Source organism: Pituophis catenifer, unplaced genomic scaffold (assembly GCF_029215685.1).
Source record: "Pituophis catenifer annectens isolate HBS135680 unplaced genomic scaffold, rPitCat1.0.hap2 SCAF_6, whole genome shotgun sequence".
Taxonomy (NCBI): Eukaryota; Metazoa; Chordata; class Lepidosauria; order Squamata; family Colubridae; genus Pituophis; species Pituophis catenifer.
The window spans coordinates 26,744,101-26,862,175 of NW_027256886.1; the positions used below are offsets into that span (position 1 = coordinate 26,744,101).

Genomic DNA, 118,075 nt, shown 5'->3' on the forward strand with positions numbered 1-118,075 from the left:
ATAATTTGTTTTATTCTGATATTGTGTTGTGTTTCTATGCGTTTATAAAATTCTTTAAATTTTTGGAAGGTTTCGTCTTTGTGTTTTAATGTATAGACAAATCCATAACGGCTATAATCGTCTACTATGGTTAAGAAGTAACGTTTTCTATAAGTGATTGATGGAGTTAGTGGACCAACTAAGTCCATGTGTACTAAATCAAAAATTTGGTTGGTTGATCTGGTGGATTTTCTTGGTCTGGGGCTAGTCTTTAGTTTTGTAGATTTACATACTGAGCATTCCAAATAGTTTTCACAATTTTTTATTTTGACACCTTCTGCGTGTTCAGTCATTTTTTGTACTACAGGAAAACTGGCATGTCCTAACTTCCTATGTAAGATGTGAGCACACTCATCATGAATTGGCTTACCTATTTTTGGTTTTTTTTCATTGTGTACATCTTTGTGATCATGAGATATTTTACATTCATCATTGTCACTGTTGCTAATGTTTCCATCATCTACTTCAATACAATCTTCCATATTTGAATCAATGTTGTGTAACCATTTTTCCTTTGTTATCAGATAAGGTAGGCCTCCTTTAATTATTACAGTGCCTATATCTATTTTATTTTTCTCTAAAGTCGCCTTTCCTTTAGAAAAAACTATGTTAATATCAGAATCTCTACTTAGTTTTATGGCACTTAGTATGTTATGAGGTATTTCAGGTATTAGCAATACCCCCTCTATTTTTCCTAGACCTGGCAGTATTACATTCCCTCTGCCTAATACTTGAACCTTTTCTTGGTTAGCTACCTTTATTACAAATTTATCTTCTATAAATGAAGACAATATATCTTTGTTATTAGTGGTGTGATTAGTTGCTCCAGAATCAATAAGCCAATTACTATTTTCATTCTGCTGTGTGTTAGTGTTGTCTTGTTTATTTAATCCATTCAATGAACCAGATTTTCTATCCTTTGAATTATCTCTGCCCCCTCTATTGTCTTTGTAATTTGGTGGGCTTCTGTATCTTTGTCTATCCATGGAAGACTGTCTATAATTGTATTTGTTTCTATATTCTGACCTATGTCTTTCTTTTGAAATTTTGGGGCAATCCCTTCTATTGTGTTCCCTGGATCCACAGTTATGACATTTAAATGTTTCATTATATTTTTCTTGGAAAGCTACTTTCCTATATGTTTTGTGTTCTATGTGATTGTTAGAACGATTCCTTCTTGAATTGTCTTCTGCTATTAATTTATTGGATAGACTTTCTATGGATAAGTATCCTAGATTGATTGTGTCTAAATGTGACATATAATTATCCCATGATGGATCAAGTGAGTTGATAATAACACTTTTCATTGTTTGATCTGAAATCACCTCCCCCCTTAAATGCAGCTCAGCTCTTATTTTGTTTAAAGATATTAAATGCTCACTTATGGAAACCCCTGGTTTTATCCTAGATGAAAAGAAATCTTTAGACATCCTTGTGGTGGTAGCTACACTGTCACTGTAAAACAAATTGAACATGCATTGAATAATTTCTGACACAGTCATATTTTGCTTAATGCTATGATACATTGCAGGAGACACGCTAGATATTAATAAGAAAAATGCTCTATGGTGTAAGCAGTCTATTTTTAGAGTCCAAGGTCTTTTTGGGGGACTAGTGATAAAAAACAGTAAGTTTTCCTTCATAAAGACAACCTGGAACTGCTGATACCATTCTTGCAAATTAATGCCATCTACCCTTAGCTTTGGGAAGTCACTGGGTAAATTTCCGACATTATTAGGTCCATTACTTACAACCTGAGGTAGTCCGTGGTCTCGCAAATGCAGAAAGTTACAAAACGGCATGGGGATGCTCGCAACAAGCCTGCACGGTCTCCTCGCCAGTTCATGTCTTCCCGGACCGTCTGCATAGTCTTGCGCATGCGCGTTGTTCATTTCTTCCACGGAGTCGTCGTGAGAGGTTCTCCTCGTTGCGGCTCACTCGTTCTGCTCCTCCTCAGACGAACTGGTCTCTGGCTCGATTTTGGGAGTCCTGACGATGGCGGCTGCTCTTCTTCTTCCTTTGACGGCGTTGGTGCTTGCTTCGGTCTGTGGCGTGGGGCGGTATCGGCAGGGCTCTCTGGGTTCGGGCGTCGTCGCTCTCGTAGTCAGAATGGGAGCGGGCAGGTCTTGAGGCATTGGCTTGCCCGCTCGCTTCTTCGTTAGTTTTTTTGTTATTTTTAGTTTTGGTCCAAAGGCAGCAAAAAGCGTTTTCATTGCTGATTTTATTTGATTGTTTGTTGAATCCTCTTCACTTTCCGATTCTGATTCTTCAGAGGTGTTAGAGTCTTCTTTTTCATTTTCGTTGTCTGATGTTTTTCGCGCCAGAAATTTTGAATTGAGCTTTCTGATTGGCTCTGCTTCGCTCACCCTGGAGGTCTGTTGAAACCAAGATGGCTGCCATTCAAAATTTCGCGCGGGATCACCGGTTTTCTTCTTCACAACAATATTTTCTGTAGTCATATCACTCACTATTTTGGTGTCTTTTGATTTTTCATTAGTGATGTGCTTCTCTCTCGCTGCTCCGCTGTTCTTCAGCATATCTTGGAGGTTCGCGATGAGGCTTTCATCATTCTTCTGGTTTTTCAATAGTTTTAATATTTCTGACCTGAGTTCGTTATTCTCTATTTCGATTTCCTCCTCATCATCATTTTCATCTATTATTTCTTCGTCTTCAGTGGTGTATTCTTCAGATTCTCTTGAAATCGCATTTGTGGATTCGTTGATTATTTCTTGTTCTGTTTCTATTTCTTTGCTGTATGCCCTGGTGTTGGGCCTATCTTTCTTAGACATTTTTAATTTTCATTGAGTCAATTAACCATCCTCTGCTACCAGCTTGTTGCAATATTTTTCAGGATCAGACTCAATAAATTTAGTAAGAGTTAAAGGTTTAAATATATCTCCTTTTATTTACAATAGGCATTCTATATTCACTGAATATTCATAGGTAGAAGCAAGTAAATGGGGGCAAACAGCTCCTTATATATACAATGGGTGGAGCTAGATGTGGGAGTGGTGAATCATGAATACATTAAGAAGTGAAGAATAAGTTAACCCCTGATACCCCGTTCATATATTATTTACACATTATAGAATAAGGCATTTACATCTGACATGGGTATGTCTAGTTTAATGAAAAGAAGAATTAGGGGAGACATGATAGCAGTGTTCAATATCTCAGGGGCTGCCACAAAGAAGAGGGAGTCAAGCTATTCTCCAAAGCATCTGAGGGTAGGACAAGAAGCAATGGGTGGAAACTAATCAAGGAGAGAAGCAACTTAGAACTAAGGAGAAATTTCCTGACAGTTAGAACAATTAATCAGTGGAACAACTTGCCTCCAGAAGTTGTGAATGCTCCAACACTGGAAGTTTATAAGATGTTGGATAACCACTTGTCTGAAGGGTTTCCTGCCTAAGCAGGGGGTTGGACTAGAAGACCTCGAAGGTCCCTTCCAACTCTGTTATTCTATTCTATTCTAACCTTTCCCTTTCCCTGTGGGTATCTGCCCATCCCATAAAATTAGATACAACAGGCATGTTCCAGATCCCTTACCTTAAATGTTACCTTAAATGTTGTCATCTCTTGCTATCTAGGAGGTATGCCTTTTCCATAACATCCCCTGCACTGTGGAATACCATCCCTCTTGAGATCCAGTAGATCCCTACCATCTAAATCTTTCAGAAGGCCTAAAGAGCTGGTTCTTCCCTTTAAGTACTTTGACAGAGTTAGCACAGAGTCTCGGAGTGGTGGTTTTGGCTGCATTGAAGGAGATTAGTTGTGGTGCCTGTTATTTTTAATTGCTTTTATGGAGTTTGGGTTTTGCACCCCTGCTGTGAGCTACTCAGAGTTGTTTCTCTTAAGTTGTGTGTTCTTATAAGCCTTATAAATGAATTAACTAATATCTTGGAAAACAATATCTTTCCTAGTTTGTTTCTTCTAGCTCACAGCTTCTTTGAACAACTTTGTTTTTCATCCAAAGTATTTACAAATCTTGTGATGACATTTCTTGGCTTTTATATTCAGATGAGCCTAGAATTCTACATCTTTGTCTGAAAGCTCAACATCTAGCAAGAAGTTATTAATCTTGGAGATAAGATATCCAATTAAATCAGTCTTTTCTACATTCTCTCTGATGCCTTTAACTCTCATCTCTTCTCTTCTGGTCCTAGACATCTGCTAAATCTAGTTTAATGTCTGTAATATCTTTTTGAACTTTTGCAATATCAAGCTCATTTTTTTATAGCATCGGCATATGTTTTGCTAGAAGTCTGTGCAATCTCTGGTATTTGATAAAACACTTTTGTAAGTTGTTTATTAATGTTTCCAAGCTCTTTCATACCTTGTCCTCATTATCCCTTCCGCTCTTGTTTAAATTGCTTAATCTTTTATGCCACTGAGCTAAAATCCAAATCTCATAATTTTCTAGCTTTCAAAAAGTTTTCTCCTTTTCCATTTCTTCTTCCTTATTACTAAAGGGTGATTCACTCGGTTCCTCCATTTAATTCCTCTGCCTTTTTGTGGAGTTCCCTTTTGGACATTTTTCTTATTTAATCTTATCCCTTAAAAGGACTCTGAATAGATTTGAATGGTTAAACATCTCAAAAGGGCTGGTTCATCAACAGCTCAGCACAACCTCTTCACCGGTGGTTAGTTCTTCCCCGCAAAAACTCTAAATAGTTCTGTCTTTAGAATCTTTTAAATACAATCAGAAAGGCGGGGGGGGGGCTGTCAGCTTGATCTTCATAAAGAGATTTACAGAGAACCAAGCAGTTACCAAGAAGTAGCTCTTTTTGACTTCAGCTTCCTGAAAATAAAGCACTAGGAATGATTTGTCCAGAATATGACTTAATAGGTAAAGGTAAAGGTTCCCCTTGCACATGTGTGCCAGTTGTTCCCGACTCTAGGGTGCTCATCTCTGTTTCAAAACCGAAGGGCCAGCACTGTCCAAAGATGTCTCTGTGGTCATATGGCCGGCATGACTAAATGTCAAAGGCGCACAGAACGTTGTTACCTTCCCGCCAAAGGTGGTCCCTATTTTTCTACTTGCATTTTTTATGTGCTTTTGAACTGGTAGGTTGGCAGAAGCTGGGACAAGTAATGGGAGCTTACCCTGTTACGCAGCACTAGGGATTTGAACTGCTGAACTACTGACCTTTTGATCAACAAGCTCAGCGTCTTAGCCACTGGACCACCGTGTCCCTTATATGATTTAATAGATCAGGCTTATTCTAGTTGGACCAAGCAGACCTATAGATATCCAGATGGCATGACAGAAACAGGTTTATAAAACAAAAACAACACTTTGAAATGTATCTGGAAACAAATGTATAATTGTATACATGTATAATTCCAAATGTATAATTTTTGGAGAAAAAAACTACAATGAGCCGATCCAAAAAGTGTTAGTCTTATAAGTCTCTCTCTTCATAAGAAAAAATCTAGTAATTATTATTTGTAGATTTAAAAAATGGGCATTTCTGGGGCAGAGATTAGTATTGTAGTAATTTCACATAGTAAATCCCTATCTGTGCCTTACAGACAAGAAGGAAAAAAACAGCCTAAAGGCTCAAAGCATTATACTATAACAATGGCTTGCAAAGTTAAACCTGAACAGCAGGGGACAGTATTGCTTCATTTTAACACACTTCTCTCTAAGTTTAAGTTCCTATTAGTAGCATTTGAAAGAAAAGTGGAAGAGAAGGAGAAAGAGTTTGAAAAAATTAAAATATGGATTCCGGGAAAATTATAGTGTGCAGCCCAGTAATAAAAAAAAGAGGGGTGTAATCAATTTGGTTCAGTTAATAGAAAGGTACACAACAAAAATAGTTGTTGAAAAGAATACACTCAAACCGATCTTGCTCTGAAATGGCCTTATATTTGCTGCCTAAAGGGGGCAGAGCATTCTTCTGAAATTGCTTCTCCTTTCTACAGCCACCAAATTACCTGTGATTTGAGGGAAGATAGCGAGACAGAGAGATGTTACAATAATGCATAGATATATGAAGGGCCACTAGGTGGAGGCACTTAGTCAATTTTGAATACATTTAACAAGGTTGCTGGTTTAATACTTGGATAGGAGATAAATGTACTTGAAGAAGTTCAATTCTGAAGGCTAGTTTATTTATTTACTTTTTTTAAAAAAAAGCTTGGAAAATGACCGCGGCAGTGTACTTTTGTGTTGTTGGCAAGAAAATTGCATGAATATATAACCATATAAGTCCCAAACATTGGACTTTATGTGGAAGCAAAGTTTCTTTCTTAATAATTTTTATTGAAGAATTTTACACAATACAGGTAGTCCTCCACTTATGACCACAATTGAGCCCACAATTTCTGTGAGAATTTGTTAAGTGGGTTTTGGCCCATTTTACAATCTTTCATGCCACCGTGGTTAAATGAATCGCTGCAGCTGGTAAGTTAGTAATTTAGTTGTTGAGTGAATCTGGCTTCCCCAATGACCTTGCTTGTCAGAAGGTCGCAAAAGGTGATCACGTGATCCCAGGACACAGCAATGGTCATAAATATGAACCAGCCACCAGGCATCTGGACTTTGATCACATGATCATGGGGATGCTGCAAAGGTTGTAACTTGTTTAAAACGGTCCTAAGCAGGGGTGAAATCCAGCAGGTTCTGACAGGTTCTGGAGAACCAGTAGTGGAAATTTTGAGTAGTTCAGAGAACTTGCAAATACCACCTCTGGCTAGCCTCAGAGTGGGGTGGGAATGGAGATTTTGCAATATCCTTCTCCCAAGAGTGGGGTGGAAATCAGAGGTGGGTTTCAACAGTTTCTGACCAGGTCTGGAGAATCGGTAATGGAAATTTTGAGTAGTTCAGAGAACCAGTAGTAAAAATTCTGACTGGCCCCTCGCCCATCTATTCTCTGTCTCCCAAGTCCCAGCTGATCAAGAAGAAATGGGGTTTTGCAGTAACCTTCCCCTGGATTGGGGAGGGAATGGGGATTTTACAGTATCCTTCCATTGACACACCCACCAAGCCACGCCCACCAAGCCATCCCATGCCCACCAAGCCACACCCGGTAGTAAAAATTTTTAAAACCCACCACTGGTGGAAATGGAGATTTTGCAGTATCCTTCCCCCAAGGAGTGAGGTGGAAATGGAGATCTTGCAGTATCCTTCCCCTGCCACTCCCACCAAGCCACACCACACCCACCGAGCCATGTCCACAGAACTGGTAGTAAAAAAATGTGGATTTCACCACTGCTCCTAAGCCACATTTTTCAGTGCCATTGTAACTTTAAACGGTCACTAAATGAACTGCTGTAAGTTGAGGACTACCTGTATGTGAAAGCAAGTTGTTTGTTTTGTTTTGTTCTCATATATGAACAAATACTGCAACTCTTATCCAAATAACATATATATATATTGCTTTGCACTAATTTTCATGATTGAATTACTGTCTATTATAAGAAAGCTTGACAATTAACCAAATTACCAATGTTATGATGATACGATAGTGATTATATAATAATATATTTACAAAGCTGGGCCCTCTATTCTGAGCAGGCAATTGGTCCATCTTGTTCGGGGTTCATTTTGGCTAAATCCTTTTTTATGTCTTAATCCTGCCCAAAGAAGCCAAGAAGAACATCAATTCAGTTTATACTCTAGATTCAAATTACAGAAAGAATCCTATCCAGTACATTGGGCAATACAAGCTCAAAAGAATCCCAGATGGTGCTACAAGGTCTCAACTTACCCATTTCACTGGGTTCTGCCAAACTGGTATCTAATCAGACTGCATTTTTAAGGCTTTAGCTGTCTAAAAAAACTGCACATTTACCCAGTATGTTTCCATGGACTTTGTACTTCCTGCTCTTTTCCTAGAAGGATCGTCATAATTCTGAATAGGGCAGATGCAATAAGTGCACAGAACTATTGTTGCTTAGAGCCAATGGTGAAATCCGAACCGGTTTGCTACCGGTTTGCTGGCCGCGTATGCACACTGCACGCCAAACACATGCTGCGTGAACATGCATAGTGTGCACCAAATGCGCACTCTACACCCGCGTACATGAGTAGTACATGCCAAAAGGAGGCTTGGGAAGATAAGTAGAAGCGAGGGGTGGATCAACTGTGGCACGGGATTTAGCTTCGCTAGAAAGCAGGATTTCCTGCTTTCTAGCAAAGCTAAACTGTGCTGCACAGCTGATCCCCACCCCTGCTGTTCTATTTACCTTCCCAAGCCTCCTTTTGGTGTGTGCTGTGCATGCACCAAAAGGAGGCTTTGGAAGGTAAGTAGAACAGCGAGGGATCAGCTGTGGCACGGGATTTAGCTTCGCTAGAAAGCAGGATTTCCTGCTTTCTAGCAAAGCTAAACCCCACTACACAGCTGATCGTTGGAAATACCAGTTCGGAAGAACTGGTAGCTAACTACTGGTTTGCCCGAACCAGTAGCTTTTTTTTACTACCGGTTTGCCCGAACCGGTAGTTTTTATCACTACTGGTTCGCCCGAACTGCAGCAAACTGGTAGCATTTCACCCCGGCTTTAAACTCTTATTACCTTTCTGTAGACTTAAATGTGAACTCCTACAGTGCTTGGTCACTAGTAATTTACAGATCTTATCATTCTAAGTGTCTTTTTATTTGCTTCATTTTCTCTCAACTACTCAATAAATCAAGGAGCAACTTGGAATTGGTAGTTGGGGAAAGACCTTGCAGAAGAAGTCTTATCCATTACTTTCCATTTCAGAGATCATCTGGCGTAAGTGGTGGGTTGCCCCCGGTTTGCACTGATTGTATAGAACCGGTAGTAAAGCTGGTGGGAGGCTCCGCCCACCAACCCTGATATTATCAAAATGCTTCTGCGCCTGCACAGAAGAGCGTGCATGGTCCCGTTGCAAACCGGTAATAAAGGTAAGTAGAACCCACCCCTGCTGGTGTGAGATGAAACTGCCCACTCTCAGGATGCCCTCCAATGCCTCCATCCTAGAGGCTATCTGGAATCCCTGTATATCTACTAAAGGCCTATGAAGACCATTCTAAACATCGCCTTTCACTTGAAGGCCAAAGACACTATGATGTATCATCTGACAAGGAAGTGATCTGACCACAGATGTCAGTGTTCTCCATTCTTATGACTCATAAGCTATGAATTAAGGCTTATGACTGCCTATCTAAGTTATGGCTGCAATCAGGGCCGGATTTTCCTATAGGCTAACTAAGCTTCAGCCTAGGGCCTCAAGATCAAGAGGGGCCTACATTCAAATTGTTAGCAAAATTAAAATTACACTTTCACTATAGGTGAAAGGGCCTCATAAGTGGAATAGCCTAGGGCCTCTTTTCATCTAAATCCAGCCCTGGCTGCAATTACCTGTGTCAAGAACATGAATCTATAAGATTACATCCCCAAGGTATGGAGGTTGAAGTAATTCAATAAAAGAAGCTCAGGGAACTCCAATGCCAGCACTAAGCTAACATGCAGTTGCTTATCAAGGACGTGATTTGGGCAGAAGGGTGGTTGGCAGTTGACATCCAATTCCACTCAAAGGTGCTCACACCCAGCCAACTTCAGGGCAGTATTACTTGCCACTGTGAGCATTTTATACAACACCGACAGACACTCTCTTCCCTGGCTTTGCTGTTGTAGCTGCTGCAAGACCTGAAACTTAGGTGACAGGGTTATATTTCTGACAGGGCTAAATCTTGGCTGATGCACAGATAAGTCTGAGTAATACATGCTTAGTCTTCATTAATCACAACTTCTTAGATGAATGCAGTCTTGGTGGACCAATATTGTACATGTATTTATCAGCAGTAGCTGGAAACCAAGGCACCCAACAATTTGAACACCTAGGTCCAGATAGGGGCAACTGACTTAATGCAAGTCGTTTTCCTGCAGTGGCTTATATAATGTTTATGCGCCATTCCTGATCCTGATCCTGGCCCCCATTGCATAATCCCAAACAATAGGTCCTTCTCATGTAATCAGTTCCATCAGTTCTACACCCCACAACTGTCTGGCCAAGGCACCCAGCAATATATTCATAGGACTTAAAACTACAGTCATTACCCAACTTATGCTCCAAACCATCCACCTGCTTCATGAGCCTTCCAACCTCAGTGCTGTCACATCTTTCAGAGCAGTGGAGAAGCTCTTCCAGCATTTCTCAGATTTCACACAATTTATTAATACATTATCTGGATTGGAGTTCCCAAGCCCACTAGATCTTTCCAATTGAGCCCTAAATCAACTCTACTAATAGTAGAAGCAATTAATAGAACATGTATGTACTTTTTCCTGTATGTGCCTGGAGTTGAACAAAAGCCAAAGAATATGGAAACATACTGTAACTTCGCAGCATCACCAAATGGCAGCCTGAGATTATAGCACAGCTCCCAGAAAGACTAAATTAACTGAAAAGTGGATAGTACATGATGTAATTCAGCCACAAATTGTAAGCATGCTTGTCTTTTCTTCTGTTAGTCCATAATATTAATATAACACATTCTATTTTTTTTTACAAAGATGAAACCAAATTTGTAAAACATAGTTGAACATTAACAAGAATCTGTGCCATCCAAGATATGCTAAACAACCTGTTGCCAAAATCTTCACAACAACTATACAAAATTGGCTATCCTGAGAATTACACGGTACTTCACATCCAAAGTATGTGCAATCTAACTGTACAGGCCTAATGTATCTTAAGTACAAATTATTATAGAAAGGTCAGTAGAGTAAAATGCAACTTACTGTTCCATTTTCCCACATTCACAGTGGCAGGTTCTTTTGTCTATTAAAAAGACAACCAATTTGGTGTAATGGTTAGGTGTTTACAAGAAACCAGGAGACTGATTTCTAGTCCCACCTTAGGTATGAAAATTGCCTGGGCCAGGTGCACCCAGCTCACCTGACAGGATTATTGCTGTGGGGACAATAGGATCAGGATTAAGGTATTAGGTATGTTTTCTGCCTTGAGTTGCATAGTTTTAAAAAGGCATAATAAAAAATCCAGATGGAATCTACAAACATTGTTTGTAGAATTTTCTTCACACCTTTGGAAAGGTAAGTTTCCGAAACATAGGTAGTCCCTGACTTACAATCAGTCACTTGGCTACCAAGTTACAAAGGACCTCTCCAAAGAAAGAAAACACCTGGTTTTCTGACAGCTGCTCTACTCCAGGAGTCATATGATCTCGTTTTGAGTGTTTGGCAACCAGTCTACATTTATGGTCATTTGCAGTGTCTCACAGTTTCTGCCAAAAAGCATCCATTGGCCAAAATGAGCTATTTAATAACTGCCACCTTTGCTTAAAAGCCATAGCATTTGCTTAACGACTTCCTCAAAAAAAGGGGTGCAGTCACATGGGGGCTCGCTTTAACAACTTCCACAACTTGCAAGCATAATTCTAGGCTCAATTACAATTGTAAATAGAAGACGATCTATAATTTGCTGGTTCTCAAGTTGAATTTTTAACCCAAATTTTGTTGTTGAGTTCCCTTTGTTTTGGTGTTCTACACCTTTGACTCCTTGAAAAAAAATTCTGATTAGCCTGATTATGTCTTAGAGACATAAGGAACTCTACCCAAAGCCTTATGTCAGGAGTTTCTTAACAATTTTGATTTTCTGTTTTGATAAATGTTTATCTGCCAAAGCTACTGAGACTGCATCTGAAGAGGTGGAAAGCCAGTAACTAATTATCTCAAACTCTCCTTTCTATTTTAAGTATCTCAGTCTCTAGTCTTAAGTACTGTGTCAACTAGTCTGCCCATTAAAAGAACAAAACTTAGCCTGCACAGTCTTGAATTCATTATGTGGAAGTCCACTTGTACCCCATAAAAGTTAGGCTAGGGATTTCACCTCTAAAGTTTTAAAACTGCTGGGATCAGTTCTTCTCCTTTAGATAATTAAAACCTTTAAACAGCCCTTGAGGATCTTACTGGTTTTTTTTTACCCCTGAACTACTCAGTGTGGTCCTTCCAGATCTCCAGATGATTAAAAAAAAAAACTAGATGAAGTTATGGATCTGTTTGATTTTATTTCCCTTGATTATCCATCTCTGGGTTTCATCTTTTTGGCAAATACTATAATTTTGTGAAAGTTAATGGCCAGTATGTTGTCCCTGCAGGATGGATTATAAATTTTATGGCTCTCTAAAGGCCAATTGGAATAGTGAAATCATTGCTGCATCATCAGCATATGGCAAGATGGGAGTTTCGTTACTTGCCAGTTGGAGAAGGTGGAAATCTGGCTTGTTTAAGGGTTTGGGCTACAAAGTTAATGTAGATTTGAATAAGGCATTAACATTGAACCTTAACTTTTTACTTTTCCATAACAGTATAAACTAGCCATTTCTATAATGACATATCAATTTAATCAGTAAAACCCAAAATCAAAGTTTCATTTTTTTCCACCTCAAGTACAAAGTCCAGAAGCAGTTTCCAAGTAGAAACAAAAGTACTTATATTATTTTCTTTGATCAAAATGGCCAATTTAGCCATTGCTAAATTGACCGTTTTCTACCATTATTCTACTGCAACAGAGGGAGTAGGGAATAATTTTTTTTCTTTTCTTTCTCTCTTCCTCTTCCCCTCCCCTCTGTGTTATACTATTTGCTTTTGTATTTTTGTATTTTATTCTATAAACTAATAAAAATGTTGATCCTAAACAAAGTGAATGTAGATTGGGTACCAATATATATATCTGCTGAATTCCTTTCTGCATAATAACCACTTTTAAAAACATTCCTTTGTGGTTTACCTCTCACTATTAGAAAAGTCAAGGCTATGGTTTTCCCAGTTGCAATGTCTGGCTGTGAAAGTTGGACCATAAGAAAGGCTGAACGCCAAAGAATTGAGGCCTTAGAACTATGGTGCTGAAGAAGATTCCTGTGCTGTCTAGTATTGTGAGAGGTGGAAGTATGAAAGAGTTTCTCCTAAAGTCTACCACCATTTCTACGGTTTTGAGTGTGTTCAGTTCCAGATTGTTCCAGTTGCAACATGAGGCTAGTTTTTCAACCTCCCATCTGTATGTGGATTTATCATTGTCTCGAATGAGATTGATCACTGTTGTGTCATCTGCCAACTTCAGTAGTTTAATGGATCAATAGAGATGCAGTCATTGGTATACAGAGAGAAGAGAAGTGGAAAAGCACACAGCCTTGGGGGGGCCCTGTGCAAATTGTACAGGTATCTGATGTGATTCTGTTTAGCTTAACCTGCTACTTCCTGTTTGTTAGGAAGCTTATGATCCACTTACAAGTGTGTTCAGGTACCTGTAGCTGGCTTAGCTTAGTTAGAAGAGTGTCTGGAATGATGGTATTGAATGCTGAACTAAAGTCTACAAAGAGGACCCTTGCATAGGTCTTTGGAGATTCAAGATGTTGTAGGATGTAGTGCAGAGCCATATTAACAGCATCATCTGTTGATCTATTAGAAAAGTATTATTAGCACAGTGTTTCTGGATGAGAAAAAGACAGCCAAATTGACAGAAAAAATTATGTTATTTTACGTTGTTATTTATGTAAGACTTATATGACCACCTATCATATGTGCCACAACCATAGGTAGCTCACAAAACAGCACCAAAAACATTTAAAAAAAACCTAGAAAAATATAACTAAGAATCCCAGCATCCTAAAGGCAAACACTCCTCCCCACATCAGCATTCAACTATACTAAATGATTCCACCCTCATTCTACTCCAGTGGCTTGGTGAAAAGCTAGCAATTCAAAGTCATCCAGAAGATTAGGAGGGTAGGATTTTAGGTGAAGGGCCTCTACATAAGATGTTCTTAAGTTCCTAGGTTCCTAAGTTTGTCCCATAAAATTTATTTATTTATTTATTTATTTATTACTTTGATTTATATGCCGCCCTTCTCCAGAGACTCAGGGCGGCTAACAATGCTTTTAAGCAATAGCCTTCATACTTTTGTATATACCTGCTTAGTAGGGCTTTTGGCCCCCCCTAAGCGGTGTTCTATTTTATACAAAGTCAGCTTATTGCCCCCACAAACCGGGTCCTCATTTTACCTACCTCGGAAGGATGGAAGGCTGAATCAATCTTGAGCCTGGTGAGAATTGAACTCGCAGTAATTGCAGGCAGCTGGCAGCTAAATACTACTTTAACAGTAGTTTAGTCCACTGCACCACCAGGCTCCTTTGAATGGTTTTAAAAGCAAACTTAAAGTTCAAGAAGGAGCAAGAGATCATTTAAATTAAAGAATATATTTTTCAATAAAATGGTATACAACTAAATTGTGCTGAATATACCCAGATTTAAAGTTTTTTGTTCATACCCAAACAATAAGCTTTGCCCATCAATCTAGACTGATTCCTCAGCAGGCCTGGGGGCTCGGTGGTTAGAGTGCAATATTGAAGACAAACTCTGCAAACTGTATAGTCTGGAGTTCGATTGTGAGGGTGCTCAGGATTGATTCAGCCTTCGATTCTTCTGAGGTTGGTAAAAGTAGAATATTCAGAATATATTATTTTATTCAGAATAAAATGAGGACCCAGACTGTTGACGGCAATATGTTGACTTTGTAAGCACCCTGAGAGTGCTGTAAAGCAACATGGGCTTTATATAAGACTAAGTGCTATTGCTATTTTAATTTAGTGTAGGGAGAATTAGTTGAGACTCAATCAGTTTGGTATTAGCAGTATTAGCCTTGCAAGGTAGACTAGACAGAAACAGTGGTGGGATTCAAAATCTTTTACTACCGGTTCTGTGGGCATGGCTTGGTGGGCATGGCTTGGTGGACATGGCATGGAAAGGATACTGTAAAATCTCCATTCTCTCCCCACTCCAGGGGAAGGTTACTGCAAAATCCCCATTTCCTCCCAATCAGCTGGGACTCAGGAGGCAGAGAATAGATGGGGGCGGGGCCAGTCAGTGATGGTATTTACCGGTTCTCCGAACTACTCAAAATTTCCGCTACCAGTTCTCCAGAACTGGTCAGAACCTGCTGAATACCACCTCTGGACAGGAAATATGGCTGATGAGCTAAGTCCACTTTATTGTAAGGTTATACTAAAAGAATCTTGCAAGCCTGAAAGTACATTTATCTACACATACTTTTACAACTCAAGAAACTAGGGAGAGTCCCTTGCTCTACCCATATTCCTGCTGTGGCCAAAGTTGCCTTTTAGCTGACCATTGCCTTTTAGCTGACCATTCCCTGGACTGCACCTGTCTCTCTCTCTCCCCCCAGGTCATTCTCACATACCATTACAGAGAGCTGCTGGTATGGTTACTGTAGGACAAAGTTCATTACCCAACTCCACAGCAGATGGCTTGGGTTAGAGAATGTATTCAAGGCTGTGAAGTGTTTCTCCTGCCTGTGCACTAGAACATGATTACTTGGGCTGGTTGGCAGTTTACCAAATTGATATTAATTTGGCAAAAGAAAAGAAAGAAAGAAAGAAAGAAAGAAAGAAAGAAAGAAAGAAAGAAAGAAAGAAAGAAAGAAGAATACATCTTCATAATTGCTCAGGAGATAGATAGATATAATGGCCACCTGTTTTTACTCACTAAGAAGATTCTTCTAATGTTTTTTGATAATTCCTGCACACAAATCAAGTTATGGTGGTTATAAATTTCTTTCTATACTCCACACAGTCTTTGTCAAGACATGTCTGGCCTTCATTTCTCTGCTAGTGTATCTGCTTATTTATTCAATAACACAAAACTTTTGTAAATAATCAAGACAACAGTGATTGATATGGTCCAATAAATCCAAGTGATGTCATCTCATTTGTGAAGCATGAACAGATTTCTCCTATGAATGACAAATTTAGCCATGATGTAGTGTCTTTAGTACATCTTTTGTTCCATTTGACCCAGAAAACAATGCCCTTAAAAATGGACAATATCCTTAACAATTTATTTATTTATTTATTTATTTTATGCAATTTATATGCCGCCCTATCTCCAAGGACTCAGGGTGTCTCACAACGGTAAAATGCATAGTTCCTTATTAAAATGATATAAAATTAAAATCCAATTCAAAACAGTTTAAAATTCATTAAAAAACCCCCATCAGTCCAGGCTACGGAACAACCAGGTCTTCAACTCGTGGCAGAACGAGCGAAGATCAGGGGCCATCCGGAACTCCAAAGGAAGTTGGTTCCAGAGGGTGGGTGCGCCCAAAGAGAAAGCTCTCCCTCTGGGGGTTGCCAGCCAACACTGTCTGGCGACGGCACCCTAAGGAGGCCCTGTCTGTGGGAACGCACCAGGCGATTGAGGATTGTCGCTGGCTGCAGGGGTCTGACAGATATCCCGGGCCTAGGCCATGAAGGGCTTTATAGGTGATAACCAGCATCTTGAACCTCACCCAAAGGGCAACCGGTAACCAATGCAAGCCGTACAGGAAGGGTGTAACATGGGAGTGTCGGGACACTCCCATCACAACCCGTGCGGCCGCATTCTGCACCAGTTGAAGCCTTCGAGTGGTTTTCAAGAGCAGCCCTAGGTAGAGAGCATTGCAGTAGTCAAGAAGGGAGGTGACCAGCGCATGAGTAACGGTACGTAAGGCATCTTGGTCCAAGTAAGGGCGCAACTGTCGCACATTTGATGCAGATAACAGTGTCCTCTTTAGCAGCATTGTGGCCTAGGCATGAAAATGCTCACCTCTCTCTCGGAAGGTTGAGAGTTCAATCCTAGGAGCAGCAGATGTTTCTTTATCAAGGCATAAAGAGAAAATATCTGCTGCAAACTCTGCATAGGCATCAGGAAAGGCATCTGGCCAGTAAAAAGCTCAGCACCATTCAGTCAATCTGACTCCAAATAAGGAATTAAAAGAGTCATAAAAAGAAAAAAATGTCCTCTTTAATATTGGTTTCTATCATTATCATCTGGGGATACATTCATGGAACCAGGGAAATATGGTCACTATCTAAGCATGACTCAACTATCATATTCATAAAGTTGAGAGCAAATTGTAAGACACCAATTAACAACACATAACATCCCCTATTGAAAGTAGAATTCTACTTGTTTATTTCACTTCAATGAACCATTACATGCATACAGAGGAAAGCAAATAACCAGCTATTTCAAGTAAAATCCTGCTAGATTACAATTATTATCTTTTTAGTTCTGGGATTGAAAAGTTCTTCCTTCACTGAGAAGTTCTTCCTTCATAGAAGGACACATGGTCAGGTCATTTGCAGGACTATCTCTGATTATTTTCCCCTGTACACAAGATCTGACCAAATGGAGATGTTCTTGATAGCTTCTATTAAACAATGCCATCTAATGTGCCCAGGAAACATGCCTTTTCTACTGTAATGCCTACCCTAATAAAAGAGACTATTTCCATCCCCTAGCCTCTGGGATGAGGATGGTTCTGCCCTTGATGGCTTTTTGTAAGATATAGAAATAGATAGTAAGATATAGAAATAGAAATGCTATATATAGTATTTGCCCTCATGATGGGCTATGACACCTGTTGATCCTTCTTTAGGGGCTATTGAATTGACTGAGATTTGTCTAAGATGTGTTATAGTTTTTAATTCTTATTGATTTGAAGGTATTTATTCACAATATTATTCTCGGCTTGTCGTTCGTTCAGAACTGCGATAGGAAATAATCACCAGTAACGCACAGAGAATCAGGGTTTACTTTGGCAATGATAAGCTTGCAGTCAAAAGTAAAGTACAAGTCGGTGTTTTGGTTCAAAGTCAGCGCTGGGTGTAATCACACCACAGCGCTATTTAACAAAAACTCAGCCCCTTAAACATACATCCAGTGATTATCAATCAAGCACCCCCCACTCCCTTAACAGTAACAGCTGCGAGCACCAGAGCAGCGAGGACAGCAGAATCGGAGAGGCCCGGCAACGTCATCAATCATCGCCCTGAATGCTGCTATCCAGGAACTGTTTGTGTGTTCGCTGCGGCTGCTTATCTCCACTCCTTCGTCTCCCACACCCCCCATCGATGGCGAGCTCCGGTAGGACTCGACAATTATTTATTTGTTTGTTTCTTTATCACATTTTGAAACTATACATCTCGCTTACAGAGGGACTCTGGGTGTTGCACAGATAAAACATGAAAATGTAAGAACAGTATGCAAAATAGATAGTTTATTACATAATATATAATATAAACAGTACATTAAACAGAGGCAAGGATGATTAAAATTCAATGTTAAACATTAATTAAAAGGCGAGGAAGGACTTTTAGGTCACTAACCAGGTCCACCCTGTGTCCTCTTCTGTGCACCCCAAACAAGGTTGCAGACCCATGTTTTCATAAACAATTACAACCCAATGAGACCTGCACAAAGTTGCATCTGTGTGAGTGGAACACTATATTAAACCAAACAAATACAGAATGCAACGTAATAAAGTTACAAAGGGACCTTGGAGGTCTTCTAGTCCAAACCCCTGCTCAAGCAAGGGGCCCTATACCATTCTGGACAAACAGCAGTCCAGTTTCTTCTTGAAAACCTCCAGTGATGAAGCACCACAACTTCCGGAGATAAACTGTTCTATTGATTAATTGTTCTCACTGACCAAAAAAAAAAAAAAATCTTAATTTTAGGTTGATTCTCTCTTTGATATGTTTCCATCTGTTATTTCCTGTCCTGCCCTCAGATGCTTTAGAGCGGGGTTCTCCAACCCTTGGGCCATGGCCCACTACCAGGCTGTGGCCTGTTCACAACCAGGACATGCATGCATGTGAGTGCATAGCTCGACTCAAGTGAGTGGCAGGCAGGTGCGCATACACATGTACACACAGCTCAACTTGCAGTCCAACTGCATGCACATGCACACTGGTCCACCACTCATGTGAGTTGAGCTATGCACCTACACTTGCGCACTGACCTACCACTCACATGGCCCAGTTCCTGTCTCCCCCTTCTAGCTGGGCTTCCAAAGCGCAAAGGTTGGGGACCACTGTTTTAGAGAATAAGTCAACCCTCTCTTCTCTCCCCTAAAATGCTATCCTGACATCCCTAATCCTTCTCTTTATCAGACAAGACTTACTTAATTCTTGCAACCATTCATTGTTTGCTTCAGTCTCCAGTTCCCTAATCACCTTTGATGCTCTTCTCTGCATTCTTTCTAGAGTCCCAACCACCATTTTTATATCCTGGTGACCAATATTCCAAGTGCATTCTTACCTGTAGAATATAAAGCAATACTAACACTGCACATTACCTCGATACTGTTCTTCTGTTAATGCAGCCTACGACTTCAGCGACAGTCCTATGAATGAATGGATGAATAAAAATATATGAATGAAATGTTGGAATGGAAAAAAAATGAATAAAAATGAACTGACTAAAATGCATGGAATCATGCCAATCTTCTCAAGCATTAAAATCCCTTCTGATTATTATCAAAGCTGTAGGCTTAATTCCAAAGGATTGTTCTACACTCTTCCAATAAGTATAATATGAAGGTCAATTCTGGAATGAATTCCTTTGCTGTTCTATAGTACTAAACCTGATTGTCTCCTTCCGTGGTTAATAAAAAATAAGAATTGCCTGTTTCTATACTGTCATGCCAAAGGAAGAAAGCAGCCCCTGTTTCGGACTAGTTCTATAGAAACGGTAGTAAAATCGGCGTGAGGCTCCACCTAACGACCCCAATGTCATCAGGAAGCTTCTGTGCGCAGCCCCGTTGTGAACCAGTAGTAAAAGTAAGTAGAACCCACCCCTGGAAGAAAGCATATTACTCCCTCTTCCTATTCTCTCCCCATACCACAATCCTGTGCGGATTGGGCTAAGTAATAGGGACTGGCCCAAAACTACCCTACTGATATCCTAAAACATCACCTTAAAATACCTGAAAATCTTGGAGCGTGTTGTGGCATTGCATTTCCTACTGGGACTCTCACCTCTAAAAAATGTATTAAGCTCCCACAATGGCAATCAAGTTTGCTTGGCTTGCGTATGGTAAGATGTGGTTTCTTTATGTATACTTGTTGAATAAACCACAGTGGGTAGATTTTATTTACAAGTTATATCAAAATAAAACAAATTACATTCTTTTAAACCCATTTAAATTGGCAGACAGTGCTGATGGTTCTTGATTTTGAGGTCAGCAAATTAAAGTGAGAAAAGAGGAAGTTCAGATAAGTAAACCCTCAAAACTCTTGGTTGAAAGAAAGAGGTCATATTGCAATTCTCTTGACTATAATTTGCAAACATCTGAGAACAAATCTGAGAGAACTGTTCCAGGAAGGACCTGTAAATATTTCGCAACAATTATGCAATACAAGAAAGAAAGAAAAATAATGTTCATTAGTATTCAGCCTTCCTAATACATTCTGTCCTGTTTCTTTTCATATACATTATTTTTCTCTCATGTCTTGATGTCTGGCAGTAATGTTTTAAGAGAATGAAATTCTCTCCACAGCATTTTCCATGTACAAGTAAAACTGCCGAGCTGCTACTTGTGTCATTTCACAAAACTGTGTTAAAAGTTTGTCTTCTGAGCTTGTGGGAAATAAATCTGAATTAGAATCATAGGGCTGGAAGGGACCTCAGAGGTCTTCTAGTCCAACCTTCTGCTCAAGGCAGGAGCCTTATGCCATCCTAGTCAAATGGTTGTCCAAACCAGCGGTCACCAACTGGTGGTTTGTGGACCACTGGTGGTCCGTGAGAAAATTTTGGTGGTCCTCAGAAAAATTATTTACATTTTTTATATTGCACTAAATCAGGGGTCCTCAAACTATGCCTCTGGGCCAGATGTGTGCAATGAACATTTGTGTTACTGCAGATAGTTTCCCCCTTCAGGGTCTTTTTGTGTGGGTTGGAGGGGGGCAGAAATTCTGACTTGGGGTCTGCTTCAGCCTCCTGGTGCAGGGCTTTGGGCGAAGGCTGGAGGGAAGTACCACTGGTGGTGAAGAGCCGGAGGATCTTGTTCCAGTGGGACTGCATCATGGTCTGGAACTGGCTGACCATCTCAGCCTGTTGAGCCTTCAGGTGCCGGTACTTGGCCTTGCACTCCTGCAGGTCTTCCCTCTGCTTGGAAAGCCTATGCTCCTAGTCCTCAGTGAGGTGCTTCTACTGAGCCTCTTTCTCGGCCAGATCCAATTTGAACTGAGCCAGCTGTTTTGCCGATTCTTTTTCATGGTGGCTGCTTAACTCTAACAACTGCTTCCTGTTGGGGCCCTAAGGAGCCCAGGTGGGCAGGTGATGAGTGGCTGGGAGGGGAGGGGAGAGTAGAGGCCGACAAGGCGCCCCTTGATTTGAGTGACATTGAGTTGGCCACGCCCATACAGTCACATGGCCACCTAGCCACACCCACCCAGCCAGTCATTAGGCAGATCATATTAGTGGTCCGCGGGATTTAAAATTATGAATTTAGTGATCCCTGAGGTCCGAAAGGTTGGTGATCCCTGGTCCAAACTATTCCATTGATTAACTTTCCCATACATGTCTTCTTGCCACTTTACATGGGTTGAGAATTTCTTGACTAGATGAAACTCAGGAAGCAGGTAGGTACACCTGGATATGTTGGGAGCATTCATGACAGACATCATTCTGTGGAGAAAAATTGTAAAGCAGAGGAGTTAGAAGTGAATGAACTCTTTGTCTCTCTCCATATTAACTCACAGAGACTGCATTCATTCAATGCAGATGTTGAACTTGGTTATTAAATTATTTTTTGATTTGCACAATACAGTGGAAAAAACAAACACAAAGAAATGTGAAGATACTAAAACATAACAAAATAATAGCGAAGTTTTACACTAACCAAGCTTAACAATTTGGAGAATGCAGCTACTAGCTCCTAATTGAACCGGTTACGTCTGTTGCATAAACAAAGCCTTGGTCATTCATTACCACTTTACTACTTTACTTGATCACAGGCTCTGTTTTATTATTGTTATAACATGGATTTGCACAATTTAGGAAAAGTGATTAATTGAAAAAGAGGAAGAAAGTGGTAGCTATGAACAGAATAAGAGCGAAGCAATTAAGTATGTCATTGTTTAAGATTAATTCTAACATAGGTTTTTATTATCGTATGCTTAGAATATTTAGTTGCTTTGAGGCAGCTTCAATCGGTGCTGTCTTTTTATCTGATCCAAGGAAGAGAGTAAAAATTATCATCCAGACAAAGCCATGTTCATTTCTCCTCTTTCCACATAGAAAGGGGAAGAAATACATTTGGGTAATCAACACTTCACCCAAATCCCATGTTTTCAGAACATGCTGTATGCATTTGACTGGTTTGTTTTAAAAAAAAAGTGGTTTGTGTGAAATGCTGTCAAGATGGCATTTTTCCTTTTATAAATTCCACTGAAAGCTGTAACTACAGTATAGCATCTATTTGCAATGCTGTTTCTCCCAATAATTGCAACTAGAGTTGTAGATTGCAGTGCAGAACAGTTGTACCTTTGAATGGCTAGAAAAGAACAGATCTCTTGACCTCAGAATCCCGAGAGAAAAGGTGAATCAGGAAGTTGGAACATTTACTGTATATAGTCACTTTGTTCATAGGTTTCCTGTAAAATTTACTATACGTCAACAGAAGCAGGATGAAACAAGAGATTATACCAGCTCAGGCCAAAGCTATACAGAGTCCCAGCATTACAAATTGCAAAATTTGCTATTTGAATTTTAATTGCAGCCAAGCCTTAAGGAAAGCAGCTTCACAGGAGGAAGATCATAACACAACAGGGTAACATTAATGCTGGGAATGTACATATGTCACATGTGCAAGCGGGCTTGATCTATTTTGAGATCTCTAGAAACTGTTCTGCTGCTTTGGATTCTTCCAGTCTCTGGTATATGTGAGCCAAATGAAATTTACCAAGTATATAACTTACTAGATTCTGCTTAGACAGAGATATATCATGATTGTGTGGCATGTCAGCTACGGTTTATAGCCTAGGATGAATGTGCAAGCTAATATTAATTGTTGGTTGTTTCAGTCTGATGAAACTTCTTTCTAGTAGCCACTGGTGGATTTTATGTCTCCAGCTTGTCTGTTCCAGTCTTAGAAAGAATTGTTCATAGGTGAAGGCTGACAGCAGCAGGCAGATAAAACACTGAGTGCAAAATGAGCCCACTGGCTGGCATTTGACATGAGGCTAACTAGGATGTAAACTTTAGTCATGAATGTAAGTTCATTTACTCTTAAAAATAAATCTTGGTTAGCATATTATACAGATGCTGTGACAAGTCTGCTAATATTAGTTATCATGAAAATTACTCAATTGGATAAGAAGGTATTAGGTATAAAAACTCAGTAAGAAGTACAGTCTGTATCAAAAGATTACTACAAGGACAATAGAAAAGAACAATTAATCAGTGGAACAACTTGCTTCCAGAAGTTGTCAAGCTGTAAATGCTCATGTGCTTGTTAAGCAGAAGGAAATTTTAGGTGTGGTTTTTGTTTTATTGTTTACTTGTAGCAATATCCTCTTCCCTTTCACATTCTTGACAGTCAGTCATGGTGATGCAAAATGGATTTTTCTTTATCCTCTTCCTTTTTCAGCTCAGATTATTCCACTTTGGACACATTGTGCAACAACATAGCTTCCTAGAGTGATCTATAATGTTGGAGAAAGGAGAAGGAAAGAGAAGAGGATGACCAGCATCAAGATGGATGGATTTAATTCAGTGATGATCAATACATCATTGGAAGACCTAAATGACCAGTAACATTTTATCCTTGAAAAAATTGTATCTATCTAGTCCCTAAGAATCGACTAGACGGCATTTAGTAAGCCTGTCAATATGGCTCTCCTTCTTCCCTTTAATTTAAAGAAAACTATATTCGTATATGTCTCTTGGTTCAACATTAACTGAACTGCAATAGCGCATTGTAGGAATAAACAGATTTCAATGAAAGAAATAGTTTGGTGTGTCCCATATTTTTCTTGTTGACAGATGTAAATAATTACTAAACCAAAGCACACACTATTTGCAGCTAGATAAGCTGACCAGAGGCCATGGCAGACTTTATCAGGAGATTTATATAACTTAAGAAGGCTGTAAAGCACTGTGAAGCGGTATCTAAGTGCTATTGCTATTACTATTAATTTATTCATCTTGCTATGTCAAATCCTGCATTCTACCTTCATTTTCTTTCCTTGAATATTGTTTATATTATCTGTGGGACATACACATAATAATGTAACATAACACAACATAACACAATAATATAATGAAATAATTTTTTAATTTTTTTAAAAAAATATTTTATTCTGAATGCTACACATATCCTAAAGAGAATTCCCACATTTCAGAGAAATGGTAATTTGGCATCACTTTCTCTCAGGTGTTACACTTACTGTAACTTTCTCCCTTTTCTAAGAAAGAGGTAGATAATACTATGTTCAACTTCAGACACTTTATTTAGTCTCAATTAGATCTATCCTATCTGATTTTTTAATTAATGCACTTGGTGTAGAAGCATAGGAAGTTGAAGACCCAAAGAAAACTAGCAGCAACTAGCATCGTATTTGTTTGCAGCAGTTCTCACTGGAATGGTTAAGGAAGATACCTTCTGGTAATGGATTTTATGGCTAATTATGCCCATTATGGTCCTAATTAGTACATAGGCAAATCCCTCATTTTATGAGTATGCCCTCCTTAGAGCACGGGTGTCAAACTCGTGGCGTCATGTTGCTGTTATGTGACGTATTGTGACATTTTTTCCCTTCATGGAGCTGGGATAGGCATGGCCTGCATGTGATGCATCCAGCCCAAGGGCTGCCAGTTTGACACCCTTGCCCTAGAGCAGCGGTCCCCCAACTTTTTGGGCACCAGGAACCACTTCCATGGAGAGAGGTTTTTTCACAGACAGGAGTGAGCGTGGTTTCATGTGCTGCCTGCATCCCACGGATGGGGCTTTCCTTGTTTGCATGGCCTGGTTGTTGACATGCCACGGCCCTGTGCCAGTCCTGGAAACAGCAAAGGATCAGCCCGCAGTGCGTCTGCCAGGGAAAATGGAGCTCAGGAACCCATTTTCGCTGGCAGAGCACTCGGGCCACCACAGGCACTGACACTAGTGACGTCAAGGTAGCCCCACTGGGGGTTGGGGATCCCTGTTCTGGAGACTCAACATTCAAAAACAGGATTTCCACCGAAAATGTTTTTTTCCCCTTTATTCTGCCAGTGGCTAACTGAGGGAAAGAAGGATTCCACCCTGTTTTTGTCTTTTCTTGGAAGAGAAGCTGGGGGAGGGGGGAAGGAGATGAATGATCAGGTGATTATTAAGATTCCTTCACGTCTTCAGTCTTTTAAGATCTTTCTTTGCTGCTGACAAATGAACAGAAACCCACCAAACAGGCAGACGTGATCACTACCTAGAGCAAGGGTATCAAACTCAATTTCATTGAGAGCCACATCAGGGTTGTGTTTGACCTTGGGGGGCCAGAGTGGGGGTGGCTAGCTTGACATCACTAGTGTCGACGCCTGTGGTGGCCCAAGTGCTCTGCCAGCAAAAATAGGCTCCTGAGCTCCGTTTTCCCTGGCAGAGGTACTGAGGGCCAGTCCTTTGCTGTTTTCAAGGTGGCCCTGTGGGCCAGATCTAAGCACCCCACAGGCCAGATCTGGCTCCTGGGCCTTGAGTTTGACACCTCTGACCTAAAGCATATAAAGTGGTATCTCCCAATTGTCTGTCCATCAATGCTTTAGCAATGCTAAAAGAGCCTTGGTAGTACAGTGGTTTAAAGCACCCTGTTATTAACACAGCTGCCTGCAATTACTGCAGGTTCGAATCTTACCAGGCTCAAGGTTGACTCAGCCTTCCATCCTTTCTAAGGTAGGTTAAATGAGGACCCAGTTTGTGGGGGCAATAAGCTGACTTTGTATAAATATACAAAAGTATGAAGGCTATTGCTTAATGCATTGTAAGCCGCCCTGAGTCTCCGGAGAAGGGCGGCATATAAATCAAATTAAAAAAAAAAAATGCAGCATGAAAAACTAAACTCTGTCCCATCATTTGGACAATACAAAATACAATTGTTATCTTGGCTTCAGTTTGGGTGTTTTGTAATTGCAGGCTCTGTAATTTAGAAATGAAAGCTTAACACATAGGATTAAACCGTATAAAACATGGATTCAAATCAACCTCAATTTAACAGTTGTCTGATGTGCTGGGATTTCATCTCTTAGAATACATATAAACAGATAACTTCGTACACAGAGCTCTTTCTTTATTGCCAGAGCAATACCTTACAAATTAGATTTTTGTAGTCCTTTTGCCCCATTCCTTTGTGAAAGCAAATGAACATTGTTTTACTTTCAAGAAAGCTAACATAACCAGATAGCAAATCCAGGTAATCCTCAAGTTACAATCACAACTGAGCCCAAAAATTCTGTTGCTAAGTGAAACATTTGTAAAGTGAATTTTGCCCCATTTTACAACCTTTCTTGCTATAAGAAAGTGAATCATTAAGTGAATCATTGCAGTTGTTAAGTTAATAACATGGTTGTTAAGTGAATCTGTCTTCCCCATTGACTTTGCTTGTCAGGTCGTAAAAGATGAACACATGATCTTGGTACACTGCAATTGTCATAAATAAGAATCAGCTGCCAAACATCTGAATTTTGATCACATGACCATGGGGATGCTTTCATGGTGTGAAAAACGGTCATAAATCGTCTTTTTCAGTGTCATTATTACTTTGAAGGGTTACTAAATGAACTTTTATAAGCCAAGAACTACCTGTAGATATTTCTGTATCTGTTTGGTGTCCTTTATTCTTGCAGTTCAGATTTAGAGTCCTATTGTCTCCATATATATTTGTTTCAAAATTAATATTGGTTTTATTATTTTAAAAGGCTCTTAAAACAATATATATATAAATAATATATAACAATATTAAAAATACAAATTTTAAAAGAAAAAGATAAAACAAGGAAAATAAAGAAAATAATTGAAAAAAGTTAAAAGAAAGAAATAGGGAAAGGAACGAAAAGTTATATAAAGGAGCATATATATCAAATATAATTATATATATAAATATAAAAATTATATTTTACCCCCTTCTCTCTAAGGTTATAGGCCATAATTTCCTTCTTTCCTTAGGTTCTCTTTTCGAACCATCTAAATCACAAGTTCATTTTTGTCTGGTTTCACCAAAAAAGTTCATAAAGTGCTTCTAGTAAGCTCTACTTTTTTTTTTCTTTTCTTTTCTTTTCTTTTTTTACTATAAACAGAAGGTCTCCCTTGGAAATTTCCACTCCCCAACAGGGAAGTTAAAAATATATTCCAAAAGAATTAGCAGTAGGCAAATTATTTCCCTACTTTCCCTGAGATGAGATAAGACTGGGGCAGAGTCTAGCTCGGCGCCGGAAATTCCCAACATTAGAAAGAAAGCTTGTCAACAACCGTCACACTTTCTTTCTCAATAAAGTTAGAAGGCAACCGCCCACAAAGTAGAAGAACCCTCGTTTTCCGGAGTTAAAATACTGCACAGCTCGTAGGGATTCCCTCGTCTCTTCTCCTCTCAGGATCGTCTTCAGTCTTCAAACCTGTTTCTAAAAGAAAGACTTCTCTGCTATACAACCTCAGATGGCTGTTTCTGCCTAAAGATGCAGGGCTAACACGTGATCCTACGTCGTGTATTTATTCCGAAGAAAGACATCCCCCTCCTGGTGCTCTACAGGGTGTTTGGTCTCCAAGGATTTGACCCAAGGAAATTCATCTAGGGCTCTCCTCTTCCCCCTGCTGCGCCTTTTCTAGTAAAGAAAGGATCTGAAAGACGTACAAGGATCGCGGATCGAGGTAAATAAATTGAACAGAAGTGGATGCTGGAGGGCGGCTGTCCAATGATGGGGAACAGAAAAAAGGCGAAAATGGGGAGTGGGGGGGTGGGAGCGCACAACTGATTAGGGGGAAAAAAAACGTTAACTTGGTCAGGTTAAGTATTCTCGTGGTAGAGTCGGGCATTTACTCGATGGATGTTCCCAACCTGGTTGTTTTCCAGCTAAGATAGTTGATTTTTTCTTCGCCTGGGAACTTAGAACGGAAAGATCCGAAGAAACGAAAGCTACTCTCAAAGTGGTTTCGGTTTCGTTGTTTTCGCGTTCCCTCTTTCTCCCGTTTTGTCAGTTCGATCTTGAAATAATAATGATAAAACTGATTCTTTGCGGTACTTTTCCTACGATTATTATTGTTATTATTTGCGTAGACCAAACGTCAAGCATACGATTGAGATGGAGGAGAGCTGTGTCTTGGGTTTGCCAGGGCAATATGGGATACTCAGCTGCGTGCCTCAACCTCATCCCCATCCTGCATTTAATCAAGGGTAGCCATAGCGTTTTGGCCAACAGCGCCCTCTGGAACTGCCTTGGGTCCACTCCCAAACAGCTAATGTAGGTTGCCTCACGCTGAAGGAAGTGAAGAAAGAGACACCATGGTCACCTAAAAGGGCTCACCACAGGTCCCTAAAGTTTTAGCTTCTATGCTTATCTATCTATCTATCTATAATTTGATTTATATGCCGCCCTTCTCCGGAGACTCAGGGCGGCTTACAATGCGTTAAGCAATAGCCTTCATCCTTTTGTATATTTTATACAAAGTCAGCTTATTGCCCCCACAAACTGGGTCCTCATTTCACCTACCTTAGAAAGGATGGAAGGCTGAGTCAACCTTGAGCCTTGGAGAGATTCGAACCAGCAGAAATTGCAGGCAGCTGTGTTAATGACAGGGTGCACTAAACCCCTGTACTATCAAGGCCCTATTTGGGGCCGGCACCTAAGTGCTGGAATAACTTGCCTCCAGAAGTTGTAAATGCTCCAACACTAGGAAGAAGAGATTGGATAAACATTTGTCTGAATTGGTATAGGGTTTCCTGTCTAAGGATAGGAGCCTGGATAGCTCAGCAGACAGAGCTCTGTAATTTAAGACCAGCTGCCTGCAATTAAAGTAAGATCGAATCCCGCCAAGCTCAAGGTTGACTCAGCCTTCCATCCTTTCTAAGGTAGGTAAATTGAGGACCCAGTTTGTGGGGGCAATAAACTGACTTTGTATAAATATACAAAAGTATGAAGGCTATTGCTTAACGCATTGTAAGCCGCCCTGAGTCTCCAGAGAAGGGCAACATATAAATCAATTTTTTTTAAAAAAAGCAGGGGGGGGTTGAACTAGAAGACTTCCAAGGTCCCTTCCAACTCTGTTATTCTAAGTTATAATGCTTCTACCTCCCCCCCCCAACCAAATAACAACTTGGAGTCTACCTGGAACTAGAATTTTCTCAGCCATGTTCCCATGGTATTGTCTTCATCTTGTTCCCCATCCAGGATGAAGTCTAGCTTTACTACAGTTAATGTAGTATTTTTCCACCTTAGTTCCCCAACTCCAGGGTCTCAAGTCACAGGGCATCTGTTATCTTTGACATCCTTGTATACTGAGTGGCATCTGCCATATTCTTTAAGATGTAGACAATTTCTAATGTAAAGTTCAGTGTTCATTCCAACTCTGAATGGTGCTGTCCTGATTATACAGATAAGCAGAGCTGTCCTTCTGACTCACTGTCCTCCTTTTCTTGTGCACCCCCAACTGGTGAGCAAGTTCTTTACAATTATGAGACTGCAGCAGGAAGGAAGTGGGTTTAGCCAAAGGGTTGACTTTTCTTTCAAGCTTCTTTCTTTGCAGTTCTTCCTGCACCCCATTCTCCTGTGAACCAAGTGGGATAACATTTTTAGGTTGTTTTAAAAAATACTAAAACAGATCAGAGTCATAAAAGGACTTCAGTAATAGGCAGCACTTTTTTCTTTAGTATTTCCCCCTTCCTTTTACTTCCATATATAGGCAATAAATGTTGACTTCCAAATTCTTTTGTGTTCCCCTTGGTACCATGTTGTCACTATTTTGCTGCTTCAGCACTATTGAAGCCTTTAATAGGACATCATTTCATTGCAATGTTTTTTTCACTGCCATTTTTCCTTTATCTCATTTCATGTTTTATTGTTTCCAATTTTCCATAACCAGTTTAAGAGTAAAGCTGCACAGTCGAGCACTACTGCAGTTTTGAAATGCCCCCAACATGGTGCTCCTATGTCTAACTTTTTAGGAAAATAATTATAGAATAGTGGTTGACCAGGAAACCAGATGGTATGAAGGGCTTCTTGAGATAAATATGAATACAATAGAATCATAAATTGCATGCTTGACTTCTTTTTTAAAACCATTATTTCACTACAATGTGATTTTCCTTCCTTGTTCATAATAGAATTCTGAACTGATTCTGGTTGCCAGTTCCTCATGTAACATTACTCATCGGTTGTGAATCCTGCAAAGCAAATTACTTTGCTACTTTATAAAGGGAAATTCCTCAATGAAGTAGGAGGCACTCCTGTTCCAGCTTTCACTTCCTTTCATTTCATGTAACCTTTCACCTGACAATTTCATGTTACGTTTATAAGTCAGAAATTAAATCACTCGTCATAAAATGGCCTTTAGCTTTAGTTTGGATTGAACAAACAGAACAATAGGGAAATAGATTTAAAATCTGTTTGGAATTAGTATATGCATTATTACGAAGTGCCCTCTGTCAACATATAAATACGTCTATGTACTAGTCATCAGTAAGATGCTGCAGCATTAGAAGAAGATGGTGAATTTTCTTTAGTAGAATATTGTTCATATTGCATAGTCTAAAGTGGGGCACAGATGACATTTCAGAAATTTCTTCGTAAATAAGTTGGAAGAGAAGTAAGGTCTTCTATGTTTTTTAGTTTCCTTTTTTTTTTAAAGGAAAAAAAAAGACTTCTGTGGTCAGGTTTACTCATTTTAATTATATGGACAATCTTGGAATTTTTGGTGGTTTCCAAAAACTAAGTCCAACCTGACTTGCTATCTACTATGTCCTGAAGGATGGAGGTAGTGATGATGACGATAATATTGTTTATTATTACTTCATGAGCCAGGTTTTGCCCCTATATATTAGCCTTTCCTACCTGGTCAGGCAGGGAAGATATGCTGCAAACCCATTAGTTAATGAATTCTGACTGGTGGGTTCCAGAAAGAAAGTCAACTTGTGGGTCCCGAAATAAAAATCTTTTCTGAAAGCCTTTTCAGATTCCAGAAGTGTAACCAAGCGTGGGCTTAAGAATAATTATACAGAATTTCTCACTCCATTATATTGACTTATCCCACCTATTCACTACTCAAGTAACAAAGAATCCATGCTAGCACATGACTTACTCTTTATCTTGGTTTTACCTATGTGTAAATATTTGCTCTCCTTTAGATTGACCCAGCTGTGCCATCAGTTGTTTTCTCTTACAAATTGAATTGCTGGAAAACATGATTAAAGGCAATTATCAATATAAATAAAAAGCTATCTCATTACCAAGAAATAACAGATATTCTAGAACAGCTTCTAGAAATGTAACCAAGCATGGGTATAAGAATGATTATACAGAACAGTTTTCACCACATTATGTCAGTCAATCCCACCCAGTCAGGCAGGGAAGGTTTGCAGGGTCCAATCTGAGTCAGTTACCAGAACCACAGGTTTGTCTTCTGAGCTTTCAGATTTGTGCTGGAGCCCATCTTCAGGGAAGAAGTTCAGAAGCTCAGAAGACAAACCTCTGGTTCTGATGACCGACCCCGATTGGACCCTGCAATATTATCCTGGGACACGTATATTTGCCTTCATTTGTGAGGGAACGTTTGCTGTGAATCAGCCAGTTAAAGAATTCTGACTGGCAGGGTCTATTAAGGAAGCCTTTTCTGCCATTGCTTACACCCTTTGGACCATTCTCTTCCCCACAAAGATGATCCAGATCCCCCACTCTCCTGGCCTTTCAGAAATGTCAAAAGAACTGGCTTTGTGTCTTGCTTGGGAGCTCATAGGGAAACTTGCTGTCATGGGCTGTTTAGTTCCTGAAGGCCATCCCCAATCTTTCATTAAACTTTAGTGTTGAATTGTAATCATATTCGCCTCTTTTACATTTTATATACACTTTTTATGATTTAATATTTTATTTGTAGCCCAGAGTGCCTCTGTGAAGGAGATGGTCGATTTCTAAATATGATAACTAAAAATAGACAAATAAAATCAGTAATTGTATACTCATGGGGATAAGGCAAACAACAATAATTTTAATTATATACATACATACGTACATACATACATACATACATACATACGTATATATATATATATATATATATATATATATATATATATATATATATATATATATATATATATATAAAATAAATAGCACTGAAATTACAGCTTCACTGTCCATCTAATAAAAGATCCATGCTAGCTTGTGACTTACACTTTATCTTGGTTTTCCTCATGTGTAAATATTTGGTCTCGTTTAGATTTACACAGCTGTGCCCTCAGTTGTTTTCTCTTGAAAATTGAATTGCAGGAAAACCTGATTAAATTAAAAAGCTATCTTGTTAAGCAGAAATAACAGAGATTCTGGAACAGCTTATAAAAGTGTAACCAAGAATGGGTGTAGGAATAATTTACTAAAAGTTCTACAGTTAAGCTTCTGTGGAAAATCATCTTCAAATGTAAATGATTGTGCAATTGAAAAGCATATAACTGCACTGATTGGATCTGGGCCAGATAGCTTTCCCTCTCAATTCCCAAGTTCCCTCCCACTTTCAGACTGCAACTCAGGGAAGACTCTGTTAGCTAATGTTGTTCTCAAGCAATCCTGCATTGGTTGGTAACCACAAAACTGAAAATGGAAACAGAGTGGTCCAGAATTTGCAACATAACCTTTTTGCTTTAATTGTGCTTTAAAGGTTACGCAGTCTGTAGAAAGAGTAGGCAAGAGACATTTTTCTCAAGCACAAACATGGAGATGTTAAGCTTGTGTAAACATTTCCCTTTTAGCAATTGATTCACAGGCATGCTATGAAAATATACTATAGCTTAGTTAAAAGGCTTTTCAATTTTATTTGTTTTTCAGAACCAAGTGTATATAACTATGGAAAATAAAGGTGAGTATTAATCTTTTTTTCTGTCAATTGATAATTTAGGGTCAGTCAGTGTAGAACAATTGGCACTGAAATGTGAAAAGTACATCATAGGCATTTTCATAAAAGAATTGGTAAGGGTTAGGATTAGATAGCTGAATATATAGCTAAGACTCAAGAGCTGAACTCTTTTGGCAGGCTGCAGGAAAAGTCTCAAGGAAGGTCCAGAGAATGTACCTAACTCTGTCGTTCAGCAACTGTGTATATAAGCATTCTTTTATTAATTTTGTGTGGGAAACATACTTCACTAAATGTTGAGGAACTAATATATTAGTATACAAATGATGCTTGGAGATTTAATTCAAAATGCTGTAGAGCAGGGGTGTCAAACTCACATTGTTACGGCGGTGTCACATGATGTATTGACACCTTTTCCCCTTTGCTAAAACAGGCATGGGCGTGGCCAGTGCATGATGCATCCGGCCCCATGGGCTGCGAGTTTGACAGCCCTCCTGTAGAGTTTTTCTACAGGAAATCTCTATATTTTACACTGGTAGTTTAATTGGAACTATGTGAGTAAGTTTTTTCCTGTTAGAGTTTCTGTATCTACAGTAGCTGCCAATGCTACTGTACATATTTAGTAAATAAAACATGTCCATTCCAGCATTAGAATGGCAAATTTCATCTCATAATTACATAATCATCCTTGGTAAAAGACAAGCAAAGATATCAATGCAACACATGGAAAATATATATAGCATGAACAAAGGAGTTCGGTTCATACAACATACTAAATTCATATCAGCAAAACACATATACTATGTTCAAATAAGATAATTCACCTAATGTAATACACTCTATAGCAAATTGACATGCTGGCTAAGTTCTTATAACACACTAAGGTAATTGCTGGAGTCCCACAACACACTGAAATAGCCAACTCCATTTCAGCCTAGATTAGTATGTTGTGAAAATTTATTATATCAGGTTAAATATATTGTCCTTCCCATTAAGCATTCTTTGTTAAACAGTGGCCCACTAAAATGTAGATTGGTATCTTTCTCAGTCCAATATTATTCATGTTTCAAAGTTGAAATTTTTTATTATTTCTGCAACTGCCCAAATAAGATACCATTTCTTAAAAGTTAAAAAAGCAGATATATTTATTTGATTTATATATGTCTAAGTACATATAAATGAAAGAAGGTTTCTAAATATTTGATCTGCCTTTCCTTTATTTTAGCAAATAATCCTGCACCCATAGCAGTAGCTGGATACCCTGGACCACAACCACAGTATGGATATCCTCAATACGCTCAATATCCTCCTGGAATGGCTCCATATCCTGCTCCACAAGCTTTCCCTGGTAAATATTTTGTAGGAATATTTCCAGTTAAACTTCGAGTCCGTCTATTATATGACTTCCACACCCTCAGGCACTTTGAAGCATCTCATTGGGATCATGTGCAAAGCATTGCACAGCCTTTTCCGTTTTGAACTTATAATATATTTTCACTTTTTAAGCATACATAATTAGTAGTTTTCCATTGGCAAAAATTAGCTCCTAGTGTTTTCAAAACTTTTCTCACACTGAAGGAAAATCTCCTGGGCTAGATATTCTTGGGGTTACAATTCCTAGAAGCTAAAGGTTGGACTAAACTACACTTTGATATTTTATCTGAATCTGATCACTTTATCTAATAGAATAACTAAATTGTACACTGTTAAAAGCCATCATTAGCATTACTTTTTACTTTTTTAAAAAGTCTATCATTGTGTTTAATAATATGAAAGGGGAAGTTCCATGATATCCATTCAAAAGGGCAAATGTATTTTTATACATTTATACAAATGTCACCAAGATGTAAAATTGTTGCAAAATAAGCGTAAGATTCCTGGTGAGGAAAAGGGAAACTGAAGTAACATTATATCAAAACAGTTAAAGAAAGTTCATTCAACTTACTTGTGGAGATTTCAGAAGTGATAATAAATACATTAACCAAGACAGGGAGGGGCGGAGAAAAATATATATATATATATTTTGCTTATTTAACTGTACTTATTACCTTATTATCAATCTTAAAGAGATCGTTGCTCTGGGCAGCAAATAATAATTAAAAGAAAAACAACAGTAATATCCTATTCCAAAGTTCAAGACAGGTGTGTTCCATCAATTACCTGGGGCTAAAGGCATGCAGAAATTTAAAAAATCAAGTTGAGGTGAAAGGGAACAATCAAGGTCCTGACCCATTTTTAGTGAATGGAGACCATGCTTTCTGCGTTGAGCTAAGTTTATTGTAACTGCACAGGGGGGAAAACAAGATTCTGCCCAAAATAATAATATATGAGTTAATGGAAAGTGATCAGTTTACCTTTGCTGAGAATGCTGTAGCACAATAAGATAAATAAGTGAGTAAAGGAATGAGTGGATGATGTAATTATGAAAGAAAATGGGAGAAGTTACTATCATTTCTGTTAAATAGATGTTAGTTCTATCTCCTTTTGGTCACATTCTGCAATTTTTGCAATAAAGAGCTTATGGTCCATCCATTGAGAATGCTGGTTTTCCAATGCAGGAGAATTTCTGAACATTTTTGTTCTTCGTGTGGAGGGAACTGTGGAACTTAGTTGAAATCCTTTGATGGGATGCAGGACCAAAACTGAAGTCTTCAGGACAACCTTCAACAATTCAGCTCTGTGCACAAAGGAGAGTTGAGCTTTTTTGGCAGGCTGCAGGAACAGACCTAAAATTCCACAGATTTCAAGCCTGTTCCTGTAGCTCACCAAAGGATTAGCCAAACTCCTTTGGCAAGCTTCAGCAATGGAACTGAAAAACGTCACCATTTGAGCTCTCTGCATGGAGGATATAAGAAATCTTTTGACAGGCAGTTCCTTCAATCAACCCCCCAGAAACAGGGAGCCAAAATCCAAGCAGGATGTTCAGTCCCAGACTGGAGAAGCAGTGGAACAAGGCAAGGAGTGTGGGATGCCATGGGCTGGTGGAGAAGGTCTGGCATAGGCACAGGTCTCAACTCAGCAGCTGTAACCCTGCCTAGATTTCAGCAGAGAGGAAGGGAAGCCCAGTAAAGGAACTGCCCAGGTAGGCCTGGTATAGACTGTGAGCGTTTTTTCACTTTGGCTCTAAAAATCCTGCTTGCAGGGAGGATTTCAGGGCCAGAGTGAAGAAGCAACAGTAAGATATGAAGTGTGGAGTGACTCAGAGGTGTGGGTGATGACTCTGTAGGCTTAGAATAGGCCGTGTATGATTGTCTCTCCATTCTGGTGCTGAAAATCTGCTTGGATTTTGGCAAAGATGATTTTCAGCTCTTGCATATAAATACAGTCATATAAGGCTGGCATCAGGAATCCCACGGTCTTCCCCACCTCGCCGAGGCACCCCACACTCCTTACTTGGTATTGCATTACTTAATTATCCATGAGAACACTCAACAGAGAACACTACCAAGAGCCTTGGTAGTACAGTGGTCTAAGGCACCCTGTTATTAAGCTGGTTATTAAGACCAGCTGCCTGCAATTACTGCAGGTTCGAATCTCGCCAAGGCTCAAGGTTGACTCAGCCTTCCATCCTTTCTAAGGTAGGTAAATTGAGGACCCAGTTGTGGGGGCAATAAGCTGACTTTGTATAAATATACAAAAGGATGAAGGCTATTGCTGAGCACATTGTAAGCCGCCCTGAGTCTCCGGAGAAGGGCGTAATATAAATTAAAAAAAAAACAGCAACAACCGGGAATTCTAGGATTGCATTCGTTGCATGAAGCAGTTGTGATGTTCTGCTTAATGACTGCTGTAGCAATAGCACTTAGACTTATATACTGCTCCACAATGCTTTACAGAACTCTCTGAGAGGTTTACAGTGCCAGTATATTGTCTTCAACAAATATGGGTCGTCATTTTACTGACCATGGAAGGATGGAAGGCTGAGTCAACCTTCTGCTTTGCTCATTGACCAAGATTCCAGTCCATTTATGGTCATAAATTGAGGTTTGGTATAGGGCTATAGAAAACAGAGTCATTTATGTAAAAGACTATGGTTTGTCTGTGTGTATACATGGAGGATCAATCAATTTCACAAACGGGTTTTTCTTATTTTACAGCCCATTAATTTTAATCCATGTCATTTGACCTACATGAAGAAAAATTGGAAAATAATTGTCAGAACAATTTTAGCAAATGATTGTAGCAAACTTTCACACTTCTGTAATTTGATCTGGTTGCTGATGGAAAAGGAGAAGACATGGATTTCCTTTTTCTGCTTTTGAGTGTGTTTGTTTTAAAGAATAGGAATTGAACTGGGGGGGGGAAGGGGGAAAAAATCTGTATTTGAAAAACTTTTTCAATATATAAAAAAAAGAATAGGAATTGAACTGACACGTCTCTGGAAGGCACTCTCCATTTCCATTCTGAATCTTTCTCCAATATGACCAAAAGCTATTTTGCATTTGGAAAGGGGAGGGGACTGAGAGGAGACTGAAAGCGTAGAAATCAAAGCTGTTTGTCTCCAAAGCCTTCATACCCACCATCATTTTTGTAAGAATGTACAGGTAGTCCTCAATGTATGACCACAATTGAGCCCAAAATTTTTGTTCCTAAAGTGAGACATCAGTTAAGTGATTTTTGCCCCATTTTTTGCCCATTCTTGCCACAGTTGTTAAGTGAACCACTGCAGTTGTTAACTTAGTAACATGGTTGTTAAGTGAAACTTGGTTCCTAATTAACTTTGCTTGTCAGAAAGTCGCAAAAGTTGATCACATGGCCCCGGGACACTGCAACCTTCATAAATCTGAATCAGTTGCCAAGCATCTGAATATCGATCACGTAATAATGGGGATGCTGCAAAGATCCTAAGTGTGATCCTAACAGTCACTTTTTTCAGTGCCGTTGTAACTTTGGATGGTCAGTGAATGAACTGTTTTAAGTTGAGGACTACCTGTAATATCAGAAGTGCAGTTTCTGGATGATGTATCACAGTTTTTGTTGGAACATAGTCCTGTTCCTTGTTGATTTTTTTTTCCCCTTGTGCCTTTGAGGAAGTGACTACCTGGGCAAGTCCCTGCAGATTTTTTGGCAAGATTTTAGAAGTGGTTTGCCATTGCCTTCTTCCTAGGGCTGAGAGAGAGAGAGAGTGAGAGATGGCCCAAAGTCACCATCTGTTTTTTGCCTAAGATGGGACTAGAACTCAGGGTCTCTCGGTGTCTATTCTGATGCCTTAACCAGTATTTAAAACTCACTCTTCCTGTTGATTAGCACAGGAAAAATCAGTCTCTGGATCTCAAATATTACTATTCGATGGACAATCCCTGGCTGGTCAAGTGACTGTCCTTCATGTGTTTGGCAAATGGAGCCATATTTATGGCTGTTTGCAGTGTCCTGTAGTTATGTGATCATGTTTTACAGTGGTTTTGCTAAAAATCAGCATTTACTTCCAGTTTTTGGCAAAACCATGCCCATAGTGAATAACTGATTTGCTTAACAACTAAGGGTTTGCTTAATGGCTGCCACCAATAAAGGTCATAAAATCAGACAGGCTATGTGACTAACCCACTTTTACAGCTGTCACAACTTATGACCATGATGGGCAGGTACCATTACAGTTGCAACTCAATGTGATGAAAAAAGTTTTTATTTAAAAATGATATAAGATAAAGGTAAAGGTTCCCATTGCACATATGTGCTAGTCATTTCCAACTCTAGGGGGTGGTGCTCATTTCTGTTTCAAAGCCGAAGAGCCAGCGCTGTCCAAAGACGTCTCCGTGGTCATGTGGCTGGCATATCTAAATGCCAAAGGCACATGGAACGCTGTTACCTTCCCACCAAAGGTGGTCCCTATTTTTCTACTTGCATTTTTTACATGCTTTCGAACTGCTAGGTTGGCAGAAGCTGGGACAGGTAACAGGAGCTCAACCCATTATGCAGCACTAAGAATTTGAACAGCTGAACTGCCGACCTTTCAATCAACAAGCTCAGCATCTTAGCCACTGAGCCACCATGTCCCTTCAAAACTGATATAGATAACATTTATTATATCCTGCCTTTATATAAGTAACTTAAGGCAGTGCCTAATATTCCTACCCCCTATTTTCCCCACCACCACAAACCTCTGACATGCTTTAGCTGAGAGAAAGTGATTGGCCCAAAGTTACTTTGCTGGCTTTCTTAGGCCTTTCGTGCCTAAGAATACAATCTCCTGGTTTGCAGGCCACCACTACTAGAAGAATAAATGAGAATAATAATAAAATACTGCGTGAACTTTCTTAGGAACAGAATTTCAGAATGAGGGTGCATGGCCACCACAGAAAAATTCTTCCTTTAACCTGCCGTCATGCTAATCTTTAAAAGCAGGAGCAATCAAAAGTCAAAACCCACACCTTGATTTATGCCGGAAAGAAATTAATAACCAGTGAAAGTCTTCCAAAATCTGTCCACATACAGTATGGACAGTGTAGTCTTCCTTTCTCTAGGTATCGCTACAAAGGAAATACATATATCATATGTGATACAGTGTTCATCCTCTTTGTTTTTTCCTCCCTTTTAATCTAGAAGAAGACACTGTGTTAGTGTAATTTATCATTGTAATGTATCATACAGATACCCATCATGTGTTTCATTATAGAGTGAGGGAGAAGGAGAACTACATTGCATTTCAAATGCTACACATGCATATACTGTATGCTTTTTTTATTCCTTTGTGGTGGAAGAGAAAATTATGTATAATACGTCCTGAACATTGATAAACCTAATTGCTTAAACATAAAACAAACAAACAAAAAATCTGCATGGACTGCTTATTTTTTTTAATTACTTTTGTTTGTTTCATCTTTTTCTAAAAGGTGCTCCAGGACAGCCCCCATATGCATTTCCTACAGCTTATGGAGCTCCAGCAACTTACGGCCAACCTGTCCCCCAAGCTGTTTGGATGCCCGAACCAGCTCCTCTTCCAAATTGCCCTCCTGGATTGGAATATTTAAGTCAGGTATCTTCTTCTCCTTCTATCTGATAAAGTATAATTTGAATTTCTTCAAAGTGTGTGAAAACAGTTATGCTGATCTTGGCACAGAGTTTTAAATATGGAAACCATAGGTCCTTTATTATAAAGGACAGTACTGTATTTTAGAAGGCTCTCGTTTATATTTATTTATTTTTCAAAACCTTTTATTTTGCCCTTTTTTTTTTTTTTGGTCATTTAACTTTTACTCTTCAAAATGTTCACCACTTAATTCATGATTTTTCACAGTCGTGAAAAATATGGAAACTGACCTGTATGTTTAAGATAAGTTTACATATACCTTTTGATTTTAGCTATTTTTATGAAGATATGAATTTTGGTTAAAAAAAAAATATTTCAAAGAAGTATGGTCACTGAAAGTATAAGCCATTCATTCATTTAGCATGATGATGATGATGATGATTTATTAAATTTATATGCTGTCCAATACCTAAAAACTCTGGCAAGTCCATAAATGGTTAAAGATTAAAGAAAACAATACAACCCACAAAAGAACAAAGATGGCAGAGATAACAAACCTGAATGGGAACAGAAAAAAGGAAGGACTTCAATCATGCTCACCAAAATTTTGGGCAAAGATCCAGGTCTTCAGAGCCTTTCAAAACATTAGCAGAGTAGGGACATGTTTGACTCTAATATCCTCTACAAAGAAGCAGAAATTCCTTCTAGGGGATATTAGAATAATGCAGCCCATATCCAAGTTTTTAGGTATGAGTTTTTCCAGCTGTGCATAAAGATGCTTAAATTTGAACCTGAATAGTCTTCAATGCAAGGCATGCACTTATTTACTAAATACTGGGCTAGCTATATTTATAAAAACATGTGCCGAAGCCTGAGGAGTCAAAGGTAGAGCAGGAGTGTTTCTGCAGTTCATGGGACTGCAGGTAAAACATGTCCCATTCATTTAGAAAGATGACAAACACTGGTGTATAAGGTTTAGAAGAATGGCCATGAGAAGACAATGTAAAGAAAGGAAACCTTTATTTGATGGTGTAGATGCTGCCAGAAGATTTGAATGGTATAGAGAACTTCTATATAAAGTTGTCCTGGTTGTCTTTTTGTAGTTTGATTGGTGAAAGTTATTGCTTCTACTACCATCAATAATTTGAAACCAGACAAAACTAGTGTGCTTTAGATGTGTTGGACCTGCAATCTCTTGGCTTCCCAGTTGACAAATTCTTGGTATTGGTTGGATATTTTAGAGTGATGGTCCAGCTATCTGGAGGGCATGAGGGCTGACACATGCTAAAATAAGATTCCTTTTTAATTCTGAAAATTTATCAAGAAGAAAATAACTTAGTTTTGTTTCCATTTAAGGCACTTCTCTTAAATGATGTGGTTGATAATTTACAGACAAGTTGCAGAATGAATTCATTGATTATAGCTCAGTTCTAATTTTTTTTTTAACTCTATAACAGATTGATCAGATATTAATCCATCAGCAAATTGAACTTCTGGAAAGTAGGTATTTTATGCTACTTGGTATTCTGAAAAAAATCAGATGAATGTACTATTTCTTTTACTAGCCTTTATATGTGAAAACAGAATTCTATCTATATATTTTTTCTACATATATTTTCTATTTAGTAATGTAATAAAAATAGATACTTAAGCACAATATAATACTTTGATTTGGATTATTCTATTTGTTATAAGAGTTGCATTGTTGTGTTAGTTATTTATTTTGAGTACTTAATGGCAAAAAGTGTCTGATGATGACAGAAATACAATTTCTTGTATTGCAATGTTTTTTCTGAAAGAGATATATCTCTTTAACTATAGTTAAACTGACCACTAGGAGATAGAGCATGATGGGTTCTACAAAAAGTCCTCAACTTACAACCACAATTGGGAACAGAATCTCCATTGCTAAGGAAAGCAGTAGTTAAATAAGTCATACCTGATTTTACAACTTTTTTGCCACAGTTGTTAAGCGATTCATGTAGTTTTTAAGTAAATCTGGTTTTTCCATTGACTTTGATTGTTTCAAGCCAGCTGGGAACGCTACAAATCATGATCACATGAACCATCATAATGCATGCTGGTTGCCAGTTGCCCAAATTTTGATCATATGACCATGGGGATGCTATAATGGTTGTAAATGTAAAGACCAGTTGTAACTTCAGGCAGTCGCTAAGCAGATGGTTGTAAGTTAAGAACTACCCATGTTTGGGTAGTTTTTCAAATGTATTTTAGTCAAATGGTATTCTGTGGGCTTTATACTCACTACCAGGAATTGAATTCATGGATATTTGCATTTTCAATGACTGCATATAGGGCAATAGCTTTAAAAGCTCTCCAAATTCTGATGCAAAAGATGTATTAGAATGCTATATACCAGGCGTGTCAAACTCAATTTCATTGAGAGCCACATCAGGGTTGTGTTTAACCTTGGGGAGCCGGGGTGACCATGGCTAGAGTGGGTGTGGCCAGCTCAAAGTTACTCGTGTCGGGGGCACCTGTGGTGGCTTGAGCACTCTGCCATTGAAAACTAGCTCCTGAGCTCAGTTTTTGGCTGCAACGGCTTCCTGCAACCCTCTGCCAGTGAAAATGGAGCTCGGGAGGTCCGCCCGCAGCCCTCACAAGTTTCATTTTTGCTGGCAGAGGCACCGCGAGCTAGTCCTTTGCTTTTTGTAGGGTGGCCCCACGAACCAGATGTAAGAAACCCCTGGGCTGGATCAGGCCCCTGGGCCTTGAGTTTGACATCCCTGCTATATATAATCACTGTCTTCTTAATTTCTCAGAAAAAATATATACACAGGTAGAACATTATGGCATGTCCCTATATATGGGATTATATATAATCAAAGAGTTTCAATCCAGTCAAATTGGTGTTCAGTGTAAATGAAAAAATCACCCACATCCATGGGAGAAAACCAAGAATTTCCCACCTCCAAAAGATAAACTGAAAAAGGAAAAATTTTCATATCATTCATATATTACATTCTGTTTTACTTTTTTGCTCCTGGAACATACTGTTGTAAACTAAAACAACCTTATTTCTATATTTCTGTCACTTGGGGCTTTAAAAAAAATGGGTGAAGTTCCCTTTGAAGAAAGAAAAAATTATTATTCCTCTATATTGCTGTAGATTGGAAATAGATTTTAGTTGCCTCAGCATTGACTTGGAGAAGGGAAGCTCTAATTGTGTTCTCTGACTCCAGGAAAAGCTGAGAATATTTGTTCCATTAGTTCCCTCTGGATCAAGCAACGGGAGTCAGAAATTGAGTTTCTAATTTGGCCTGCCAGACATACATGGCTGATGGACGTGTGTGTATTCTGCCCCAAACATCCTCTAGGAAGCTTCCTTGTTCTTTCCATGAGCTGCTCTCTCCTTGACCTGCTAGCTGTTTCTTGAATGCTGGTGGAAACCTTTGTGCACATGGGGATCCTGTTTTATCAGATCTTACAATTATGCAAATATTCCTAACCAACTTTTAGTGAATGGAAATAAGAATGTTCTTCAAACCTTCCTTTTGAACATAGGAAAGCTAATGCAAAATTTTTACCTGGCCCACAAAGCACTCCATGAACTAAATGTGATTTTTATTACAGGTAAATGGAATGAAATTATATATAGTCGATATTATTTCTTATGTATTTCATATATTTTATCACATCAAAAATTAGAAATTAAAAGTCCAATTATTTTTGGGAAATTGGAGAATGGAAGGTCCCCCAAGATTTTAGGAACACATGGAAATCTGTTACTTTAAATTGTGCATCTCTAGTGAAGGAATTGGAAAGTACTTGGGAACTTTGGATTAGGAGCTAAAACATCCTAGTATCATCCATCAAACCATATCAAATATGATTGCAGGGTATCTTTTTTTCTTCTTTTTGTTTGTCCTTCTCACTGCCCAATAGCCTTAAGTAGAACTTTGCAGATTATTTTCTTGATTTACGTTAGCATTCTTGGAAAGAGAAGTAGCTTAATAGTGAAATGTGTGAATTGACCAAACAGCTTTATGTACATATGTTTCTTTGTTTCAGTTATTACTGGCTTTGAGACTGCCAACAAATATGAAATTAAAAATGCTATGGGGCAAAGGGTGTATTTTGCCGCTGAGGAAAATGACTGTTGCACTTTGAACTGCTGTGGACCATCACGACCATTTACGATGAAAATCATGGACAATATGGGCCGGGAAGTCATAAACCTCATGCGACCTCTGCGATGCTCCAGTTGCTGCTTTCCTTGCTGTTTACAGGAGGTGAATCACTTGATGTTCTATGACTCTTTTGGCAAAGCCAATTTAAGATCCTCAAAATAAAGGATATTGATTTGGGAGACGGCCAATATATTCTTTCAGTTCTTACATTGGGTTTCTATTCACTTTTAAGCCACTTCCCTGTGTTTCTTAGCTTTACTTCAAAAGCCACCATTTCCTTCATGTTTCTTTATTCTTATTTATATTGTCTCATTGCCTTTGACTTTTCAATTGACAAATTCCAAATACCTTGCTCTACCTGCTGGGCCCTTTTTCTATCAAAGAACTTCTTTCCAGCACCTTTTGATGCTATATGAAAGTTGCCCTCCCCTCTTTAATGGAGCAATCTTGGACTTCCATATTCATCCACAGTGGTAATTTGGAGAAAGGAAAATTCAAGTGGAGGGACATCAGTTTTAAGGTAGAGTCTTGTGCTGTCTCTAATATTTAAGTTTTTACCTAAGCAACAATTACATATTTTTGTACATTTGAGTCCAGTTTCATTGTGTTACCTTTTCCTCTCCATTGTGTTGCCCTTCAAGGCAAAGATATTTCTTTTTGTAATGTTGTGATGTAATGTTGTGATGTAAATCAACGTGTGGGAAAAATACAACAAATACAAAATTCATATGTTTAATAAACAAATTTAATTATTTGTACGTAGCATGAAAAATAAGTCATTTAATTAGTAGTAGATTGGTTAACCAAGACTTTTACAATGTATATATGCTTTCTCCTCTTAAATCAAGTTTTGGGAAGAAAGATTGTTTATTTTCCCTTGTTTATTATTTATAAATAACTCAAGGCAATGAACATACCTAATGTTCCTTCTTCTTCCTATTTCCTCCACAATAACCTTTGGGAATTGGGCTGAGAAGGAGTGACTGGCCCAAAGTCATTCAGCCTCTTTCATGCCTAAGGCAGGACGATATGTCATGGTCTCCTAGTTCTAAGGTCAGCACCTTAACACTATACCAAACTGGTTCTACAAGCAATTGTAGCCAATACTACTTTGAGGTAGAAAAACTCAAAAGAAACCCAAGATTGGAAGGCACAATTTACACTGTCTTATCCAATCTGCATGGCTGCAGACTTCAGACATTCCATATAAGACCTTAGTCTAACAGGCATGCCTTAAATACCATTGATGATGAAACTTAAATTGGTAGTCTATTACTGGATACTCCCCTCAGTGCTGTCATTTCTGCTTCTTACTTGAATATCCTAGATTATTAAAAATTCCTTTTGATTTTCATAAATCAGGTTGCTGGATTGGGTTGAGACCAGTATATGACAAGAATTGATTGTCATTTGGTGTATTGAATTCAGGGTGAACAGAAAGAGAAATACAGAAGAATTTATGGCATGGTCAGTGGATGCAGCCCTATTTTTTATGCGTTTAAAAGTTTCATGCAGTCCAGCCTGTTCAGTGCTTCGAACTTGTCTGACTTCATGTGCCATGAAAAGCACATGAAGTCAGACTGTGTTAACGGTTGGTTGTTTTGTTTTCCAGGCTGAGAGACACACTTGGCCTTTGAATTAGATACTAGGTGTGTACTCTAAACCATAGGTAGATATAGGACAAAAACTAAATTTAAACATAGTATTAAATTGGATTCATTAAAAAGTAAGGTAGTCCTTACATATTTAATTATTTTTTTTGTATTGTCATATTTTAAAAACTTGGTAGCATCTTCTTTTTTATATATATAAAAGTTTTTTTAATTTTATATACAAACAATCATACAATACATACTCATTCAGTGTATCATCTGAGCACATCTTCTGTGTCTTCTTCCTACTCCTCCACTATTTATCACATCTTCATTTATTATAACATTTTCCCCACATTTCTTACTTTTATATTAATACTTTATCTATCTTCTTTCTCTTCTTTTTTCTCCATTTCATTACAACATTACCCTATATATATATCTTCTCTAACCAATGATAAAATTGTCCCCAGACCTTAAAATATTCCAATTCCTCTCTTTCTTTAATTATCAAAGTCAATCTATTCATTTCTGCACAATCCAATATTTTCTTAATTACTTCTCCCTCTGTAGGAATTTTCTCTGCTTTCCATCTTTGCGCAAATACTATCCTCGCTGCAGTTATAACATCTATAATCAAATATATATTTTCTTTACTAAGTTTTTCTGGTAAGATACCCAATAGGAACAGTTCAGGTTTTAAATCCATATGTTGTTGTTGGTAGTATCTTCTGAAGGAATCTGAAGATTCCTGAAGGAGTCTACCTTCAAAACCATATGTCACTCTAGGATTTCAGGCAAGAATTATGAGTGAATTGATGAGCGAGTTGATTGAACAAGAATAAACTTTTTGTTTGTCTTTTTAATGAATATGTGTAGATTTAACTCTTCATCTCTCTTTTCTATTTTTTAAAGATTGAAGTTTATGCTCAAGGCACACCAGTTGGATATGTTAAACAGACCTGGGATCCTTGTTTGCCAAAATTTGTAATCCAGAATGAAGCCCGGGAAGATGTACTCAAAATTGTTGGGCCCTGTGTAGTCTGCAGTTGTTGTTCAGATATTGATTTTGAGGTGAATTAACACTAGAAGTTCATATTCTACTTTTTAAGAGATTAATCATGTTGTGTCTGATATAGAAAACCAGCTTGCCCATTTTATTGCTTGGTACAATGGTTTAATGGCATAGGATAAATCTTATAGTTCTTCTATATAGAATTCTTATTAGTTTGAGGGAAATTTCCAGCCCCAGAAAAAAAAATCACATAAAGAATGAGTTATATTCAGAAAGTATATTCTTTTTGATTAAACGGAATGAGGAACAAGGAAAATTTTAAAGCTTCCTGAATGTTCGATTAATTTGTTTTAGATTATCTTATTATTATTGTTTTAATAATATTGTAAAGATTTCCTACGACTATTGAATATTGATTTGATTTCCGAAGATATTTTTATTTACATTTTTATTATTACACTATTTTTCTTACTGACATGAAATAGTGATATCTGCTTCAAGATGCTTGAATTTTCAACATTATAATTTTTTTTCTGTATTTTCTTCTGAACTAGGTATTATCTTTAGATGAGAACAATGTTGGAAAAATTTCCAAACAGTGGACTGGTTTCGTGAGGGAGGCTTTTACAGATGCTGACAATTTTGGAATCCAGTTTCCAATGGATCTTGATGTGAAAATGAAAGCTGTTATGCTTGGAGCTTGCTTCCTTATAGTAAGTATAATATTCTCAGATACTGTGTAATACAGGGGTGTCAAACTTGCGGCATCAGGTGATGTATCGGGACTTTTTTTCCTCTTCGCTATACCAGGCGTGGGCGTGGCCAGCATGTGACATATCTGGCCCTTGGGCTGGGAGTTTGACAGCCCTGGTGTAATACATCACTGGAGTTCCTAACAGAATTTACTATAGCAGCTTGAAAAGAGTTTCTTTTTTGAACCATCAGGAGCAGAGGTGGGTTCAGCAGGTTCTGACCAGTTCTGGAGAACCGGTAGCGGAAATTTTGAGTAGTTCAGAGAACCAGTAATAAAAATTCTGACTGGCACTGCCCCCATCTATTCTCTGCCTCCCAAGTCCCAGCTGATCAGGAGGAAATGGGGATTTTGCAGTAACCTTCCCCTGGATTGGAGAGGGAATGGAGATTTTATAGTATCCTTCCCCTGTCACGCCCACCAAGCCATGCCAGTAATAAAAAAATTTGAAATCCACCACTGATCAGGAGAATTGCTAAATTCTTTTGTCTTCCAGAGGAAGTTATCTAATTATCTCAAGTGTTAAGTTTGCTAGCCAGTTCTGGAAAGAAACTTCCAAATTTCCAAAGCATACTGGATTAGATAAAATTCTTAACGGTTTGGAATGGACTGCTGAAAGAGTTGCAATTTTAAGGATGGAAGCAGCACATGATGTAGTCTTCTCCACACTTTCCAAACTCAACATCCTTTAGATTAGAGATTTTGGAATCCGTAGCCCCAGTAATTCCTCAGAACATGAGGATGGGGAAGTTGTACTGAGGTATGTCAGTTTCAATGAATCCCACCATAAGGATTTTTTTAATTAAAAGAAAACTGTTGAGTAAAATAGAAGAATGTCTGAATTTTAGCTAACAATATATTTAATTATTCTCTGTTTGTTTTTCTTTTCAATAGGATTTCATGTTTTTTGAACATTCAGGACAAAATCGACAACAACGTGCTGGAGTCTGGTAACAGAGTACAATCTTCATTGTAAGAACTTCCAGCAAAGTAGTTTCATCATTTTTATTTTCAGTGGATGTCTCTTCTAAGAGATTTTCATTAAACACTCTTTTTCTTTTGGCATTATACCATAGCTTCTACATAAGTAGGATTTCAAATTACTTCTAAATTATGAAGGCTATTTTAGAATTAATAGTTATGTATAATGACACATTGAAGTAATTATACGTATTTATATTAAAAGTCGGGAACGACTAGCACATATGTGCGAGGGGAACCTTTACCTTTACTTTATATTAAAAGTGAGATCTTACCATGCAACCTCAATATTATTTCAAATAATGTTAATGTGAATGTTATACTTTGTACTATAACTTGAAGTGATAATCAGATTTATATTTTGTACATAGTGAATATATAAAGTGAATTTTTCAAATAAGGTTTTTGTATTTTGAATATTTCTTAAGGTAGATCACGTTTTCCATGACAATACACATTGAATCTGATAGTGTCTGTAAGACTGAACAGGTGTGTATGCGTTTTTATCCTATGTGTGCAGAAATAAAAATAGTGTACCAGGAAGAATATCATTTTTTTTTTACATTTTTACAACTATTTTGCAAACAGTTGAATGCCACAATGTTGGTGTCAGGTTTCGATGTCGTCTCAAATAAAATAAATTGCATTTCCAAACAAATAGTCTTTGAAGAAATCTTTCATTTTATTAAGCACGACAACCTATCCCCGATTGTGGCGTAGCCAACACTGACTTCCTGACCCCAAACCTTCCCTTTCTGTTCCCCAATTCTCTGCATCTCATTGGCCCTCTTTCAAATCACTCTCCCCATATCTAGTACTTCAGCTCCCAGGAATGTCCCCACTCCCATCTCATCTCCTAGGGGATATTATCTTCAGGGAAAATAAGTAGGTGAGAAGTCAAGCGTTCTCTTGCCAGCTGCCCCCTCTTCTCCTTCTTATGTCAGCACTAGAGTAAATGCAGGTTGAAGTGCTGACAGTTGGAGTATGACTGTTGTAATAATATGAATGTACTGTACTTTTTGAGTGCTCTCTTCCTAATTTTTTAAATGTTTCCTACCCTAATTCTTGTTGTAGGATTATGATACATTTGAACAAACTTTTTAGAAATTACACCAAAGATGTGCTTTCTTCATCTGATATCAGGAAAGGGTGAACAAGATCATACTTGAGTACTGGATACCATGTATGTAATTTTCAAATTCAGACTTCTTAGACCTAGATTACTCTAGTGTAGTTCAAGGAACCTTGGAAAATATTTTATTTTTGTTAGTATCTAATGGATTTAATATTGCTGTTTTTACACAACAATAAATATTTTATACTGTATTATGTACCATGTAATACATGGTACATGTATTATGTACCATGTTAATTTTAATATAGTAAATATTGATAAATTTAACCCATACTTACAGTAACAGTATAACAGAGTCAGAAGGGACCCTGGAGGTCCTTTAGTCCAACCGCCTGCTCAAGCAGGAGACCCAATACTATTCTGGAGAAATGGCTGTCCAATCTCTTCTTTAATACCTCTCGTGATGGAGCACCCACAACTTCCAGAGACAAGCTATTCCACTGGTAAGTGCCCAACTGTTACTTCTTGTCTGGCCCTCAGGTGCTTTGGAGAATAAATTAACCCTCTCCTTGCTGTAGTAGCCCCTTAAATATTAGAAGACTGCTATCAAGTAACTCCTAGTGCTTCTCTTTGTTAGACTAGACATACAGTACCCAGTTCCTGCAACAGTTCATTGTATGTTTTATCCTCCAGTCCCCTAATCTTGTCTACCCTCTTTCTAGAGTCTCAACATCTTTTTTTGTATCACGGTCATACAAAACTAGACACAGTGTCCCAACTGAGTCTTACCAGTGCAGTGAAAATCTCTTTTGTGGGTTCTCCATAATTTTCAAACAAGGGAAGGGGTCCTGAAAGCAAAAAGTTCATAAAACAGTGATCTAGATCAGATTCCTACATCAACCTCTCCCTCTCCACAATTCTCATCAGACACATCAACAACAGCTAAGCATCCTACAACCTACCCATTGGGCTCACCACCTCCGGGGATTACAGAGAATTATTTATTTATTTATTTATTTATTTATTTATTTATTTATTTATTTATTTATTTATTTATTTATTTATTTATTGTATTTCTATACCGCCCTTCTCCTGCGGGACTCAGGGCGGTGTACAGCCAAAATAAAACATAGCATATAAAATTTAAAAACATTTTAAAAAACAATTAAATAATTTTGGCCCGAATTTAAAAAACCCAATTAAAACCGAAATTCGATTAAAAAACTAAGAGGATGAGATCAAGATGGATTCCAGCTAGATGGAACAAGTGTGTCTTCAGGGCCCGACGAAAAGTCTGGAGGTCTGATATCGTGCGTATCTCAGGGGGCAGGTTATTCCAGAGGGCAGGCACTGCCACAGAGAAGGCTCTCCCCCTGGGGGTCGCCAGCCGGCACTGCCTGGCCGACGGCACCCTGAAAAGGCCCTCTCTGTGTGAGTGAACCGGTCAGTGGAAGGCTATCGGCGGCAGAAGGCGGTCTCGCAAATACCCCAGCCCTAAGCCATGGAGCGCTTTAAAGGTGGTCACCAACACCTTGAAGCGCACTCAGAAGACCACAGGAAGCCAGTGCAGCTCACGCAGGAGAGGTGTTATATGTGAGCGCCCCGTTGCTCCCATAATCCCCCGCGTGGCCGCGTTCTCGACCAACTGCAGCCTCCGGGTGCACCCCAAGGGGAGCCCCATGTAGAGAGCATTGCAGTAGTCCAGGCGGGAAGTGACGAGTGCTTGAGTGACCGTGCGTAGGGACTCCCGATCCAGAAAGGGACGCAACTGGCGTATCAGGCGAACCTGATAAAAAGCCCCCCTGGCCACGGCCGTCATATGCTCTTCTAAAGACAGCCGTGTGTCCAGGAGGACGCCTAAGTTGCGAGCCCTCTCCGTGGGGGCCAGTGATTCGCCCCCAATAGCCAGCGATGGCACCAGCTGGCTATATCAGGACACCAGAAGCCACAGCCACTCGGTCTTAGAAGGGTTGAGTCGGAATGAGGTGCAAGGTCTATTTCACAGACAAAAGTCAGGAAAAGCACAGGGCCAGACAAGATAACTCCTTGCTTAAAAACTTGTGCTGACCAACTGGCCCCCATCTTCACCCGCATCTTTAATAAATCACTAGAGATGTGCTATGTTCCTTCTTGCTTCAAACTATCATCCCAGTGCTGAAGAAATCCTCTATCAAGAAACTGAATGACTTCAGACCAGTTGATCTAACACCTGTAGTTATGAAGACCTTTGAAAGGCTAGTGTTGGCCCACCTGAAAACCATCACAGATCCGCTGTTAGACCCCTTGCAATTTGCCTACCGAGCAAATAGATCGACAGATGATGCTGTTAATATGACTCTACACTACATCCTACAACATCTTGAATCTCCAAAGATCTATGCAAGGGTCCTCTTTGTAGACTTCAGCTCAGCATTCAATACCATCATTCCAGATATTCTTCTAACTAAACTAAATCAGCTAGGTACCTGAACACACTTGTAAATTCAGGTGGGCCAGCACTAGCCTTTCAAAGGTCTTCATAACTATAGGTGTTAGATCAACTGGTCTGAAGTCATTCAGTTCCTTGATGGAGGGTTTCTTTGGCACTGGGATGATAGTGCCTAACAGACAGGAAGCAGCAGGTGAAGGTAAGCAAAATCACATCAGATACCTGTACAATTAGCCCTCCAGGACTGTGTGGTCTCTCCACTTCTCTTTTCTCTCTATGAATGCATCTCAAAAGATCCCTCTGTTAAAGTACTGAAGTTTGCAGATGATTGATCTCATTTGAGACAACAATGAATCTGCAAACAGACAGGAGGTTGAACAACTAGCCTTGTGTTGCAACCAGAACAATCTTGAACTAAATACACTCAAAAGCGTAGAAATGGTGGTAGATTTTAGGAGTAACCCTCCTTTACTACCATGTTTTACAATACTAGACAACACAGTATCAACAACAGAGACCTTCAAGTTTCTAGGTTCTATCATATCTCAAGACTGAAAATGGACACCTAACATCAAAAACATCATTAAAAAGCACAACAAAGAATGTTCTTTTTGCGCCAATTCAGAAAGCTCAAACTGACCATAGAGCTGCTAATTCAGTTCCACAGAGGAATTATTGAGTCTGTCATCTGCACATCTGCAACCAATCAAGACAGATACAGACTTAAACAGATAATTAGAACTGCAGAAAAAACAATTGCTACCAACCTGCCTTCCATTGAGGACCTGTATATGCACGAGTCAAAAAGAGGGCTGTGAAAATATCTACAGACCTCTCACATCCTGGAAATAAAGTTGTTTCAACTTCTACCCTCAAAATGATGCTATAGGGCACTGTACACCAGAACAACTAGACACAAGGACAGTTTTTTCCTGAATGCCATCACTCTGCTAAACAACTAATTCCCACAATACAGTCAAATTATTTACGAAGACTGTATTATTACTATTCTCATCCTTCCTAGAACCTATCTCTTCCCACTTATGAATATAACCATGTTACTTTTATCTTTTCAATTTATATTGTTTTATTTGTTTCCTAGTATGATTTGATTGCTTATTAGTAACGTATGACTATCACTAAGTGTTGTATCTTATGATTCTTGATGAATGTATTTTATTTTTCTTTATGTACACTGAGAGCATATGTACCAAAGACTTGTGTGTCCAATCACACTTGGCCAATAAAGAATTCTGTTCTGTTCTGTTCTGTTCTGTTCTGTTCTATTCTATTCTATTCTATTCTATTCTATTCTATTCTATTCTATTCTATTCTATTCTATTCTATTCTATTCTATTCTATTCTATTTATTCTGGAAAGGAGGGACTAATAAACAACAAAATATGAAGAAGACAGAAATATTCTGCCTTTTCCATAAAACCAGTATTTTTACTATAGGGAGTTCTCAATTTATAACCAGTCATATTAGGACTGTTGGGAGTTATGAGGGTCTCAAAATGAGTGCTCTATGGCCATAAATACTTCTGGCCATTGTAAAATGTTGCCTCCATGTAGTCACATGACCACACTTTGGGTGCTTGACAACCAGCTCATGCTTTTGACCACTTGCAGTGTCTCATGGTACCAAATGACTGATATTTTTGCCAGTTTCCAGCAAAAATACCCACTTGGAATAATGGGTTCACTTAACAACTGCATGATTAACTAACAACTGTAGTGACTTGCTTAACTGTCACAGAAAATATCAGAAAGTCAGGTCTAGTCACATTAGGTGCCCCAATTTACAGCCGCAATGCCTTACAAGCAGAATTTGAGTCCCAATTATATAAGACAGGAGGATAAAGAGCATCAGCTCCATGACACGACAACCTGTTTCCCAATTTTGAAATACTAGATACCTGGATTGCTAGTTTGGTTACCTGTATCTGCATTCATGCTATTGACATGAACATACTAGAACAGTGTTTCTCAACCTTGGTAGCCTGAAGATGGGTGGACTTCAACTCCCAGAATCCCCCAGCCAGCTGGCTGGGGGATTCTGGGAGTTGAAGTCCACCCATCTTCAAGCTTCCAAGGTTGAGAAACACTGTACTAGAAGGATTCACTTGATTAAATAACTGCATCATTGGTAAATTTCTGGTTTCAAGAACAATTTTAGCAAAAGATGAATTGCTCCTTAATAAGAACTGAAAGACCATCATTATAAATAGTGTCTACCATGTGAAATTATTAGTCTTACTAATTATTAATCATTCTAGTAAATGAAAGTAGAGTCTTTTTTTTAAATAAATAAGACCACATTTGGGGCAGGGGCAGGGCACATGCGCGGGGCCGCACTCGCATTGCATTTTGGGGGTTTGGGCATGTGCACATGCATTCACACCTGTGGGCTTTGGGCACTTGGCACCAAAAGATTAATCATCACTGCTCTAAATTGTATCTGCAATTTGACTTGATAAAACATTGTAAGGAAAAGGTAGCTACCTAACCTAATGTTATCAGAACTGTGACTATTTCCTGGAGCATTCCATTATTAAAGTAATGTGCATTATGCTTCTTAATAACTCATCTTCTAAATTACTCTCCTTGGTAATCAAAAGAAATCTGGAAAATAATTAACCCTTTGGCAACTCTTGTTCAAACTAGGACGAAAGTTCCAACTCAGTTGCTTAATCAAAATTTTTCTGCCTTTCATTGTCCCTTTCTTACTCTCTTTGTTACTCTTGATCACCTCGTTTGCTCCCACACATTTTATTTATTATTTATTTTATGGATATATGGGCTGTTCCAATTTTGAGTGAGTGAGTCAGTACATGTGCTGCCTGTACTAGCACAATTTTTGCTTCAGGACAGAAATGCCTGTAAAGGAGAAGGAAAGTTCCAAGTTTTCTCCGTCAATAGCTGAAATCACTCAGAAAAAATGCAGATAGGGACAGATAGGTCCCCATCTGCAGATACGTTTGTCTTATCACTTGGTACATTTTTTGCATACTCTAAGATCTTGGAGTTATATCATCTCCTATTGGAGTTGAAACAACCAGTATGACTTATCAAGTGTTCTTCAGGATTAAATATTGTTAATAAAAGCATTAAATATTATTTGTGGTACATATACCATATACCTTATCAGTTGTTTATTGTTAGATTATGCTTCTAGTTAATAAATTGAATATGAATAAATTTATTATTCATAATTTTACTTTTTGATGTTTAGAAAGCATAGGATGGTTTATTGTACAGGGCCAGTAGAATTAATGCTATAAAGGTCACAGTTTATAATAATCTATATAAAATGGATTTTTCAATAAAATTAGGAGATCTAATCACTTTTTGCACCAACTTAATAAGCAAAGCAAGGAAATTCTGATTACTGTGGCTTTTAATTGCATCTGAAAAGAAATTATATTTTATTTCCAAAGACTGGGTCTTTGTTGAAGCCGCAACTGCTAAAGAAATAGTTACATATTTGAAGATTATTCCATTCCTTTCTAAATAGCTTACTGTATATTGTTCTCATGAAATGCAACATGTTGTTATATTGCAGATATTACAGATACCGGTAAATTGTCACAAGGATTATTCTTTCCTGTCACATCATCATAATTATAAATAATTAAGACTTCCTTTGGAAGCTATCAAAAGTGTAATTACTTCAACCTGCAGAAGCCACTGATCTATCGCAAGGAATTCTTCTTTTAAGAATTGTTTCAATTCTTGTTTCCCACAAGATTTCCTGGTTTATATCTGTCAATCTACAGATCAACAATAAATGCTATTTTCTGTTGTGTTACCAGTCAGATTACACAGTCAGGATGATGTAGAGAAACTAGCAGCCTTTAGCAAGAAAAATATCATGAAAACCAGATTATTTGCGTATTTAATATACATATACATATACATATATACATATATATATATATATATATATATATATATATATATATATATATACTTTCCTTTTAAAAACCTCAGGCCAATTTTCAATAATTCTGCTAAAATTCAATTTCATAGAAGACGTGGGCTACAAATGAGCCTTCTCTGCCATTGCCCCTATCCTTTGGAACAGAGTACTTCCAAAGTAGTGGTGGGTTTCAGAAATTTTTACTACTGGTTCTATGGGCATGGCTTGCTGGGCATGGCATGGCTTGCTGGGCATGGCATGGCTTGGTGGGCGTGGCAGGGGAAGGATATGGCCCAACCCACTCCAGGGGAAGTTAATGCAAAATCCCCATTTCTTCCCAATCAGCTGGGACTTGGGAGGCAGAGACTAGATGGGGGTGGAGCCAGTCAGAATTTTTACTATTGGTTCTCCGAACTACTCAAAATTTCCGCTACCGGTTCTCCAGAACTGGTCAGAACCTGCTGAAACCCACCTCTGTTCCAAAGGTGAAGCTAGACCCCACTCTTCTGGTCTTCATAAAGAATATTAAGAACTGGCTCTGCCAATTAGCATGGGAATCAAAGGGTGTTAGGAACCCCTGGGGATGGTTAGTGTTGTGAGGGTGTTCTCTCCACCTTTTAAACTTTTAACACTGTAATCCTACATTTTATTTTATTTTTTTAACTTGGTTCTTATGTTTTTTTATGATGATGGCATGTTTTCATTGTAAGCCGTCCAGAGTCACTTAAGTGAGATGGGCAGTATAGAAATGTGACGGAGGAATGAATGAATGAATGAATACAATATTCAAATCTATATGGAAGGAATTAGATTTTTCTGATTATGCAATTGAAGTTCAATTCATTGCTTAGAGAAAATACAGGTAGTTCTTGACATATGACCATAACAGTTGTTAAGTTGTGATGGCCATAAGGCAGGTCACCACATTTTTACAACCAGACCCATTTTTACAACCATTAATGAATTAAATAAATAAATAATAAATAAAATAATTAAAGAATTTAAAAATATATATTTTTTCCTTTTTATAGCATCTGTGTTAGGTGCCATGGTTGCACGGTAAATGTCAGGTGTGAAAAATGTCAGGTCTGTTATTATGATGTGTCATGACATGTAAACAATGTATTTTGTGATTTGATGTTGACTGGATAATGGATGTCTGCAAAAATGAAGATATTTGTGTCTTAAATCCCCTTTTTGGCATTGTGGCAGAGTCAAAACTGTAAGATTTGAGATTGCTAGAGCATACTCAGCACTGACAGAAATGATCTGTTGTTTGATTATAATTTCATACGGATACCATGTAAAAATCACGAGAAGTTAGGATGGTACATATTTAATCTCAAGGATCTTTTCACTGAAAAATGAAATATTTTGGATTGAAAAGAGATGGTTGTTATGCACCTTAATGCAGCTGATTGTTATTTCTGTAATAGACTGCTTCTAAAGAAATTGGTTTGTATGGTTACCCATGTCTTAAGAGGTAACCCCAAGTTATGTAACAAAGTATGTGAAGATGACTAATGTTTCATTAAACAAAACTCAACCCTGGAAGCTACGTGCAATCATGTACTGTAATGAATAAAGAAATCACGGCATGACGGGAGCATTGTATAACTTTCCATAAATAACAGCTGCCTTGTCTTCGAAATGCCCTATGCCTAATTTGACAACCGAAGCATTTCGGTCCGTCCAAGAATACTGGAAGTGGAAGAAAAGGAGGATCTTTTGCAGGGCGCGAAGGTAACTAACTATCCACAGGTGGACAACATACCCAGAAGTCCTATTCTCGTCTCAGCCGGAGTACAGTGTTGTGTTCCCGTATCTTTCTGTCCCATTCAGACCTGGTTTCTTGGTCCCCACCCTTTCTCTGCCCCTCCTTGTTTTCCATCCGCGAAAAACAAAAGCGGTTGCAGTCTCTCATACAGTGTAGCATTTTAAACTGTAAAGAAACGAAGCCGAAGTCAAGCCGGAATCGCCAAGGTAAGAATCTCCTTCCCCTGAATACCTGTGGCTGAGGTATCTATCTCATCATGTAAACTGGATTTTCATTTGCTTTTGAAACATGATACGTTCCCTCTTCCTTTCTGACTTCTCAGGCGCACGTAGTCATTATATCGAAAAGGAAACTTGGAAAGTAGCTTAACTTAGCTGGCAGGACTAATTAAGCCGGTTCATTCCTTTAAAATGTGGGATTCCAGCGCTTCCTTTCTCGAACGAGAGGAAGAAGTAGTAGTAGTAGTACTGACGTTTATTAGTGTCCCGTTTACTATTTATAGTTCTGTGTAGTAAATCTCTATTTTCGCATCCAGAGGCGGGGCGCTTGAAATCAGTGCATTGAAGGGGCTCATCCTTTTTTGCAGGATCCAATCGGTCACCGGGGCCAGAGGTTTAATCTTCCGAGCTTTCGGATTCATGCTGAAGACCATCCTTAGGGAATTTGTCTCATTCTGCTAGAGAATTCTGCTTCCTTCAATTCCCGAGAATGGGCTCCATCAGGAGTCCGAAAGGTCGGAAGACTAAAGTTCCGATCCCGGTGACCGGCCCAGATTGGATCTTGCAACATTATCCTGAGACAAAGTATATTTGTCTTGCATTCATGAGTATCTTTTTTTCCTCCACCCCAGGCTACAAAAACGCTGTAGAATGCAGTACTTCAGGCTACTTCTGCCGCCTGTCGGTTGCCTGCAATTTGCCAGATCGAATCTCACCAGGCTCAAGATTGACTCAGCCTTCCATCCTTCTGGGTCCCCAATGAGGACCCAGATTGTTGGGGGCAATGTGCTGACTCTGTAAACCGCTTAGAGAGGGCTCTAAAAGCACTGTGAAGCGGTATATAAGTCTTAGTCCTAGTGTTAGTGTCTTAGTCCTAATATTTGCATTCAAATATTAACACTATATGAATGCAACAGCTTTGTTTGCTCTTTAACCCTAAGGCTCAGGATGAGTGCTGGGGTTTTATATGAAGCGTGCTGTTTTGAGAGGACAGAAAGTAAACGTTGCCTGGAGGGGAACTTCATGAAGGAAAAAAATAATAATTGATCTGTATTTGATCTGCTCAGCCTCAGTGCCACTTTTTATAATTATCGTGAATGGATTAGGGAAGGAGTTGCTGTTTTTTGGGAATAGGGTGGTGGTGTCCTTTTATGCATCTCAGGTTAGTGCAATACATGGAATGAATTAATCACATTTTTCCCTTGTATTTTTGCAATGGGATGTGCAGACTAATAAATTATAATGTCATGTTTTGCTTGCCTTGTAAATGGCACTACATTTTTAGCTTTTGTATTGATTTTCCTTAGGCCTAGAAGGATCCTCTTTAGGGTACTAAACTGGAAAAACTGAGTGAAGGAGAGGTAGCTAGTGCCTCTGGATGTCTTGGATTACAGTATTTAGAAAGCCAGTATCAAGTGGACAATACTCAACTTTCTGTAGTTGTGATGTAAAATATTGAGAAGGTCTTTCTTCCCCCACCCAAAAAAAAGTGCAATACATGATCACCAAAACTTTACTCATCCTTACTCTAATAGAGTAGCTGTTGCAGACTGAAAACCTTTTCACTGTTCTTTTGTTGACTCATAACTGAAATCTTTAAGAAATGATTCTTTCCTAGTGTTTTGAGTAGCATCTACCTGCCGGATAGCATTCTACTTTAATTTTTCAACATGCCTTTATATGGTTAGCCACAACTTGGTTTACTGAATTAACTCTATTGAACAATGCATTGAACTTGAAAGGGATTATATGAAACCTTAGCTACAAAACTAGCTAGCAACATTGAAGCCTTGCATGTTCTGCAAAATTGCTGTTATGAGTTCTTATGGACAGTCTGGTTCATTTCTAATTTGGCTGGGAGTTTTAGTTCTAATGCTTCCAGAAACCCCCGTCCTGGGAAAGGAATCATGGACAACATCTAATAGCAGATGCCTCCTACCTTTTGAAGAATTACTGTCTATCATTCTTGCCACATGACCTATTTGTGACCCACTGACAGCTTTGTGCCAGAAGTGTATCAGAATTGCCCTTTAATGCTAGATTTAACAGATTTTCATAACAGCCATGTTACTAACCTAACAACTACAGTGATTTACTTATGAGGCAATGGAGCAAAACTTAATAACTGCCTTGCTCGGCCACAGAAATTTTGGACTCAATTGTGATTGTACGTTGAGGTCTACCTGAACTTTCTTACTAAAATAAGGTGGGTATGATAGCATGAAGGCTGAGTAGGTCTCTTCCATTTTAATGGATGGGAGAATGCAGTGTAAAAGATATGTTATCTAGAAGGTTGTCCACTGGAAATATAGATTTTCCCACCCATTTTTTTTAGTATCAATACTTTTATTAGGACCAACTGCATTTTTTAATTTTAATTAAGAAACATAATAAAGGCCTTGTCTGGCCATCACATTTGGATTTACTTCTTAAGATCTACACTTTTTTGTTGCTGCTTTTTTAAATCTACAATATTACTTTAACTATGGTCATTGGGGATATGTAGAATTTGCATTTGGTCTATGGGGAAAAACTCAGGAAATTTTGGACTTGTTTACACTCCTGCTAGAGGCATAGGTGTGTCTTCCTTTCTATCAATTAAACTGTATTTGAAAATATAGTCAATTCCACCTTGTGTACAGTTCCCACAGACCATTCATGTTACCGTGTTTCCCCCAAAATAAGACCCTGTCTTATATTTTTGTGAACCCTGAAATAAGCACTTGGCCTTATTGCCATGCGCTCAAAAGCCCCATTGGGCTTATTATCAGGGGATGCCTTATTTTGGGGGAAAAAGGGTAGATAGTTTAAGATGAGTTCATCAAAACCTTTAACGAAGAATATAGAATTAATCAGCACTGAATCCTAGAATGCAATATTGCAGGCTAACACTGTCCATAGCCAGAAGTTTAATGTTGACCGGCTCAAGGTTGACTCAGCCTTCCATTCTTCTGAGGTCAGTAAAATAAAGATCCAATTTGTTGGGGACAAAACTGACTCTGTAAACTGCTTTAAAGATGGCTGAAAAACACTATGAAGCGATATATAAATCTAAGTGCTATTCTATTGCTAATTGTTATCTTATACCTTGTCCTTATCTCACAGCATTGGTCTTTTTCTTGCTGGTATTGCACTATGATACAGCCCCAGAGATTAAGTTTAGCTGAATGATGATTAAAATTCAATTTTAGTGACTATGAGAGCTGATGTCTAGAAATTTTAAATTCACAATAAAACCTTCATCTCCTCTCAAATTTATATAAAGAAATTAGGAATACAGTGCCTTCCACCTAGGGAAAAACATGCCAGGGAAAAATGATTATTTCCACTGATCCAAGAGTCCAGTGACACCTTCAGGTCAGATCCCTTGGTGAAAGTCCCATGCTTAAATCCCCTATTAATTTCACTTGGGAAATATTTGCAAAATACTAGGAAAAGTGCATGACACTTCTTCATACAAATGAATGCTGGATTATCAACTCCATCTTCTCTCACCAAAGAATGCTACTAAATATTTTTTTCAAAAATAAGCTTATGTGAGAAGTAAATGAATGAAAAAACAGCCACTTACAACCCTAATTAGATCTTTGGATTGGCTTCAGAAACTTTCCCATGGAGAGCAAGTTACAGTATGCCAATGAGTAATGATCCAAGCAGGAGTTACCATTGTCAAAGCATTCTATTAAGCTACGATTTTGACTTTTTCTTTGGCTGTTTTTTTGTCTGTAGTTGTAAGAATTCAGCCACTGGTGTTCAAAAATCAATATGCAAATCCAGAACAAGGTATGTGGATTTATAAAACTGGAAAATCATAGTACAGCATGATCTACTATTGTGGTGGTTAGAAATTAGTGGAGTATACAGTATGGGGAAAATGTAGTACTCTCTATAATGTAGAAAATTTACATGTTTATACTTCATGGTGTATGAACCAAAATTGAAGAATAGCTCTGTGCATTCCTGAAAATGACCTTGAGGAAGTGACTCGGAACTTACACAAACGAAGAATTAAAGCACCTGCATATTCTTTTCAGAAGATTTAAAAAGTGGCTGCTTTAAAGAATGGCAGTGCAATGTTGTATTTTTGCACGTTCAAAAGTACTTTGTCCCAATGTTTTTTTAAAAACAGCTCTGTCCGGCTAAATAAAGTAAAAAGCCATCTGGAATCAGCCTTCATTATAAAAAGTCTTGCCAAATATAACATTTGATTTTGCTACTGGTTCTTGGAAGCATCTTGTATCTTTTTTTTTTTTTTTTTCAGAATGACTTGAAGACATAATCAAGAAAAATGGAGTGTAAGTAAAATTTAACTACTTTTAAAATTAGAAATATTGTTTTTGTGAATCATCAATGTCTCTGCCCTCTACATTTTTCTGTCTTTTATGAGTAGTCCTCAACTTATGAGAACAATTGAACCCAAAATTTCTGTTGCTGTCTGCAATTAAAGTAAGTTCGAATCTTGCCAGGCTCAAGGTTGACTCAGCCTTCCATCCTTTTATTTACAGTTTTAAAATACAATATGATAATCTCTGAAATGGTAAGAAGATTGGAAAAATATAGCAGGACTGATCTATCTGTTATATTCTATTGAAATATCTTGCAGTACAGATTGATATGTACATAAAATAAATTCAAATATGTAGTAAAGAACATTTATATGTTAAGATAGTAATAACTTTTTATGTGGAGTATTTCATTTAATTCATTTCTGTATGATTCTTTTTTTTTTTTTGCTTTAATTTATATGCCGCCCTTCTCTGGAGACTCAGGGCAGCTTACAATGCATTAAGCAATAGCTCTTTCTCTATATGTAGGATGTTTCTAATACCAATATCTATATGTAAGAAGTATCTAATCCCAAGAATGTTGTATATAGAATTGGACTTTGACATCCATCAAGGAATTTTGATGTTATAACTGGAAATATCTTGAGGAAGGCAAATTGCTTTGCCCTAACACAGGGATGTCAAACTTGCATCCCATGGACTGGTTGCATCATGTGCAACCGGCCCCGCCCGGTTTAGCAAAGGGGAAAAAGTCCTGATATGTCATGTGATGCTGCCATGACGACATGAGTTTGACACCCCTGTCTAACACATTGTTAGTTACCATCAAAGTATCAATATACCTCTAGAGTGCTGCTATAAATTAAATAAAAAACAGGTGGGTGTGCAATTAATTCTGCAAACTTTACTAAAACTTAAAAAAAAAAAGAATTTTAGCCTTGTTATAGCATAACAAACTTCAGCAACAATAATAATGCATTGGGATTTAATTAGAGAGAGGATATTATTCATGCTACAGCTAAATGCAACCATAGCAGCTGACTGAATACCTCTGGGTAGTCCTTATGGAAAGTGAATTACTATTACAATTAAAAATGATAATCAAGCAAAAAATATCTAAATAAAATATAGGAAAAAAATCTTATTTATAATTTGTGAATTGTGGCACTAGAAATGGAAAAAAATGTAAATGTACATTTAAATTATCTTTGCCTAATGTGCCTAGAAAATGAAGAACTATATGTGATTTAAAGTGTGCTTGAAGATATTATATTATACTAGAGGGATCTATAAAGAAATTTTAGTTTGATATGATTTTATAGTGGTTTTGTTTTTCATTTTTATTATATGTAAGTTTTTTCTCCATATAAAAAATGGAAAATACATATCTCTGTTAAAAATAGCTTTGTTGCATTTAAACCCACTTGCTTTATCATGTGTAGGAAAAATAAAAAATAAGGTTGTGATCACTATGGCAGTTGATTGACTTTAAGCATTTCATCCATCCATCTATTAGCTTAAATGCTTTCTTGTTCTAGCTAAACAAACCCCACCTACAGAACCACCTCCAGAGCATCCAGGCCTAAGTTATCCAGACCCAAGGATATGCTGTCCCAGGTTATCCAGGAACCCAGGTCCAAGTTGGAATTCCTCAGCATGCATCTGGATTGCCTCAAAATACACCTCCATCCACTTTGCCAAGTAGGTTGTTGAGGCATCTGCAGCTTTCTTGGTTCAAAAAGCTTTTCCCTTAAGCTTTTGTTTCACTGAATGATTCACAAATTTGACAGGAGGATTGGGGATTATGTTGAAGGTTTTGAGAGTGGAAATGAAAATGGTATGCTAGTATGAAGCCGCCTGCTTTCATAGCTTTTTTTTGAAATTAAAAAAAACCTTCAAAATTGCATAGCTAAAAATTGGTCATACTGCTGCTGAATTTCAGAATTGGAGGACTATAAAATACCTTAATAATTAATAGTTCTTAATAGGGCACAAATGCTCAGCATTAAAGCCAAATCTAGACTTTTCTTCCAATAGTTTAAGTTTTTGGCATTTTAGGAAATAATAAAGCTGTAGGTTACATGAAGAAGTTGAAAACAGTTCCTGGAAGAAGGCAAAGGAAAACTGTTTACCATTATTATCAAGAAAACTAATATATCTGGATATCACCCAGAATCAAGATTTACTAGAAAGGAATTCTTTACCTCTGTCTTCCCCCACATCAATAACCCCAGATTAAAAGGCAGGATTTCTGCCTCTTTCTAACAATAAAACACACACAACCTCAAAGGCGTCCTGCCTTTTCTCATATTGTTGAAATTATATTTTGTGACATTTTAACTGGTTGTTCTTTTTTTTTTTTAATTTGATTTATATGCCGCCCTTCTGCAGAGACTCAGGGCGGCTTACAGTGCGTTAAGCAATAGCCTTCATACTTTTGTATATTTTATATAAAGTCAGCTTATTGCCCCCACAAACTGGATCTTCAATTTACCTACCTTAGAAAGGATGGAAGGCTGAGTCAACCTTGAGCCTGGCAAGATTCGAACTTACTTTAATTGCAGACAGCTGGTGTTAAATTACAGTGTCTTGTTCACAGAGCTATCCAGGCTCTTTTGATCATGTTAGAGTACTCTTAATGGCAGCACATCATCTGCAACATCAGATAGACTGAAAATTGATGGCTTATTAAAGTTTACCAAAGTCCATAGTATTTGGGTAGATGTAGCAAAGTTAAACTTAGACACCTCAGATTCATATTGGTGGAACGGGAGAATTGGTAATTTATTTGAAATTACCAATTCTCCCCTTCTACCAATATGAATAATGCATAAAACCACCGCTTTCCTAAAAAATTCCAGAAAGAATGCAGAGCACAGCAGATCAGGAGCAGGCAAAGTAATGTGACTAAAATCCAAAAATTTGTTTATATTTTAATTTTTTTATAACCTCCAACCACGTAGTTACATACCATACTGTATAAATAGAAGATTAACATAGACCGGTGCAGATATTTTAACTAAAGTTTTACCAGAAACTTTTGAAATCCTTGTTAAAGTTTGGTTATCCTTGGCATTTTAGAAAATAATTTGCTTACGATCTCATTTTGAAACTTTTGAAACAATGCATTGTCTTATGGAGCTCTCCAAACTGCCAGTGTGCCTCCTACAGCTAAACCTGTGGTTTGGATGCCAGCCCCATCAGTTCCTCCCAAATGCCCATTTGGATTAGAATATTTAAGCCAGGTATGTTTTTCCTATGCTCCTTTTACTTGATCAGTACAGATTACAAGATTCTAACTCTTTTCTCTATTTAATAGCCTCTAATTATATTGGGCTATACTTTCTCTAACACTGGCCAGCAAATTTGGAAATTTCCACCAAGCCCACATAATGAAGTATTTATTTCTCTTGCATCCTTATAGTCTTAGTGAATCAATGTGATTCTACTGAAGAATGATTACATAAATTCACTAGTGAATTAAACAGATGTATTAATAATTCTATTAATAATAAATTATAATTAATATTTGTTAATTATTATTGAATCTAAAAATTCAATGTTTTATATTTAATGAAAAACTATTCAATACAGAGAAAAAATAGAAAGGCATCTTTTCATATATGCTATGATAAAACTGTTGAATATGAAACAATTATAATCATTTCATTTTTAATATTGTATTTTTTTTTACCATTATAATAGATGGATCAGGTAATAGTTGACCAGCAGCTTGAGCTCATGGGAAGTACGTATTTTGTTATCTTTCAAGAAACATTATTAATTTGGCTCAATTATTCTAGAGTGACAACATTATCACCAAAAAGACGGGATTGTACTTCAACAATATCTGGAAATGCAGCTTCCCATTATAAAGGAACCAAGACTTCCAGATATTGTTAGACTAAAACCCCGCAACTTTGGTGTTGGCTTAAAACCAACTTCTGCTTTAGAGTGAAAATGACAGCTGGTCTCAAAACTTTCATTTACCAGAATATAAATTAAGAAAGTTTTGACCCATTAATCCTTTCAACTGTTCAAGATGCATTTATCACCCAATCTTACCTTTGCACAAGTGTGGACTGCTGTCACATAGCATTTTTATTTTCTAAGAATGTTTTCAGGCAATTGTGTTCCAAGAGTTCTTTTTGTAATGAAAGTTGATGCTAGGAGCTCAAGGATGTCAACTTCCTGTTTACTGGTTTTTAAATAAAATTACTGATTAAAAAAAAAAAGATTCAGTAGTGGATCTGATGAATATCAACGGAGTATTTGTAGATGTGCAGACACCCCCACATGAAGAATTCTTCATATTCTTTCACTTTCCCCCTGATTATGATGAACTTATTGTCATCTCATTGCAGTGATTAACCAGCATTTGGCACTTCTAATAGGAGAGAATATATGTAGACCAGACTTCAACATGGAGTCCTTGGTGGTCTCTGAGCTTGGTTGTTTTCTTGCAGAGTTTTTGTTAGCCAATTAGGTAACATTTTTAGTGCAAGAAGGGAATGGTGTTTTCTATCTGGTTATATACAATGGCTTGCCCTATCAGAATTGGTGGAAATATTGTTTGTTATTTCCTTGTTATTTCCTTGATAGGCTGTTGTCTAGTGTTTGATTATTTGTCTGGTCTTGATCTTGGTATAAAACTCTGCTTTTCAGGATATTGATTGCTGATGAAAAGAAAAAAAAACATTCTAGGTTTTTTGTATCTAGGGTTTTTAGGGTTTTTATTTCTCTTTTGAATGTGGTATAAATATTATTTATCTCTATGAGCCTGTCGCTAGCTGATTTGCTTGACTGGCAACCGTCCAGAAATTCCTCAGTATAATTTGGATTTAGGTTGGTCTAGGATGCCTACAGTTTCCCAACTGAAACTAGGTGAAGTCTGTCCATTTGTTATGAAATTAACAACAAGGATTTTTCGTTTTGTCTTCTGACTACTAGTGGTATTCATGGATGTTTTCTATCTGTTTTCATACATCATGGTTGTTACACTTTTTACATTGTATGTTATGGAAGATTTCTATTTTTTCTTCTTGGGCTACTGCATGCATCCATTAACATTTTGTCATTTTGGATACATTCCGTAAATTAGCGCATTTGAAGTACCTTGGTTCAAAACTATTGCCCAATGATGCATTGTCTTGTATGTTTAGTAATATATAATTATTTTGATACAGGTCTTTAACTTATCAATGTTTCTTTTTTTTCCAGTGATAAGTGGCTATGAGACTTGTAATAAATATGAAATAAAAAAATCCATGGGGCAATGGGTATACTTCGCTGCTGAAGAAAATGATGAATATAATATATACCGTTATGGGTCTTTCAGATCATTTACCATAAAACTCTTTGATAGTGCAACCAACCGGTCATACAATTGTCAAGAGAGTTCCACTGTATGTGTTGCTGTCCTTGTATTTGCTGCCTACAAAAGGTAAACTCAACCCCTCTGCCCATTTGGACTGTTTTGTTCACGAATTCTTTTCCTAGAGTATCAAGAAGTGATATACAACTTTACAGAAATAGAAATTAGCATTCTATTCCCTCCCATGGTTATTATTACAATAGTATTTAATTGTAAAGATTCTTGTTACATATACGTACGTACTATATATATGTATCTTGACTTTCCTTTAGATCTTCTCCATAACTATAGGGGTTTCAGAGTGGTAATAGAACCATAAACAGAGGATGTCACAGTAATAATTAATGACTTTACACAATAACTTTACACAAGTCATTGTATCCCTCTAAGACTCCTCTATAAGAACTACCATGGTATAGCTGTTAAATGCTGGAATAGATTAGGGAGACTCAAGTTCATATCTACTTTAGGGGTATCAAATATAAGCTACAAAAATCTTTATGACCATTAGGTGGAAGCAAAGAGGTTGAAGAAACACAAAGTCTTTGTTGTAATATAGTGGTTGTTCAGATTTTTGCAACCCAGATATGCTAGTGTCAGGGGTGGGTTCTAAATTTTTTTACTACCGGTTCTGTGGGTGTGGCTTATTTTGTGGGTGTGGCTTGATGGTCATGTGACAATTATTTAGGATTTAGCAGAGGTACTGGTCCACCAGTCTTTTAACTGCTTGCAGAGCTGTACTGATCTACCCATTTATTTTTTGCAGGCACTGGTCTACCCATTTACTTTTGCAGGCACTGATCTACTCATGTATTTTTGCAGGCACCGATCTACTCATTTGTTCTCTTTTAACACTGATCAGCTGTAGGGCGGCCCTTTGAAGCCCCGTGGCAAGAGTTTAAACAGTTTTTTTCCGTCTAGCCATCAGCTGGGACTCAGGAGGCAGCAATAGATTGGGGGTGGGGCCAAATAAAAGGTAGGAATAACACGGGGGTGGGGAGGACACGGGGGGTGGGGGCGCAGGGGGGTAGAGAGGCAGAACCGTTTCGGTGACATCATATTGTCACTGCTACCGGCTCGGGAGAACCGGGCTGAACCGGTTCAGCTGAACCCACCACTGTCTAGTGTACATATGGATATTCATTCAGTTATTTTGAGCAAGTCAACCTCTTTCTGCTCATGACTTCACACTAATACAAAAAGAAAACAAAAAGTAGGGGCATAAAATCCAAAAACAACATATTAAAAATGTTCTGTTCCCCATTAACAGTTAACTCCTTTTGATCATTTATTGCCTTGATTTTCCATGTGCTTTCAATCCTAACTATAATAAAAGTGCCTGTTAACATGTCTGAATGTGAGATAAAATGCTGCTCTTTATTCTAATTCTGCTGCATGTTATTTTTCCTTTAAAGCTTGAGGTTCAAGCACCACTAGGCACAGTCATTGGATAGGTTAAGCAGAAGTGTTACATCTGCCGACCCAAATTTGTTATCCAGAAGGAGGCCAGAGAAAACATTTTGAAATTGCATGGACCTGATTTATCACGCCATGGCTTTAGGGATTTTCATTTTGAGGTAAGGTGACACTCTAAACTCTGTCTTCATCTACTTTTCAGTGTTGAAATATATTAAGTATTGATAGACCTATGATTTTTCTAATTCATAAGAGCAGAAGTAAGATTGCTGCATACAGTTTTCTCTGTTGTTTCCTTTTTCTTCTTTGTAGCCAAGGAATTTTATATGCCCAATGTGAAGTCTATAAATTACGATAATTTAGAAGATATCCTGGGGGATGATAATGATGATGATGTTATTGTTTATTAAGCTGATATGTATTTTGCATTTCTGTCCTACCTCTTAAAAGTAATTATTTTAGATTATGTCATAACTATTACAAAAGCATGTCACATTCCAGTACTGATTCCGAAGGGGGAAAAAATTAATACATACTGTAAGTGGAAATAACATATTTAAGTCAGTGAGTGAGTTAAGTCAATGAGTGAAGCCACACACAAACTTTTCTGATAAGGAAAAATTTGTATAACATTGCATGTAAAATAATTGTATCAATTATCTAATAAAAATTCATACTACTTTTTATTGCATATTCATATTCTCCATAATATGATTTGCAAATCTCTGAGTGTGGTCGCTTACATATCTTAAGATCTTCATAACTTATGTTTTATGTATTAATAGAATTCAAATTCTAATTTCTTACTAAGGGTGATATATCACATTGCATTTAGGACTATGGTGCATTGATAATATTGTTATCCTCATATCGTACAAAATGATATATATATGTATATATCTATGTATGTATGTATATGAAATTATAAAACACACAGCTGCATATTTGGTCAGTCTTGAGACTAGGCCTTATGGTTTATGGTAACTTCCTTGCATAATTTTTTATTACTTGTTTAAAATTAGGTGAAATCTTTCAATCAAAACTCATCAATTGGAAAAATTTCCAGGAAATGGAAAGGATTAGCAACAGAAGCTTCAACAGATGCCAGCAATTTCTTAATCCAATTCCCAATGAATTTTGAGATTAAAATGAAAACCCTTTTGCTTGGAGCTTGCTTCCTACTGGTAAGTCTCTTGGTAATCTCATTATAAATTAAGATTGAAAAAGTCTTGCTTCCTAACAAGGAACAATCTGGACTAGAATTTATCTAAATCATGTTTGTTTTATTTTAATAGGATTTTTTGTTTTTTTGAATGAAGTGGAACAAGGCGCCGCAACCAGACATAATTAGATGTCTACCATTTTTCCTGACTTCAGAAAAAAAATTATACTGCTGGTTTTGTTTCTTACCTAGCAGTTAATCTATCACTTGCTTATATGAGCAATCTCTTTTTCATTTTCATGAAAAAGAGATTGCTGAAAAATCTGATTATGGGCACAGTACCCTCATATTATGCAAGCAACCAGATTGTGGATTCTTATGAGGCAAGAAGTGTTACTCTAGAATGGTGTTTCACATCCTTGGCAACTTTTAAGATATGTGCATTTCAATTCCCAAAATTCCCCAGCCAGCATACTATCTGAGGAATTCTGGGAGTTGAAGTCCATGCACCTTAAAGTTGCTAAGGCTGAGAAACACTGCTCTAGAATATATAATATATTAAAAAGACTCTTTTGTAACTGCTCAAGGTACTTCTAGAGGGACTCTAATGATATTCCCAGATGAAAGATCATACAGGTAACTATGGAACATACAGAAACTATGGAAAGAACAATTTCCTTTTCTTTGGTGTCTTGATGGATATCAACAATTGAAAGAGTGGGAGATAGAAAGGGGAAAAAGGAGAGAGAGAGACAGAAAGGATTGTATTTTATATCTGTCAAAAAATAATGTAAGTGTAAAAAAATTATTTTGGTTAACTATAGTTCAAGTAAAAACCTGATGTCAGCATTCCAACCTATGATTTCCCAAGCGCTAACATGAATGAGTAGGAAAGAGCCTGTCAGAAATAGTAGCTTGACTTTTCACCCAGTTCTCCCCCCCCACCCCCCACCCCGGCAGATAACGTCACCTAGGTGATGAGAGGAGGGAGGAATTCCTGTGACTTGTAGTAACTGAAAGATGGACTTGGAAGGTGGCCAAAGAGACACTGAGATTTGAGGAACGGAAAGGGAGGGGTTTGGGATCGGAGAATCAGTTTTGGCTGCAAATGAGTTCAGGACTGGATCATTATTCTTCAATAAATAAGAGAATTCATCAAAGACTTTGTGTTTGAGAATGAAATTTATTTGAGATAACATCAGAACCTGACACCTGAATAATAACAATTCCATTGTAATATATTGGCTTTAAAATATGCTTGTAAGATTCAATAAAATATTTCAGCACTTTTCTTTATTCACTGCATGAGTGAATACAAATGCTTCTGAAAGCAATGGGATCTTCAGAAGAGTCTCTCCCATGTTTCAATTCCAGATAGGTTATTTTTCTGAGGGGCTGTTATATAAGAAGCAGTCCTTGAGACAAGTCTTCCTATTTATGACAAAAGATGCTGATCTGCAGGCAAAAATAGGAAGGAACACCAAATTGGTTTCACCTAACATCTTTCATGTCTTTTGCACCAAAGTATATTGCCATGAAACCGGTTGCCAATTTTACTTGCATTCTTCTGGTAACCAATTTTACCACATTAATTTTGATTTATTTGGGATGTCTGTGGGAAAGATGAGTTTCTTTGTTAGAGGTTTATGATGTGAATTGAATTCTCCAGAATTGTCTTTTCCTCTACTCCTGTGTTTTTGGATTTTCAGAATGGTAATTATCTGAGTCAAAACAGAAAGGTATTCCTTTTGCTACATAGTAGGGACAAATTAATTTTGAAGAAGGAGTGTTAACAGATGTTTAGTGAACAGCTGTATCTTAAAATTCAAGGGGAGGTCAGGTTACCTTCATTTTATTCTGAGTTTTGAAAAGCTAATTGCTGCAATGCCAGATTTAGATTTGGTGAGGCCCTAAACTACAGAAGGTTTAGAGACCCCTGTTAAAAAGTTACATCAGAAAGCCTTAGAAAGATGTACACCAAAATAGGACCTTGGGTTGACACAAAAAAACTGAATACATATGTATGGCTTAATAGCAAATTATTTAAGGTGAAAAACACAAATTATTTTCAAATGAATGCTTTTACTGATTATATATTTATCATTTAGATAGGGGTGTCAAACTGGCAGACTGTGGGGCAGATTCATCATGCACAGGCCACACCCACCTGTTCTGCGAAGGAGGAAAATATCACGAAACGTCACATGATGGCAACGTGATGCTGCGAGTTTGACACCCGTGATTTAGATGGTTCTTTTTTCTCTCTCATAAATTATAATCTCATATAGGTAGTCCTTGACTTATGATCAAAACTGAGGCCCAAAGTTTCTGTTGCTATGTGAGCCATTTACTAAGTGAGTTTTGCCCCATTTTAGATCTTTCTTTCCACTGTTAAGTGAATAATTCCAGTTGTTAAATTAGTAACATGGTTGTTAAATAAATCTGGTTTCTCCATTAACATTGCTTGTAATAAGGTCACAGAAGGTGATCATATGACCCAGAGATGCTGCAACTGTCATAAATATGAGTCAGTAGCCAGGTGTCTGAATTTTGATCGTGAGGGTGTTGCAACAGTCATAAGTGTGAAAAACAGTCACAGGTCACTTTTTTCAATGTCATTGTAACAACCATCACTAAATGAACTGTGGTAAGTTGAGGACAACCTATACTTTGCAGCACACCTAAAAAGCCACATAAAATTGTAAAAGCAAGTAAACAAAGTAAAATTTTATGAATGTCTGTGGATTGTGAGGCCCTAAGCTTATGCTTATGCCTAAATCTGGCACTGTTGTTGGTATTCTTGAGTCTTTTTTTCCTCTGTGAATTTATTTCTAACCTCTGATTAGTCTGAAAGGAAAAATAAGTTTAAATAAATACAATTGTACTTTAACAATTCAGCAAACTAAAACTAAACACTTGGTTTTATGTGTTGTGGCCCGCCAGCGGCCAGCGGAGCTGGTGGCAGACTCGGACAGTGAGGAGATTGGAGAGAAACATAGGCCAATCCTGGAGTCTAGGGAAGGCTCTGATGAGTTCTCTGCATCAGAGGCAGAGACGGGGCCAGGGCCATCCGACAGTTATCAGCTACCTTCGGAGTCAGAGATAAGTGGGGCTAAAGAACAGCCGGAGCCTGTACCCATGCACAGAGCTGCCAGGAGAAGGGAAGAGTTAAGGAAGAAGGGCTGACTTTGGAGTAAAAGCACAGGTGGACATGAATAGCCCCCCCCATAGGGAATAAAGAGTGAAAGGGGAGTGGCGTTAGTTCATTTCATTAGTGTGAAGATCTGTTCGTGACTCTCAGAGATTCCTTGCCAAGTATTTTCTTGTACAGCATTGCATTTGGAAGATATTGGCCTGGCAGCTCTCTAAATCTGTGGTTTTAAATTCACTTTTGAAAGACTGTTTGCCAGGACTTTGCTGGATGTGAATGAGAGGAATTCACATTAGCTTAATAAAAAGGGGTTTTGTCAGGACAAGGTGTCTGCTTCATGATTTTGTGAAGCCTAGGTCAGAACATTATGTTCCTATAGAATAGGTGGTTATATTTCATTAGCATGCTTCTCTGTTTATAATCTTAAATTCATTTTAAAGATAGACAATTTATTTTGCATTCAGATTTAAATTTGGACTATTAATATTCAAGAATAAAATGATCTACCTTGGTCCGTGCAATTTGTATCATCCAGATGTGTCAGCAAAAGTGAAAGAGAAGACATCTCTATAAACGTCTGTTCTGACAGCTGAAAAAAAAGTTTTCATTATACAAAGCATTTGTATGCATAACCTTCCATCTACTTTTTTTTTTTTTTATTTGATTTATATGCCGCCCTTCTCCGAAGACTCAGGGCGGCTTGCAATGTGCTCAGCAATAGCCTTCATCCTTTTGTATATTTATACAAAGTCAGCTTATTGCCCCCACAACTGGGTCCTCAATTTACCTACCTTAGAAAGGATGGAAGGCTGAGTCAACCTTGAGCCTTGGCGAGATTCGAACCCTGCAGTAATTGCAGGCAGCTGGTCTTAATAACCAGCTTAATAACAGGGTGCCTTAAACCTCTGTACTACCAAGGCTCTTTAAATATTCTACCCTCTGTTATAATTCTCAGACACTGTTACAACTTCAGAAATGTTTCTATTTCATAGCTAATCAACATACCTAAAAATGAACAGCCCAACACTTTCAACAACCACTGATCATTTTGTTTCATTATATTACTTTGCTCTTTCTACATTAAACAATGTAGAAAGGGTCTTACTCCATTTTCCCATTTCCTGTCACAACCACCATGGCATGAATTAGACTGGGGCTCTGCCCATGCTTTATTTAGCCAACTAAATGAATGTTTGATTCTTCTAAGGCTGAGCTATCAGAGCAACAGTTAATACCTTTTTGAGTACCCCACCAAATTCCCCTGGCATACCTGATGCCTTAAGTTAAAATAAATTGAATAAACTAAACAAATAAATTTGTAATGAAAGGGAAAAAATGGGAAGAGACTGTGCTGCCAGAAAGCACCTGCCTCGGATTGAATTTCAGGCAATTCTTCCATTTCTTGTTCCAAGATTCACCATCGACCAACGGCCCCCCCCCCAAAAAAAAGACACTTGGGGTGGTAGACGGAACAGGATGGAGCAAAGGCATAATGGATGCTTTGTTATTATTTAATCCATGGCAAAGACCTATGGATTAAGCCTATGGATTTAGGTGCTTGATTTTACAGCGACGAGCACAATGGGCTTGGTCCCGTGACGTAGACAAGAGACCGCTCGTTTCTTTTCTAAAGAGCCGCAGCCCGCGCTTCTCTCTGCCTTATCTCTCCGTAATTTGAAACGCAGGCAATTAAGCAGCGAGCTCCTCCTTCGTGCGATTAACTAGAACAGTGTCTGGCGAATTCAACTTCCTCTGGCGGGGAATATTTTCCGTCGAATACTCTGAGCTGCACAGCCTCCTTCGGGCCTCTTGCTCCCCTCCCATACTAGCTCCATTTGCTCTTTGCCTCCTTCCCCTCCCTATCCTGTTCCCTTAGCAGGGCCCCCGGAGCTGGGCGGGAGGAGGCAGAAGAGCAGTCGCCCAAGTCTTGTTTTTCTCACGGGTGGGGAAAAGCAAGTAAGAGAACAAACGCACCGATCAGCAGTAACAGTCACTTGGGTGGAAGTACCTATTTTTTTTTTTTTTTGGCAAAGGCGATTCTGATGCGCTTACTCTAGAGTAACTCCGTCGCAAGGGCGTAAAATGTAAGTTTTCCCTTTCGTCTCGGAACTTCAGGGGTGAGGGATCGAAGGGTTTGCCAAGTGCTTGGCTCCACTATTTGCTTTGATTGAAAATGACAACCCTCTTACAAAGAAACGGAAGAATAGTAAACAGGAAACGCCCAGGGATTCTTTGCCGTTTTCCAAGGTATTGCTGAGTTCTTCAGGACTGTTAAGCGGGATCAGGGACAGTTTGACTCCACACACTCCACACACTCACAGACGGAGTTGTCTGATTATTCTTGAATTTACATCCCTGGAAAAATTGAACTTGTCACTTGCCGATTTCTTTTTCTTCCACCCAGTTTGCCCAGTACCACCCTGTTTCTTTATCAATAACTAGAGGGCAGCCCTGAAGTCAGAATTCTAATATCTCTTGTAGAATCAGAAATGATGAAGCATCTGGTTTGGGGAGGACATTATTAGATGTTTTGTTGTTATTGTCACCTTTATTATTTTATGATCCATTTCCTGTGAAAATGTGTTGAGCATTGAAGCTCCCTCTCTGCTGTTGAGAATAGAGGAAGTTTTCTGATTGAAAGGAATTACAATAAATAAACACTTGCTGAAAGCATTTGTTTACCAGAGCTAGGACACTGTGGTTGGTTTGTAGACTGCAACAGGCGAAGCATGGAGACACAATTTTAAAACAAAGAACAGTGTAGAAGATAAATGCTATACACTACAGCAATTTTTAACAGGGATCCAAATAAAACTATTTCTGTAAATGTAAAATCACCTAGCTACTCCACTGGCTTGCAAAAAGATAGCTTTTTCAGAGCTAAACAATTGGGGAACCTCTTCTATACAATCTGAATTCACACACCTGGAGAAAAAAATTGTAACTGTGGTGTGTCCTGCAGTCTCAGACCAGGAGGGAGAGCAGGAGGCGTTGAGCTAGCCAAGGTCTGAAGCAGGTAAACTGTTCAGTATATTGTCCACTTTATGAATTGTGACTCTGCTATTTATTATAATGTGTACTGTGTGCTCTAATTTTACTAAGTTTTTAATATATGTTGCTCTGAGTCCAATTAAGACATACGCCAAATAAGGCAATTCCACAAAAGTTCTCAGACAAAATAATATTTAATCAATAAAATAATCCTTAAATTTCTACCATTCGTTCAGTGATCATTTAAAATTACAATGGCGCTTACAAAGGGACTTATGACGTGTACTTGAAGTTATGGCTGATGCACACCCTGGGGTCACATGAATAAAATTTGGGCACTTGGCAATGTGCCTGCCCTTATGACAAACTGCAGGGGCATTGCAGCTGCTCCACCCTCCTTGTTATGTAAATAGGTTTTCTTGGCGGGAAGTTTAAACTAACTGACCATCACTGATTGGCTGACCACCACAGCTGTAAGGTATATAAAGGGAGCTGTTTCCCTAGGTCAGTTGCTGGGTTCTCACCCTACAATAAAGAGCTGTTGTCACTCACTGCCTGGCTTGCTGCATCCTCATTCACCCAACTTAACATTGGCGACGAAGATGGGATCTGAGGCCAGAAGCCAAGGAAAGAGCTGAAGCCACAGCTGAGAAAGAGCTGAGGCCACGGAAAGAGCTGAAGCCACGATCCGAGAGAGAAGCAGAACGCCAAAACCAGAATCCAGGCGAGCGAGCGGAGCACCGGAGAATCATGAAACAATGTCTGCTACACACCGCCAGCGCCTTTCAACGCCAAGGAAGAGAAGTGGGGATCCTACATGTCCCGGTTCGAGTGCTTCATGGTGGCCAACGACCTGCAAGGGCTACCGGACATTCGGAAGAAGGCCCTGTTCCTGAGCCACTGCGGACCACGGGTATTTGACACGGCCGAAGCCTTGTCGGAGCCGAATTCGGTCCACACCATATCATGGTCAACACTGCAGACCTTGCTGAAAAACCACTATGCCCCAACGCCTTCAAAGTACGTCCAGCGGTACAAGTTCCGGGAAAGTTTGGCGCAGGCACATAGACCAACTGAGGAGACGAATCGCCACAGACGCCGAGGAAAACTTCAACGAACCACTCCATGACTACCAACCAGAACCACAAACTACATCAAGCCCGAGTGCAACGGAGGACTTAGCTGACGATCCTGGAATCCAGCGCTGCCCCATCGAAGAGATTCGACCGACCGGAGAAGTCGCCGCCCACAAGGAGATCTCGGAGGTTCCATTGGCGGAACAAGGAGAGACAGGAAGTCCCTCCGACCTGCTCAACGCCTCTCCTCCAACTGAACTGCACAGGTTGGCCAGGATACGTACACACCTAGTCACCTGAGAGACTTTGCATGCAAATAGTACCCGAAGTGACTTCTGGGAGGAGAGGAGTGTTATGTAAATAGGTTTTCTTGGCAAGAGGTTTAAACTAACTGACCATCAGCTGATTGGCTGACCACCACAGCTGTAAGGTATATAAAGGGAGCTGTTTCCCTAGGTCAGTTGCTGGGTTCTAACCCTACAATAAAGAGCTGTTGTCACTCACTGCCTGGCTTGCTGCATCCTCATTCACCCAACTTAACACTCCTACTTCCTCTCCATCCTTGCCCACTCAGTTCCTTGGATGTACTTCCCATGCAGCTGGGTCCCCTCAGGTCTTGAACTTGCTTCCTGCCCCACTGGGACCCACATTTTTTGACCTCCAATGCCCCATTATGTCTCACTTCACTGATCTCTTCTGAAGTTTGCTTTTCCAAGGAGAAGCAGCTGATGCGCCATACAGCCTTCCTATACAGAAACTGGATGGTGTGATCCCAGAAGCAATCACAATTCTTGCAATTTAAGAATTGTAGCTGCCTCCAAAATGGCACCTGCTTCTGAGATGGCGTCTTTTGAAATGTGATACTTGGAAATCAACTTTGAGAAAGAAAAGCAGCCAAACTGCCAGGTGGCTTTCCTACACAGAGACCACTTTATGTGCCAGTTTGGCAGTGGCCACAATAGTCATGGTCTGAGAAGATTATGTAGGAGCTGTGGATGTGCTGCAGGGCAGCCTCCTGGGGCTTCCCCCACTGTCTGAGGCACCCTATTCCACTTGATGATCACAAAAAAGAGAGATGGGATTTGAGTTAAGTGGGTGCCTTGCTTAACAACCGCCACAATCTACAACCATAATTCTGGACAAACTCAATTGTGATCAAAAGTCAAGGACTACCGTAAATCAAATGTAAACAAACCACAGCAAAGTCAAATCATGAAAAATATGCTTGTAGTGTATCCCTATGCCTTGAAGAACTTTGAAGGTGATAACCATAGGCGAAAGTTTATGACAACTTCATTTGTTACATAGCTCCAGCTTTTGTTTTTTGTTTCTTTGGTCACTCATTCTTGTGTTCTATCCATTTCTATAATACTCATTCTAACTTTATTTTTTGCAACACAGATTTCTTATGTACTATCACTCCAATTGGTCAACTTAATATCATTTTTTTCCTGACATATCCATCTCTAATTTCCATGTAACAAAACGGTCAGATGCATGGCTTTTTTCAACAAATATTCATCTTCATGAATGACTTTACATTACCCATTACGTTTGTGCCAGCATTTTCATGCTTTAAAATTTCTTCATCTATTTTTCCCAACTTCAATAAATATTCTCCTAAAGGTAAAGGTTTCCCCTTCCCAGTCGTGTCTGATTCTAGGAGATGGTGCTCATTTCCATTTCCTAGACAAGGGAGCCAGTGTTGTCCAAAGGTGTTTCCATGGTCATGACTATGTTATGTTATCTTTCCACCAAAATGGTACCTATTCATCTATTTGCATTTGCATGCTTTCAAATTGTTAGATTGGCAGGAGCTAGGGCAAGAAATGGGAGGTCATGCAATACTTGGGTCTTGACCTGCCAACTTTCTGCTCAACAGCCCAGTGTCTTTTTTAAAAAAAAATTGATTTATATGCCACCCTTCTCCGGAGACTCAGGGGGGCTTACAGTGCGTTAAGCAATAGCCTTCATACTTTTGTATATTTACACAAAGTCAGCTTATTGCCCCCACAAACTGGGTCCTCAATTTACCTACCTTAGAAAGGATGGAAGGCTGAGTCAACCTTGAGCCTGGGGAGATTTGAACTAGCAGTAATTGCAAGCAGCTGGATGATAATAACAGGCTATTAGTCTGCTGCTCTTCACCGCTGAAGAGTGTCTTAACCGCTAGGATACCATGCCCACCCATAAATATTCTCCTAAAGCAAATAAATTAGTCACTTGTTTAAGTTTTTTTTATCATTTGTGTATAAGTTTCAGTTTGCACTCAATATCTCCTGTCAAACATAATTATATTGTTTTTGATATGTTAATTATTAGATTCATACTCCTTTAGGTATACAATCTAACACTGAAAAGTATTTGGATTTTGGCCAGCAATAAGCATTATCTTTGTATGAAAGTACATTTATCTTCACATAAATGCCACCACACCTTATGTCATTACAACCAGATAGGATATTCAGTTTTTGAGTTGAAACTGTGGTTGAGTCTATCCACGTGTCATGAAATTAAGGAGTTTTCATCATGGCCTCTGATTGCTAGGTGATGTTCATGGATGTTCTCTGATAGTTTTCTGCCAGTCTGTTCTACATAGTGTTTGTTACAGTGCTTACAGGTCCATGATTCTACTATTAATCTTCTCATCGTTTCTATCACCCATCTCCTCTCACTTATGACTGTATGACTGTAACTTTGTTGCTTGTATCCTTACAATTTATATTGATTGTTTCCTAATATGATTTGATTGCTTATTTGTATCCTATGACTATCATTAAGTGTTGTACCTTATGATTCTTGACAAATGTATCTTTTCTTTTATGTACACTGAGAGCATATGCACCAAGGCAAATTTCTTGTGTGTCCAATCACACTTGTCCAATAAATTATTCTATTCTATTCTATTCATGTACAAGCAAAGCTCAGTTTTACATCAAGCATATTAATTTTCTCTATGCAATCAATAAATTCTCATCTAGAGATATTTTATAAACCAGCATAGGGGACATGTATAGGGCATAGCTCTTTAGATTGGCCCCTATCCAGTTCAATAAATTCATGATTTTAAGTTCAATTAAAAAAAAAATATTCTCAATCCCAAGTAATTTCTGCAGTGTGTGAAATGCAGATTGCAAGTATTCAGAGATTTGGAATTGAAGGGTAAAATGCAGTGGTGAAATACAAATATTCTTACTACCGGTTCTGTGGGCGTGGCTTGGTGGGCATGGTGTGGCTTGGGTGTGACAGGGGAAGGATACTGCAAAATCTCCATTCCCACTCACTCCAGGGAAAGGATACTGCAAAATCCCCATTCCCACCCCACTCTGGGGCCAGCCAGATGTGGTATTTGCAGGTTCTCCAAACTACTCAAAATTTTCGCTACCGGTTCTCCAGAACCTGCTGGATTTCACCCCTGGTAAAATGTGACTTGAACCTTGTAGCATTGTTTGGAATGCAGCTGGTCCTTGACTTATCCTACAGTTGGAACCCGAATTTCCATTGCTAAACAAAGCAGTTGTTAAGCGAGCCACACCTGCTATTATGATTTTTTTTGTCCTGGTTTTTAAGTGAATTACTGCAGTTGTTAAGTAAATAATGCAGTCATTAAGTGAATCTGGCTTCCAATTGACTTTAGCCAGTCAAAATTATCCGCCAGTGTTCTATCAAAACAAAACATATGTTAACTGTTAACAAGCTCATGATCCCTATGTTGTAGCCTGGGACCATAAAGGGAAGTGGGCTATGTATTACTGTGGAACCAACTTACAGAAAGTTTTTACGTATTTACTTTTTTAAAAAAGTAAAAATTCTTATGAGAAAAAAATGTGACGCATATCTGTTCTACATTGTTACTAAATACTTAATCAGTTATTTAAAAAATGTTATCAGAAACATCCTCGTAAATTCTCAGTAGAGACAGCAGAAGGTTTTCCCCCTATTTTTACAAATGTTGGATATGTAGCTAACATCTTGAGTTACCTGATTGAGTTGGATGTCTATATAAATTACTAAATAAACAAATAAATAAATAAATAAATAAATAAATAAATAAATGGACATGCCAATATGGCAAGAAACTAAAAAAAAATATTATATGAAAATGCCTGGGTGGGTGTCGACAATGGAGGCAAACACTAGTGTTTGATACACCAAACACTATGGATATAAACAAAATGGTCAAATATGACATTTTAGATTCCCAAGGAAATTTAAAAAGTAGCCAAGATTTGGAAAAACAAGGAATTATTATTAATTGGTGGACTTACCTACAAATAAAATCACGGTATTCAAAGGACAAAGAGGTATTGAACTGGTTCCACAATATTTAGATAAAGTACTGATTGGCCCAGATGAAAAATTAATAACTAAATTGTATAAATATTTTTTGGAATTTGATAAAGCAGAGGAAATAGTGAAGGGAGCAATGATAGCATGGGCAAAAAATGTAGGGCACAATATTGAATGAGAGAAATGGAAAATAATTTGGAACAAAAATTATAAATTAACAAGATCAGTAAAATATAAGGAAAACCAATATAAAATGTTTTATCGCTGGCATTTGGTTCCCTCAAGATTGGCAAAAATATACCCAAATTTGGCCCCAAATTGTTGGAAATGTGGACAGAAACAAGGTACCTTCTACCACTCATGGTGGCTGTGCCCAGAATAAAAAAAAATACTGGAAAAAAAAAATAAAAGTTGGTTGCAAGAAATAACAGGTGCTCAACTGGAATTTGTATCAGAACTATATCTCCTGGGAATAATGGGAAAAACCTACTATAAGAAGACAAGACATATGATTCTACATATAACAACAACAGCAAGACTGGCTTTTGCGCAATGTTGGAAAAATGTAAAGATGCTCTCCGAGGATCGAAGAATTAAAAAAAATTATGATTGCACTGATATGGACAAACTAACATTGGAATTGAAAGAAATGACAGACTCGGAGTATTATGTATCATGGGAGAAATGGTACAAATAGATTAAAAAGAGAAAGATGAAACAGGCTCAGACATAACAAAATTTGATGAAGTAAAGTATATAGAGCATAAGTACTTTATAGTGATAATTTTTGTAAATGGACATAGTTCCGCATAAAAATGTTCTCTTTTTTTGCTTTCTTTTTTTTTGTATCTTTGATGTTGTTGTTGTTGTTGTTGTTGTTGTTTTTGTATTTTTGTATTTTTGTATGTATGTTTTTGGTTTTGTGTTTATAGAAAAATTAATAAAATATTTTTTAAAATAATAATAATAAATAAATGGACAAAGGGGGAAAGCTAATTTTTATAATCAATATGTTGAAACCCTTACACTGTGGTCTGCGAACCCCTGGATGGCCATGATGCAATCACAGGGGTCCATGAATGTTTAAAGAAATGTTATGATTTAAATCTTGAGTTAAATCGTCTTGGGTCCATGGCCATATTCCCTAACCACAAAAGTTATTTCAAAGGGATCCATGGTAAATAAAAGTTTGAGAACCATTGTGCTATATCAAGGTGAAACTACTTCTAGAATCTTCAAGAACAATCCTGATCCATTCTTTTCAATCAGCACTCTGAAACAGAGCATAAGCAAAGCATAAGAGCTGGTGCAGACACTCCCTTGCATTTATTTGTGTTCCATTTCTTTTGTAGGCCATGTGCATGCAGCTCACCCACATTAAATCTAGCTTCCTTGTGATACTCCATTTTTTTACTGCAGTAACTTAGCTACTAAGGCAAAACTCAAGGACATGAAACATGAATGGTCCAACTCTGTTTGGTTATAGTTTCTCTTCTTATCCAAAGAATTACATCCATGTGACTATATCTAAGCTCAGGAGCACTGCACATTGTCTCACTCAGTTCAAGAGGAGGCTGGCTTACTTGGGGCTTATGTAATGGGCAAAAGGAAATTTTTTTCAGAAAGAAAAAGAAAGAAAAGAAAGAATTACAACCAAGACAAGAGTCATATAAAAGAAATCTCAAATTGGAACTTCAACCCAAGTAAGGCGGGGGAGGGCCTTCTCTGTGGCTGCCCCGGCTCTCTGGAATCAACTACTTCCTGAGGCCTGGACCGCTCACACCCTACTGGCCTTCTGGAAAATGGTGAAAACCTGGCTTTTCCAGCAGGCTTGGGGGCGTTGATCTCGCCACTGCGATCTTGCGAGATCTGGGCATGAGCGGTATGTATGGGTTTTTTAACGTCTCTTATAGTATATTGTTTATACTGTCTTTGTTGTAAGCCGCCCAGAGTCCTCGGAGAGTTGGGCGGCATAGAAATACGAATAATAAATAAATAAATAAATAAATGAAGATAGTTCTAATGAAGATAAAGGAAAACGAGGGGAAGTACATTCAAACTTGCAAGATTCTATTACTGTGTTGTTATAATAAAAATACTGTTAGCATTCATGACTTTAGTTTCCTAGTCTGTTCTCTCTTGAAAAGCTGACACATATCAAAAAGAATCCACTATTGGGTGAAGGGCTCTGTTGATAGAGCTGTGGGTAAGTAGCCCAGCCTTCCAACTGCAGCCTCCCTGTTCTGCTTTTGTAATAAGGCCTCTTTCTACCTGACAGAATTCTCATGTGTAACAATGCTATCCTTCATTCTTAGGCCACACATATTGAAACTCATGAATGTTTGCTCATTTCCTAAGGGCTCCTGTTGGGACCTGATTCCAGTATGAAGCTTTGGCCTTCCCAGAACTTTAACCAATTAATAAAATATCTGTCCAACCATCCATCCATCTAGAAAGAAAGAGCATAGCAAGAAACATAGAATGAAAACAAATAAATATGGTCAGTCAGGCTAATCTTTTTTTTTTTTTTTAATTTGATTTATATGCCACCCTTCTCCGGAGACTCAGGGCAGCTTACAATGCGCTAAGCAATAGCCTTCATTCTTTTGTATATTTATACAAAGTCAGTTTATTGCCCCCACAACTGGGTCCTCAATTTACCTACCTTAGAAAGGATGGAAGGCTGAGTCAACCTTGAGCCTTGGCGAGATTCGAACCTGCAGTAATTGCAGGCAGCTGGTCTTAATAACCAGCTTAATAACAGGGTGCCTTAGACCACTGTACTACCAAGGCTCTATTTATTGCTAATATTTATTTACTGCAAAATTGAAGAATTTGGAAACAGAATGTTCTACAGCAATCCATCTTAATTCAGGTATCTTTCCCAAATCAGTGATTCAGAGAATCCAGATCTGTGGTTGCAAAACACTTCTGAATGATTTGCACAACCCTTATAGCTTTTTGGGGTGGGGGTGGGGGGGAGAAGAGCAGAAGTTTACACATCTAGAAGTTATCCAAATTTAGGACACTTTAATACATAAAAGTGACTCTTCATAACTTTTTCAAAAGGATGAAAGGTTTCAAGTTAAATTATATTTCTAAGCACAGGAAATAGTACATTATTCAGACTTGTGTTCTTAAATATGTTATGTATTTTGCTTTCCTTTTTTTAAAGAGAATATGACTCTCTAGATAGTAAGTTTCTCTGTATCATATTACACTGGCTGAAAGATATGCCCTTTCTAAAATTATGAGCCAAATCTTGTCTTGTAAATGTATCATTTGGAACAAAATAAAATAAAACTACTACTATGCAATTCAGAAGAATTTCTTGAAACACAAAGCATCTCAAACACATTTTAAAATTAACAGAGCTTTAAAAACCAGCTTTTATGCAAAAGAACCAATAGTACATTAATGTAGTTTATTGTTATGCTATAGCAATAACTAGTAAAAAAAAATCCAATTTTAGTAAGATATAAGGACATATGATTTTGTTAGATTAGAAAATCACTATTGTATTTCTTTTTTTGTATTTAGATATATATGTAATATGTTTGTATTATTTGTATTTTTTAAAAAAGAAAATCACTATTGTAATGGAATTATAGTTGGAACATGCATACACAAAATTATCATTTTTCAAGAAAGATAATTTTGAAGCACTAGCAACGTGGTGAAATTCAACAATAGACTCTTGGATTTTCTATGAAAGTATAACATTTGGAGCCCAGAAGATTGTCCTTGAAATGGAATTATCCTTCAAATATGTATGTTACAATGTACTAAAAATGTATCACACCTTTTTCAAAAGTCATATTTGATTTTATTTACAGATTACTTGGATCTTTTGAAAGCCTACATTGATTTCTTCATAATGTTTGGCAACCCACTCTTTAGTTTTATCTATGAACTCAAAAAGCAAACTGAAGAATCTGAAACAATGTGTTTACTTACATGATAAAAGAAATGTCTTGTTTTTTCAGATAAGACAAAATAAAAGAAGATGGAAATGTGTAAGTAACATATCTGTTATATGTCTATATGTGTAAGAGAATGGTATGGGAAGTTCTCAAGTTTACAAATGAATATAAACAACAATTTTATTTCTTTAGTAAAACCAGGAATGTCTGCAGAGGCATTGTACAGTTTTCAGACTGGAAAAATAACTTTGTTACCTGAGATGAAACAGTCTCCTTTTGACACACACACACACACACACAAACACTCCCTGAGATAGTTTAAGTATGAATGTCATACAATCACAATTTGCATGTTTGGCAGCCATTTCACAACTACAATGTTATAGCATCCCACAGTCACACGATCACCATTTTTAACAGTTGGTGCCGGCTTCCAAGAAGCAAAGTCAATGGACAAGGCAGCAGATGGGTTACAAATGGCAATCTTATGACTGCAGGATGCTGTAACCATGCAGGATTTGTCTTAACACCAACTGCAACTGTTGTAACTGCCATTGTAAGTTGGCACAATCATGTAACATTGTGCTTTATGTGGGTATCAATGGAGTTGACAGTCCAAATTGCCGTAGTTGAGCAAGGAGTAGCTGTATAATGCAATAGAATAATGCAATAGATTAGCATGTTTAAAAGCCTGTTTAAAAGAATGTTTATATGTAAAAAATTTCACTTTTTCATTTTCATTTTCATTTTATTTTACATGTTTGGTCATGTAATGCATATATTTTGATTTCATTTCTATATATTAATGAATGGGCTCATTCAAAATAATCCTTAAAGCACTGGCAAAATTCAGTTACTATACATACACTTGCAATAGGGCATAAAATGCCATTTATTTATGTAATTTATACAAGGCGTGCATGTAATACTGTATATCTGTATGTCTTTCTCTTCTTCCAGCAAATGAAACTAAGCCCACATCGGCACCTCCAGAATATTCAGGTCCAGCTTATTCACATTCTCAAGTCCACTATCCTCAGTATGGACCAGCATTTCCAGGTAATAATAATCTTTATTATAGTCACTCATTAAAATTTGGTGAGTTAACAAAAATAAAGTAACAGAACAAATTCTTTGTCCTACACTCTGTAAATTTACAGAATGTAGTCATATTTCAAAGAAATAAAATTGTAGTGATCTGAACTATTCTAGGAAGGTCACCAAGGTTGTATAGGAGCCCTGTTGGTGCAGTGGTCAGAATGCAGTATTGCTGGCAAACTCTATCCACAGTTAGGAGTTGGATCCTGATCAGCTCAAGGTTGACTTGGCCTTCCATCCTTCCGAGGTCAGTAAAATGAGGACCCAGATTGTTGGGGGCAATATGCTGACCCTGTAAAGCGCTGAAAGAGGGCTGTAAAACATTATGAAGTGGTATATAAGTCTAAGAGCTATTGCTACAGTGTCTTTTCTATTGTAGATAATCATGGCATACAGCATGTCGTTTATATAAAATAAACATACATTTGTTCTTCCATCCTTTTCCTATAGTCATTTTATACTCACTTCAATCCCTTAAGACCATAGGCTGAGAGAGAATTCTTGTTCGAAAGAGACTTAGGTGAATGGGTGTTTTTGTTACTTAGCTATGTTTCCTGGTATAATTGCAGTATTGGGAACTTCATTTATTTGATCCAGCTTGATATGTCTGACTCTGGCCACCATATAGGAACACTATAATAAGAAGTAATAAACAATGAAACCAAATTGGGACAAATTAAAAAGAAGAACAAGGTGGTAAACCCATCACATATTCCAAAACAGTCCACCAACTTCTAACATCCAGGAAGCCTTAGCCAAACCCTTGATCTGTTCAGAAATGTAAAAATGCTTTTAACCTGACAGATCCATGTTAAGCTACAGCTTTAAATATAAAGATTGACTGATCTCCACTCCAGGAATTAATAAACCTTCTTGCTTAAAATTTATAGACACAAATAATAGGGGTGAATTGCATTTCAGTTCTTTGGAGCAGGGGTGACACCGATGTTACCCCTATAGGGCCCTACTTAAAGAAGCCATATGATCCTAGGAAAATGAGAGAAGGTGCTTCAGAGCAGGCATGGGTCCATGGTAAAAGCCTCATCTCAAATGCATTTTGGCTGGAATTGAGCAACTACTGTGTGAGCCCAGGAAAAATACAGTTACTTTAAGAAAGTGATAAAAAGAGTGTATGTTTGTCAATCTGCACTTCAAAGAATCCTTTCTCTAATAAATATCTTTCAGAAAAAAAAAAAACATAATCACTTATTGGGGGCTATGCAAAGTATTAGTTTGACGAAGTACCTCCTTTTGAAGGATTCAAGCAATTGCTTGTTTGCTTTTCTGTGTGCATGCAAAGATAGTACTTATGCAGAGTTTTATCTCCAGATAAGTTGTGCACAGGAATAGTTTCGATGCAATTGCATAACAAGGTATAGCTGGTTTAGTGCTTCAAAGAGAGGTGCTTCTGAAAGAACATTTTGAATGTGTGCACAGTAGGGCTATGCAATGCTTTGAACTGGATCATAGAATGGCGTGTTGAAAGACACAGGGACACAATGACTATACTTGTCTGCATCTCTATAAAATAGCTGAATTGTGATCCTAGGAAAAGACGTAATTGCTTTAAGGCATTGCAGACAGGTGCTATGTTCACACTCCAAAACATCTTTTGGGAATTGAAGCCAAAGCATCGCACGTCTCTATTAATTAAACTCTGAGTGATTTTCAAATGTTCCAGCTGGTGCCATTACCTGGCTGATTTCAACTGCACTCAAAGCTAAGCTGAGTCATACCTAGTTAGTATGTGAATGGGACACTATTGTACATGGGAATATCAGAGTTGTATGCTAGACAAGGAAAGAGAAACAGAAAAAGAAAAACCAACACAGAAAAAGTCAATGGGAACCCACTGTGATATTAAAAGGTAAAGGTTCCCCTCGCACATATGTGCTAGTCGTTCCCGACTCTAGGAAGCAGTGCTCATCTCCGTTTCAAAGTCAAAGAGCCAGCGCTGTCCGAAGTCATCTCCATGGTCATGTGGTGCCAAAGGCACACAGAATGCTGTTACCTTCCCACTAAAGGTGGTCCCTATTTTTCTACTTGCATTTTTTACGTGCTTTCGAACTGCTAGGTGGCAGAAGCTGGGACAAGTAACGGGAGCCAACCCCGTTACACGGCACTAGGGATTTGAACCGCTGAGCTCAGCGTCTTAGCCACTGAGCCACCACATTCCCTATAATACTGTGATATTGCTTTCAAGTAAATGTCATGGTCATGTCTGTGAAGTCTCTAGAAATTGAACTCAATTTAATGGCATATATATTTAATTTAAACCCTAAATAGTTCAATCTTCTGGAAATCTTCAATACGTATGACAACAATAAGGTGTTTGTAAAAATATTTGTTGCAGTTCTGTTGAAATTTCCTTTCAAATTTCATCAACCAAGTCCTTTGCACCCTCTAGTGGATATTTTGCCTTTTGTTGAAATAAAAGTTTGAATGCCTTATTCTAGATACACGTTTTCCCAATAGTGCAGCTGGTTTAATTTGATTGTTGATTGGCATCAACAGTACCTTATATTTATTTATTTATTTATTTATTTATTTATTTATTTATTTATTTATTTATTTATTTATTTGTTTGTTTATTTATTTATTTATTTATTTATTTATTTATTTATTTATTTATTTATTTATTTATTTATTTATTTATTTATTTATTTATTTAAATTTGTATACCGCCCTACTCCCGAAGGACTCAGGGCGGTGAACAGCCATAAAATAAAACACATAAATACAAAATTTAAAATAGAAATAAAACCAATTAAATAAATTTGGCTGAATCATTTTAAAACCCTAATAATTTAAAACCAAATTTAAAATTCCCATTTAAAGAGGAAAATTTAGGTCAGGCCAGCTTGATGAAATAGGAAAGTCTTAAGCGCGCGACGGAAGGTACGCAGATCCGGGATCCTCTGTATCTCCGGGGGGAGCTCGTTCCAGATAGTAGGTGCCCCCACAGAGAAGGCTCTCCCCCTGGGGGCTGCCAGTCGACATTGTTTGGCCGACCGCACCCGGAGGAGCCCCTCTCTATGGGAGCGTACTGGTCGGTGGGAGGCTATTGGTGGTAGCAGGCGGTCCCGCAAATAACCAGGTCCTAAGCCATGGAGCACTCTGAAGGTGATAACTAAAACCTTGAGGCGCACTCAGAAGACCACCAGGAGCCAGTGCAGCTCGCGCAGGAGAGGCGTTACATGGGAGCGCCACATCGCTCCCATCATCACCCGTGCGGCCGCACTCTGCGCCAGTTGGAGCCTCCGAGTGCTCCTCAAGGAGAGCCCCATGTAGAGAGCATTACAATAGTCCAGACTATAATGTAGAATTATGCTGTGCTTCATTGATACTTATGAAATGGCCCTGCCAAAGTATATCCAGATACTACAGGTCTTTAGAAGAAGGCTTTCAGCAGTCTAAAATTCAAAATAGTTGTCTGAGGTTTTTTTTTTTAAATCCTCTTTAATTTTCTTAGTTCAAGCCAACCCACCTCCAGCCATAATCTGGATGCCGCCGCCACCTCAGATTCCCAAGTGCCCTCGTGGATTGGAATATTTCAGTCAGGTATATTACTCTTATTTTCAGTTTATTCTCTTGCTCCTTTGTAGAGAAGCATGGGATCCCACAAATACCTTAGTCATTAGTAAAATGTGAAACTAATTTTTGAACTATGGAGCAAATAGGTAGTCTTCAACATACAACAGTTGGTTTAGTGACTGTTTGAAGTTTCAATGTCACTGAAAAAAGTGACTTATGACCTTTTTTCACACTTCTGACCATTGCAGTATCCCCATGGTCACATGATCAAAATTCAGATGCTTGGCAACTGACTCACATTTACAACAATGGCAGTATTCAGGGATGATGTGATCACCTTTTACGAAATTCTGACAAAAAAAAGCCAATGGGGAAGCCAGATTCACTTAACAACCATGTCCCTAACTTAATAAGTGGAGGGATTCATTTAACAAGGGTGGCAAGAAAGGTTGTAAAATGGAGCAAAACTCACAGAACAAATGTTTCACTTAGCAACAACAGAAATTTTGGGTTCAATTTTGGTCGTAAGTCAAAAGACTATCTGTATTCACTCTGAAAGAATTCTCTCCATCAAGTATTTTTGCTGTGTTCTTTTCAGTTTTTTAAAATATATTTTTTCTATTTATTTATTTTTATTTATTTACTTCAAATTTATATACCGCCCTTCTCCCTAGGGACTCAGGGCGGTGTACAGCCAAATAAAAACACATAATAAATACATTAAGAACAGATTAAAAGGAAATATCTCAATTTGGCCCAAAATTTAAAAAGACAAACAAATTTAAAATTTGTTATTAAATTGCCAAGCTACTTTCTTTAAAACATTAAGTATATCCCAATCCTCTAAGGTTCAAGCAATATTTTATAGATGCTGATGGATTTTGTGAGTAAAATGTCTCTCCAGACTAAAGCACATTTGGGCTTGGCACTTCACTTTGAAAGAAAACTGTGATAGATTGCTTTTATATTGCCAAGTGTTGTTTTTGTACCTCCGAGCAATAAAAATAAATAATATTAATAACTGTTAACATTTCTAAGTGTGTACACCTGGTCAATGTAGGATTTGCCTACTCAGTTGTTCAGGCAGTTGCAACAGAATCAGCTAGCAATTTAAACCTGTGTGCAAGTAGAAGAGCATTTTCAATTGACAGCAGACCTGGAAAAACAATCCCTGTTGACAAAGATTGATGGATTATCCCCTGGCACAATAATTATTATTTAAATCACCCACAGTGCTCAGAATTCTTTTGATGATGCATTGTAGAAAATTCAGAGGATAAGTTAAATTATGCTCAGGCCAAGTGGACCCAATCAGGATATTGAGATCCTAACGTTAGTCAGAGATACCAGGTTCTGACACCCAAGTTCTAATTTCTCTTCCATGAATGCATACAGTTTTGCGTATTTTTGATACATATCTTCAAGAATTTATTTAAATATAACAAATATGGAACAGCAACTAGACACTGAATAGATAATCCAGAAATATGTTTTGACATGTACCGCCATCCTATCCTTTGTTTGGGGGAAGAAAAGATCACCAAGCAAAATAGATAATAATTCTTCCTGGCTATAGCATGTATTATGTAATCTGAATAAATAATACCAATAAAATGGCAGTGTTATTAATGCTTTTGAAAATATTTATAGTCATAGGATAATCGGTCATTTAATGTTTGTAAATGTTTCTTCAGTTTTAATTCTTGTCTGTTATTTATTTTTTATTATGGCAACAGCTTGATCAGATAACAGTTGCAGAGCAGATTGAGCTTATGGAAAGTACGTATGTTGCTTTATTATTTCAATAATGACTGAGGATTAGGAAAATATATAGTTTTGTAAATCTGAAATATTTATTCATTGATATTATTTATTGACTGTGCACTCTGTACATGATCCACAATGATACTTAGCCAATAAATTATTTGGGGTCTTACAATTATTTGGGGATAAAATTGGGGTGTATGGCAAAAAACTTTTTGTTTGGTCGTATTTGGCCTTTTAAAGGTTATATTAGAGATGGAGTTTATTTATAAATATCTCAGAGTCACGCAAATGTGATGGACGCTAGAAAAATGTGATAAATAAATAAAAATAAAATGTGTGAATGAAAACTCGTTAGGTGCTGGGGGAGAGCCGTAAGGATGTGACAATCTACATGGCAATTTATTTTTATTTAGCAAATTTCAAAACCACCTATCTTCCTGCCCAAGGGATTCTGAGCAGTGTACAAATAAAAATATTAAAACATAAAAATGGTATATAAAATTTAAAAAGAGGCAAGAGTGGAGTGTCAGATCCGTGTATCTGCAATTCTTCGGAGGAAGGGGGGATTTGGTCCTTCGCACATTTCTCATCTTTCCCTTTGCTATTTATCTCATATCCTGCATTGCATTCTTGCATAACCTTTAACCTGATTTATAACCGTTGTCTGGCACCCTAGCTGCCTGGTACTTTCTCACCTCTTAGGAAATATAAGGAGGGAGGTGGGCCATGTGCACTGCATCTCCGGAAGATGGCCCTGAGAAAGTTCTCTTATCTCTTTCTCAGAGTGGCCGGTACAGTGTGAATTGATTGGATCCACATCGGACTGTTGGGAGGGGACTCTAATTTCCTCTATTCTAGTTATATGCCTTGAGGGATCCCAGAGCCTGCTTTGAATTCGTTTTGCTATCACCCCTTTTCAATAAAAGGTTCCTTTTGAAATGCCAAGTTTCAAGAGTCTTTACTTTCTTGAATAAGGGGGAGAGGCTGGACTCTTTACAAATTACAAAGAGTGATTAAAATTCAATATTAAAATTAAGTAAAAGACAGGGGAAAGATTTTTAGGGCACTAATCAGCCCCATGGGTGCATGCTTCTCTGTGTGTCCCAAACAAGCCCACAGAATCATGTTTTCACACCTTTGAAAAGGCCAAGAGAGTGGGCGCCTGCCTCAGTGGGAGTAGGAGAAATGGTCCAGAGGATGGGACTCTGAGAAGATTATCTTCCTGGACCTGCCAATCAGAATCTTTTGACTGATGGGATCCACAAAATACCTTCCCTGCCTGACCAGATGGAATTGGCTGATAAAATTTGGATGTCACCATACTGTATTGTGTGTTATGAAATTGAATATTAGAGTCTGAAGCTGGTTTCTCTTTCTTCTCAGTTCCTCTTAATGATAAGCATTTAGATTCACTTAATTGTAAAGTTTTTGCTTCTTTTTCAGTGATAAGTGGCTTTGAAACTTGTAATAAGTATGAAGTAAAAAATGCCATGGGGCATTGGATATTCTTCGCAGCTGAAGAAAATGATGACTTCAACCTGAATTGTTACGGCCCTTTGAGATCGTTTACCATAAAACTCTTTGACAGTACAAACCAACCAGTAATGCAATTGTCAAGAGAGTTCCATTGCTCCAGTTGCTGCTGTCCTTGTATTTGTTGCCTGCAAGAGGTAAACAGCTTTTTCCCTTCCTGTGCCCAACATTTGATTTTTTTCTATTAAATCGGTTTCTTTATCATCAAGAGAACAGCCGTTGTGAATTCCTTCTAGTGCAACTTCCAACAACTTGGCAAGTCAGTTGTGTCTTTCCCTACATGTTTTAGAGTATTTCAAAGAATTAATTTTACAGCTTTGTTTCAGTTGGGAAGCCTTCTAACAACTAGATAGACCAAATATTTACAAAAGCATTTGCAAGCATTTGAATTTTCAGAAACTTATCATCAGGGAAGATGATTAAAATTTCAGGAAGAAAGACATTACAGAAGGTGTGTGTGTGTGTGTGTGTAGTTAATGTTATACTCTTTCATCAAATGTGAGAATAATTGTGAGGCAAGGACATTGCAGAATATCAGGAAAACAAATAGTATTCTGTTACCAAGCAATAATTAGTGCCCTCCTTCATTTGTGGAAAAATTAAATGATTGCATCCGTAATAAACAGATCCTTTTATTGTGTAAGGGCAGGACCGTTCTTTGTTCTGAAGCTACATTATGATTTTCAAGTGATAGTTAACAGCTCTCTTAAGTTTATTTCCACCTGAACACAAATTTATCATGTTCCAAGCAACCATTTTGCCTTAAAGCATGACTCTCTTATCAACTGATAGGCAAAAGGGCACCTGTTTTACCAGGCTATATATGACATATATAAATATTAGTGAAAGATATACAGAAAGAATAAAACTATTTTTAAAATAAAACTTGTGAGATAATCAAATTCCTTGAGTCAGTCAGTGAGTCAGAGGAATAGCATCAAGTTCACAGGAAGTGATAGCTACTTTATACTGCACTAGTGAGACCATATTTGGAATATTGTGTCCAGTTCAGTCACTATGATACAAAAGAGATGCTGAGGTTTTAGAAAGAGTGCAGAAAAGAACAACAAAGATGATGATGGTCTCTAGAGATAAATTATATGATGGAAGAGCCTTGGTGGCACAGCAGTCTAAAGCACTATTAAGTAAAACCAGCTGTCTGCAATTACTGCAAGTTCAAATCTCACCAGGCTCAAGGTTGACTCAGCCTTCCATCCTTTTGAGGTAGGTAAAATGAGGACCTGGTTTGTGGGGGCAATAAGCTGACTTTGAATAAAAAAGAACACTGCTGGGGGTGGGGGAGTGAAAGCTCTACTAAGCAGGTATATACAAAAGTATGAAGTTTATTGCTTAACGCATTGTAAGCCGCCCTGGGTCTCCACAAAAGGGCAGCATATAAATGGAAATCGAACCAATAAAATGGCTAAGCAAATTAGGTATGTTTAATCTAACAAAGAGAAGGCTTGGGAGAGATATAATAGCAGTCTTCTAAAACTTGAAAGGCTGTCACAAGGAAGAGAGCATGGATTTCTTCCCCATAGTACCTGAGGGTAGGACAAGATGTAATGGATAGAGAAAGATCCAACCTGGAAAAAAGAAGGAATTTCCTGATAGTGAACATGATCAATCAGTGGAACAGCTTGCTTCCCAGAGTTGTAAGTGGTCCATCGCTGGAAGTTTTCAAGAAAAGATTGGACAACCATTGAGCCCCAAATTGATGTTGCTAAGTGAGAAACTTGTTAAATGAGTTTTGTCCCGCTTTATGACTTTTCTTGCCACATTTACATGAATCGCTGCAGTCATTAAATTAGTAACATGGTTGTTAAGTAGTTTCTCCTTTGACTTTGCTTGTCTGAAGGCTGCAAAAAGTGATCACATGACCCCAGGACACTGCCACTGTCATGAATGTGAGGCAGTTGTCAAGCATCCAAACATAAATCTTGTGGCCATGGGATGTTGCAATGGTCTTAAGTGTGAAAAATGGTCATAGGTGACTTTTTTCAGTGCTGTGGTAACTTCGAATGGTAACTAAGCAAACTTTTGTAAGTTGAGAACTACCTGTATAAGGTAGCCAGGGGTGAAATCTACTTACCTTCCGTACTGGAAGCTCGTACACGCTATTTTTGACCCTCTATGCATGCGCAAAGCCTTCTGCAAATGTACAGAGGGTCAAAAACAGGTTACTTCCTGGTTAAAACCAGGAAGTAACGACATCCGGGTGGGTGGGCGGAGCCTTGTGCTGCCGCTGCTACCGATTTGCTGAACCATGCGGCGGCGGCAGTACCGGTTCACGCGAGCCGGACAGATTTCATCACTGAAGGAGCCTTTGGCAGAAGTTTGGACTATAGAAAAACCTCAAAGATCCCTGAAGATCCCATCATCCCCTATGATTCTATGAGATTTTAGTTTGGCATTTAGAATTTGTGAGATTTGGGACGAAAAGCCAGGCTAAAACAAAGGAAATATTTCACAATGGCATAGTCATAATTTCATTGTCCCAATAAACCTAGACCTCTTGGTTTTAAAGATATTACAAATAGCTTGCTATTATCTTAGGCTGGATTTGACCTGCTCTGAAAAAGAGATTTGTCTACAATGGGTATCATACTTGAGCACTTATCAGATAATTGAAAGAAGAGATCCCCTATACGATCTGGAGAAATGATAAAAGGTGGGGTGAATTTACTTCACTTACAACTTTTTCTTTGTGGACATTACTGATTCAAGTGGATACATTCATCCTTATGGGAAAATTGGCCTTCCAGCATGGCAGTTGCAATACATGAATGTGGGTTTGAGAGTAAATAGTTCTAAAGTAGTCAAATGGCTCCATATTAACATTCCAAGCACAATTCCTAATTACTTTGGAACCTAAGTTTAGATTATTTTGAATGTGTATATTGAGAATTTGTTTCAGCATCTCTCTTCTCTATATTGCACTGGAAGACAAGACGTCTTCCTACTGCAGGTTCATGTCATCATGAACCTTTTTGGGAGTTAGAAGAGAAGGATGGTAAGATAGTTAAGGCTAAGAAAGTGATTTACCTTCTCAGGTATATTTCTGTTCTCTCTGTATTATCTATTAGTTTTGTTAAATAAGATCCTCAAATCTTATTTTAACCTTCAGTATTAGTGTACACTGATTTTGACTATGAATGAATGAAATCTTTTTTGTGTACTTTGTGCTAGATAAAATTATAAATCTACCTTTTGTATTAACTGGGATTTCCTCTTCTTTCTCTCTCTTTCAGCTTGAAGTTCAGGCACCTCTAGGCAACATCATTGGATATGTGAAACAAAACTGGCATCCATGCCTACCAAAATTTACTATCCAGAATGAGGCCAGAGAAAATGTTCTTAAAATTACTGCACCTTGCGTGCCTTGCCAATGCTATCAGGATGTTAATTTTGAGGTAAACACAACCTCTGTTTACTATTTATTAGTAAGGCCTTAGACCTGAACTCCGTTGTCAGGGCATTTATTAATCCCATGTTTGGCTCTGGGACTAATTACCCTGGTTTAGAGGAGATGGGTCGTGGCTTAATCCAAGTTGTCAATAATCTGAAAAGAAACATGAGGAAGGTTTCTAATAAAACTCATTTATTTGTTATAAAGAAAATAAAACACCTCACTAACTAAGAAAAGTTAATTGTTACATTTTTGAAAATAATTTTCCTGCCGGTCCAAGACGGACCTTGCTGGCAGGAGAACAAAGGAAAGAGAGGTGAGAAGCAAGTGAAGGAATGTGGGTGGATGCGGAAACACGTAGCTTACTGATAACAATTCTTGGCAAGCTGCGGAGGGTCAGATAGTCCAGAAATGATGAGTTCAGCTGGCAAATAAAATAACGCAGTGACAATATATACTAATTTATTAATTTTATATGCCGCCCATTTTACTCTGCAAAGCAATTCTGGGTGACTGTATAAATTCTTACTTTTATTTTTTTTTTTATCATTTCTAGATTGTCCATTTATATTGTAATTGTGGCTGTTTCTTATAATAATTATTCCAGAATATTTTTATTGTGGAGATAATTAACAATTCTGAAGGTTAAAGACAAGATTACTGAGTTTTGTTTTTAATGGAATTCCATGTTCTTATCAAGCTCTGTCCTACAACATGTCTAAGTTTTTATCTGTTGGCTAAACCATCACCTTATAATATTAACTTTCTCCTCTTAGAGTAGGGGTGTCAAACTTGTGGTGTCACAGCGGCATCACATGACGTATCGGGACTTTTTTCCCCTTTGCTAAACCGGGTGTGGGCGTGGCCAGTGTGTGATGCATCTGGCCCGCGAGCCGCGAGTTTGACAGTCCTTTCTTAGAGCTAATTTGTTAGTTATTCTTTGTCAGTTGTGGAACTATGATTCTGGAACAAAAAAGCAAATACTAAAATAATATTTTAAGTAATATATTCATGTTAATAATCACAGTTTATGTAATGAAAGGAGTTTTAAATTTCTCCAGCTTTGTCAATCTTTTATAATTTCTTTCCTTAATTTGGTGAGTTATTTTGAAAGATAACTTTGTTATCACTTGACAATTGCTGTCCCAAATAGGAAGGAATGAAGCAATATATTTTAGTGGAATCATATTCCAGACCAAAAGTAAAAAAAAGGCCTGCCTTTTGTTCTGATTTACAAAATGACAAAAACACTATAATATTTTTTAAAAATAAAGGGGAGTGGGAAAGAAATTAATAGCCATAATACCTACAATATCAATAACGATGTCTGTTTCTGTGGATAGACTATGTTTGAAGGATGTTAATGAAGAAATGGTAGATGTGAAACAAATTTTGCTTGATGCAGAGTGGACTCATAGAGATCCAATAGTGGAATTAGAAATATTGGAAAAGACAAAGAAGTTACTTAAAGTGGAAATACAAATAGCAAGCCAAGAGAATGATCCAGATAAGGATTTTGTATTTGTTATACAAAAGAAGGGAAATGCAAATGATGAACTAAAACAATGACCTGGACAATGTCTTTCCATTGGATTTACAAAAGAGACTTATTAAAGCCTTGAAGAAGCCTATGTGATGAGATGAAGAAGAAATCAAGATAAATCAAATCCTATATCAATAATTGAATGAATTAAAGATTACGATTTTCAGAAGTAGAAGGAAGAAATATAAAATTAGATTGTTTTAATGAAGGGTAAAATAAGGCATTTTTATGAAATTCTGGCAACACCTTTATGGATCTTTTTGCTAACACCAGTGTTGAAAAATGATCTTTTATGGATTTTCTTATATATAAAAAATGGGTTATGGAAAGAAAATATATCTTTTGTAATCTTATAGAAGGTGAAGAGCTACCAAACTTATTTATTCTTGTGTTGAAGATTAGAAGCCACTTCTTTATGTATTTCTTTTCTGTTTCTTTAGTTCACTCTTTCCTTTTTCTTTCTTTTGATTTTTCTTTCATTATTCTTTTTATTTTTTTACTGTCCTTTCTCTCTCTGAGTTTAGTTTGTATTTGTTTTCATTAGTGTAATTAAAATATTCCATAAATATATATATAAGTATAGTATACTTATAAATATAAAGGAGTTGTGCTGATCATTTTGAAGTAACAATGTTTTTTAATGAACATATTTATTTATATTGAAATTTCTTATATAATTGATGGTGAGTTATAAAAATTAATTCAGCTATTTTGAAATATTGTCATGCTATCTGGGACATCAATGTTGGGAATTTAAACACTGGGAAGAAAGATGTAATACTTTCTAAAATATAAAGTTTATTAAAAAAAATAAATTTTAGAAAGGATAAAATCTGTTCTTTTTTTTCTCTTGTTCTTTTTAAAATCAGGTGAAAACTGTGGATGGGAAATCTACAATTGGAAACATAGTAAAAAAATGGACTGGTTTAGCAAGAGAGGTTGCTACAGATGCAAGTGTTTTTCAAATCGGCTTTCCAATGGATCTTGATATTAATATGAAAGCAATCATAACAGGGGCTAGCTTTCTTCTGGTAAGTCCTAGGCCTAAAACATTACAATTCAGTGAATTCTGGAAACAATGGGTTTATGAAGATAGTAAAAGGAACTTAGGACAAATCAACTCTTAGTGGTCCATAAACAACATGTCCACTTTTTTTAGTGGTAGTAACCTTCGACACCACCAACAGGTGCTATAGAGCAGGATTGAAACTTGGTATGTGTAGGATTATAATTTAGACAGAAATCTTGCCTCTGCAAGTTTAGTTCTAGTAGCTCAGATCATCCACTTAACTCGAGATTTTGCTGTTCAGCTACTGTAGCTAGTAGTTAATGTGCACTGAGGGTGGAGGTATAGGACAGTGTGATTTAACTTCTTGTGAGACATTATGATCCTGTTTGTCCTAAGAAAAATGGACAGTGCTCTTTATGATATCAGCTCCACCATCTATTAGGTGGGTATACAGTACGTAGGTTAGATCCATATACTTTTAGGTTGATTACAGTTTCCATGAAGATAACAGGAAGCTGGTTGAAAATGGGATGAAGATGGTGACTGAAAGAGGTAGTAGTTCACCTATCCTCAAGAAAACATCATTTGATTCAACTCTTTTAGAGAATTATCAACTAATCTCCTATCTCCCCCTTTGGAAGGAGAATATAGAGAAAGTGATAGTTTTATCTATGTGGAACCTTATCTATGTGGAAACCTTGGACTCTTCAGTCCAGCTGCAAGCTAAGCTTTAGTACCAAGACCTCACTTTTTGCTCTTGTGAATAATCTGTGGTGAAACTGTGATAAGGAGTGAGGCATTTCTAGTTCTACTTAGACTGTCAGCAACCTTTTACCTATCAAACATGGTATCCTTCTTGATCATCCTCAGAGATTGGTAAGAGGAGGAGGAGGAGGCACTGTTATTAGATATCCCAGCAATCTTGTCATACATTCAGGAGTTTGTTGGTTACTTCAGGTGCTGTTTTTTGGAATAGCAGATATAAGATATGAATAAACAAGCATTTTAGTCTGAAGTTTTTTTGACTAATGTTTTTCCTATTCTTTTACATTTTAGGATTTCATGTTTTTTGAACGGGCTGGAAACAGGAACAATCATAATAGACATAGACGTTAGTTCAAATCAAGACATTAAGAGTCTCATCACACTGAATTAGGCCTGCAGGAGGAATTTTATTAATTTCTAAAGTTGCTTATTTCAATATTTATAATCATACCTTTAACTATTATACCATATATGTCAGAATATTCCATATAACTCAAAATATTTGTCAAATATTTATATACAGTATATTGATATCCCTATATAATAATTAAAATATATAGTATATAAATTCGGCTAATTTTCAGTCAGCAAACAGATATACTCCATTTGCCATTTTTTTTCCTGCTCTCATATATTAAAAATTGCCTTATGTCTTCCTTTTTTATTTTCTGAAATTATTGCGTATTATGTTTCAGTAATAAAATGAACAAAAGTGGGTATCTCAATATTCAGACAATTAACTGACAAATTCAATAAAGTTGATATTTTCCTTTTTGAGTCATTTATTTAAAACACTTGCTTCTTAAAGCTCTAACTTTAGTCTGTCCTCCACCAGCACTCCTATCCAATATTGTAGAATAATTAGATTACCTTAATTGATTGAGTCAGATTTTTCCAATAAAAGTTTTAAAACCAAACATCTTAAGGAAACCAAAAGACCTAGTAGACCTCAGAGAAAAAAACAGGAGTCATTTTCAACATACAGAGTAACCACTATAACAGCTACTAAGTAGGACAGACAAAAGACTTGTCAGGGCGCTGATTAATCCCATTCTGCTTTTGGGATAATCGCACCTTGATTAAGAGGAGTGGATTGAGACTTTTCCTTGCAAGCATACTTTAAGAAAACAAAACCCGAAGATATATCTTCTAATTAAACTCATTTATTTGTTATAAAGAAAATAAAACATCTAACTATCTAAAGAAATTGTTACGTGCCAGCTATTTCTTAGCCGGACCTTTCTTGGCAAGAGAAGAAAGGAAAAAAAAAACAAAACAGTGTGAAGGAATGCAGTGGAGAGACATGCGTAGTTTAGCTTACTGATAAAGATTCTTGGCAAGCTATGGAAAGTCTGATAGTCCAGAAATGAGAGCTCAGCTGGTAAATAATAAAAAAAAAACCGCAGTGACAATCCCCTTCTTTTGCCAGTTGAGCGAATATCAGGTACATTATCAAATAAGGCACATCTTCTTACGCAGATACTCGTGTTGAGCTGCTGGAAGTGGTTTGTTGAGCATATCAGCAATTTGATCATGTGTAGATATATACTGCATTTTAACAAAACCTTTTTTCACTAAATGTTTTATGTTTTGATAACGGATGTCAATGTGTCTGGACCTAGAACCTGTGAAATGTGATTCAGAAATATAAACCACCGATTCATTATCTTCCATCATGGTGATCGGTCGGATCGGGTGTGTCCAGATATCTGTGTCTAAAGCATCAAACCAAGTTAGAGAATTACATGCATCTGAAACACAAGCATATTCAGCTTCAGTAGATGAACAAGAAACAAAATTCTGTTTACGTACTTGCCAATAAACAGGACATCCATTTAAGAACATCATATAACCTGAAGTACTTTTACGTGATTTCTTATCACTTGCCCAATCAGAATCTGCATAACAACATAATTCTGCATAATCAGTATGTGTTGGTTCTAACAATAACTTCATGTGTTTAGTGTGTTTTAGGTATCTCAATAATTTCTTAATACATGACCAATGAAACTGTTTTGCCTTACCTACGTGTCGAGACAAGAAATTAACACTGAGTACAATGTCGGGTCTGGTCCAACTACTAATATACAACAGTGATCCAATGACTGAACGATAAAGTGTTTGATCCTCGAATTCAGGACTTGCTTCATGTGTTAAGTTGTGAAAATCTGTTTGCATGGGTGACTTTGTTGTGTTAGCATCTTTCATGTTGCAATGATGCAAAATTTGTTCAATTTTATCCTCTTGTGAAAGACTAAACCTCTTCTGTGTTTTTTCAATCTGAACACCTAAATTAGTGCTAATATGACCTAATGATTTCAATGTGAAATATCTCTGCAAAGCTTTGGCAAAAATTTCACTCATTTGCTTATTTGGACCAATATAAACAATATCATCAACATAAACAAGAACTATCTCATATGCATTGTTAGATCTTTTTGTGAACACGCATTCATCAGTTTCGGACTTAATAAAGCCCATTGAATTTAGTTTGTCAGTAAGGCATAAATACCACATTAAACTAGACTGTTTCAGACCATAAAGACTTTTGTTTCAAAACCAGGTATTCCCTTCTTGCTGTCGGAATCCTGGAGGACTTCTCACGTAGATCTCTTCATCTAGGTCTGCATGTAGATAAGCTGTGTCAACATCGAACTGGAAAACTTCTAAACCAAGGATAGTTGCAGTTGCTAAAGCAATTTTTACATTCTCAGTTCTGACTGTCGGTGAGTAGGTATTTGTGTAGTCCTCAGGATAACGTTGAGCGAAACCCTGAGCTACAAGTCTGGCCTTGTACAATGACTCACCATTTGGCTTCTTTTTGATTCTGTAGACCCATCGAGTGCCAATGACCTTTTTGTTTGCTGGAGGTTTTGCAGGTGTAAGCACTTTGTTTCTTTTCTTTTTTTTTTTTATTGCAAAAGTTTTACAATTACATTTTCACCCCTTTTTCCCCCCCCACCTCCCCCCCCAAACTTCCCAACCTCCCTAACCCTCCCTAACCCTCCCCTCCCCCCAGACTTCCCTATAATATACTCATACTCATAAAGAATCCTAATATAACACTTATATATAGACTTGAACCCCTCCCTCCCCTGTATAATGTTTCTCTTTATCTCATTACATTAAAAAATTTCTAGTACATTATTTTCAAATAAAAGCTATTTGATACTTTCTAGTTTGATATTTGTTCTGAACATATTCTATCCACCTTTTCCATTCCCACTCATAAGTCTCTTGTGAACAGTCTTTTAAATATGCTGAAATCTTCGCCATCTCTGCAAAACTGGCCATCTTCAAAGTCCATTCCTCAATAGTGGGCAAAGCTTCATTCTTCCAATATTTACCTATCAATAATCTTGCTGCTGTTATCATATACAATATCAATTTTGTTTCACCCGATGTAAAACCCTTAACTATACCCAATAAAAACAGTTGTGGAGAATTTTTTCTTCAAAACATTCTGCATGACCCACCAAATTTTTATCCAAAAAGCCTTAACTTTCCTACAGGTCCACCAAACATGATAATACGTAGCATCCAAACATTCACATCTCCAACATTTTGGCTGAACATTAGGGTACATACATGACAACTTTTTGGAATCTAAATGCCATCTATAAAACATTTTGTAGAAATTTTCCCTCAGGTTCTGCGACTGTGTAAATTTAACATTCTGAACCCAAATTTTTTCCCATGTTTCCAGCATCACTGGTTCTTCAAAATTCTGTGCCCACTTAATCATACAGTCTTTAACTAATTCAGTTTCTGAATCTCTTTCTAGCAAAACATTATAAAGCCTTTTGATATGCATTGGACCTTTCTCTCTTATATGTCTAACCAATTCTTCCTCATGCAACATAATACCAGTTTTTTGGTCCTCTTTCCATCTCAGTTGTAATTGATTATATTGTAACCAAGTTAAATTAATCCCTTCATCCAACAAACACTTTGTTTCTTTAGACTGTCCATTTCAACCTGCATTGCTTCATACCATTTGTCTTGCTCTGAATCAGGAAGCTGCTTGATTTGTGTGAAATTATCAGGTGGAAGTGTAACATTGCAAATCAAAGGCAAGGGTGCTTTTGTCAGTTGCCAAGAATATTAGTGTGGAGGGATTCCTTTTGTGGCCCTCTTGGAACGTCTCAGAACAGCAGTCCAGTCTTCTTCTGCTTCATCCTCGTCCTCACATTCGTCGCTAGCATCAGCATCCATGGCTTGTGAAGACGGAACATCAGGTTGAGAAGAACCAGTGGATGGAACCTGTGAATCTTGGTCATCAATCTGCGTGACATCAGCAGTATCCAGGATCATTGGAATGAATCCTGGACCAGTCAACATCTTCCTCAAAATTAGCAGATTGGGAAATCACAATTACATGTTTAGAGTCAATAAATTTGCTTCATTTTGAATTATCATCAATACCCATAAATCTCAGTCTTTTTGCTGCTGGACCTCCTTTTCTTCTTTGAGCTAAGGGAATGTTCACCATAGCATATGAACCAAAAATATGGATGTTTTTAAGATCGAGCTTGTACCCATACACATGAAGAAAGGAGTCTGATTGATTACACTGCTCCAAGTACGGTTGACAATGTAATTTGCATATTTTATAGCTTCACCCCAGTATATCATATCAAGGTTGGCGTCTTCTAGGAGACAACGCATCATGGTTTGCAGGACCCCTTGTCTTCTCTCTATGACCCCATTATGAGCTGGTGTGTAAGGGGCCGAAGTCTGATGAAGAATTCCATTCTTACGCATCCAGTCCTGGAAACGCTGAGACACGATCACTCTGGATTCTGGCAATGCGAACTCCATGTTGGGTAGAGACAAGGGCTGCAAAGTCTTTAAAGATCTGAAAAGTCTCAGATTTTTCTTTCATAGGACATGCATATCCATATCTAGAGTAATTATCAACAATTGTTAGAAAATATTTTCTACCACCAAATGATGGCGGAAAAGGACCAACTATGTCAGTGTGAACCAAATAAAAAATACGTGTTGACAGGCATGTAGCGCGTTTGGGAATGGCTGCTGCTTTGGATTTGGCCTTTTTGCAGACAGCACAATCCAAAAACACCTTACATCCCTTTAGATCCAAACCTTTTGTGAACTCTGGCATCTTCCTAAGAACACGAAAACTGGCATGCCCCAATCATCTATGCCATTTATGGATACACATAGAATGCAAAGGTTTACCAGTTAGTGAATTCTCAACATTAACAGTTTTATGAGGAACCTCAGGCTTGCTCTGAGCAACCTGTTTCCCAATTTTCTTTTTGTTGGCTTTAGAAGCCTTTGGAATAGCAACAGGATCTCTCTCTGGAGCATCTCTCTCTGGGCCTGTGCTCTCCCCTTTTGGAGTATGTATACTTGCCTGTGTTTGTGTTTTAGGCTTTGGCTTTAAGTAATAAACACCACCAATTAATATGGTTTCAGCAACAATATCTCCATCTTTAACTATGTAACTTGCTTTCTCAAGGTGGTGAACCTGGAATTTTAATGCTCTAGACAAGTGACACTGACTAAGCAAATTACTGGTTGCTGTTGGTATGTAATAAACATCAGGAATGAATGCATTGAGCTCTTCAACATAAACAGTACCTTTTCCTTTGACCTGACAAGGATGATTTGAAAAAGAGTAAAGTTCACGTAATTCAGGTTCAAGCTCGTGCATCTCAGTAAAAAGTTCCTTTCTATAGGTAACATGCAATGCTGCACCACTGTCCAAGTCCACAGGAGTCGTCTGTCGTACTCTGGTTGAGGTTGTGGATTATTGGTTAAAGCTAATGTGGTGAGTGGAGTTTTTGGATCACGTTGGGGACCACGATGACCTTGTCTTCTGCCTCTGCCTCTGCCTCTGGAATCTGTTCCTCTGGGCTGGTATGAGACGGGAGCGGGAACTCGTTGGGGACAATCCCGGGTGGCATGTCCCACATGGTTACAGATGTAGAATCTTGGCATCCTTGGAGCATAGGTCCTTCCTCGGAAGGGGCGCCTAGCTGGAGCTCTTGATGCGGGTGGTCCTCTCAAGTGTGGCATGGCTAACATGAGTGCTTCTTCTTCAATTAAAAGTCTGCATACATTGTCCACTGTGCATTGAGCAATAGGGACTTGGTTAATCTTTGCAATGGCATCTTTCCATTCATAATTCAAAAAGTTAATGATAATGCTGATCATTTGAATATCATCAATATTATAGCCTCTTTCTCTCAATTCTCTTCTGATTCCTTTCAGTTTGGTCAAATGTCCTCCAATTTGTTCACCAGGTTTCAAACTCGAACCATGGAATTCAGACATGAGCAAACATGAAGATTCAATTGAAACAGGCCTGTAGCAATTTTCCAACTGGGCCCAAATTTGTTGGGCTGTTGCATCAGGCAAAAATGTAACCTGCAGTTCAGTATCCATGGACATCAATAATGTTGTGCAAGCTTTAGTTTCTAAATCTCTTATTGCAGGGGACCATGGCTGAGCAGGGGGATTAAAAATCATACAGTGAGTACCTTCTCTGCGAAGTAACAATTCGATCTCACTGACCCAGGCCTTATAATTCTATCCTGACATCTTTAATTTGGACTCACCAGCCAGTGGAGCAACAGAAGATGCCTGTTGAGGAATGTGCATTTGAGGTGCTGGCTGTGGAAGTAAAGGCACTTGTTGCGCTGGAGGTGCACCAGGAGCTGGCCCTGGTTGTACAGCTGGAGGCACGTGTGCATGCATTGTGGTTGAGGTTGATGCAGTGGAATCTGCTGTGTTCCAGCTGCCATCTGTGCTTGAGCTGCAATATTAACATGACTTGCTGGAGACGCAGTCATTTGCCTTTGCTGCATTAAGCTTTGTTGTGTTCCATCTAAAAGGACACCAGCACCACCAGGGGGTGCTGGAGATTGAGCCTGTGGAGACACTTGTTGCATTGCAGCCTGAATCTCTGAGTGAGTTGAAGACATCTCTAATAGAGTCTTCTGTAATAGTTCAAAATGTTCATGTAGGCTGTGATGCCTTTCAGCTTTCTTTAGTAAATTACTTTTGCCAGCAGATGGTGCTGCAACTTTAGTTTCGGGCAGCTCAGCTCTTTCTGCAGATGTGGCACTTTTAATCTTATCAGTGAGAATTTCACGTGACGTGTGCACAGCTCTCTGTTCTGATTGGCCTGACACAAAATCCACCAGGGGGAGTGTCTTTGGCTCCGAAGAAGAAGGAGCCAAAATGGCGCTTTTAGAGATTTTGAAAGCACTAGACTCTCTTATCTTGCTCAAACATAAATAAATCCATTTTTGCCTGGGATAGCTTCTGCTCAAAAATTTCTATCTGGTCACGATAGTTTCTTATAGCTTGCTCTTTAGGACTGACCCTGAAGATTTGAGAGGGATAATAAATTGTTTCTCTCTCTGCGTAGGAGTAAAAAGGCTTTGCCGTTGGCTCTGCACCAAGCGTTACAAAATCAGAAGGCTCTGGGGCAACTGCATAATTGGAAGGGGGTGTTACTGACCTCAGTCATAGTGTTTTGCCTTTTATCTTCCTTCTGAACCCTTTGTAAGAGCATTTCATCTGTTTCTTCTCCTCCCACGGCTGAGTTTCATTTTGCCCTTTTTCTTCTTTCTTGGCATCTTAGCAGATAATTAGTTAGCATTCCTCGGTCGCAAAAAAAATCATCTGTCTAATTAGCCTAGAGGCTTATCAAAGTAACGAGCAAGGAAAAAGCCATAAATTTGACCACGCTCTGCTATCAGGTGTCAGGGCGCTGATTAATCCCATTTTGCTTTTGGGATAATCGCACCTTGATTAAGAAGAGTGGATCGAGACTTTTCCTTGCAAGCATACTTTAAGAAAACAAAACCCGAAGATATATCTTCTAATTAAACTCATTTATTTGTTATAAAGAAAATAAAGCATCTAACTATCTAAAGAAATTAATTGTTACATTTTTGCAAAAGTTCGTGCCGGCTATTTCTCAGCCGGACCTTCCTTGGCAAAAGAAGAAAGGAAAAAAAAAACAGTGTGAAGGAATGCAGTGGAGAGACATGCGTAGTTTAGCTTACTGATAAGGATTCTTGGCAAGCTACGGAAAGTCTGATAGTTCAGAAATGAGAGCTCAGCTGGTAAATAAATAAAAAACAACAATGCAGTGACAAGACTAGCAGAGCACATCCATTAACACCAACTAGCAATCAGAAGAAATTATGAGAACTCCTTAATCTCAGAACAGACTTGCTAGCACTAATAATGCTACCTAGTTGGATAATGAAACATCTGGGGGATGTTCAGGGAGCACCAAGGACTCCATAAACTGTTTAAACTGTTTTAAACAGTTCTTTTAACTGAAAATATACTTCGATAATTTAAAAATTGTTAAAGCAGCCATATCTTGTCCTGGGAGATTTCAGTCTGTATTTGATGTGGAATTTGAAGTAAATCTGGATTTAGAAGACTTAGAATAACTTTATTGTCACTTTGAATGTACACTAATTGGCATACATTAAAATGAAATTTCATTGCACCGCTCTCAAATTTGGAGTCTAAGGCCTCCATGATAACCATGAACCTAATTTAAGTTATTGAGGGCCTATCACAGATTGGATCTCTTTGTCCCAGAACACTTGCGAAATGATTATAAATTGGGGGAATATCTATCCATTCTTACTCTGTGTTTCCTTGAAATTGTAAAATTTATTGAGGCTATGATGGGCAGATTGATTTAGTCACCATGTGGAATCCTATCAATTTGCTCTATTGGAGGTTCTTTTGGAATCACAGTGCATCAGATTAACCCATATGGATACAAAAATCCTGGAATTTGGGACTGGAGGAAATCATTTTATTTTATAAAAAGCGATTATAAACTGTTTATTTCTTGAGATATTATCTAAATACATAATTCCTGGCACATTACTTAACTTCTATGCTTATTGCTACCCTTATCTAGTTCTCCTAATATCCTACCTCCCTCCCAAACTAAGAAAAACACATGGGAGCTACTTCTGAATAGTAGTTGTGGCCCGCTAGCTGCCAGCGGAGCTGGTGGCAGACTCGGACAATGAGGAGGTTGGGAGAAACTTGATCCAGTTCTGGAGTCTGGGGAACGCTTTGATGGATGCTCTGCATCAGACGCAGAGATAAGAGCCAGGGCCGACCAACATTTCCCAGCCACTGGAGAGGCAGCTGCCTTTGGACGCTGATATGAATGAGAAGGAAGAACAGCTGGGGCCTGTTCCAGATGCATGAATGTGTAGAGCAGTTTGGAGAGGTGAACAACTAAGGACAAGGAGTCGCTTGGGAAGCATATGGATGCTGAATGGCTCCTCCCTGGCTGGGGAATAAATAGAAGGGGAGTGGCTGTTGTAGGAGAAAACAATTCATGTTTCTGAAGATTGCTCATTGTGTTTCGTGCCACAAAGACTGCTTGCCAGAACTTAATTTGCAGCCTTTCGGCTGGGAGCTCATGGCCTTGCAATTATCGCAAGGAACTGATAAGGTCTGTTGCTGCAGTTAACTCCTTGAACGACTATTGCCTGGACTTTTAGGTGGGTGAATGCAATTAAATCACAAGAGGTAAATAAAGGGGTTTTTCATGACAAGGAGTCTGTTTCTTGCTTCTGCTAAGGCTGGGTCAGAACAGTAGTTTCCTCTATTATCCCTTATCATAGAAAGAAATCTTGCCAAATCAGAACAACAATTTGCATCACTATAGATCAGTGGCCTCCAATCTTTTGGGCATTAGGGATAGGTTCTGTGGACAGAGGTTTTTCTGTGGATCAGACAAGGCATGGTTTTGCATGCTGCCTGCATCCTGGGGATGGGGCTTTGCTTGTTTGCACGAACTGGTTTCTGGCATGCCTTGGTCCAGTGCTCGACCATGAATCTATACAGAGATTTTGGGAATCACTAGGGAGGATTTTTATCTACCTTTTTTCCTCCTCCTGACCAAATATTCCATGCTTCACAGCCTCTGAGCTATCTGGAATGGAGGGAATACAGACTACATTTCATCAGATTCAGTACTTCTAAATCAATGCTTGTAGTACTAAACTTTCCTTATCTATTTGATTTACCCTCTTTATCTTCACTATAAGTTTAAAGACCACTTTCATCTATCATATCAATCTATTCTATTTCTCTACAATATATTTCTAACCACTAATCGCTGTATTTCTTTGCCACTAAACTCAATAGATCCTTGCTTCAAATCTCTATATATTCCTGTTGCTGTTACACTCTTTTCTTATCAAGTTTAGCCTTTTATCTAATTTCCTTTCTCCTTCACCTTTCCTAGAAAAGTCACAGTTTTAAGTATTTCACTATGGCAGGTGGAATGCTGTCTCTCTTCTTCCATAGAACAGTGTTTGTCTTACTCCCAATCTGAGGAAAGAAGGATGATTCTCACCTACCCACCCAGTTTTCCAAGCTGCTGCCTCCTTTCCTGTTGATTCCTTTGAAGCAAGCTGTGGCTTTTCTCACTGGCCTTCTTCAACTTTAGTGCTGGGTTTTTTGCTTTGGTTTGCTCATCAGCATATGGTTCCAGAGTTCCAAGAAATTCAACTTGTTTTTTTCCCTTCCAGATACAGAAGCACAACTCTTGCTGCTTTTCTGGCAGCTGAGCCATCTTGAAGGGCTGAAAAGGAAAGGAAGAATTGAGCACAGGCACATGCAATGCACCAACAGGAAGCCAGCACTAGATTCAGGGGTGTTGGACAATTTCTGGCTGGCCTTCAACCTTTTCTCTTTTGGGGGGGAAAAGTTATAGAAATAATAGTTCAGCCAGAGTAACTCAGATTATCTGGATCCCTTTTAGTTGAATTTCAGGCCTGGATATAATCTTAAAACAGCATTGATTTTTCTAGTGGAGAGCCTCTGGTGGGATAAGGAGGATGTAACTTTCCTAGTTCTTCTTAATCTCTTGGCAATTTTTTTATACCATTAATGTAAGAGCCTCGGTGGTGCAGCGGACTAAGGTGCTGTTAAGTGCTAGCACTTAGCTACCAGCGGCCTGCAATTAGTGCAAGTTCGAATCTCACCAGGCTCAAGGTTGACTCAGCCTTCCATCCTTTCGAAGTAGATATATTGAGGACCCAGATTGTGGGGGCAATAAGCTGACTTTGTATAGAACAACACCGCTTTGGGGGGGGGCGAAAGCCCTAATAAGCAGGTATATATAAAAAAGTATGCAGGCTATTGCTATAATGCATTGTAAGCTGCCCTGAGTCTACGGAGAAGAGCGGCATAAAAATTGGACTAATAAATAAATAAATAATAAATCACATTATTCCTCTGAACCTATTTGAGAGTTTGGAAATATGATTTTGATAGTCTGGCAGATGCTGTCCCATATCCTGGAGTCAGAATGATGATTATGCATTTATCCTGTATTGTCTTTTAAAGATATTTTAAATTTTTCTTACAGATAACAGTTAGAAGGGACCTTGCTGGTGATCTATTCCAATCCCCTGCCCAAGCAGAAGACCCTACATCTGCCTCTACCTAGGATTGAACTCACAACCTCCTGATTGTGAGGCAGGAGCTCCACCTCTAGGCCACAGCAGCTGGATGTAAATGTTACTGTATGTCTTCTTGAGTCATTGCTGATTACAACTTGATTAATTAAAGTTAATCATATAAAATAAACATGTTTTGGAAGTACGTCTATCTGCCTGTAAAAAGAAAAAGAAAAGACAAGCAGAGAAGGTAGCGCTTCAAATAGAAAAGTAGATTAGGAGTTCACAGAAATGTCACCAGTTTGCTTCTTGGTAAATGTGTGGTGTGTGATTGCCCATATCTTTTTTTTTTGTTGCAAACATTCATAAGCCTAAAAAGATGAATTAGAATCTAGAATTAGAACCCACTCTGATTTGTAACTGAGTTTATTCTTAATTTATTCTGATATAAATTGTCTCCCAATTTTATCATCAAGTTATGATTTTGAAATCACCGCTTAAAGGAATATGTGATCTCAGTCACAGATTTGGACCAGCCACTTCTTCAACAACGTGACAGTACAATTCATCCAAGGAAGTCTATGTAACAATAATAGTTAAATGTCTCTGGAATTCTGTGTTTATTTTTCTCAAATTTCTCTAAAAGAACCTCCATTTGATATGTAAAACATAGGGAGTTATGCAAATTGGATTCTTGTAAACTCATGTGATATATAATAGATTAAATAGAAGAAACTTTATATAATATTGTTATCTTACCTACTACTATTGAGGTACATTCAAATATTGCTTTACCTTTCTATTCACCATGTGATCCACAGGGGGCACTGCTGCTATAGTTTTATGAATATTTCTGATTTTTTTTCTTGGAGTTCCATTTCCTCATTCCCAGAAATACATACACTATTTAATATTCTAATTATATTTCTCTATAAATACAATAAAAAATATTCTACAGTCTATTAGAAAGGTATGCCTATGTCTATTCAAATAAAATAGCAGGTAATACTTTGTCAAAATCTGTTTCCAATTTCTCATTTTTTTCCACTGTGCAAAAAAGCCTCATTTTCATATTATCTTTGAATTTCATATTTTTAAACTAATGATTTTTACATGGTGAATAGTCTTAATGTCATTTCTCTGTGACTTTATCACTGGGCAACTTTTTGGCTAACAGAATAACAATTTTAATTAGAAGCAGCAATTTATGTCCTTGAGTTGAAAATTCCTGCTCCTGGGAGTATCTCTAATTTAAGCATCCAATGCAAATGGCTGTTTAATCTTAGCTTCCTATCTGAAAAGATTTCTGGAAATTCCTTGAAATAACTTTTTTGGTGATTTAACTGAAACTAAGGAACAAATTTGCTTTATTCGAGACCAACTTCTTCATCTGTCATTAAATATTATAATGTATGCATTATATCAAGCTGCAGGTCCATCGAATCTTTTCTTGAAGAAATTCCATAATAAGTGAAAGAAATTTAGTTTTACATTAATAGTATGGGTATTCTTTTTTCCCCTTAAGTTTTAATTTGTTCACTATAAAGTTTCATTTATTGTACCATAATTGTTGATCAGTTTTCGTTCTGTGGATTTCTCCTATGAAAAAATTAAGACAATTAGAAAGAAGAAAGTTTTTGCAACTCCTCAATATAAGAAAGAGAGAAAGGCCATCTTTTCCCAGTGAGATTGGCAGGTTGTTGTGGCAAAAAGGGTGATTTGTGGACCCCGTCAGCAAAGGAATTTCAGCTGGTGGGATCTAGGAGAAAAGCCTTTTCTGCCTGGTCCCTGCCCTTTGGAACATCTTTCCTCAAGAGGTGAGATCCTCCTCACCCTTCTGGCCTTCTTAAAGGGCCTTAAAAATTGGCTCTGCCAGTTGACCTGGGGCCCCAACAGAGATTGGTGCAGTGACATAGAAGGCACCATCTTTGTTCTGCTCAAGATATTGGTGTTTAATCTGTATTTAATTCTTGTAATTTTTTTATATTTATAGTTGTTCTTACATTTATATTTTTATTGCATTGTAAGCCACTCAGAGTTGCTTTGGATAGTGAAATGGGTGGCATATAAGTGTTATAAATAAATAAAAATATAAAGCTCTCTCTCAGACACACATAGACATATAAAATAGGCACACACTGTGTTGCTTGGAGGTAAATTTTTGAACTGACAAAATAATAATTCTTTCAGCTCAAAGCACTAGTATACATGGCTTTATAAACTTCATTTTGTTTCCCTTCTGCTTCTGGCCAAGGTGAAGAAAGAAATAGTAGCTAGCTCTTCAGAGTGAACAAGGAGTTACTGTGCTCTGTGTATCTTTTCCACTGACCAAACCATAGGAAAACAAGGAAAGCTGTGAGCTAATATGTGCAGAAAGAAATTTTTAAAAAAAAGAAAAAGAAAAGAAACTTCTTAAAAGTAGGACTTTTAAATAGTAATTAAAATGAACAGCAGTTGAAATAAATGTATTTCTATTTGTGTTTCAGAGAAGTTTGACAATTAAAATTAGGTCCAGAAAAATATTTTGGAACATATACTAGAATTCTGAATAGGATTATTTTCCTTTTGTTGGAAGAAATGTCCATATGGGTTCAGTTCCAAGTGGGCAGAAAGACATTGGAAACATTGAGACTGCTTGGAAAGATGGTTTAATGGCGGACAAGGTCCTGGGCAAAAATAGCACATGGGTGAGAGAGGGAGAGAGATTTATACCCTCTGTTGGGCTTTGAACTTACTTCCTTTTCCTGAGGCAAGAAATGTATCCTGATTGAATAGAATAGACTAGAATAACAGTTGGAAGGGACCTTGGAGGTCTTCTAGTCTAACCCCCTGCCCAGGCAGGAAACCCTACACCATTTCAGTCAAATGGTTATCCAACATCTTCTTAAAAATTTCCAGTGTTGGAGCATTCACAACTTCTGCAGGCAAGTTGTTCCACTTATTAATTGTTCTAACTGTCAGGAAATTTCTCCTTAGTTCTAAATTGCTTCTCTCCATGATTATTTCCACCCATTGCTTCTTGTTCTACGCTCAGGTGCTTTGAAGAATAGTTTGACTCCCTCTTCTGATTGGTTGTCAGACTCCCATGCTTGGTTGATCCTTGCTGGGTGATGTAATCTTCCTGGGTGCCATGTGGTGAGATGGGTAAAGGGCTAATCCTATTATATCCTGATGGTCTTTTATGTTGTAGATAAGCTGGCCCAGCCTTTTGTCTTGTAAGTAACCAAAGTATCTGCTAGGGGCAGGGAGCTGGGGCTGAGTTTCTGTCTTAAGATTTCTATTTCTCTTTTAGGGGAAATTTTCTGCCTTTTTAATATTTCCTAGAATATTACATTTTTCTAGGAGAAGGATGGGTACTAACTTCCTACATTTTCAAATACGCCCCACAGGATAGATGGAAATACCAATATGTATTCAAATGGCAAAAACTTGATTTTGCATTTAATGAGGCTTTTTCCGAATAGGAAAGGATTGTAATAAATATATTACTTCTTTTTTAAAATAGAACTCTTTTGTAAATCCATCCTTACTACAAAACAAACTAGGTAGAATCAATTACTTCCCATAGAGCAACAGAGCTGGAAGGGGTTACTTAGGTTTCTGACTCCAACCCCTTGCTTAATGCAGGAATGCAAATTAAAACATTCCAGACCTCAGTTGAAACTATGCTTGAACAAATTCAGTAAAGGGAAGTCTATCACAACTGCTGTTGTGCTCTTTGGGTTAGGAAGTTATTTCTAACATTCAATCAGTATCTATTTTTCTGTAATTTAATTTGATTATTTCATGTCCCGCATGTTGTAATGAGAAAGAACAGGCCATGATCTTCTTCTGAGTGGCATGCATTCCGTTATTTGAAGAATGGTATCACATCATCCTCAGCTGTATTTTCTTAGGACTAAATATACCCATATCCTTCACCCTCTTTTCCTAGCTGTTAATTTTTAGTCCCCTGATTGTATTTACTATCCTTTGCTGAATCTTTTGCAATTTTTTTGGAATCCTCATTGAAATGTAGTGCTCAGAAAATTCAGCTGAGAGAAATTTCCATTCAGCATAAAATAATCTGATCAATTTGAGTTTTATAGCACTGCCTTATATAAGTTCATGCAAAAGTATGTTTTATGGATTTTATGAGATTAATTATTACATTATTATTACATTATTACATTTATATCCTGCCAAAAAATTTCTTCTCGCTTGCGCACTGATCCCTGGTGATTGCCTGGACAAGTTTTCTTGGCAAGATTTTGGAATTTAATTTAATTTAATTTAATTTAATTAATTCAATTTATATGCCGCCCCTCTCCGAAGAGTCAGGGTGGCTCATAATACATTTTAAAAAATCATTATAAAAAACATTTTAAAATTAAAAACATTAAAAACTCATTCACGCCATTCATGGCCGGATCTTGCCAGATCACAAGAGCGAGATCAAAGGCTCCAGGCCTGCCAGAAAAGCCAGGTCTTCAGCCAGGAAGTGGTTGGCCACTTCCTCCTTCGTAGGGCTGACAGAGTGACTGGCCAAAGGTCACCCAGATGGCTTTGTGCCTAAGGCAGGACTAGAATTCATAGACTCCCAGTTCTAGCTCAGTGCTATACCAAATTGTACCTACATAAAAATAAATGGATCATTCTTTTTTTCCAAAACTACCCAACTGCAACCTCAATGTATATAAAATCTGCCATAATTCATCATCCTGAAAGCTATATCAGCTGACTATTTGTGGATGTGATTGGAGTGTTGGGAGTTGCAGGTACAGTTCCAGTACAGTTTATTTTTCCTCCCAGACTTTGCCTTCTGAATCACCACTTCATTCTCCAAGTTTCTCTCATACTTTCCATCAACTTGTTTCCAATCTTCTGACAAGGTGAAGGAGATAAAAAGCAGAGGTTCCATAATTTCATTTTGGAAGAAGAGGAAATATTCTTCCCAATTTTGTAAGTGTACTTCATCTCAAAATGCAACAGTTCCACATATCCTGATTGCATTGTTCAAAGACTGATGAGGAATGCTGTCTAGAGCTTTTGCTGCTTGTTTCCTTCTTTATACAGGTAGTCCTATGGGTTCAGTGAAGATTTCTTGTTGTGCAGGTTATCTGTGGACGTGGAGATGGCTCTGTAGTCCAGTTTGGAGGCACAGAGTCTCACACAATGGTCATAGTTGTCAGTTTTGGTCACTTCTTCCTTTTCAATATAGTTAGAGAATGCTTGCTAACAACTAGTCAATTTCAATTATCCTTCACATGACCTGCATTATTGCTCAATTATTGTAGGATCTAGACCAGAGGTGGGTTTCAGCAGGTTCTGACTAATTCTGAGAACCGATAGTGGAAATTTTGAGTAGTTCGGAGAACCGGTAGTAAAAATTCTGACTGGCCCTGCCCCCATCTATTCTCTGCCTCCCAAATCCCAGATGATTGGGAGGAAATGGGGATTTTGCAGTATCCTTCCCCTGCCATGCCCACCAAGCCATGCCCACCAAGCCATGCCATGCCCACCAAGCCATGCCACACCCACCAAGCCATGCCCACAGACCGGTAGTAAAAATTTTTGAAACCCACCACTGATCTAGACAGGATCTAGGCCCACCAAGCCATGCCCACCAAGCCATGCCATGCCCACCATGCCATGCCACGCCAACCAAGCCACACCCACAGACCGGTAGTAAAAAATTTTGAAACCCACCACTGATCTAGACAGGATCTAGGCTATGGAGTGGGAGCTGTGTCATGAGGATATATAGTGAGTTATCTTCAAGCTAATATGTGTGTGTATAGCACCTTTCTGTCCTGCAGTTGTATCTCACATTTATTTCTAAGTAAAACGGGTGGAGGATTGCAGTATCAAAGACTGGAAGAAGTACAAAAACAGTACAAAATTCATACCCTAGTCATATACATTAATAAAATATATCATGCAAATTCCAGGGACACATGGGAATAACATGCCCATTATAATGAAAAGACCTTAAAAAAGACACTTCTTACTGAAAGGTAGAACAGAGAATGGTATTACTATATTAAATCCAGACCAACCCAACCAGTGGAAAGTCAGAGTCAATTGTCTCGGGAGATAGAATCAACAGCTGCATAGCCTACAGTTTGACTAAACTAAACTAGCCCTTTCCATTTCTTGATTATCATTATGTAACACCTGGCTTGGAGAGCGCTATTTTTTTCTGTTTTTTTCATGCAGAAAAATCTCTGCCTGGTGTTTTCTATTTTAATTTAATTTCATTTAATTTTTCATCTTCAGTCAAGAACCAGTGTCTGGGAAATCTACAGTAGTTGCTACTAAAATAATTATTGTGATAAATTTTCATCTTACACCAACTGATAGATTGCTATTCTTATATATCAAGTGATAGTGAAAATAGCAATCTCATTATATCTACTAAGGTGTGTCATAATGAATCAAAATGTTACCCATTATTTTTACCAAATGCTGTCCAATTATATGGCAGCACCTAGAAAATGTTAGGAGAAGTAGGAGAGCTTTTGGATAGAAAACACAAAGCAATCCTACTATTGTAAGTGACACTGGGA

General features: G+C 38.0%; 2 protein-coding genes, 1 long non-coding RNA gene and 1 pseudogene across 5 annotated transcripts; all 4 read left to right on the top strand.

Annotated features, from left to right (window-relative positions):
* Window positions 1-17,922: 17,922 nt before the first annotated feature.
* On the top strand, window positions 17,923-23,768 carry LOC139318642 (uncharacterized). Its single transcript, XR_011600524.1, has 3 exons — window positions 17,923-17,953; window positions 19,521-19,650; window positions 23,463-23,768. It is a non-coding gene; the product is annotated as an uncharacterized lncRNA (long non-coding RNA).
* Window positions 23,769-27,319: 3,551 nt separating this feature from the next.
* Window positions 27,320-49,003, top strand: LOC139318816 (phospholipid scramblase 1-like). The gene is made up of 9 exons (XM_070946440.1): window positions 27,320-27,704; window positions 32,864-32,894; window positions 34,114-34,236; window positions 39,719-39,861; window positions 41,313-41,355; window positions 43,888-44,108; window positions 46,514-46,672; window positions 47,168-47,326; window positions 48,259-49,003. Exons 2-9 carry the CDS (start codon window positions 32,882-32,884, stop codon window positions 48,316-48,318), a joined length of 921 nt encoding a protein of 306 aa, XP_070802541.1. The 5' UTR covers window positions 27,320-27,704; window positions 32,864-32,881; the 3' UTR covers window positions 48,319-49,003.
* An 11,284-nt stretch (window positions 49,004-60,287) lies between these two features.
* On the top strand, window positions 60,288-77,066 carry LOC139318372 (phospholipid scramblase 2-like; annotated as a pseudogene).
* Window positions 74,939-100,818, top strand: LOC139318772 (phospholipid scramblase 1-like). Of its 3 annotated transcripts, XM_070946367.1 has the most exons (9): window positions 74,939-75,238; window positions 85,498-85,527; window positions 86,395-86,493; window positions 90,005-90,093; window positions 91,803-91,845; window positions 93,277-93,503; window positions 96,618-96,779; window positions 99,188-99,349; window positions 100,384-100,818. In XM_070946367.1, the coding sequence occupies exons 2-9, from the start codon at window positions 85,518-85,520 to the stop codon at window positions 100,441-100,443; spliced, it is 852 nt and encodes a 283-aa protein (XP_070802468.1). In that variant the 5' UTR covers window positions 74,939-75,238; window positions 85,498-85,517; the 3' UTR covers window positions 100,444-100,818. The 3 variants fall into 3 exon arrangements, with proteins under 3 accessions (XP_070802468.1, XP_070802467.1, XP_070802469.1); XM_070946366.1 differs by lacking the exon at window positions 90,005-90,093 and having other exon boundaries at window positions 85,348-85,527; XM_070946368.1 differs by lacking the exon at window positions 74,939-75,238 and having other exon boundaries at window positions 85,438-85,527.
* The last annotated feature ends 17,257 nt before the right edge of the window (window positions 100,819-118,075 follow it).

What these genes read in the sequence shown, in the direction of transcription:
- LOC139318816 (XM_070946440.1), top strand. An exon ending in TTCCTTGCTGTTTACAGGAG is followed by an intron (nt 44,109 to 46,513) that starts GTGAATCACTTG and finishes TATTTTTTAAAG; the next exon opens with ATTGAAGTTTATGCTCAAGG. An exon ending in GTTCAGATATTGATTTTGAG is followed by an intron (nt 46,673 to 47,167) that starts GTGAATTAACAC and finishes CTTCTGAACTAG; the next exon opens with GTATTATCTTTAGATGAGAA.
- LOC139318772 (XM_070946366.1), top strand. Translation starts at nt 85,420, where the DNA reads ATGAACTCAAAAAGCAAACTGAAGAATCTGAAACAATGTGTTTACTTA. An exon ending in ATAAAAGAAGATGGAAATGT is followed by an intron (nt 85,528 to 86,394) that starts GTAAGTAACATA and finishes CTCTTCTTCCAG; the next exon opens with CAAATGAAACTAAGCCCACA. An exon ending in GTATGGACCAGCATTTCCAG is followed by an intron (nt 86,494 to 91,802) that starts GTAATAATAATC and finishes TTATGGCAACAG; the next exon opens with CTTGATCAGATAACAGTTGC.